The sequence below is a fragment of the Acinonyx jubatus genome, chromosome D2 (assembly GCF_027475565.1).
Source record: "Acinonyx jubatus isolate Ajub_Pintada_27869175 chromosome D2, VMU_Ajub_asm_v1.0, whole genome shotgun sequence".
In the NCBI taxonomy this organism is placed as follows: Eukaryota; Metazoa; Chordata; class Mammalia; order Carnivora; family Felidae; genus Acinonyx; species Acinonyx jubatus.
The window spans coordinates 65,611,781-65,739,030 of NC_069393.1; the positions used below are offsets into that span (position 1 = coordinate 65,611,781).

Below are 127,250 nucleotides of genomic sequence, written 5' to 3' on the forward strand. Positions count from 1 at the left end.
CGGGCCCTCAGGTTGCACAAGCGCTAAGGGCTGGGCGGTGGACAGGCCCCTCATACAGTTCGAGTGACGTGGATGGATTTATTTTATCAGTGGGAAGCCAGCCCTGGGGTGTCCATGGCATCAGCTCCACATCTGTTCCCTTCCTGGAATCCTCACTACCTTGTACATTGAACTTCACCAGGGGATAAACTGAGCAAGAAAAAGAAAATCAGCTTCCCAGGAATTATTCCATAAATTTAGCCTGCTGCCTGTTTTTACACCCAAACTTTTTGTTTTTATCACGTATTTGAAAGTAAAAAAAAAAGAGTCCTTTGATCCACATTTTAGCTCCTCTTCCCTCTGAACACTTGCACACAGCAGTTTTATTCTGGTTCTCCAGATTTCTGGGATCAGCTCACCTCATCTTGTCTCTTGGACTTAATGCCAAGACATGAAGATCCAGGCAGGACGCTCCAGGCACCCGGCACCAGGAAACTTTGCTTCTTGGGCTTGAGCCAATTAAATCAAACTTTGCTCTGAGGCTGCCTTGGGAAGTGACAGGCTTAACAGCCCGATGAACAAACAGTGGAGTTGCCATCACACTTGAGTTACGGTCTGTTTAAACTCCAACTCAACTGCAATTCACAGCTCCCACTTCCTGAGAGAGGGAAACCTTCGGGGTCTCGGAGGAGACGACAGTCTGAGTCCTAAAGGGGAGGTCTTCTGACTTTTACAGGGATGATGGAGGAGAAACATGATTAATACATCCTATCGTTTAAGGAGAAACTTCTTTCAAGTCCAATCCTATGGGACATAGAAATATGAGTTTGTATGTGTGAAACAAACACAATTAAGAGTTGATCTTTGGTGGATCAAAATACATCCTGTTACTGGGAAGCCACATCACAAATACAACCTGAGAACTAGACGTGTATCTTGCTTTTTCCCACATAGCACGTTGGAATCAATGGTCCTCGAGAGAAAAGACGGGAGGAGGGACACTGGAAATGTTGGCAAGTGTTTTCAGACATTCTGTCAATTTCAGCCCATCCTATCAGTGAAACTTCCTAGGCTGGCACCCTGGTTCTGAATGGTAAAAATAGATTAGCTCATTTCATTTTCTGTTTCCCCAGCTGGAGAAAGTAACAGACATTGCCAACCATGCTTTGGTGAAATGTCCGAAATGTGCTTATATTTATTCATCTTTCAAAGCCATCCAAAACCAAGATATGGTTTAAGATTTAATGAAACTAGTTTTAAAAAGAACCAGCCATACAATGACATAATCAAAACTAATCAGATGTATGTGCACTAATATGGAAAAACAATTTGGATATACTCCCAAGTTAAAAAAGCAAATTGTATAATAGGTATAGAATGACCCAATGTTTGTGCATGATGTGTGTATGTGTGCATATGCATGCATATACATTTTCTTTTTTATGATTAAGGAGGTTAATTATAACATTTCTCAGATATTAAAATCATAAATTCATAAGCAGAAAATATTCACATATTAAAAAAACTTCCCTCAGTTTCAGAGAACTTAAATTTGAGTTTCGAATTGATAATTTCATCTTGATAGTAGAGAAGAGGAAGACGTACTTTTGGAAGTTACTAATTAATCCATCAAAACAAACACAACTTCAATTTTCTAACAGATTAAAAACTACATTTAGGTTGTATGTACACAACACTGTCAATTCAAAAGGTTTCCATTTCTAATGTTCAGTGTTAAATTCAGACTGGAAACGGTTATCTCTTTTTTTCCACTTGTTTTTAAATGAAGTATAATTGACACACAGCTATGTTAGTTTCTGGATACATATTCTTATATACACATATATTCATCCTACATGTTACTGAGTACTGAGCACAAAGAAAGAAGTTGGAGGAAATATAGAGCAGATTAGTAGCTGTATCTCCAGCCTATGTCTTAGGTTGTTCCTTCAAACAGCAGGCCCTAAGACAAGGGCATGCATGTCAATGGTTTATTGGGGGATGGCCCCAGGAAATGCTGGTGGGAGAAAGGGAAAGTCAAACCAAAGGAAAGGAAGAAAATAAAGGGTCCTAGAACAAGTTACCATGGTGGGAAGTGGGGCTTCATCCCACTGAGCAACCCCATAACAGTATAGACGACACCCCAGACATCCCAGCCAAGGGTTGAAGAGGTCTGTCCTCCCATGCCCAACCACGATGGTCTGAGGCCCTGGGGGCATTAGCTCTGCAGACTTTGGGAAGCTTGCCCCACGCAGGAGAAAGCCCAACTGGGGCACCAGGGTGGCTCCGTCGGTTGAGCGTCAGACTTCAGCTCAGGTCGTGATTTCACGGTTCGTGGGTTCGAGCCCTGTGTGGGGCTCTGTGCTGACAGCTCGGAGCCTGGAGCCTGCTTCAGATGCTGTGTTTCCCTCTTTCTCTGTCCCTCCTCTGCTTGCACTCTGTCTCTCTCTCTCTCTCAAAAATAAATAAAAATTTTTTTGAAAAGAGAGAGAGAGAGAAAGCCCAAGGACGGGGAGTTGCAGGCACTTGCCACAGAACACTGTGAACAAGTGACAAGACATGAGGACTGAGGCGCTATGGGGGAGATACCACACAACGTATGCTGCAGGGTAAACCATGGAAGACTCACTTTCGACAGTATACTCACCAAAACACTGGATTTCCTAGAGAAAAGCAAGAGAGGCTTACAATTAAGTCAGACAATATGTGCGGAGGCCAGGGATCACTCCTCAAAGGGGACCGTCTATCTGGAAAACGCCTGCCCCAAAGGCCACAGGCCTGGAGATGAGCTCGCCTAACACGCAGGGTGGACAGTGCTGTGAGGAAAGAGCCAGCCGAGACAAAGCACATTTTGACATTTTATTCACTGATCATAAATACAGTCTCATGAATCAAGGTGATCATGAATAATGTACTAGCACCTGAAACTTGGCCACCCCAGAGCAAGCGCTCAGTGCTTCACCATCACTGGCCAGACAACTCACTGCGGCTGATCAGGGCATCTCCCCACATCGGCGTTTGGCTTTGTAGGGATCCTCCTTCTGGTGCAGCAATTTTATTCTCGGCTCGTTCTCAACAATTTAAAAAATCATAAAAGATTGAGTGTTTGCAAGAAAATATCAAAGAGGATCAGAAGATTTTCAGTTCTTCTTAGAATCTCAAAGTAAAAAGGGGAACTAAGGAAGGAGAGGGAAGGGGACAGATGGCAGGAATCCGCCAGGTTTCTTCCCTTCCTCAGAGCATTTTACAAAAACAAAAACCAGGGAGGCATTAACGCTGTTTGGAGATGGGTTGCGTCTCTCTGATGAGCCACTCGAGGGCTTCCTGGCGGCCCTGTTTCTGCAATTCCTTCCCGATCACATCCCTGCAGGTCAGGTGGTAGTTGTTGAGCCAGTCGCACTGCAAGAGGGGAGAAAGAAAAATGTGGTATTCACCATCACACCTCTCCCAGAGGCTAAACCGGCAAACGGAGAGGCGTGGCCCAAGTGCGGAGATCACAAGTTGAGAGCAGAGATGCACAAAACTCCCCCCCCCCACCCCGTTCAGGGACAAGTGACTTCTTTATGCTCTATTTCCCTGGAAATCGACAGGACAAGGCCACATCGCTTATGGTAAAATGCTCCTAGAACAGTCTACTACAGCATGTGGACAATGACTGAAGGAGCAGTAAACACCTGAGAGCAAGTCACGGCCTTGGCTTCCCTGAGTGCAGAGTAACCTGTAACCAGGTATCCTCTCAACAGGACCCCTGGAAGCCATACGCGCAGGACATCATAAGAGGGATGGGCAGGGGGGTCTGGTGGGTCCTTCACTCACCCATGTGGCCTCATTCCCGTACACCTGGGCCATCTCTGGGTGGCAGCGGAGGGGAAGGGTGCCTACCCCAGACGGCTGCTAAGATTCCTGCTAAGAGACACACATGAAGGTGTCCCACCAACACACGGGCTTTCCTGTCCTAAGTCCGCTGACAAAGCTGAATAAACTAGAATCAGCTGAGCCCACGTGGCTCTTGTGAGCGTGGCTGTCTAGATGAACCCAAAACCTTGGGTGGCCAAGGACTGTGGTGCCACAGGGTGGGGTGGGGAGCTCAACTTTCCAACACTCAACTGAATGTGGCCACCTCCTCAGGAGATTTTTTAAAAGACGTAAGGAGGAAGGAGGTCTGATCCACAAGACCTGAGGGCCAAAGTTCTGCAGCCACACAAGGGTGAACTCTCCCCTCTGGGGCAGGGCGGTGCGAAGGCTGGAGGGAAGCAAGTTCTACCCAGAGGACAGCCACCCATTCTCTCCACTGTCCAGGAAGTGGGTCTGACCAGACGCTCAGCCGCAGCAAGGCTGGAGAGACTACTACCACCACCATGCAGTTGTAACGAGCCAAACACCACCTGGGGAGGCAGTGGTGTTACAGAAGCACAGGCCTCAGGGACTACAGTCTGCACCAGGTACCAAACACCAGCTCAGGGTCGAGATGGGCACACAGATGCAGTGGTACTGCCACCTGGCTTTGACCCCGCCAGGGCTCCACTCCCCACCGATAAGAACCTACTAGCTCCTGCTGGAGCTGGGGAGCGGGGGAGGGTGTCAACAGCCAGCCAACTGCTATGGGTCAGCAGTGAGGCCGGGCAGGGCTACAAGACAGCCCGCAGTCCAAAGCGGCCAACCCCGGGGCCAGGAGGAAACTCCCACAACCCTTTCAGTTTGTACACACAGCCTCCATGAGGCCTGACCAACTTCCCTAAGGCCCTGAAAACCTGCCGCTGCCCACATTCACGAGCAAAGTCCTCAGCTGCCATCTGGTGACAAGTGATGGGAATGCAAGACCGAACCCAAAAAGCCCCTAAAGTAATTGTTGACAGTCTGTTTGGGAGACGGGAAAGGGCGTGACCAAGTATTTTAAGAGCCAAATGGACAGAATCTGGTTGTGGGGTACTACTGTGCCTTCAGACAGAATGAAGCCCCAGATTCATTAAGTGATATACGGAAAGACGTTCTTTGGCCAAAAGAGATAGTAAATGTACTCTGGTATGTTAAGTACATCTACTGTTATCTGCAGAAACTTGCTTATGATCTAAGGATAAGAAGATATTATCTGTCCTATAAAAATTGACAGAAGGAACAGTTCAGTGAATTGGCTATGCAAGGTATGGTAATGAACCACAGATTAAGACAGAGCCACTGGGGGCGCCTGAGTGGCTCAGTCGGTTATATGTCCGACTCTTGATTTCGGCTCAGGTCAGGATCTCACGGTTTGTGAGATCAAGCACCAGATCAGGCTCTGAGCTGACAGCATGGAGCCTGCTTGGCATTCTCTCTCTCCCTCTCTTTCTGCCCCTGCCCCGCTCATGTGCACACGCGCATGCACTCTAATAAATAAATAAACATTAAAAAAAAAAAAAACCCACTGGTCTACGTCCAATGTCATGGGGTGGACTGTGAGGTTAACAAAACTCTTTCTCCCTCAAAGAAGAATGGTCTCACTCAACCTTCTTCATGCACTATTTCCCTGGATAAAGCAGAATGTCATTGGGAGAAATGCCTCCTGATTAGTTCATTTTATCTAGACGGCAAGGATTGCAAACCCTGGGTACAGGGTAGGAAGCCACGGCCTTGGTCTTCCAAGAGAGTAAAGTGACTTATTACTGAACAGTCCCTCGCTAAGACCCTGGAAGTGGTACCCAAGGCCACGGTAAGAGACAGTGGCTCCTGTGGTCACAAAGGATTTAAGCAGGGTGGCTTCCATGCCCACCTAGTGTTCTTGTCCCCTTTCACATTAGCCATCCCCTGCAGAGGCTGGAAAAGACCCCTGCAATGCTGGAGGGACTCTTCCCGCCACAGACACAGCTGACATTGCTGCTAACAGGCTGTGTCGTGTCCAGCACCCTCTACAACCACATCAGTAGGACTCGTTTAGGTGCTGCGAGTGGGAATGTCTGGCGGGTCAAGGGCACTGACAGTTAAGCACAGATGTCCACACTAAGCAGGAGGTAGGTGACATTTTCTGTCACCCATCTGTGAGCTGGATGAGGCAGAAGAGGCTTCTAGCTGCAAGAATTCCATCCCACAGTCCAATAGAAGGGGCCTCCTCAAGCCTGAGGCACTTTTCTCCAGGGCCGAGCATGAAGCCTAGGTGTACGCCACTGAGGATGCCTAAAGAGGCACTTCAAGGTCCCTGGAGTGGGGTCAGTGGCTGCTTTGAGTGATAAAAACATATTCCTATAGAACCTACCACACTTGTCCTGACTTTGGCTCCCATCAGTCATCTGCCTTTGCAGGGACTTCTGACCACCTACCCTGCTCTGGAACTTGTGTCCTTCTGACTTCTGTCTTCCTGGCTTGGGAGCAGTTTTGTCTGTCCAGTGTTAACCATTCCTGCCCTGTCTCTGAGCCCTCTCTGCTCTGATGTTGATCACCTGGCCTGATCCCTCAAGGCTTACTCCAGGTCCTGGTGCCTGTCACCTCACCTGGCCGTGTGGGCCTGGGGACCCGCCAGCGGACTTGAAGGGGTTTCAAGACCTGTTTCCTTCTGAGCTTGATAGGTGAGCACTATTGTGCTCCTAGCTTTGTGAAGAGTTTCACAGCCCAGAGTGACCGGAATAGTAGCTACCACCTCTCTCCTTTCTGTGTGGAAACTGGGCATATGATAATAGATTTTGCTTTTCGTGCCCTTAATGTTTCATTCAACATTAGAAAACAATCTGGTATGCGTAATGGCCAACAGGCCCTTCCACCCATCTGGCTTCTCATAGGGGAGACACATGGCCCACGGTTTGCTAAACACGCCTCAGCGCAGATATGGCTCCTGCCCTCATGGAAAGCAATGGCAAATTATTCCCACTCACGAAACCTTACAGCCCCACAATAGTGCAGGGAGGACCCCTACCTGGAGAGCCAACAAATACAGGAAAAGCACCTACAGACCACAGGAGACCTAGAATCTTCAGACTCAGGTGGCACAGACCTCTAAATTAAAAAGTGAGAACAGACTAGAGAGCATAAGGTAGCTCCCCACCCCCACTTCCACTCTGTCACCTCCAAGCCACCCTCATTACCTCTTTGTCTGTAAGAGAATCCACATCTATCATTTTGGTCTGTATCGGAACCAAAGTTAAAGGTTCAAAGGTCAGGCTTCCCCGGTTATTGAAGTTGTACTGTTGGAAAAAGAAGAAAACAGAAGCTTTTACTTCTCCCTCTCATAATGAACCACCATGAGGTCATTCCCACCAGCCAGGACCACCCCTCAGGGCCAGGTGTGACTGGGAACCAAGAAGGGGTCAGAGCATTTTCAATCGGCCCAGGAGGCACGATGAACCCAGCTGACGCGACTGTCCAAAAGCTGCTCCGCTGTGCAAACAGCAGCTATCAGAAGCCGAGGGGCTCTCAGCAGCAGATCCACAGGCTAATATCCACGGTGATGGAGAAGAAGTAAGGAAACGACATGGCAGTGTCTGGATGAGGGGCATCACTGGTTTTGGTTCTCAAGACTCTACGGCGTATAAGTGCCCGACACCACTTTTATTTAATAGTTAACCGCGTGGCCTGTCCTGACCTGCTAGTCTCATCAGGTGACACATAACAGGTTTGTCCATCCTACATAGTATGGAATGGCCACGGCACCTGAGGGCATGCTGGGTCTCTGTTCCTGGCAAGGCCTCTGGGAGTGAGAACAGAGGTCACTCTCACAGACAGTGACTTCAACATGCAGATCCCTGCAGGCTTAAGAAGCCACTTCTCTCCAACTGTTTGACTTCCAGTCACTCACAGAAGAGGAGTAAGCAGGTCTTCTAAGTAAAGCCTAGCACCTGACGCCCTGCATCCTCTTGTAACAGTGATGGGGAGAAGGAGGAGCCCCTGTCCTCTGCAGGGCACCGGACCTATCTTCTCGCCAGCCTGTGGGGCCTGACCCACAGTATAACTCATGGCTCCTCAGGTTTACCCAATAAAAATCATCTAGGGAATTTGTTGAAAATATAGTTTCCCGGCCCCAGCTCTGGGTCTGGGGTCTGGGAGGGGCCTTTAAATAAGCACCTCCCCCACCCCCTGCCCCTGTAGAGGAAGCATCATGACAAGAAGCTGCCTCTAGCAAACTCAGACCCAAATCACATCCAGCAGGGGCCTGCCTGGGGCTCCATGCATTCCAGTTCTGGGTCCCAGTTCATGAAGAATTTTCTTTTTGGCTTTGCAGAGGAGAGTGATTTCTAGGAAACTCTCCACTATGGGAAGGAAGCTCCATTTCAGCTCCAAAATGGCACACTCTTGGCTCCAAAAACAAACATCTTTATCTTCCCTCATTAGGAAATAATGAAAATTTTACAATAAATAAATACATAACTACCTACCTTGGTCTTCACAGGGACCACCAGGACAACATTTTCAATGCGAATTCCAAAAGCCCCATCTTCATAATACCCTGGCTCTAAAAGACACCAAACCCAGAAATGAGAAGCAGCCCATGATGAACGTGCACATGACCACTCCTGGGATGACAGCCCCACCCTGGAGGGGGAGAGGAAACAGGTGAACAGTCCCCTCAATCCAGGCCCAAGAGCCCAGAGATGCCTCCTCCTCCCACATGGCCACTTTCAATAGGTCTTCGAGGAACAGAAAGGAAGGTTCTGAAGTCCCTGAGTACAATAACAGGATCCACCACAGAGATCACAGCGGATATTCATAAGCCATAATGATGCATGCATTACAATATATTCACAGAGATCTGTTAATGACGTGGGAAAAGGAAGTACATTAAGAAAGCAGAATACAAACACTATGTCCAGTATAATCTGAATGATTAGAAAAAAGATACATACACATATGAAAGACCAAAAGCTAATACATCAAAATATTAAGTAGCATTTCCTATGGATGGCTGGATTACAAATGATTTTCATTTTCTTCTATATGCTGTTCCACTGTCTCACTTTTTCTAATTTTTTTTTAACGTTTATTTATTTTTGAGAGAGAGAGAGAGAGAGTGAGTGTGTGAGCAGGGGAGGGGCAGAGAGAGAAGGAAACACAGAATCCAAAGCAGGCTCCAGGCTCCAAGCTGTCAGCACAGAGCCTGACACGGGGCTCGAACTCACGAACCGCGAGATCATGACCTGAGCTGAAGTCCGATGCTTAACCGACTGAGCCACCCAGGTGCTCCCCATCTCACTTTTTCTAAAATGAACACGTGTCACTTTTATAATCATAAAAAGTTGTTCTTAATTCAAGGAGACAAGAGGGGGAAAGTATATCAAATTTACTTTAAAATAATTAAGTATAAGAAACAACAGAGAGTGTTCAAACAGGCTCAGAGATCCATGCATGCACTGGGTGAGAGGGACACATACCGTCGGTGACGATCATGCCTGCTTCCAACGGCTCATCAGAGAACGTTTTATAACTGATGCCACAAGGACCCTCATGAACATTCAGGAAAGACCCAACACCGTGTCCCGTTCCGTGCAAGTAATCCAGGCCAGAATCCCATAAAGCTGAGCGGGCAAATGAGTCAAGAAGGTGTCCTGAAAGACACATAAGAACCACTTGATGCTATTTGTCCAGTACTTTTTCAATTTGCAAAGCACTTTAGAGATTAGATTTATTATGTTTGGCTCCAGAAGGTGAAACAGAAACCAGCGTGTAAAAGTTACTGGAGGGTTCTGATTTCAACCTGGCACAAGGAAGAGCTAACAATCAGAGCTCCCGAGGACGGCCGCTCCCCAGCCAATCAGAGCTCAGTCTGAAGCCAGAGGATTGTTTGTCCACGAAGCCAGCAAGGGGACAGCCGCTGGCAGCAGCTGAGGGTGTTGGCGATAGGGACATTCCCTTCCCAGTTCTGGGACCCGGAGGTTTCAGGGTTAAAACCAGACTGCAATAAAAGGGATGCCCAGGGAGATGAGTGCAGGCTCCATCTAAGATTCAAGGCCCAGGTGTTGTCAACTCCCTGTCCAGTGCCCCATCCATCGGTCCTCAAGCAAACTGGCATATATCTGAAGTCAGGTTCCCAGTAAAATAAATCCCGACAAGGATCCCAACCAGGAGGCCCTGGCCCAGCACTGCAGGGCAGAAGGAGGCTGCACCAACTTCCGCTTGGGCCCTGAGGCCTTCACGCCCGGCTGCACTCTCCTGGGAGCCACCTTTATGTGTCATCCGACACCTGAAGTGGTCAGGAGAGAGGTATACAGCCGACATCAAGCCCAAACCTCAGCCTGCTCCCTGGGAGGCCCTCTGAGCTCAGTCAGCGGGTCCAGGAGACTCACTTCCTGCGGCACACCCACCTGCCCTGGACGGGCCTGAAGGGACTGGGGCTGACACGACAAGAAAGGACATGTTCTTCCACTCACATTTAGACACGTTTGGTGTCTGAACAAGAACCAGCCTGTCACATGACAGAAGGAACCACCTACCTTTGGTTCCAGTTGGAAAAACGGCTGCGCTCACAGCTATGTGGCCCTTGAGGACATATGTGAAGCATTCCTGCCAAAGAAAACCCAGGGGGCGTGTTGCAGAACCGGGACAGAGGTGTTAGTCCTGTAGTTTTCCAGCAGTTCAGAAAACCTTGCTTCTGAAGGCTTTTAGCAATACCACAGAGAAAATCAGAGTGAAAAGAAAAAGAAATCTGGTGGAAAAAAAGCTTGGTCATAGGACCAATTTTCCAGAAAATCTTGAAATTAAATTGAGTAAAAGAGAACTGTCAGAGACACGATCCCACAGATCCTTCCCTGGTAATGAACATTCCAACATACTCTGAGCACGAGAAAGCCTGGGAAAGTAGGAGAAAGTACTGGTGAAGCCAGCTAACATTTCCCGAGCGACTCCTCTGTGCCAGGCATGGTAGTAAACACTGATCATTTAATCCCACACTTCATGATGGAGATGCTGTGGTCATCCTCACTTGACAGAGAGATTAACCAGCATGCTGGGTGGCTCACTTCATAAGCAGCAGGCCAGGCGGTCCTGCTTCGGCCTCTGTGCCCTGACCAATGTTATACTCGGGGGTTATCCCTAACTGCCTGGATGAAGAAAGTGCTGCTTGGAAGGTTAGGGGTTTGCTGGTAAGGTGCAGAGTTAGGACTAAACCCATACTCTTCAGTCTGGTCTGGAATTCTTTCCCCAGAACAAAAAGAGTCACACCAAAGGTATATGGACCCAAGGTCAAACTCCTCTGAGGGGCTCATGCCTACAAATAGATGAGGCACAGGACCTCAAGTATGAAGCTTGCTCTGCTGCACTGCCTAAAACTCTCTTCCTTGGATAAACTTCCTGCAGAAGTTCCCAGAAAAACAGATTCACTGAGAATCAACCAACACTCACTGGGTAGTGACTGATCCGGGAACTTGCAAGGTTCATGGAACCTTTACAACCAGCCCTGGAGGCAGGTACTCTTATCCCCATTTCTATGGATGTGTCTGTGTGCTTTACTCAGGGTCACAGAGCCAGTAAACAGCAGAGAAGACCTCAAGTCCAGACTCTAGACTCCTGGTGCACATCTCTCTACCTCACTGCTATCTCCTCCTTTCCAGGCCAGACAGACCAAAAACTGAGCAGTGTATATCATTTCAGAGGGTTCCTACGGCTAAGCCTATAAATGGAAATGCTGAACTTGAAAAAAGAAGGGGGTGGCTTTCAGAACCAAATCTAGATGCTGTTTGTAAAAAACGTACATTTCACTACCCCATTCCCATCCCTAGAGATTTCCTGACTCAAGAGAATACTACTGACGCTGTTAAACTTGAATCTGAGTTCCTTGACCTTAGCAGACAGAATGCTTTTAAAATGTCTCCAGTAATTAATTAAATGGACATCATAAAGCAGATAAGCCTGACTCCACAGTAATGAGCTATTTTACTATCCCACATACCAATTTTACTTAGTTACACAATTCCTTTTCATAAAAGCAATGCTCTTACGAAAGCAGAGAGGCCCTCTCAAGTTTTCTGCTCCACCTTACCTTCTCATAGGCTGTAGGGGTCCCAAAATGCATGGTCCGTGTCACATCTGTGGTTCCGTCCCTTTCCAGAAGAAAGGACAAATTAGTTTTCACTCCAGATAAGCTTTTGCTCAAATATGAGGTAGGTGAGGCCACTGCTGGTGGCCACGTAAAATAGTGCAGCCACTTTGGAAAGTAATCTTCAGCTCCTTAAAAGGTTATAAATATGGAGTTACCACATGACCCAGCAATTCCACTCCCAGGTAAATGCCCAAGAGAAGTGAAAATCTAAAAACCTGTATACAGATGAACATAAGGGAAGGGAAGCAAAAATCACAAGGAGGGGGACAAAACATAAGAGACTCTTAAATACAGAGAACAAACTGAAGGTTGCTGGAGGGGTTGTGGGTGGGGGGGATGGGCTAAATGGGTAAGGGGCATTAGGGAGGACACTTGTTAAGATGAGCACTGGGTGTTACACGTAGGGGATGAATCACTGGAATCTACACCTGAAATCCTTACAGCGCTATATGCTCACTAACTTGGATGTATATTAAAAAATAAATTAAAATAAACTAAGAAAAACCTGTATACAAACGTTCACAGTAGCATTATTCATAAAACCCAAAAGGTAGAAACAACTTGAATGGCTATCAATGGATAAACAAAATGTGGTATCTATACAATGAATATTACTTAGTAATTACAAGGAATAAAGTACTGACACACACTAGGTCACGAATGAACCTTGAAGACAGAAGCCAGACAGAGAAAGCCATGCATTATATATAATTCCATTTATAGGAAATGCCCAGAATAGGCAAACCCGTAGAGAGAAAGTATAGTAATGGTTTCCTAGGTAGGAGAAAATGGGAAGTGACTGCTAATGGGAATGGGGTTTCTTTCTAAGGGTGATGAAAATGTTTCAAAATTGCTTGTGGCGATGGTTGCACAATTCTGTGAATATACTAAAAACCATTGATTGTATACTTAACGTGAGTAAACTGTATGGTATGTGAAGTATATCTCAATAAAGTCGCTTAAAAAAACTAAATGAGACAAAGTAGGAATGCAAGGATGGCCTCATGTACTGAGAGTAAACTCGTCAGGCCCTGACACGCACAATGCGAGGACTGTTTCATGGGAGACGCTGTCACTGGGGTCATAAACGAGGGGGAAAAGGACAAAGTAAACAGGAGCCTGCTTCTATCAAAAGGGGGCCGGGGCGCCTGGGTGGCTCAGTCAGTTAAACGTCCGACTTTGGCTCACAGTTTGTGAGTTCGAGCCCCACATCTGGCTCTCTGCTGTCAGCACAGAGCCTGTCTAGGATCCTCCATCCCCCCTTTGTCTCGGCCCCTCCCCCATTTATGCTCCTCTCTCTCTTTCTCAAAAATAAACATGAAAAAGAAAAGAGAGAGAGAGCCAACCTCCAATTCCTCCCATCAGGACAACAAAGGACTGAACCCTAAAAATACCCAAAGGTATGGGGCGCCTGGGTGGCGCAGTCGGTTAAGCGTCCGACTTCAGCCAGGTCACGATCTCGCGGTCCGGGAGTTCGAGCCCCGCGTCGGGCTCTGGGCTGATGGCTCGGAGCCTGGAGCCTGTTTCCGATTCTGTGTCTCCCTCTCTCTCTGCCCCTCCCCCGTTCATGCTCTGTCTCTCTCTGTCCCAAAAATAAATAAACGTTGAAAAAAAAAATTTATAAAAAATACCCAAAGGTATCTCTTAGAACACACTAATCCATACCTGTGACACAGAAAGGATAACTTCTAGAATCCTGCTAAAATTTAGAAGCGAACCAAAATTTACACCAGTAGCCAAATAATCTCAACACCCTCAGTTCTAGGCTGTTACCATGAATACCAACCCATGTGTCCCAAGGCTAGGCTGTGGTTTCCATGCACGGGGCAAAGCTCACTTAAAGATCAGGCTCCCCCTCAGCCATGGTCCCAACTGCAGTGGGAATGGAGCATTAAAAGGCCTTGCTCGTGCCCTCTTCATGCAGACAACACCTGTTCCAGCTCCCTCTCATGGCTTCCACATTGAGACCCAACCAACTCTTGGGTTCTCCTCTGAGAAACTTTCTAGAGGATAAGTGTGAAAAGGAGCAAGATATAAAGACGAAAATTCAGAAATTTGGGGGCAACCTAGTTTCTCATTCATTCATTCAAAATTAATCCCTTACCTCCCAAGGCCCTGAGGCCACTACAAGTCCAGAGAGCTAGCAGGTGGTTTATGAGCTAGAGCAGAAGCCTTTCCAGTGGTTTTGAAAGCTTGCTTTCAGTTATTTATTTAGTATTTAACAACACTCGGCCAAGAACTAAACATTCCTATCAAACAGTCTTTTGTGGGAAGAGTCACCACTGGGCTCTTTCAACCACGGGTGGAAAAAAAGGACAAGACACGGGAATGAGTCCATTAGCGGCAGGTGCAGAGTCAGAGTCTCAGCTGAGTGCTCTCGGCTGGAGCCTGGCTTGCCCCCTATTCAACTGCTTTGAGCCAACATCGTCAAGTTCTATGGCAGCCCTAGTTCACTTACTTGTATTGAGCTCCCGAGTCAATCAGGTACACCTCATCTAGCGACAAGGTCCTATTCGTCTCAGGGACTGGCCTAAGAAAGTTAATTAAAAATTAATTAGTCCACAAATGTAAACACTTCCTGAATCTGGGAGGGGGACAAATAAGAGTTCCTTATACTATTCTTACAACTTAGGTTAAGTCTGAAATTATATCAAAATTAAAAGTTACCAACTAAATTAATTATTCCAAATAATTTAATCTTCTAGAACTAGTCAAAGACCCAGTCGACCTATCTCCCCAACTGGATAAAGAGATCAAGAGAAGGAAGAACAACATATCTCTTTATATCTAGCTCCATATGTGCTTGGAACAAAAAAGATGTTCATGAAATAATTGTAAAAGTTACAAAAATAATAATCATTAGATGCAGCAGGGCCAAGCTAGAGTCCTCAGGACTGGGAATATAGCAGCCAGGAGTCACTTGTCTCTGGGTGTGGGGGTCCCAGGCCCCGGCCTCAGCCTCCATGTAACTCCCTCAGTCCTGACCCCATCAGGAGCCTCCCCACTTGCTTCCTAGGCCACCAGACAGGCAGGAGGTAAATTCCTCAATTTGGGAGGAAAACTAAAGGGATTTTTACTGGGAAATGAAGTAGATCACAATGTTCTTACGCCAAAGCACTTTTTCTAAATGAACATGAAGCACTTTTAAAAAGTGATCTGATTTCCCCCAGGCCATTTCCAGACAGTGTCACTGCACTGGGAAATGCTACAACGAATAATAGCACTGCAAGTCTCTGCCCTGCCGCTGAGAGAAGGACTCCTTCATTTCCAGGCACCACCCCCTCTCCAGCACTACGGGCATCAGTGGCTACTTGGGCCGAACGACTGAAAAAGACAACCAGACATGGAAGCAACGTCCTGCTTCTCAACAGGCTTCCAGCAGCCCATTGTGAAAACATGCCAAAGTAGAAGCAGGCTTCTCCCCCATTTGATCGGAGTTCTTTTTAATGTGTTAATTACATGTAAAATTCTAGGATAGTATCCAGCCAAGAAACTCATCACCTGAATTAAACATAAGACAAAAACTGGAGTCCTTTTGATATTTTAATTTTGGAACAGAAGCATTAATACGAGAGAGCTGCACAATCACAGCTGTGACTGTCTCCCACACAGCTTCAAAATCTGCCCCAAGACTAAAAGCTCTAAAAGCAACTATTAAAAGGGGGTGGGGGTGAATCTCTGCCCAAGTACAGCCCAGTGAGACAGACCAAGTGATCTTCCCCCAGACTGTGTACCTCAGACATGGAGCAAAGAACTCAGAATGTCCAACACAAGGCAAATCCATTCAACTGGGCAATTCTGAAAGCTGAAGCCTGATAACCAAGCCAAGTTCCATTTCCCACCATCTCCACAGACAGATCAGCCCTAAACTTATCAGTGCCCCTCCCATCTCACAGTGCAGGGAATGCTCAACTCTGTGAGTCCACAGGCTCTTATAGGTCATCTGCTAAAATGCCTCATAGGCTGGGTGCCAAGCCCACAAGGAGGGAAGAAAGGGTGCTGATTATCTCCCTAACCATAATAGTATGCTCAACAACCTCATGATAAGTTTTTTGGTATGGAGTGATGGAGCTCACAAAGATGTCGGGACTCCTGCATCAAGATGGCTGCCATTATCAAGAAAGACAAACACCGATCACCGTGATCAAGAGCTATGAATACAGCTTCTGTAGACACAGAAAGGAAATGGGGACAACCCATTTGACTACATCCTGAAGAATGTCAGTGCCATACACCTGAGCCTAAGTGGAGGCTCCCAAAAGGCAGAGAGTGGGAGATTGAGAGAAAACAAGACCTCATTTCACATATAAGAACAGCCTCAACAGACAACATGGGGGTGGGCACTGGGGCCTCTGGTAAAATAATGTCTCTCCCCTGCTCAGGCTCCTGTGCAGAAGCAGCAGCAAAGCCAGGCAGCGTGCTCCTCCGCATGCCTTACGCGTAGTGAATGATGGCGCCATTGGGTCCCGTACTGGAAATCGTTGGGAAGCTCAGGTCCACAAAGTCAGCCTGTTGTCTGGAACAGAAAGATACAGAGAGCACAGCGGCTTCCAGAATCTTATTGTGCCAGCAATCAGGGCCCTCTCAGCCTCATTTAAGTTGCCAAAGAAATGACCACAAGGTTCCTGCGCACACGGATCCGTACCTGCGAAATTCCTCAGCCTTGTCGGCAGCTGAGATCTCCGACACACCACCTTTGGGCACCTACAAGGAAGTTGCTCATAAGTCATCTGGAGTGATAAATTCACGTGTTTATTACATGTTAAAAGGGATGCATTAAAAGCTTATTTTTTCCTCAATTCCCATGTCCTGGCTGTCCAACCTATGGGACACAGCTGAGGTCTTGTCTTCAACAAGGAGGGAACTTTCTAAGACTCTTACCAAAGCAATCTAAAGTAGAAGGGTTTAGGGGCCCCTGGGTGGCTCAGTCAGTTAAGCATCCAACTTCAGCTCAGGTCATGATCTCACGATTTGTGAGTTCAAACCCCGTGTCAGGGTCTGTGCTGACAGCAGCCTGGAGCCTGCTTCAGATTCTGTGTCTCACCCTCTCTCTGCCTCTCCCCCACTTGTGCTCTGTCTCTATCTCAAAAATAAATAAAAAATTTAAAAAAAAATTAAAGTAGAAGGGTTTCTATCCTTTCAATTTTTCACTTAACTCTCTGCCCCAGTGTTATACCCTAAAACCTCCCCAAACTTAATCCATCTAAGTTGAAAAATTCAAAACCATCTCCTGCTAGGATATTGTCCTGCGAAAGTCATCCTAAATACGTAAAGAAGATAAATGAAAGATATTATTACAAGGTGATTAATAACGGCCAGAAAATTAAAAAGGATCTAAACACCTGAAAATAGGAGCAATGGCAAATTGGCCTAACCACTAAACGCAACCTCTCTGCTTGGATCCTTCTGTTTGTTAAATTTTTTTTATTCGAGTATAGTTGACACACAGTGTTATGTTAGTTTCAGGTGCACAACACAGTGATTCGTCATCTCTATTTATGCTATGCTCGCCACAAGTGTAGCTACCATCTGTCACCTCACAATGCTTTTACAATTTGGATCCTTTTTCTAAGGCCTCAAAGCACATGGAAAATGCTCACGCTGTGGTGCTAACGGAATAAAATAAAATACAAAATCATATGTATACACTGAGAGATGTGTAAAACTTATTTACACAGAAGGAAAATAGCCAGAGAGAATAAAATAGTTACACACAGGGTGATACCCTTCTTCCAGTGTAAGCTACTTTTAAAGAATTGTTTACATAATATTTAAAGGGAACATGTGATTGTTTAGTAATGACACAAAGAAATCCTCCTGCTGTCAACCATAAGGAATGAAAGGGCAAGAAACTAATGGCCAAGAGTCAATTTACTATCAAATAAAAAGTTTTAAGTCTTAAACTGAAGTACACAAAGATCTTTTTCTCTTAATATAATCAGCTTGCCTAGAATATTATTGTGAGTCATTTTTCCTCATAATGAAATTCCACTCAGTTATAAGACAATGCCTTGACCCAAAAAGGATCCTCTCTGTGAAGGAAATTCTGTCTTCATCTGTGTTACTATTTTCTACAATTAAAAAAACTTCTAAATACACACACACCAAATTTCCAGAAAGAACTACCAAAAGTAAGGACTAAAATTAGATCAAGACCTTACACCTCGTGGTCACCAGAGCATGGAGGTGCCACGGTTTGAATCACATGTTGAGAACTTCTGAATAATCTACATCCATGTGGTAAAACAAGACGAAGAACCAACCTCTTTCTCCAGCCAGTTAAAGAGTTCACAGAGGGCAACGGCATCTTTAATCTGCGCAAAGAATAGAGACAATTTTTTTTAAGTTATTACTGAAAATCAGCTGGGTAAATTCAGTGCCCAGCCCTAACGTGGTTCTGAGAAAGCCGGACCCATCAGGCACAACCGGGGAAGGGCCTGCCGAGAGCAAAGGCAAATCCCTCAGTGGATTCACTCCTGCCCTCCAGAGGCAGGAAAGACAAGCCACTGGCAAATGCCATCTGTGGGCCTCAAATCTTTCTAGACCCACCACTGGCCTTGAAACATACCTTGGGCCTTTTAAGAGGCATCACCTTCTTCTTCTTCTTCTTCTCCATCATCATCATCATCGTCGTCGTCGCCTTTTTTGTGTTATACATTGTACTTTATAAAGATCTAGCCCACTGAGTATTCTACTTCATTTTCTCACTAACGCTGGAAGGCTCAAAAAATTTCCGGCCTTGTGCCAGGCTCAAAGCCACACAGCAGATGAGGGACTGGGCCTTCCAACCACCATACACACCCCCTTTGCACGGGCTGCTTTACTCACGTGAGCTCGCCGCATGCCTTCTGATTCGGCAGAATTCTTCACAGCTTTGGCGATGCAGATGGGAGTGTAAGGCATACAGCATCGATGATCCTAGGGGCAAAAGGCGTAATATGGGAAACTGAGTCTGGCTCCACTCACCCAAGACCAAGGCAATCACCTCTTCACCCAGCACATCAAGACAGGTCATGTGAAGAGCTCCCATTCAGGACCCATGGAGCTGTGCCTGGGGATCGAAGTCCTGCCCCTTTTGGTTGATGACTCTGAGCATGACAAGAGGGGCTCGAACGCTTCCAAAAGGTAAAGTACATCAAACAAGATTATTTTTCTTCTGTCCCCCACATCTTCAGCTCTCTGGCACTGCTGGCTGCCGGCCATCAGGAAGACACTGCTTTTCAAGCTTCCATAGTCATGGTCAGAGTCCATTAACAGATCAAAGCTTGACTGAAATAACCCCTTTCTTGAAAAAGCACAAAGGAGGCTTTTTCCCACTGGGGACACACACGACTAAGGGAGGGCTCCTGCTCCTTCCCATCTTGCTCAGGGATCACAAATCACCTACTGTTCACGATCTGATCGTAAAGGGCTGGGGAAGACCCTTCCCAATGAGAACGAGTCAGAGGCCAGCCCTGCACTCCAGGAGGGGGGTTTAGGATCACCTTGCACTCGCACAGAGCTTGTTGAAAGGCTTTCATTCCTTCTAGGCTCCTTATTCCCTCACTCCTACGTGCATAGCCCTCATGAAACAGAGAAGGCAGGCATGATCCCCTAACTTAGGTCAAGGAAACAAATCTCTGAGCAGATGAGTGTCACACAGTGTGAGAGTGGCAGGGCGTACTGGCAAGCCAGGTCTCAGTGGGCCAGGCCTGGGCTCTTTCCAGGATGGAGAAGAGAGGAGACCCCTGGGCTTGCTAAAGGGCACTTGGCAGCCAGAGGCTCCAGACAGGATGTTCGAAAAGGCTACAATCCAAGGTGGCTTGGATTCCAGTCATGCCCCGGGCCCTAGTTAAAATGAGAGGACAGGTGTTCACTGCTTAGAATAACCCAACAGGGGCTGAGTAAAGGGCAGGGGTATCACTATCATTTGACTTTCAACAAGTCCCCAACTTCCCAAGCCTCTCTGGGCCTCCAGTCTCCTTAGCTGTAAAACGTGGTGAGGGAGGAGCACACGCAGAGTAGTGTTTCCCAGAGCTCTCCTACCACCTACACAGCTCTTACACCGGCTGCCAGCCCTCTAGACCTTTACTTCTTTTCTTTAGACCATCTTTATTTAAAAATATTTTTTTAAATGTTTATTTATTTTTCGAGAGAGAGACAAAGCACAAGCAGAGGAGGGGCAGAGAAAGAGGGAGACACAGAATCTGAAGCAGGCTCCAGGCTCTGAGCTGTCATGGGGCTCAAACTCACGAACGGCGAGATCATGACCTGAGCCAAAGTTGGACACTCAACCGACTGAGCCACCCAGGAGGCGCCCCTCTTTAGACCATCTTCAAATCAACTTAGTTTGTTAAATTCTGTCTTAAGAAACAATTTTTATATCATCATGGTCTCAAATACTAGAAATATTTTTTCTAGTATATGCTGAATTGCTTTTAAAACAGAGAATATTTAAATAAACCTAAGTATTAGTATATACCACCTAAAATCATCTCTCATGCCACACTCTGGACAACACAGGACTCAATGAGTTCTAAGGGCCCTCAGACTCTCAACATGGCTCTAGCCCAAAGGGCTCATCTAGGGAGAGGACATCTCTGATCTGACAATCAGTCCCCGAGATCTTCCAAAACAACCTCTGTTTCAAAGACAAAGCTGCATGATGCCAGAACTGGGAAGGGGCTGGCAGCTGGAATGTGGCCGACTTTGGATGGGCCTCAGCAGGGCTACCAACCTTGGGGATGGTCTCGCTTACGGCGTAGCTGGCCTTGTCGCTGACCCACACCTTCTCCCTTGGGGAGAGATTGGCACACAGAGCCTTGAGCTCGCCCAGGATGGACTTGTAGGGAAGCACCTGGATTCTGTATTCGGCTTCTAGGCCCAAGTCAAAAAGCAGATGCTCCTTCACACTGGGGGCGTCTATGCGGTCACCATCAATGAAGAGCCTGCAGAGGGGCCAGGGGTGAGGTGACAGAAAAAGGAGGACACGTGAGTGAGGGGGGGAAGCACACACCCACACATACACAACAGGCTCCACTTTCTAGCAACCAAAACCAAGCAGTTCCCCTTCCTCCCCATTCCCTTCTCAAATCCTGCTCCCCAAACTGTGTCCCTATCCCCGTGTATGTTATCACCATCCACTCCATTCCCCCAGCCGGGACGTGGACACTGTCCCTTCCCGCCACTAAGATCTTTGGGCCTATAGTGTAAATCCTGATCAAATCTGTCCAGCTTTGACCGTGGCCTTGCCTAGTCACCAGCCAGGTTCAGGCTGCCCCCATCTCTCTGCTGGATTAGCACCAGAGCCTCCTAACTGGTCTCTGCATCCAGTCTTGCTCCAGCCAGCACAGTTTTCCCAGTCACAGTATTCTTTATGATTTACAAACCTGATCATGTGGTTCCCTGTGAAAAAGTCGTTCAATAGCTCCCCAGTGTCCTCAGGATAAAGGTCCGAGCTCCTGGACACCGCTCACGGGCCTTCCTTTAGGTGGCCCCTGCTCACCTTCCAGCCTCACACTCTATGTTCCCACCACAGTGAACCACTCCAGGCCCTCCTCAGGCAGCGTGCTCTCTCCTGCCCAGAGCCACTGAAAATGTCATGCCCTCTGCTTAGACCACTATTCTCCTCACTCCCCACTCACCTAGCCAACACACATGCACCCTCGATCTCTGCTTCGATATTACTTTCCCCAAGAGTCTCCTCTGATGCCCAAGTTTAGGTCAGGCCCCTCCTGTAACATCCATACCCATCCCACTGACAAGTCAGTGCCCACTTACATGCCCTGAAGCCCCTGAAGAGACATTCATCCCCCAGCTCCAGCCCAGCACCCTGTCTCATTCACCCTAGCACCCAATAGAGACCCTATCAACTTAATAAATGTTATCTGAATAAAGAGCCATCCAAATAAAAGAACAACTGCAGGAAGGCCACAAGCAATGCTTTAATACATAAAGTTTGACGGGGGGGGCTTCTGGAGTCATTTCTGACCTTCCAAATGCCTGGGTTTATTTGAACTATGGACCCAAGACTGTATAACTGAGCCTGTACATCCCTTTGCAACTGGCTGCTACAAAATTTAGAATCAAATGTGTGGCCTGACCAAGACTTTGCAGCAGGAATTTTGTGAAATAGCTTCATTCTGGTTTTGTTCTGATGTCCTGCCTAGTTTGTTTGGTTTTTTTCCTATCTTCTAGTACTGGAGAGACTTTCATAGATTTCAAGGTATTTGGGAGATTAAGAGAGAGGCAGGATGTAAAAAAAATACCTGCTGTTAAGCAAGACAAGAAGGGAAAGGAAAGAGGAGAGGGAAAGGGAGAAAGCAGAAGAAAAGCAGTGCATCAGAAGGACGTCAGGTAGTGACGGGGTCGACCAGCAAGGGGAGACGGGGAATCTGAGGAGCTGTGAGGAAGGAAGGACCTTCCAGTGTGGCCCAACACTCACATGATCGTCTCCAATCCTATGATTGCATAGGAGAAAAACACCGGATTGTGCTCCACATCTGATCCTCGGAGATTGAACAGCCCTTAAAAGAAAACAATAAAAGCCCCATCACTTGCCTGACTTGAGATTACAAGAGAGAGCCTATAGGGGGAGGGAAACGCTTCAACATCCATGGAAGGCTTCCATGGAAGGACTCCGTGGCATCTCTCAGAAAAGCCGGAAACCTCACTTCCTGGTTCCACTTGGAGCTGCAGTCGCTCGTGCCCGCCAAATGATGGCACCAAAACTGTTTCTTATGCTACCATATTGCTGTCCCGGGAACAGAATGGAAGTTAGTCAAAAAACAGGAGGATTACCCTCCAAAGAGTTGAAACTGTCCCCCTGGTGGTGACCTGCCAGACCTGGCCTTGCTGCAGCAAACTGGCATTCCCAAGTAAAGGGAAAGGAGCCAAGCACTCTCTCCCTTCTGAAGCAAACAATGTCCTCAGGTAGAAAGACTGAGACCCACCCAGGATGGTGAGGGAGCCCAACAAGGCCCTCCGGCTAAGAGTCAAGGAGCCCCGAGGAGGCAGAGCTTCCCAGCAGAGGAACAAAAGCAGGGAGTGAGTGGTGGTGGCCTTTAAGCCCAAGAATGAAACCCGTATCGGAGCCCACCCAAGGGTCAGCTATGATACCGAACTGGAGTGGAGGCCCCGCCTACAGCCAGTGTTAAAGGTGTTTGGGGAGATCACTGTATGTTTGAAGGAGTTTGGGGAGATCACTCTATGTTTAAAGTCTGGGGAGATCACTGTATGTTTAAGAAACTAAAGTGGCCAGCAGAGAGAATAGCTAGGGTCTCAAAGCTTCCAGATGCCTAATGCTTGCTCTCCTGAAGAATACAGTATTTAAAAACTCGTAGTGAGAAAAGCTCTACGTCTATTTTAAAATAATGGCTTCTCACAACAAAGCAATGAAGCTTTACCTATCAGATGAGCAGTTTAAAAATGACAGTACCAGGGCACCTGGGTGATTCAGTCGATTAAGTGTCTGTCTGACTTCGGCTCAGGTCATGATCTCAGGGTTTCTGAGTTCGAGCCCTGCTTCGGGCTCTCTGCTGTCAGCACAGAGCCTGCTTCAGATCCTCTGTCCCCCTCTACCTCTCTGCCCCTTTGCTGCTCACACTATCTCTCTCTCTCTCTGTCTCTGTCTCTCTCTCTCTCTCTCTCTCAAAAAATAAACATTACAAAAATTTTTTTGATAAAATTTTAAAAAATAAAAATGCCAGTACTTGGGACTGGGAAGGGTGTGGCAAGACAGGCATATTCCTATCCACTGTAAACAATTCTAGCAGGTAAATGGCAAGATGGGTCCAAAGGCCTACCACGTGCACACCCTCTAACCCATAATACCACCCCTGAAAGCAACCAGAAATAGAAGAAAATCATCAGAAACCAAGACACAGATTTTGATGCACTAAGATTTTGATGGCGGCATCATAATAAAATCATGAGAAAATCAAAAATAACCTAAGGTCATCCTTAAGGGAATGGGTAAAGTAAATTATGGTATAACCAACCATATGATGGGATATTTATATTTACTTAAGTTACGATTATACATGCTTAAAGTATGCTGATACTTTGGAAAAAATCAAGCTTCAAAATTATATACGCACCAAATATTAACAGTGATGATCTCTGGGCAACAAAATTGTAGGTGCTTTTTTTTCTTTTTCTTTTTACTTCCTCTACATTTTCCAGGTTTTCCACAATGGGAATGTGTTTTCTTAAAATCAAAGGGAGAAATTAACTTTATATATGTTATTTTCCCTGATGTCAAGGTTATTAATTAATTAAGGATATAAGTCACTGATACATGTCAAGTATCACTGATATCTGACAAAGTTTTGGGGCTGGGGACTGGAGACATAGGACACTGTGTAGTAGGGTCTCTTTCTCTAATGAGAAAATTAAAAAATGAGGTAGTGCCGTTTCTCAGTCACCCTGGGTCAAACCCAGTCAGAAAAGGAAGACAGAACAGGAAGATTCACCAAGATTCCTTCAGGTTCTAGAGGATGACAGGTACTAAACAATTGCATGCAGGTTGTTTAAGGTCTAAAGATTCAGAAACTGCTATCGTATCAAAAAAGCTCGTGAAAAATATTTATAGTTCCTGAGTTTTCTGAGGTACAAATATTTCTAGAACATGGGGTGCCTGGGTGGCTCAGTCAATTAAGTATCCAACTCTTTTAATTTATTTGTATTTTTTTTATGTTTATTTATTTTTGAGAGAGACAGAGACAGAGACAGAGAGAAACAGAACACGAGTAGGGGAGGGGCAGAGAGAGACACACAATCTGAAGCAGGCTCCAGGCTCCGAGATGTCAGCACAGAGCCCGACATGGGGCTCAAACTCACAAACCACAGGGTCATGACCTGAGCTAAAGTCAACACTTAACCAACTGAGCCACCCAGGTACCCCATAAGCTTCCAACTCTTGATCTTGGCTCAGGTCATGTTCTCATGGTTCATGAGTTTAAGCCCCATATCAGGCTGTGCGCTGACAGTGTGGAGCCTGCTTGGGATTCTATCCCTCTCTCTCTGCCCTTCCCTTGCTTGCTCTCTCTCTCTCTCTCTTTCTAAATAAGTAAATAAAAACAAAAATTTTTTTAAAAGAGAAATATTTCTAGAACATTCTCACTGTGAAGAACACAGGGGCCTAAAGAAAAAGTATAGAGAAAAAAATAATCTCCTATGGTGCCACTTCTACAGCTATAAAGAGACATGAATATTGACAGACACAAAATACTGACAGACATTAAGTGTTAGGAAGGAATGTCCTTCCTCAGAGGTGTCCCAGTCCTGAAGAGACTGGTCAGAGGTGGACATCCACCATAGATTTAACATCAGCCCCTAGCTGTAATACCACTTTGGGCAAAGCTACACTCCCCTCTCCCATCCTCTATAATTCTTTCTCCATCCTACTTGGTGCATCATATACCCATTGGTGACATAAGTCTTTTGTTTATTCCCTGGCCACTCAGAAAGCTGATCTGCACGAACACACAGATTCCCAGAGAACCAAGGGAGAGACCGGGTAACATGCCCAAACAGTAAAGCCAGAGCACTCACACGCAATCTCATCCAGGGCAGTGACCACAAACCACACGACGTTCCTCTCGGCCATTTTCAACCGAAGGTCTGCAACCTTGTCCTTCCAGGAGATGCCTGCAAGAAACAAACATGCTTGCGGCTCTGGCCCTGGTTCCAGGGACCCACGGGAGCCAACTGAAAGAACCCATCCCAAACATTCTGAGCCAGCACCACCTGTTATAGGGAGCATGTTGGTTGAGCAAACAGGAGGCCTGGATTTAAGCCTCTGTCCAAACCTGTTGACTTTCAAGAGCCCTGACTGCCTCACCGACAAAATTAATACATTTGTTCATCCAACAAATGTCTATGAAGCACCTAGACTTCCCAGGCATAGGTATCTGCCAGGCACTGTGCTGGTCACCGTGGCTACAGCTCTGAGTTATACCCAGTCCCTGCCCTCAGGGGGCTTACAACCTAGATGGGAAGGCAAATAATTAAACCAGCAACAGTTACACTTCCGTGTAAGAACTGGCACAACAGCAGAGGCACAGGGAGCTACGAGAACATACTGCCCAGGAGGGAAAACTCACCCAGTCTTACAGGCTGGGGGAATACCACCCACTTTACGTTCTTGGAGCCGAGAGACTCGCCCTTTGGTGCTAAGACCTAGGTACTCCCTGCAATCTGACTCACTGGGACCACTACTTCTAAATCACACTTGCCCTGTAATAGCCAGGGCCTCCCTGTGGCTCTCCAGATGGAATGGTAGCCCTGGGGAAGCTCACCCCATCACTACCACGACCACCACCATCCCCACCACGAAACGGTACTTTCAACTCCGGTTACAGCCACCTGGGAACAGGACGACCCTCTGTCTTATTCACCCAGCACCTGACATAGTGTCCTGCACATAGTAGGTACTCGTGTTTGTTGAACACAAGTCTTACCCCCAACGTCTGCTCTCCCCTCTCCTACAAGTAATAGGTCAGCGCCTCTGATTCAGCTTCTAAAAAACTCAAAACATGCGAATGGAAAATGTCTAGCTGACCCTGGGCCACTCCCTGGACCTATCCCCCTGAATCTGAGCTACCCTCCGGTGAGGGCATCACAAGGAGAGCAAGCTGGGGGCTGCCCCCACAACCAACACCGCTTTGAAGATCAGCTCGGGAATGCTGTTTAAAACTTGGCAAGAGTCTGGGCTGTAATGCTTTCTTCCCAGGACCCCTCTGGGCAATCTGCCTACATTCCAGACATCCCCCATCCACCTCTACTCTGCTGTTTCTACCACACGACGTCCTCCCCTTCAGCCCCACCTCCCTGGCCTCTCTGTGTATCCCTCACTCATAAATCCACACTTTCAGCTCCCACAAATGGTTCGCAGAACTTGCTCCACACCGACCACTATCATACAGGCCTAAGAAACCCATGCCCCAAAGCCGCTAAAGCAGAAGGTACGAGATGGGGTGGGGAGGTAAATCTACAAACGTGGGCAAAAAGAAAAGGAAATGGAAGCTAGAAACCCCTCAGCCCTGTTTCCAATATCAGACACGTGAGAGGCAGTGAGCAACAGCGTAGTAAAAAGCCATCTTAGCAGCAGCCAAAGGTCTGCCCAGAAGAGCAGGGCAAGAATAAATTGTGCAAAGTAGGTGGTAAGTAGGTGCCAACCCTGGAAACAAATAAAGCTCCTGCCTTCACGAAATACCCCACCAGTGCCAGTGCCAGCATGGGGCAGAATCCTCCCGTGAGCTCAAGCTCAACTCTGATTCAGGACAGCAATGAAGACAAAGGTGACAGGTGGAAGGGACGATGGCTGGGGGCCCTGCTGCATGCAGCACAGTTCTGACCTGTGTAATCAAGGCCCAGGGTGAGGAGGGGCTTGCACGGGCGCTCAGGACGGTCTGTCCAGATTTTGTCCACAAGGTTCTCTTTGACAGGAATGAGGTGGTGGCCTGCACTTCTCAGAACCTTGGCCATCTTCTTCCAGTAATCTGGGGAGAAATACACGTGGCCCAGCCATGCATGAACTGAACGCCATCTCGGCCAAGGCAGGCAGCAGAGCCTTGAGAGCCAGCGCCTTCTGAAAGGCGATCCTCCCGTGGCCTAGCGCTGGGTGCATAGGACGCAGAACTGCAAAGAGGTGATCTTCACCACCAACCGCCTTCCTCTGCCTCTCTGCCAGAACTCCTCTCCTCACCTTGATCTTTACCATGACGTCAAGTCACACCGAGCCCCCAGAGGATCCACGTCCCACAAACAAAGAAGGACAATGGAGAGGCATCTAGAACCCACTTCCTCACCCAAGCTGGAAGGACGCCAGCTCACTCACCAGTAGGAATGATCAGTGGGTCCACACCAACCCTGGATCCTTCAGGAAGTACACTCACCAGCCAGTCTTCCTGAGTGGGTGTGTCCTTCAGACCTACAGAGGGAAGAACAGAGAAGAAACAATTCCCAGTGGAACCAAGCTCACGGTCCTACCCAGAAGGAAGCAATTCACCAACATCATGATAACAGGGCCTTTATTAAGCACCTTCTCTAAGGTAGATGGGTGGCACATGAAAAAATCTGAACTTCCCTTAATCCTGGAAGGCTGCAAGAAGTATAAGATGGTGTGTTTTTCTTTTTTTTTTTTTTTTTTTGAGAAAGAGAGAGAGAGAGAGAGAGGAGGGAATGCACAAGCGGGGGGAGGGGCAGACAGGGAGAGCGAGAGTCCCAAGCAGGGTCTGTGCTGTTGGCGCAGAGCCCAATGTGGGGCTCAATCTCATGAACCGCAAAATCGTGACCTGAGCCGAAATCAAGACTCAGACGCTTAACTGAGTCACCCAGGTGCCCCTTAACACCCAGGTGTATTAAGACGGAAGCATACGATAAAGTAAGAAGACAACAAAAAGAAAAGGCAAGATTTTCATTCGACTCCTGGTCAAAACAGCACCCCCAGAATCACTGCAACATAGGTACACGTGTCACTGCAAACAACATCTTCTCCGCCATCAGTCACTTTACCACCAGTGGTCACTTGAAGAGCACTTGGGTGGTGACTGGTGAAGGCTGGGAGCTGGGGGCCTCCCTCACATCCCACACCAGGTAAGAGAAACACACGCCATGGTACTCTCCCCTCACTGGAAGGCAGGGTGGCAGAGAGAAGGCTCCCGCCCCTCAACCAGGTCTGACTGGAGGGCTGAACACAAGCCTTTGCAGCAAAGAAATCTTTCCAAAGATTAAGACAGGAACACACAGGTACCCGTCACCATCATCTTTACAATGGCTCCCTGGCTTTCCAACTCCTGAGAGCAAACAGCCCTTCCCGTTTCTTCCGAGCGATTCGTCATAGGACACCAAACAAGCTCCAAGAAAGGAACTGAAGTTATTTTTGATATTCCAGTTTTTCTTTAATCCAAGCCAATACCTTCTATGTTTGGATGCGTGCTTCTTAACTGGTGAGATTTTTACTAAAAACTTAACAGCTTGGTGAAATACATGTATATTTAGAGTGAAAGTTCATATATTCTAAACCAGTACTTATCTTCACTATTTTCCCTACGGACTGCTGATAACCACATAACCACAGAGGGGAAGTTCGAAGATTTATAAAGAAATGAGCTCACGAATTTCAATTCCAAAAACTGCCTAAAAGCTGGCACTGAGCTGTTATTTTGCTATTTGACTCTTGGCTGTTTTTTTCCCAAACCACTAAAAAGCCACTTACTAACGAAGTTTCTTTTAATGCCCCTCGTATGACTTTTATAGGATGAAGTCATGCTATTTCCTAGCAGACAGATATCTGGCAAAACCCCAGGGATGAATCACTCCCCAACCAAACCCACCAGAATTTCCCTATGCAGGAGAAATGCCTGAGGAAAGAGGGGCTCAGGCAAACCAGAGACAGACGTGGAAAGAAGGAAGATTCATTCCCCGGGGAAACCAAATACCTACTTGAAGGAATGAGCAGAATTCGCTCCTCTGACACTCTGCCCCCCCGCAAAGTGCTAACAGACCTGACAGCTGGAGATGTGGACTCCAAGGAGAGATGCCCATACCCCAGGGGTACACTGACAGATCCACCAGGGCGCAAACAGAAAATTTTAGGAGGTCTATTTGTATTCATTTTTTCTAAAAAACAAAGAAATTAATTTTTGTTCACATTTGAAATGCAGATGGACAGCAGCACGTATATCTAAACACATAAACAAGTATACATATATGTTGAGGGTGCATGAGCCATTAACGGAGGCATGCAATCACAAAGTTTAAAGGTCACTAGCCTGTTCATTTATAACAGCCCCACAGCCCCAAATGCATGCTTGTGTGTGTGTATGTGCATGTAAATGTGAGAGAAAGAGGGTTTTCTGGTGCCATGACCTGGATGGTGTCTCCCAAATTCACATGTTGAAGCCCCAACCTCAATGTGACTGTATCTGGACAGAAGGATTTTAGGAGGTAATTAAGATTAAATGAAGTCAAAAAGGTGGAATTCTAATCTGATAGGATTGGTGGCCCTTTAAAAAGAAGAAAAGAGATCTATCTCTCTGCCGTGTGAGGACACAGTGAGAAGGCAGCCGTCTGCAAATCAGGAGGAGGGCTGACACCAGAACCTGACTATACTGACACCCTGATCTTAGACTTCCAGCCTTTGGAACTGAGAAAACAAACTTGTGCTGTTTAGGCCACCTCGTCTCTGGTATTTTGTTATGGCAGCCAAAGCTGACTAAGATACCCTCAAAAGGGTCCATGACCTCATAAAACCCTAGGGTCCCTTCCCAAAGCTGGCCAACTGAAGTTGGGCTGGCCATGTCTCTACACACCCATCTTCATGAGCGTCCAGTTGCTGTCCATCTGCTTGGCAGCCTGGAGAAAGTAACGTCCGTCGGTCCACATGGCCGCATGCTCTTCCGTAATGATGGCTGTGCCTGCAGCAGGGGAGTAAACAAACAAAAGAGAAACGTTTCTGACAACCACGCAGAAGCTGCACACGGTGGTGGCAGGCAGCAAGCACAGTGAGCCCTGGGGCCCAGCCTCCCAACACCCCTCACTCCAGCGGCGCAGATGGGCCTTTGACTCCAGAGAAAGCTCCAGGCAAAAGAACACAAAGCCACTGAGAACAAGCTGTGGGCCAAGCTCTGAAGGCTGCCTGAGGCCTGGTCCCTGCACAGTACCCCATTTGCACAGCTCGAGTCAAGGCCAACAGAACAGAGGACTGTGCACCTATGGTCAAAATGGCCTCATAATCAACAACACGGAGGTGAAAACGATTCCAGCACGGTGATCTGCTCTACTCCAGAGGAATGGTCTCACCTTTTCTGAGAAACCCACTGGACTCTACATATTCACGGTGACTCACTGGTCACCAGCAGGGGTTGACATCTCCCACCCCTACCTGCCCTCAGTTCCTACAGGCCTGGCAGAACTCAAGGCTTTCAGCAGAGGTGCCAGCCAAAAGCAATCCTAAGGGGCCAGCCAACACAAGCACATACACAAAAGGAAGTGGTTCTTGCCAAGTCTAGCCTAATGATGGGAGTCTGAAGGGGGAAAAATCACCCTAAAACTCAAGGACAGGGCAGTTTTGGAAAAGTTAGGACAGGGCACCAATGTAGCTCAATGTTCACCTTTATTATTTAAGTTTTTTAATGTTTATTTATTTATTTATTTATTTATTTTAATTTTTTAATGTTTATTTATGTTGGAGACAGAGAGAGACACAGCATGATCAGGGAAGGGGCAGAGAGAGAGAGGGAGACACAGAATCTGAAACAGGCTCCAGGCTCTGAGCTGTCAGCACAGAGCCCGACGTGGGGCTCGAACTCATGAACCATGAGATCATGACCTGAGCCGAAGTCGGATGCCCAACCGACTGAGCCACCCAGGCGCCCCTGTTTATTTATTTTTGAAAGGGAGAGAGAGCCTAAGTGGGGGAGGGCCAGAGAGAGAGGCAGACACAGAATGCCAAGCAGGCTCCAGGCTCTGAGCTGTCAGCACAGAGCCTGACACAGGGCACAAACCCATGAACTGTGAGATAACGACCTGAGCCGAAGTCGGACACTTAACCGACTGAGCCACCCAGGTGTCCCCACCTTTATTATTTACACTGAAAGTGAAATTACCCAGAAGCCAAGCAAGCACTTGGAGAATTACACAGGACCAGCAAGCTAAGGTGAGGGTTCTGGGGTACAGTTAGTGACCATTACTTATAGAGTGCTGTTGACACAGGTATCTTCAGTTTAATTAATACGGTTTTCTGTACGTATTATTATTTTCAATGAAAAGTTCAAAAACATTTTTTAAACGAAAATTATTTAAAACTGTAATAGCAGATAAATAAGTAAATACAATAAAACTTTAATAGCAAAAGCGTAGAGAAAAGGGCCACTAAAAGCTGACCTTAGGGAACTGGGGGATGCTGGGAATTCACACCTTTCTGCAGAGGTTCAAGGGCGAGTGCCCGGCTTGCATTCTGTTTTGGGTCCTATCACAGGCTGAAGCCTGGCCCCGTTATTTTTGGGAAGTGAACAAAAGTACAGAAAGAACAGACAGAGAAGTTAGCAACTCACCCGCAGAGCCATCAAATCCAGAGACGAAGGCCCGCCGACAGTCACACGGAGCAATGTACTCACTCTGGAAAACAAAAGGGAGGGCGAACTGGACCTCAACCAGTCACGTGCCAACTGCGCTCCACGTGCTCAGCTATGTGCGAGGCCCCGCAGGGACACGAAGGCTGGCGGACCTTCAAGGAACAGTCTAGCTAAAAAGTCAAACTGAACATGAAAAAAACTAGCGAACAATCCAGAAGACCCCAATTAATTAAGGGCTAAAAGAGCTGCTCCTGCCAGCCTCTATTTCTTCTTCTGCAGAACAAAGAGAGTCAGGATGAAACAGATCAAAACTGCTCTTCCTCACTGAGATCTTGAAAAACAAACCAGTAGCCTTCTCCCTTCCTTGCCACTGGCATTTAGGCATCTGTTATTTTTCTGAAAAGAAAGGCTGAATTTCTGTTTTAGGCGCCAATAGCTCTCTCACTTAGATCTCTTTGGCATTGGCTTGTTTCTGAACTTCCTGAAGTGTGTGTTCTTCTCCAAGGTAGCAGCCCCAATCGCTCCCACGCAGACCCTGCCCCTTCCTGTTGGGGAATAAATGGAAACGCTTCCTCAATGAATCCAGGAGGCTTCAGCAAAAGAAAACGTCATGTCCCAAACCAGGTCTTGCCCATCCCCCTGCCTCTAAGCAGAAGGGGTTAGAGACTGTGGAACACAGAAGGTTCTCATTCCTGTGCAGAGGGCACAGGGCCGTGGCATGCTACTTCTGGTGACAGCCCATGACACACAGAGAACGAAAGAATCTCCCCAAGGTCACACAAGTAGCAGAGGCAGGATTTGAACTTGGGCTCTGAAGCGCCAGGCCATGCTGCTCCCACAGGACACAGTCTCCCTCTCCAGGATATAGCGAAGTGTGAAGACAGACTCTCTAAGCAGCTTGCCCACTCACAGGTCAACAGCACGGCCCAGATCTGGCACGCGCACCTCCACAGCTGCTGCTCCTTCTACCGTTAGCGGGTTTCTCCCGAGCTAAAGGACCCGGCAGGGCTCAGAATGCTGAGGATGGAGAACAGGGCTGCCGGACCAAGGCGTTTTTAGGTCAACACAATGAAGGGGTGAGAAGCCGTGGATGTTCTGCTCCTGCCCCTTTCACCAGGGCAGCTGCAGTCACAGCCTCAAACCAGGCACAGGCACACTACCCACGGAGATGCCGGAGGGCCAGTGCAGAGAGCCGTGACAGGTCTAGGTCACACCTGGCCTCCAGCAGGCCCAGCTCTCTGCAACAAGTCTCACTGCATCTCTCAGGCTCAGTTGTTCATTTCTAAAACAGGTCCCTTCACACCGCTGAAAGCAACACCAGGCTCATGTTTTATCCCCAAACCATAGAGGAACATTTAACAGGCAGCATGAAGAATGCAGAAGGAAACGGCCGCCAGCAGCATTTATGAACTGGAGACTTCTCATTTGATTATAAACCCAGCAATCACTGGGTGCAAAACTAAAGAGAAGTAAAGCAAAAACGGAGGGTAGGGAGGAGTTCCCACCCTTCTCCTAGGATTGCTGTGAGGAACAGTAAGTTAATGTTTAAAACAGAAAACTCACCAGAAACCTGAGAGTGCTGCATATATGCAATGGAACAGATAGTATCAGTTTCTTCCTAAATGCTGAAAAAGCATCCAAGAGGCCGGGAAAACTAAGTAAACAAAAATAACTCTTATACTAAAAATCACAGTACACAATGGAGAAGACACAGGAGATGCTCCTGATGGATGAGGAGGGTCCCCTGCTTGAGGCTCATCCACCTGTGACACACAGTGAGACTGCCAGCAAAGGGCTGGCAGAGAAGGTATTGCTCATCTCGGCCCGGCTAGTCTCCACTCAGGGATCAGCTCTCGAGGAATGTCCCACCCCTACTGGGGCAAGCCCGAGAGGAGGGACAGGGCCTCTCAAAGCAGCTGCCCATTGGCAAAGGCAGGAGGCAGGTTTCTCCAAAAGGAGGTGGAATTAACGGCAGGTGGACATGTTTGGTTTGGGATCAAGACGAGGTCTGGGCAAAAATGTCTAGACATGACCTAAGTAGTCAACATGCCAGAAAGCCGTCACTGACCAAAGCTGTCACCTCCACACCAACAGGCTAGGCAGAGAGGCCAGACAAGCACTGGGCCTGGGCCTCCCACTCTTCCCCCAGCAATGAAGCTGGCAAAACCCAAGAACACTCTCCCCAGAGAACAGCAAAAGGTCTAAAACAAGCCAAAGCCTTAGCATATGGGGGAAAAGGCACAAGGAAGCAGAGCTATCGGCTTTCTCTCCAAAACCACCGTTTCTCTCCACCTGAGACCAGCATCAATCCAAGCCTCCACCATCTCCCCGTGGACCACGAACCCTACAATCCATTCTTCACACACACAGAGTGAGCTTTCCAAAATGTCTGTATGCACCATGTTAGCACCCTGCTCAAAACTCACCATAGCTTCCCGTCATACTTAGGATAGAACCCAAACCCCAGCCCATCCCCAATGCACTGCTTGATTGGACCCTGTTGTCCTCTCAGAACTCCCCTCCACTCTCCCAGCCACCCGAGATGTTCAAGCCACCTCGCCTGCTTTCTGTATTTTGTACTTCCAAAGCTCATTCCTACTTCAGGGCCTTTGCACATGCTTTTCCTTGTGCCTATCAAAGTCCCTTTCTGATCGTGGCATGGCCAGCTCCTTCTCATCATTACACTGCAGATCAGATGTCAGATGCCTGGACTATCCAAAGTGGCCACCTGGCCTTTACCTCTCTGTATAGCACATTTTTCTACATGCTTCTCTTCTTGAGCTTTTTTATATCATTATGGTATTATCTTGCCCCAAAATACCAGTTGCATGAGATGGGGGTATTTGTCTTTGTTCATCACTGTCCCTGTCCCTATCATGGTATAGGTATAGGTAACCTATCATGGTATAGGTAACACACAGTAGGTCCTTAACCAACATTTGCTGAATAAATGAACAAGCAGAAGGAAACATGAACCTTTGTCCTTCAACCTAGTTAAAACCTTAGCCATCTCTTTGAAGATGGAAGAAGGGACACAACACAAGAAATGCAGGTAGCCTCTAGAAACTGGAAAAGGCAAGGAAATAAGATCTTCCTCTGGAGCCTCCAGAAAAAAAACATAGCCCTACTGACCCACTGTAGACTCCAGACCTCCAGAACTGAAAGATAATAGATTTGTGTTATTGTAAGCCACTAAGTTTGTGGTAATTTGTTACAGCGGCAGCAGGAAACTAATACATTATCAAGACCAGAAGGGATCCTTAACTGGGGTTTCAAACTCATTAAATGTGTTAGGGTACAGGCAAGTAAACTAAACAAGTAAAGCAGGATAAGGAAGTGACTCTTCCAGAGAGAGCAGCTCTTCTCAGCTCTGAATTCTGTTATGCCGGAATGCAGGCCGCATGTTGCCAACCCTCAGTAATTCAGGAGAGGCTAAATATATGTGTTCATGAGAGATCACCCAACTTTTAAGTGTTGACATCTAATTCAAACAATGTAAATAATACACAGCCAAATAAGGCACATCTGTAAACCAGAAAAGAAGAGGAAAAAAAAAAAAAAAAAAAGCCTTAGCCATCTCTCAAAATCCAGCTCAAATATGCCCTCTTCCACAAAGTTTTCTGACCCACTCCACTCAGAGACCTCCCATATCAGAATTTTACAGAAGCATCCACACTGACATTTGTCCATGCCCTGCCTTGGGTGATAACAGATACTAGTAGCTACATTTACTAAACCCCTACTATATTGCCAACAACTGTATTTCCATCTAGGACTTCATTTCCCATGCCCCCTTGCATCTAAGTGGGCTCACGTGAGTAGTTCTCATAAATGGAATGTGGGGTCGAGGTGATGTCTGGGTCAGGAGAGTAAAAACTGGGTGTGCCCTCTCCACACTCCTCCCCCTTCCACCAGCCGGAATGGTGGCATCAGAGGATGGAAAGAGCCTGGAGCTCCGAATCGCTCTCTTACTAGTGGAAGAAAGTCAGCCACCAACCAAGAACACCCATTCCAGACTGCTACATAAACAAGAGTTAAGGCTCCACAGTACCCGGCCACTGAAACGTTGAGATCTGTTACCATAGCTAGCATTACTCTAATTAATACAGTGGATAAAATCACTCTGTGATAAAAATCACTGCTCCACCCTAGGAGAGAGTCTGTTTAAGAAATACAAAACAGGAAGCCAACTCCAGGAAGAATGGGAGTAGGACAGAGTTTAGGAAAATCTGATTCAAGTCTTCCAGAAGGAAGAACCATAAAAATAGCCAAAAACTCAAGTTGGCACAGTCACCTCTGACAGAACATGAACCTTCGATTAAACTACCCCCAAGAACAGAATATAAAGCCTTACAGATGGGAAGGATAAAGAATTTGGATTTCTTAAAGGCAGAGCTGGCACAGCTCTGGCCCCAACCAATGATTCTCCTGGTGTGGGGCCAATGGCGCCCACAAATCCCAATGTTTGACTTAGATGGTACATGAAAGCATCCAGATTACCAGAAAGAATGGACAATTCCTCACCTCAAAAGTCTCTCTGGGCCCAAACTCATGATACGGCAACCCTTATTCTGGGTTTACAGAGAAAGAACCCCTCAGAGTTGCAGAGGACAGTGAGGACCAGGCCCCTGGAGTGCCAGGTCCCCGTGTAATTACGCATTTGGGGTGCATTTTCTCTCTAGCACGGAACAGTGCGTGGGTGTGTGTATTTGTGTTTTGGAAAGTACACAAAGGACAGAATTCAAGATTTTCCTTCATTCTCCAACACCCTCCCTTCCCCACCCGTAGGAGAAATTCCATCAACTCTGAATCTAGCCTGAAATGAAACAATTAGGAACAAGAGCCACAGAGAACAGCAGCCTCTCTATTACCGAGAAGGCTGCTGCAGCAGATCACACACAAAGCCGAGCCTTCCTTCTTGTCCTCACAGTCCTGGCAAGGCCCCAGAGTCCCACTTAGCAGTCACCCCAACTCTGCCCCACCTCTCCACAGGAACCAAGGAAGGGACTCGGGACTTCTCATTTGCTTCTCTGGACGGCATCACAAACCCTCTCAGGTTCCAACCTTCCCAAACCCCTCTGCCATCTGCCTGTCAGGTCCACGCTCAGTCTGTGTTCTACGGCTTCTCGTCCAATCCTTCCCCTCTTCTCTGCTCCTAAGGCCGGCATCATGTCCCAGCCCTCTGTATCCTGACTCTGGAATCCTGCAATGGCCTCCCAATGGCTTCTCAGTCTCCAGTATCTCCCTTCTCCAATCCATACTAACCCCTGGTCCTTCTCTTGTTCAAAATCCCGTCATTCTCTTGTTCAAAATCCCTCAATGGGTCCCGACTTGTCTGACAGAAGCCTCAATTCCTGACTCTCAGTTACTCATCCAGGGAGAAGCCATCCAATTCTGATATTCCGGGACCATTAGCAGGAGATGAAGGGCTGATGAGAGCCTGTTACATCACCTGCCGTTTGGCCAACCTCACTGCCATTCCCAAAGTTTAGCAAGGAAGACAAGTTTATCAGGCCATTGGACCAGAAACAGCTTTATAATGACCAAAACCAAAAATCAAAAACCCAAACTGGCTGACGAACAGCACCCAGAACCAAGGTTATCAAGATAAACTTGGCCTGTCTTGGCTACAAGAATATCCCCTGCTAGTAAACAGATAGATTATATTCTAACTCCAGGCAGAATAAAACAAACTGAAATACCAACAGTGCAAAGCTTGTCACACCCCTTACTCAGAAACTTTCAACTTTTAATTCAAATAACACTCATGGATCCAGTCTTTCACACACCTGAGGCCTCTCCCTGAGGTGAACCGTAGGGAGTCCTTTCTTTCTTTTTTTTTTTTTCTTTTTTAAGCAGGCTTCACACCCAGTGCAGAGCCCAACGTGGGGCTTGAACTCTTGACCCTGAGATCAAGACCCGAGGTGAGAGCAAGAGTCAGATGCTTAACCAGCTGGACCACCCAGGCACCCCAAACTGTTAGGAATCTTTAGCTGGGGCTCTATGACGGCCTGTGAGACTCTCTCAGAGGAGAGACCCAATTTCAGACAACAGTGCTAGGAGACTATGATGGTTAATTTTATGAGCCACTTGACTTCAGACCATCTCCAGATAGCTAGCTGGTAAGACATTATTTCTGGCTGTGTCTGTAAGGTGGTTCCTGGAAGAGATAACATTTGCATCAGTATGCAGCACCTGGGTAGCTCAGCTGGTTGAATGTCCGACTCTTGGTTTCGGCTCAGGTCATGATCTCACAGTTCATGAGACTGAGCCCCACATTGGGCTCCAGGCTGAGAGCATGGAGCCTGCTTGGGATCCTCTCTCTCTCTCTCTCTCTCTCTCTCTCTCTTAAAATAAATAAACTTAAAAAAAAAATTTTGCATCGGTAGACGGACTAAAGATCATCCTACCAATGCAATCATCATCCAATCCACTGAGGGTCTGAAGAGATCAAAAGAGTAGAGGAAAGTGAAATTTGCTCCCTCGTTTGAGCGGAGGCATTCATCTTCTCCCGCCCTCGGACATCAGCATTCTTGATTCTCGGGCCTTTAACTCAGACAGGGACATACAGCACTGGGTAACCACAAGCTGGGGGAAGCAGAACGCCAGTGGTGTGGTTCCATCTCAAACCCAAAGGTCTGAGAACCAGGGGAGCTACTGTGGGAGCCCTCCCTCATGATACGTCCCTCTACACACATGGACATCTCTATACAATTTTATTGGTTCTGTCTGGAGAAGCCAGACTGATCCAGGAACTCACAGAAGACCCCACACCAACTGCCATATAATGTGCTCCCACCGCAGGAACCAGCATCCTGCTCAATATGGAGATACAAGAGCAGCAACCAAATCAGTCCAGGGCAACTGCCTGATGCTTGAGAGGCAGAAAATGAAAAATATCACTGGTACGTCGGCACGGAATCCATGTGACATGAAGCCCAAGTCCAGAGGCTAAAGCCTGGGACTGACTGGAGACAGGGAACACCCATCAGAGGAGCCTGGACAGGAGGGGAAAGAAAGGACCTCCTCAGGGACAAGGCTAGAGTCTGCCCTTCCTAAATGCTGGGGTGCCTGCTACCTGTATCTCCTACCAGGACTCAGGCCCAGGTTGTGTGGGGCCAAACTACTTACTCATCTAGCCCTTAGCCAACAGGAAACTTTGGTTCCCACGAAGGTGGTGAATCTTGTTAGTCCATTCTAGAGGACACAGGTGAAAGGAAGAATTGTCACCAACCCCCACCCTAAACTGCACCCACCTCCCCTGCCCCCACCAACGCCTACTAAATCTAACAGTAACATACCCGCCACCCTGGCTTCCTCACATGCCACCCCCGTTCCAACTGAATCTTCTACTTCTCCTATACTCACATCTCGCACTCTCTCGCCTCCCTCTTCATCCACTTTTGCAGGCAGAACCCTAGTCTTCAGTGGCTTCCTCGCTCGACACAAGGATCTCCCTTTCCCCTCACCTCTTCAATCCAGTTCTAACCCATCATGGCATGAAAAGTGTTGTTGTGGATCAATGGAGCAAGGAATTCCATGGAACACTGAGTCCCTTACCCTACCCCTAAGATGACTGTGGGAAATCCATGGACATTTAATTTAAGTCTAGGAAATGCTGAATACTTCTTCCTCTCCTTAGAGTTGCACATTAAAGTGCAACTTTACAGTGCACATTAGCATTTAAAGGCCCCGAGAAGTCCTGCAGTTAAGAAACTGGTCAAATGGGCAAAGGACTCAAACAGACATTTCTCCAAAAGAGACATACAGAGGGCCAACAAACATATGAAAAGATGCTCAACATCACTAACCATCAGGAAAATGCAAATCAAAACCACAGTGAAAAAAAATGCAATATTACCTCATATCTGTTAGGATTCCACTATAGGGGGAAAAAAAAACAGAAAATAAGTGTTGGCAACCCTGTGCACTGTTGGTGAAAATGTAAAATGGCATAGCCACCATGGAAAGCAGTATGGAGGCTCCTCAAAAAATGAGAATTACTGGGGCACCTGGCTTGCTCAGTCTGTAGAGCATGTCACCCTTGATCTTGGGGTCGTGACTTCAAGCCCCACATTGGGGTTAAGAAGTTAAGAGTTTACTTAAAAAAAAAATAAACTAGGGGCACCTGACTTCAGCTCAGGTCACTAACTCACGCATCGTGAGTTTGAGCCTTGTGTTGGGCTCTGTGCTGACAGGTCAGAGCCTGGAGCCTGCTTTGGATTCTGTGTCTCTGTGTCTCTGTGTGTCTCTCTCTCTCTCTCTCTCTCTCTCTCTCTCTCTCTCTCTCTCTTCCCACTCCCCCACTCATCCTCTCTCTCTCTCTCTCTCTCTCTCTAAAATAAATAAAGATTAAAAAAAGTATAAAAAACAAAAAATAAATAGAATTACTATATGATCCAGAGATCCCACTTCTGGGTATATATCCAAAAGAACTGAAACTGTATCCCAAAGAGACATTTACACACCCATGTTCCCTGCATTATTCACAAAAGCCAAGAACTGGATGCAACCCAAATGTTCATGAACAGATGAAAAGATGTTTTTCAAATGTGGCATATAAAAACAAAATGTGGTATAGACACCTGGGTGGCTAAATCAGTTAAGCGTCCAACTCTTGATCTTGGCTGAGGTCATGATCTCACGGTTCCTAGGTTTGAACGCCACACTGGGCTTTGTGCAGACAGCGTCGAACCTGCTTGGGATTCTGTCTTTCCTTCTCTCTGCTCCTCCTCCACTTGTTCGTGTGTGCTCTCTCACTCTCTCTCTCTGCTCCCTCAAAATAAAAATAAACTTTAAAAATAAGGTGGTATATACATACAATGAATTATCATTCAGCCTTTAGACAGGAAATCCTATCATAAGCTACACCATGGATGAACCTAAAAAACATTATGCAAAGTGAAATAAGCCAGTCACAAAAAGACAATACTGTATGATTCCACTTACGGGAGGTGTATAAAGTAGTCATCTCTTTGAAAGTAGAGTGGAGAGTGGTGAGTGTGAGTAGTGGGAGGTAGGACTGGGGGGTTGTTCAATGGGTATAGAGTTTCAGTTCTGTAAGATGAAAAAGTTCTAGAGATCTATTACACAACAATGTGCATATAGTTAACCCACTGTACTGCATACTTGAAAATAGGATGATAAATTTTATGCTGAACTTTGTTATCGTAAAGATAGAAACTGTTTAGCTCATTTCACTATATTCTTAACCACTGAATACACTTTTTGCAGAACACCTTATGAGACACAACAGGAATACTACAGAATACTGTTTGGGGAATACCGCTCTAAACATCAAAGTACACTGAACTGCATGCTGTTGCCTCTAATTATCCAATCCCTTTGGTTATTTACTTCAGCCCTTCATCGGTTCCTAAGGCCAGGAAATCTTATGTTTCCAGGCAGGGGTCCAATCTTCATGCTGTCCCAGGTTAACAGTGGCCTGATATTGTCACAACCATGTGGTCTGGCACCCTTGAGGAGGGGCAGAAAAGCGGCCAGTGAAAGTGAACATCTTTTGAGAACTTTGCTCAACTTACAGTAATACTCTTATGTGCCACCCCTCCATCATGATAGACCCTTATCAGTCATCATCAGTCATGTCTGTACCACATGCCATACCACACATGTGTGTACACACACACACACACACACACACACACACACACACACCAATGATAAACACCAAGCTGCTATGCTAATCAAGTTCTCAACCAGGACTCTGGACTTGGGATTAAGGTTCTAGCTCAATCTGGTATCTTGAAAGTAAAAGATCAAAAGATATAAATGTGGGAACTATTGGTTGGCCCCTGTTTACTGTCTACCATGTTCCCTAAGAAAGGGAGAAACTGACCTACGGCAAGAACTGAAACCCTTCCCATCTCAGTTGTTCTTGGCCAGCTGCATTCCTGCCCTCAGGTTCCACGAGCCACCCCATCTGAGGCCCTGACATCGCACAACTCCAGAGACCACCATTCACAACCTAGAGTTCTGCCAGCGCAGTGGCCCTGCCCATAAACCCTTATAAAGCCTTTTATTGCTCAAAGGACCTCAGGGTGGTTTCTGTTACCTGCCCCTGAAGGATCAGAGAGCACCAGCTGTATTCCCACTATCACTTATTACCTGCCTGGGCTTCTGCCAGGGGCACTTGCCATGTTGTTTCTCAAAAGCACTCCAACCTTCCCTGCCCTGCTCCTCGGCCTTTGCTCCCACTAATCTCCCTGCCTAGAATCCTCTCCGTCCTTCCTCTGTTTATCCAACTCTACCCATCCTTCAACATCCAGTTCAGATGCCTCCCCTGCTCATAAAGCCCTCAGTCATCTTTCCCTCTCAACCCTAAACTCGCAAAGCGCTTTGCCCATATTTTCTTGAAGGCATTTCCACATTCCACCTTGTAATACAGACACATGTGTATGTATCTTTACTCCATTACTCAACTGTATGTTCTTGGGAGCAGGACCATTCTAATCTTTGTGTCACATACCACACCTCAGGCAGTGCCTCGCACGTAAGCAAAGGTTATAAAAAATATATATGTATAGATGACTCTATGGGAGAACAGTACTTTGTATACTGTCTCATCTCTCTACTAAACCATCAGCATAGTGAGGGCAGAAATTCAATCTTAAATTCATCTCTGTAATCCTGCAGGAGCATGACCATGGTACAGGCATTCCAACACTTGCTGACTGAATGACCTAAAAGAGTAGATACTAGAATGCTTTCACCCCCTGCCCTTCAGCCCCACCACATGCAATCTCCACCTCTCCAAACCCGATTCTCCCATATTTAGCTCACCAGTGTTTTCAGAGGTAAAGGTCACTTACTGAGTTACTTCCATCAAAGGTAGTGGTTGCGGGGGGAAGGAGGGTGTTATTCAGAACTACCCCTAAAACCTGCTAGGGTAGAGATCCGTGACAACTTTCTGGCTGCTCTTCTGGCCAAGTCAGAGGGACAGGACAGTCTGCATGGGGAGAGGAGAAGGGAGGCAGAACAGACAATTCTGCTAAGGATAGGGTGTGGCAGAGGAGAGGAGGTTAGGTGTGTCAGCGAAAGAAAGGTCCAGATCTCTGCCCCTTCATTTGTCCATCAATGCTTCCACAAGTTATTAAAAGCTGGCTATATTCACTGGAAATAAGGAAGCCAGGGCCAAAGCAACAAGCATTCAGTGAGACCCTACTAGACACAGGTCCCTGGTGCCAAGCCCTGGAGGACACACTCGGTTTTGGACTGACAGCTAGAATCCTACAAACACACTGGGGATGGAGGAAAAGAATGACAACAGAGGACAGGCTGATGAGATCCAACCCTGGCCCATCTCCACTTAGTACCTGGTGGGCGTCTCCTGATGGAATGATGTAGGCCTGGATCGGCTCTGTCACATACTCCGTGTTCCTCATGGCTTGTCTCAGCTGCCGAAGCAGCTCTGAGGTTACCTTTGGAGCCATTCTGCCGTCTGCAACAACAGGAGAGTTTGTTCCAAAACCAGCTTGCCCGGGGCAACTCAGTGACTAGTTCAAAGGCAGCCCTAGGGATGGGCCTGCCAGCTGCCCCACCCTAGCTGCATTTTCAAACTGACCACCCCCCACCACACCAACACCAAAGGTCCCAGGAACTCTACAGTTTACAGTTCTTAAATACCACTTCCCAATAGCCATTTGCGGCATGGAAAGTTGAGCTACTGATACTCATTTCCAAATTGATCAGTTACCTCTTCCACTTCCACGGCTATATTCTAAAGAGATAAACAGATGCACAAAGATACCTATCTTTGTTGATAGTAAAAAAAAAAAAAAAAAAAAAAAAAGTGGAGGAAAATACACAATTGGGTAAATGAACTATAATATACAACAGGACACTACAAAATTGTTAAAAATTACAGACCAAAAAAAAATTACACTGACCTATATTTAACTGGCAAAGACACCAAAACCACTGGTGGTTGATTAAAAACAAATTACAAAAAAAGATGTACAGATTGTTCTTATCAGGAAATCTGTATGTGTATATTCAGAGAGAAGTTTCTAGAAGGCCAGTCACCCAAGTGTTAATTAGTGGCTACCTTTGGAGAGAGGGACTTGGAGTGATTTTTCTTTTCTTTTTCTGATGTTTTACTGCTTAAGTTTGACCGCATTAAAAGTAGTACATTTTAGGGGTGCCTGGGTGGCTCAGTCGGTTAAGCGTCCAATTCCTGATCTCAGCTCAGGTCATGATCTCATGGTTTGTGAAATCAGGCTCTGCGCTGACAGCACGGAGCCTGCTTGGAATTCTCTCTCCCTCTCCCTGCTCCTACCCAACTCGTGCTCTCTCTCTCTCTCTCTCAAAATAAATAAATAAACTTAAAATATCATATTACAATATTTTTGTTAGCCAATCACAGATTAGGAGATCAGTCCACTACAAGTTAAAAGTCTAACTCACGTGATCTAGTGAATACCTACTGTCAACTGGGTGTGCAACCTCAGGGAAAAGGGGAGTGGGGTCTCAGTGTCTGTGTTCACCTCTCTAAAATATGGTGGTTGCAGAGTAGATCTAGGGTTTTCCAAACGAGCCCTGAAAAAGTCCCAGGGGTCCCTAAGAGTCTATCCCAATAAAACTAGAGCTGGAGTCACCAGCTCAAGAAAATACAAAACTGAAACAAATATGAAAATCATTTTAAAAAGAAAATGTTAAATGTAGTCTTACTAGAAATTCTTACACTTCATACTTTTACTAATTTCTAGTAAAGAAATCATCAAAAGAAATACTCAAATCAAAAATGTATTCTTGCCTCCTGATGAGTATAAGAGACAATCTCTATGTGATAAAGGACATAATGCAAACTTTCAAATCATTTCAGCTGGTTTTTCAAAAAACTTTTCTCAAAAACTACTGACATCAGCGAACGGTTCTGATAACTCATACGTAAGATAACTATAGATATATGACTAGATAATGACTATATCATAGTTATAGTCCCATGGGCATATAACAAAACAACTTCACAAAAAGTCAATTATAAAACAGGGACCATACATATTTTTCCACACCCCATATACTGGCACAAAACTATACTATTAGAATTCAAGTAGAATAATGAGTTTTTCCAGCTCATTTTTAAAATAGATTTTACTTTTTTAGAACAGTTACAGATTCACAGCAAAACTGAGCAGAAAACACAGAGTTCCCATATACCTCTCTTTTCCAACATACACACAGCCTCCCCCACAACCAAGATTCCCCACCAATGGAGCCAGAAAGCATTATGCTAAGTGAATTAAATCAGTCAGAGAAAGACAACAACCATATGATTTCACTCATATGTGGAATTTAAGAAACAAAACAAATGTACATAGTGGAGAAAAAGAGGAATACCAAGAAACAGACTCTTAACTATAGAGAAAAAACTGATGGTGACCAGAGGGGAGGCCGGGGGAAGGCAGGGTGGGATCATAGGTTAAATAAGTGATGGGGATTAAGGAGGGCACTCATGATGAGCACTGGGTACTGTAAGTAAGTGTTGAAGCACTAAACCATACACCTGAAACTAAAATTACACTGTATGGTACCTCACTGGAACTTAAATAAAAACTTGAAAAAAAAATAAAATAAATTGAATTTAAAAAACAAAAAAAGATCACCCACCAGAGTGGTACATTGGTTACCACTGATAAACCTACACAGACACATTATTATCCCCCTAAGCCCACAGTTCATTTTAGAATTCACTCTTGGTGTGGTACATTCTACAGGTTTTGACAAATGCATGTCACATATCTAGCATTATAGCATCATACGAAACCGCTTAATAGTTTTCATTGCCCTAAAAATCCTCTCTGCTCGGTCTTTTTATCCCTCTGCCTCACTGCCCCCCCCAACCCCCGGCAGTGACCAATCTTTTTACTGTCTGCACAGTGTTGCCTTTTCCAGAAATTCAGACGGCTGGAATCACACAACACATAGCCTTTTCAGATTGGCTTCTTTCACTTAGCAATATATATTTAAGGTTCTTCCACATCTTTTCTTGATAGCTCATTTCTTTTTAGTGATGAATAATATCCCATTGTCTGGATGTACCACAGGTTATGTATACATCCAGCTACCGAAGGTCATCATGGTTGCTTCCAAGTTGTGGCTGTTGTGTATGAAGCTGCCATAAACATCCATGTACAGGTTTTTGCATGGACTTAAGTTTCCAACTCCTTTGGGTAAATACCAAGGAGAATGACCACTGGATCCTAAGGTAAGAATACATTTGGTTTTGTAAGAAACTGCCAAACTTGTCTTCAAAGTGGCTATACCATTTTGCACTCCCACCATTAATGAATGAAAGTTCCTGCTGCTCTACTCCCTCACCAACATTTGGTGTCTCCAGTGTTTCGTATTTTGCCAACCCATTTTTTAAACAAATAAAAAATATTTTACTTAACTATACATGTCCTAACATACAATGTTGGAAGTAATGAAGAGTGACAATGGAGCCATTATACCACCAGTATGGTCAAGGACTGACAGCCTGACTCAGTGTGGCTTGAACTCTGCTAGACGTGGATCTGTTTAGGTTTGTCTTCCACATTTTTATCTGCTTCTTCTCCATCATCACCAGCATCTGGGGCTACAGAAGTCTCAGTCATTACAGTTACCTCCAATAGACTCCCCTGTGAGGTACCATGTTGATCTTGGGACTCACTGAAGAGGTGCTCCATTCTTAATTTGCCAGGGTAGCATCGACCACCAGCACCAGGGCTCCATCTCAGGAGTCTCCACAGGACAGCAAGTACTTAATGACAGAGTCACTGGAAACAGTCCTATTCACAATTCAAACATTCCCATGTTCCTTGCATTATAGCTGCCTCTGAATACTTTTCAGAGAGGCATCCTTTCCTTTGGTCTAATCTGTTTAACCTGTAATTTCTCTTCTATCTAAGAAGGATCATAATTATCTGATCCAACCTAAGTTTATATGTCAACACCTCCATTGGGTTCAAAATGAAGCCTACTGCAACCTTGTAAGCTTGCCAGCATCTGAAACTTTACTGTGACATCTTTCAGGGGCTTCAAACCATATTTCTGAGCAAGTTGACATTAAAAAGAGTCAAATCAAAATGCAGACTTCCTCGGAGCAGTATTTCCACCTTGGTCGCACAAAAGAACTACCTGGGGGACTTCTAATTTAATTAGTCTGGAGTACAGCCTGGGCATCTGGAATTTTAAAAAAAGCAAATACATGATAGCAGCCAATGTATTTTCTTTCAAGATCTTCACTTTCCTTATAGGATTTGGCTTCTATTTGGGCACATTCTGACTTAAAGATTTTGATGGCACTGACTGGGAGTTTATAGCACTGACCAGAGTACATATCAACCTTATCAGTCACTGACTTCATCAATAAAGTCAAAAGAACTAACGGCAAGCACAAAATCCTCAATTCCAAACTGAAAATCAGCACAGGCAAAATGGAACTGGCCAAGGACATCCTCTGCCTCATGGTCACCATAACCTGCCTCCTCACCACCAGATTCTGACCTTCATCACCATCTCTGCCTCATCCTCACCTTTCCCCTCTTGACCGGCCTCCTCGGAAACATCAGCACCGCAGGCCTTACTCTACTCCACACCCTGCACTTCCCTACACAATGCCACCTGCCGTCACCACCTTCCCTGCTCCCTTCTCCTCTTCCTTCACATTTGGTTGGTGTCCTTGGTCAGATGCAGCCACTTCTTTGTCACCCATATCAGACACAAAGAAAGCGCTCCCCAGACCGCAACCCACAGTCAGGACATGGTTAAGTGGCAGCGGCAGCCACAGCAAAGGTGAAGAAGATAGTAATAGGCAATGACTAAAGCAATGGGCTGGGGCATTGGAGGCGGCTTCCAGGCACCAAGATGGCTAGAGCAGCTGTGGCCGCAAGCACAACAGGCCCTGAAAGCAACTGAATGGGCGTGCAGCTAGCCGAGGAGGGGACGAAGCTTACAGAATTACAAGACCCAGCCATGGAGGTGGCAGCACTTGAAAACGCGGCCAAGATGGAGGAGATGAGAGTCTCGGCTGGTTACCCTCGCCAGGTGACTTTTATGAGGGTTAGATAGGTTACTATATACAAAGCACTTAGAAACAGTGTCACACACACAGTAAATGTTATGTGTGTGCAATTAATAGAGAGAGATACACATTAACTAACTACGAAGGCAATGTGATAAATAGCACAACAGGCATATATATTGCTTCTCCCTAAGAGAGGGACCATGCCATCGTCATTCCCGAATCCGTGTATCTAGCCCACCACCTAACACATACATATGCTCACTCAAAGATGGCTGAGTCAAGGTCACAACTTTATGTCATGATCTTTTATCAACCAGACTCAGTATAACCAACAGCAATGAATCTTCAGTGAAAGAAGAAAGCTAGGATCTTAGATGTCATATTACAGCACCTACTCACTCCACATTCCATTACTTTTAGAAATTTAGAAGCAGCCAAGAGTTAATCAGGGTGTGCAGGGAAGAAAGAAGCCAAGAGCAACAAGCCTAGACCATGATGTAACATTAGCCCATATGCTGCCAGGTATTTTTAAATCATGCTTTAAAGAGAATGACTCACTTAAAAGTCTCTTGTACATGCGGGCCTGCTTTTAGAAATAAGTTTCTAAACCTTCAGCCTTTATCATAAACAAAACTTCACTGCTTAGAAGTACATGAAAAGCACACCATATTTACCTCACTGGGTGGCTAGAAGAATTTAACTTGACATCATGTGTTAGAGCACCATGCACAGCATCTAGTACATTATAAAAGCTCAAGGAATATTATTTGAGTCTGGATCTGAAGCACCAGCTGGGTTTCCTACATGCCTTGTTGTAAGAATAGAAGGGGCTGGTTTACACCGATTTCAGCATCTTAACACATGCAAAGATGCCAGGCTGCTCTTCCAGCATCAACAGCTTTAGAGGCAGTGGTTTCCTTCTCTGTCTCACTGCGGAGTGAGGACTGAGGGCTTTACACACATTAGTGGTTAGTTCTCACAATAACCCTCCAAGGGAGGTTTCGCTATTCCCATTTTATAAAGGAACAGGAGTTAAATACTTGCCCCAGACAACTGGATCATCAGGCACCAAGACCCAATATCTATCTAATTCCCAAGTCTATGCTCTACTATAACATATTATCTAGGGGATGTAATAGAGGCTCTCTTCAAAGTATTCTAAGACCAATGGAGTCAAACAAGTGGGTTCTAGTTTCCAGCTGGGATCAGCAACCTCAGACACCTGATGTTCCCTGGACCTCTCTTTCTTCATACATAATAAAGAGAAGTTCTCTTTAAACTCTAAATTTGATCATTCGATCACTTTTTCCCTTTACTTACTTATTTCTCATTCCTTCTTCCTTCTTCCTCCCCTCCCAATGTGACCCAAAATGTGTTGGATACATTTATCTATATTTTTAAAGAAAAGGGACCTAACTGCATGCAATTATAGCACTGCTCTTCCAAAGAGAGACCAGTCACGGCTTATGTGCTTCAGGTGATCAGTTTTTTTCAGTCAACTAAAAGGAAATGCTGTGGTTCTCCTGGGTGGTCCTCAGAAAAGCGTTAGCTTTCAAGGGATAGAAATGCACTTAAATACCACTTTTCAGAACTCAGGATTCTGGCAACCCAACAATATAATCAGCCAGTTCTGGGAAGACAGTATGGTTCCAGAAATTTCTCCCAAAAAGATTTTCCTGAATGTACATTCAATGTATACAATAGAGTACTATACTATAAACTTTTCTCATTTCATAATCTTAAGACAAAAATTGGAGGCCACTCTCTAAGGTAGTCAATAAAAGTTTACAATAGAGAGTAGAAAAACCAGAAGAGGCCATTTCCAAAAAATAACCTATTTCCTCTTCCACCACCACCCAATCCCCAGAAACAGGAAATACAAAAACTAAAATTCTCTAATGTGTTACCTAAAAAAGTGGTAAATATAGACAGAAATAGTAACCAACTATCCAGAAGCCAAAAGACAAAATGGTTTTTAATTTCCACATATATATCTACCCAATTAGTTCCAACCATGAGCAATTATTAATCCTTTACCCCCTCTTCTCTCCCACTTGGAGTTAGAGTATGGGGACCTAAAATTCTTTTGAGGGGTGCCTGGGTGGCTCAGTCGGTTGGGCGTCCGACTTCGGCTCAGGTCATGATCTCACAGTTTGTGAGTTCGAACCCCGCGTCAGGCTCTGTGCTGACAGCTCAGAGCCTGGAGCCTGCTTCGGATTCTGTGTCTCCTTCTCTCTCTGCCCCTCCCCAACTTGTGCTCTATGTCTCTCAAAAAATAAATAAATGTAAAAAAAAAATTTTTTTAATTCTTTTGAGATGTTCCATCTAATTAATAGGCAAAATTATTACCTGTTTCCGTGCCTGGGTCACCAGAGTATGCCACCTCGTTAGGCTCAATTATTCTTAAATTTTTCAGCTGAAAATCCTGGTGATTCGCCCTTAAGAAGAGAAAGAACAGGATATTGCAGACTTTGACCATAGGATATGTGGCAAGGCTTATTTAGAGAGGATATCTACTTGACTTAGCAATTTTCCTTCATGAGTCAGAAGGACTCTCACCCCAATATCAAAATGAAATTAAGTAAAAGTTTCAGATAAAACCTGCAGCAAAAACAGCACCATAGCAGGCAAACCTTCTCAGATCTAACCTCTTAATTCATGAATTCTCTTCAGTTATGTCTAATCTCCTAACTAGTCTAAAAAGATTTTTTTGGCAACAACTATATTTTTCACATGTACAAATTCTATTTGGTTTGTTTGGGGGTTTTTTGTTTGTTTGTTTGTTTGTTTGTTTTTAGAGAGAGAGGGCAGGAGAGAACAGAAGGAGAGAAAGAGAATCTTAAGCAGGCTCCACGCTCACCATGGAGCCCAATCCCATGACCCTGGGATCATGACCTGAGCCAAAATCAAGAGTCAGACACTCAATGACTGAGCCACCCAGGCACTCCTTGGTTTTGTTTTGTTTTGTTTTTTAATTTGCCTGCTCTTTCTTCATGGTGTGCCATTCTTTCACTATGGTTTCTATTCCTTCTCTTAACTTCAATTATTTGGGGCCCTTATTTTAGAATTCATTTCAGACTTAGAAGGTCTTAGAACCAACTAATCTTTGACAAAGCAGGAAAGAATATCCAATGGAAAAAATACAGTCTCTTCAGCAAACAGTGTTGGGAAAACTGGACAGCGACATGCAAAAGAATGAACCTGGACCCCTTTCTTACACCACACACAAAAATAAACTCAAAACAGATGAAAGACCTAAACGTAAGACAGGAAACCATCAAAATCCTAGAGGAGAAAGCAGGTAAAAAACCTCTTTGACCTCAGTTGCAGCAACTTCTTACTCAACACATCTCTGGAGGCAACGGAAACAAAAGCAAAAATGAACTACTGGGACCTCATCAAGATAAAAAGCTTCTGCACAGCCAAGGAAAAATCAGCAAAACTAAAAAGCAACCAACGGAATGGAAGAAGATATTTGCAAATGACATGTCAGACAAAGGGTTAGTATCCAAAATCTGTAAAGAACTTCTCAAAGTCAACACCCAAAAAACAAATCATCCAGTGAAGAAATGGGCAAAAGACATGAACAGACACTTCTCCAAAGAAGACATCCAGATGGCCAACCGACACATGAAAAAATGCTCAACATTACTAATAATCAGGGAATTACAAATCAAACCCACAATGAGATACCACTTCACACCTGTCAGAATGGCTAACATTAACAACTCGGGCAGCAACTCAGATGTTGGCGAGGATGCAGAGAAAGAGGATCTCTTTCACACTGCTGGTGGGAATGCAAACTGGTGCAGCCACTCTGGAAAACAGTATGGAGGTTTCTCAAAAAGTTAAAAATAGAACTACCCTACGACCCAGCAACTGCACTACTAGGTATTTACCCAAAGGACACAGGAGTGCTGTTTCAAAGGGGCACATGCATACCAATGTTTATAGCAGCACTATCGACATAGCCAAAGTATGGAAAGAGCCCAAATGTCCATCGATGGATGAATGGATAAAGAAGATGTGGTATATATATACAGTGGAGTATTACTAGGCAATCAAAAAGAATGAAATCTTGCCATTTGCAACAACATGGATGGAACTAGAGTGTATTATGTTAAGTGAAATTGGTCAGTCAGAGAAAGACAAATAACATATGACTTCTCATGTGTGAAATTTAAGATACAAACAGACGAACATCAAGGAAGGGAAGCAAAATAATATTAAAAACAGGAAGGGAGATAAACTATAAGAGACTCTTTAAAAGAACAAACTGAGGATTGCTGGAGGCATCTTGGGTGGGGGGATGAGCTAAATGGGCAAGGGGCATTAAGGAGGACACTTGCTGGGATGAGCACTGGGTGTTATATGTAAGTGATGAATCACTAAATTCTATATAATGATTCTGAAACCATTATTACGCTACATGTTAACTAACTTGGAGGTAAATTTTAAAAAATTAAAAATTAAATTAAAAAAAGAAGGTCTTGGGATAGTAAACTTCAAGTTTGCTGGGCCTGCTGGCTCCCTCTTAGTAAGTTATTCCTTGTATGTTTTGTAATCTTTTATTAAGAGCTTATCTTCAGTAGAAACTATTTTATCTGTGAAATGTCCTGGTTGTACCAGCACCACTGTCACTGTTGTTTGCTTATGAGATTAATCTCCACTTTAATTTCTTAGCTAGGAGATTTACACACAAATCTCCTATCCCCATCTAGGGATAGTCTGATGCCCTGGACCCCAGGTAAGAAGGCCTATAGAGTCTGATAACCCCCCCCCCCCAAGCTCGGCTTACCAGCTACCATTCAAGCTTTAAGTTCCCCTAAATTTCTGGCACCTGACAATTTCTCTTTCTTTCAAGACTTTTCTATAATTGAGGCCCTACTCTAGACACAACAATGAACAAAACAGACAACATCTCTGACCTCAGGAGGTTTACGTGGGTAGGGGGATAGGGGCTCGAGGATGCAGAATAAAGAGGATCCAGGCGAGGCATTAGACACAAAACAAGAACACAGTCTGTCAGGGAGTTCTGTGAAGAAAAGTAAAGCAGGGCAAGGGGAAGAGTGTCAGAGAGGGAAAGGGAAAGGTGATATTATATGGGGTTGCTAGGCAAGGTCTCTCTGCTAACAGATGACATTTTAGCAGTCCTAGAAAAAAAAGTGACAGATCAAGCCATGTGAAAGTCTGAGAACATTCTAGAGAAGGGGACTAGTAAGTGCAAAGTCCCTAAGGCAGGAGTATGCCTGGTATACATCGGAGAAAGCAAGGAGGCCAGTGTGGTATGACCGTGTGTGCTGGCAGGTAGGGAGGTAAGTGGTTAGGAGACAAGAACAGAGGCAACAAGGAGCCTGCTGTAGGTCATACAAAGGGTTTGGATTTTATTCAGTTTTAAACTTAAAGGTAATTTTGTCGTAACTTTACATTTTTATGTATTAGTAGAGGGACAGGAGCCCACATTAGCTCAATTCACCACATAGCCAGAACGAGAAGACCAGACATTTTCACCAATCTTTCCAGGCCTACTCTCTGATGGCTGCTACTTTAATCTTGTTGGACAGAATGAGATGTTCTTTATTGAGGATCATATATTCTTTCATTAAAAAGTAAGACGTCAACATTTCTTATAAATCTAAGTGCAAATATCCTCAGCAAAATACTAGCAAAACTGAATACATTAACATATAAAAAAGATCATATACCATCACCAAGTGGGATTTATCCCATAAATGCAAGATGGGTTCAACATACAAAAATTAATGCCATACACAGTATCAATAGAATAAAGAATAAAAACTGCATGATCACATCAGAAGACACAGAAAAAGCATTTTGACAAAATCCAACACCTCTTCATGATAAAAGTACTCAGTAAACTAGAAGAGAAATTCTTCAACCTGATCAAGAATATTACAAAAATCCACAGCTAACATCATCTTTCCTTTTTTTTTTTTTTAATTTTTTAATGTTTACTTATTTTGGGGAAAGAAAGAGACAGAGACAGAGATAGAGTACGAGTAGGGGAGGGGCAGAGAGAGAGGGAGACACACAATCTGAAGCAGGCTCCAGGCCCTGAGCAAGTGTTCAGCACAGAGCCTAACGCGGGGCTTGAACCCATGAACCGTGAGATCATGACCTGAGCCAAAGTTGGACACTTAATCGACTGAGCCACCCAGGCGCCCCAACAGCTAACATCATCTTTAATGTTAAAAGGTTGAACACTTTCTATCTAAGATAAAGAACAGGACAAAGATGTCCAATCTTGCTACTTTAGTCAACACTATACTGGAGGTTCTATCCAGGACAATTAGGCAAAAAAGTGAAATAGAAAGCATCAAGATTAGAAAAGAAGTAAAATTATCTCTACTTGCAAATAGCAGTATCTTCAATATAGAAAATCTTGAAGAACCTACACAAAAGAATTAGAACAAAGAAGACTGCAATCAAGACTGCAGGATACCAAATCAATATACAGTAATTGTGTTTCTATATACTTGCAATGAACAATCCAAAAATAAAACTAAGAAAAGTTCATTTACAACAGCATCAAAAGAATGACTACCTAGGAATATATTTAACAAAACAGATGCAAAGCTTATACTCTGAAAACTACAAAACATTGTGAAAGAAATTAAAATAGACCTAAATAAATGGAAAGACATTCTATGTTCACGGATTGGAAGACTCAGTATTGTTAAAATTGCAATGCTCCCCCAAAATAATCTAGAGGTAAATCCCTATCAAATTTCAGCTAGCTTGTATGTGCAGAAATTGACAAGCAAATCCTAAAATTCATATGGAAATGCATGGAATCCAGAATAGCCACATCAATCTTGAAAAAGAACAACACCGGAGGATTCATCCTTCCTGATTTCAAAACTAATACAACTACAGTAATCAAGACAGTGTGGTATTGGCATATAGATCAATGAGACAGAATTAGTTCAGAAATAAACTCTCACACTTATTGCCAGTTTTTGACAACAGTGCCAAAACTATTCAATGGAGGGGAAAAAAAAAAAAAAGAGTGTCTTCAACAAATAATGCTAGGACAACGGGGAATCCACATGCAAAAGAACGAAACTGAACCCCTACCCTCACACCAAAAATGAAAATTAACTTAAAATGGATCACAGACATAAATGTTTTCTTGGAAGAATACACAGGCACAAATCTGCCTGACCTTGGATTAGGCAATGATTTCTTAGATACGACGTCAAAAGTATAAGCAACCGAAGGAAACAGATACACTGGACTTTATTAAAGACTTTTTTACTTCAGAGGATACCATCAAGAAAGTGAAAAGACAGGGCACCTGGCTGGCTCAGTGGGTACAGCATGAGACTCTTGACCTCAGGGTCATGAGTTGAGCCCCACATTGGGTATGAAGGCTACTTAAAATAAAATGGTTAAAGAGAGAGAGAGAGAGAGAGAGAGAGAGAGAGAGAGAAAGTGAAAAGACAACTGATAAAATGAGAGAAAATATTTGCAACTCATATCTGATAAGAGGCTAACATCCAGAGTATTGCCAGGCACCTGGGTGCCTCAGTCGGTTGAACACCCAACTCTTGATTTCTGCTCAGGGCGTGGGATAGAGCCCCGTGTCAGGCTCCACACCGAGTGTGGAACCTATTTAAGAGTTTCTTTCGCCCTCTCCCTCTGCCCCTCTCCCCTACTCACACTCTCTCTAAAATATAATAATAATAATAAATTAAAATAAAATAAATTTTAAAAAAGAACTATTGCAACTCAACAATAAAAAGGCCACCCCAGGGGCGCCTGGGTGGCTCGGTCAGTTAAGTGTCCGACTTCGGCTCAGGTCATGATCTCGCGGTTTGTGAGTTCGAGCCCCGCGTTGGGCTCTGTGCTGACAGCTCAGAGCCTGGAGCCTGTTTCGGATTCTGTGTCTCCCTCTCTCTCTGCCCCTCCCCTGTTCATGCTCTGTCTCTCTCTGTCTCAAAAATAAATAAACGTTAAAAAAAAAAAAAAAAAAAGGCCACCCAGGGGCGCCTGGGTGGCTCAGTCGGTTAAGCAGCCAACATCGGCTCGGGTCATGATCTCACAGTTTGTGAGTTTGAGCCCCACATCGGGCTCTGTGCTGAGTGGGGCTCTGTGCTGACAGTTCAAACCCTGAAGCCTGCTTTGGATTCTGCGTCTGCCTCTCTCTCTGACCCTCCCCTGCTTGCTCTCTCTCTCTCTCTCTCTCTCTCTCTCTCTCTCTCTCAAAAATAAATAAACATTTTAAAAAATTAAAACAAAAAAAGACAACACAATTTTTTTTTTTTTTGAGGGAGAGAGAAAGAGAACATACATGAGAGGAGCAGAGGGAGAGAATCCCAAGCAAGCTTCACATCCATCGCAGAGCCCAATGTGGGGCTCGATCCCACAACAGTGAGATCACAACCTGAGCCGAAATCAAGAGTTGGACGCTGACACAATTGAGCCACCCAGGCACCCCATGACAACCCAATTTTAAAATGGTCAAGGGCATCTGAATAGACATTTTCGAACACACATTTTTCCTAAAAAGATATTCAAAGAGTGAATGAGCACATGAAAAGATTTTCAGTATCTTTATCCATTAGAGAAATACCAATCAAAATCACAATGAGATATAAGTTCACAACCACTAGGAAGGTTATAATCAAAAAGAACAGAAATAACAAGTGTAGGAAAGGATGTGAAAAAATTGGAACCCTCAGACATTGCTGGTGGGAATATAAAATGGTGTGGTGACTTTGGAAAACAGTCCAGTATTCCTCAAAAGGTTAAATATGGAATTATCCTATAACGGGGCACCCGGTAGCTCAGTCAGTTGAGGGTCTGACCCCTGATCTCAGCTCAGGTCATGATCTCATGGTTCCTGGGCTAGAGCCCCCACATAGGGCTCTGCACTGACAGCTCGGAACCTGCTGGGATCCCCTCTCCCTCTCTCTCTCCTCTCCCCCACTCACATACACATGTGCTCTCTCAACACTCTCTCTAAAAATTAACAAATAAACATTTAGTAAATAATAATAATTATTATTATCCTATGACCCAGCAATTCCACTCTTAGGTATGAAAAATTAAAAACACAAGCCCACATAAAAACTTGTATATGAATCTTCATAGCGGCATGTTCATAACAGCCACAAAGTAGAAACAACCGAAATGTCCATCAACTGATGAAAGGATGCATACCTGGTCTACCCATACAATGGAATATTATTTGGCAATGAAAAGGAATCAAGTACTGATGACTTGGTACAGCATAGTAAACTCTGAAAACATTTTATGCTAAGTGAAAAAAGCTGGTCACAGAAGACCGTATGTTGTACATCCAGAACAGGCAAACCCATAGAGACAGAAAGTAGATTGGCAACCGCCTACTAGTGGGGTGAAGTTGGAGAAAATGAGGAGCACCTACCAATGTGTACAGGGTTTCCTCTGGCAAGGGGTAAGGATGTTCTAACACTGAGTGCAGTGTTGGTTATACAACTCTAGGATTATTCGAAAAATCACTGAAATGTATGTTTTATTTTATTTTTTTAGTGTTTTATTTTATCTTTGAGAGAGACAGAGCGAGCGGCGGGGAGGGACAGAGAAAGAGGGAGACACAGAATCTGAGGCAGGCTCTGTGCTGTCGCAGAGAGCCCAACGCGGGGCTCGAACTCACGAACCGCGAGATCGTGACCTGAGTCGAAGTCGGACGCTTAACGAACTGAGCCACCCAGGTGCCCCAAAATGTATGTCTTAAATAGGTGAATAATGTGGTACATGAATTATATCTCAATAAAGCTGCTCTAGTATTTTACAAGGTAAGAAACCTCTTTTTCTTGGACAGAGATCTATGTCACAGTCTCACCTGATTCCCCTTGATTTCATATACCTGTTTAGCAGATGGTGAGCCAAGGAAGTCACTTTCTCTATACATTCAAAGTTAATCAGGGCACAGAACAAGAGGGCTGGAGGGAAGTTATTCAGAAGTAGCTCTATTCTTTCACTTTTTACAAGAGAAGGCACAAAGATAACTTGCCACAGGCCATACACTCAGTAGCTGCGAAGCCAAGACAAGAAGTCGGGTCTGACGGGCGAAGCTCACAGATTTTCAATTCAAGCTCGCTCTCTGAGCATCACTACCTCCACCTTCCTGGCAGGATCAAAGGGGCCACAAAGCAGCTAAACATTACAGTTGTTCTGTTCCTGTCACACCCTGGTGTCTGCAGGATCCAAGACCCAGCCACCCTTCACTTACCTGGACAGATACATTCTCAGGCTCTCAGCTGAAGCAGGGCTACCCTTAAATGTTAGAGGTACAATGCACTTCAGGGACCATCCAACTCAGCTCCCTCCTCTAGACAAAGGAACTGAGAAACAGAGACCAAATGACTTGCTCAAAGCCTCACAGCTAGCTGGGTGACAGAGCTAGTCTAGAACTACAGTCCAGGCCTCCCAACTTCCAACACAGAGCTTCCTCGACCTATACGTTCTCAACATCATGATGTACCAAAAGGTGGGTAAGGGGAAAAAGCGTGCAGAGAACTTCCCGTTCAATCTTTGCATAAGATGGGAGGGGCACATCTTTCTCCCATTTTATAAAGAAACGCCGGCAGGGTTGTGCTTATTCTCCCCCTTACCCAGGTCGGTGATGAGAATCACGCACAATTATCATTCAGGATGGGACAAAACAAGGATCAAGATCCTGAATCACAACATGGGGCACCTGGGTGGCTCAGTCAATTAAGCATCCAGCTCTTGGTTACGGTTCAGGTCATGATGTCACGGTTCGTGGGTTCAAGCCCCGTGTCAGGCTCTGTGCTAATGGTGCGGGGCCTGTTTGGAGAATCTCTCCCTCTCTCTCTGCCCCGCCTCCGTGCCCTCGCTCTCTCTCTCTCTCTCTCTCTCCCTCTCTCTCAAAATAAATAAAATAAACTTAAAAAAAAAAGATGCTCAATCACGTCTAATAAGGTAAGGGTAGACTGAAATAAGTTTTAAGATGCAGAAGTGGGAAATGTGGTCTTTTCTTACCCCAAATCCATCCCTCCCTCCTTCCTTTGGTCAAAGCACAATGGTTTCCATCTAAGACAGTGTCATGTCCATTTTCCGTCCACAGAGTTGGTATGAATCTCATCCCCTCACCCACCAACTTCTGGGACCCACACCTGGGCAATCTATCCCTGCGATCACAACGACTAGTTCAGGGATAAACATTAGGTCAAGTCAGCCTACTGGAAATCAGATCTGGGATTTGTGCTCCAGCCATTAGGAAAGAAGTCTCTATTTCTGCTGGGGCTGCCAGCTTAGAACCATCATACCTCCCATAAGGACAAAGTCTGCCTGAGAACGAAGCCAACACTTAAGAAAACAGAGCCAAGATGGGAATGCAAGCTAGTGCAGCCACTCTGGAAAACAGGATGGAGGTTCCTCAAAAAACTAAAAATAGAACTACCCTACCACCCAGCAATTGCACTACTAGGCATTTATCCAAGGGATACAGGTGTGCTGTTTCGAAGGGACACATGCACCCCCATGTTTATAGCAGCGCTATCAACGATAGCCAAAGTATGGAAAGAGCCCGAATGTCCATCGATGGATGAATGGATAAAGAAGATGTGGTATATACATACAATGGAGTATTACTCGGTAATCAAAAAGAATGAAATCTTGCCATTTGCAATTACATGGATGGAACTGGAGGGTATTATGCTAAGTGAAATTAGTCAGAGAAAGACAAAACTCATATGCCTTCACTCATATGAGGACTTTAAGAGAAAAAAACAGATGAACATAAGGGAAGGGAAATAAAAATAATATAAAAACAGGGAGGCGGACAAAACAGAAGAGACTCATAAATATGGAGAACAGGGTTACTGGAGGGGCTGTGGGAGGGGGGATGGGCTAAATGGGTAAGAGGCACTAAGGAATCTACTCCTGAAATCACTGTTGCACTATATGCTAACTAATTTGGATGTAAATTTTAAAAAATAAAAAAGAAAACTACGAAAAAAAAAAGAAAACAGAGCCAAGAGATACAAAAAAAAGAGGCCAAGTCTCATGCCAGTGTTGGTCTCCTGGACTGAGCTGCACTAGAAGTCAGCTCAACCCCTTTTTTACCTAAATCAATTTTACCTGAAATGCAAGAAGTTCTCATTTTTACACTGAATAGCACTCAAATTCTGCCACTAGGGGAGGGGCCTGGGGCAAATGTCCCTTCTCAGTCTCTCAGTTGCCTTCTGCGTGTGGAGGCTTTGCCAACTGATGCCAAAAGACCCTTCTGCCCCTAAAATGTTGTGATTCTATAATCTAATCTTGGTCCTCAAAGCTACTTATGGGTCTAGGACCTAACTCACATTAACCTAACCCCATTTCCAGCACTTAACATACTGGCAACTCCTTCCACACCAGGTTTGCCACAAGGCCCCACATCCTTCCACAAGCCAGGTCTGCTTTTCTACTCATCCCAAGCATGCCATAGAAAGCCCAAGGCCAGGTCAAGGTCAGCTCTGGATCTGTCCACTCACAATCACAAGTACAAGCCATGGTCCGCGATCAGCAAGTGGGACCGGCCATGCTGCCAGGTGTATTTAGTCAAGTCTCAACTGGTCTGAGGATGGCTGATGCCGTGTGCATGGCAGGGAATTTGGCTTCCGGCCTTTGTGATCTCTGAACGTTTCTCAGTCTCCCACTTTGTTAGCTGCTGTAATAAGTATACCCTGGTTGCGGGGGGAGTATAAACTGAAATGTGTTTGAGACCAGGAGATTATCCTTCTCACCTCCCTGTGCCCAGGGAGAGCCCAGGGCAGGTTACTGGTGGGATCTTTCTAGAGATTATGCCGAAGTATTCCCTTACACAGTCTCTGAAACCAATTGGGTGGGGATGGGCCTGCGGCTCCCCATCTTCGTGGCGGCTGCGATCAGTAAGGCGAATTGCCGGTATCAGTATTGTCAGGGTTGTAATATGAGAATTATATTCCCCGGGAAGAGGGCGAGAGCAGGGGCTCTTCCACTTCCCAGGACACCTGGAGACGCCTGGAGGGGCCAACTTCCTGCAACAGCCTAGGCCTTCCCGCTGGGCCAGGAGGAGAGGTGGGACACGGCCACCGCCCCTCCGACCCAGCGATGCCGCTCCGCGGACACGCTCATCCGGGAACCGGGACCAGGCTGCCCGAGGGTGCCCGCAGCCCTCCTGAAACGAAACGGAACTTGCCCGGTTGCATGGCTCCCTCCCCCTGCTCCCGCTTGGGGGTCTCCCGAAAGCCAGGGCCCTCGCCGGACTGTGATGGGCCGCCTGGCGCTTCTCACCCTCTAGTTCCAGCCCTCCGAGGTGCCACATGCGCGCCCGGCGCCCGGAATCACGCGCTGCCCAGACGCCGGCTCCCCGGCAGAGTCCCTCACCTTACTCGCGGTGCCTTTCTGGAGGCTGCCATTCGGCGGTGACGTGCCCCGGCCCACGTCAGGGGAGCGCAGACCAGCTGATCACCCTGGGAAGAGCAGGAAGGAGAGAGGCAGGCGCGCAGGCTGCAAGCGCGCGAGCCGAGGGGCCACGCCCCCTTCTGTGGCGTGCGCTCGCGCCGCGGCCCCGCCCGCCCGAGGGCCCCGCCCACAAGCCCGCAGCTCCAAGGCTTGCTGTCAGGGAGGCGGGAAGCAGGAAGTGTGTCCGGGTTTCCACCCCAGCAGGCCTTGCCTCTTCCCCTGCGGCGGGTTAAGGGGTGGAGGCCGTGCCACGGAGCATCATTTCTGTTGGTTTTTCTCTCGCCTTTTCCCAAAGAGGAAAAAAAAGGGGGCTTTGCAGGCTAAAGGGGCTGGGGCGCGAAGAGCTACCCTCCAGGGATGTTCCTGCCCTTAGGAGGGCAGAGAGGAGGGGAAACGAGGTCAGTTCCGATAGTACCGCTGCGGGGTCTCTCTGAGACTTTAGAGCTGTCCCCCAAAATCGCTTCTTCGGGCAACTTCAAAATCCACCTAGCCACTCCACCTGGAGAGCAACGGGCACCTCAAACTTAACATATCTGAACCACGCTCCCAGCCCAACTCACCAAGACAAAAACTGTGCTCCATCAGTCTTGGCCATCTCAGTGGCTACTCCATTCTTTCACATGCTCAGGACAACACCATGGAGTCATCCCTGCCTTCTCCGTTCAAACACCACATCCAGTCGGTCAAAAAATCGTGTTGGCCTGTCTTCAAAATAAATCTCTAATCCCACCCCACCTGTCCCTGCTCTGGTCTGACGCACTTGTGTGATGGATCACACTGGCCTCCCTGCTGCCACCCAGCACCTGCACAGTCCAGCGGAAACACTGCAGCCAGCGTTTCAATCCTTTGAAGTCTGAGATCGTTTTGCTACTCTGCTTAGCACTTTCTGATGGTTCCTCGTGTCACTCAAGCTAAAAGCTCTGCTTGATTTGCCCCTAACCTCACTTCCTTCTGTTCTCACCTTGCTTGCTCTGCTCCAGCTAAACTAGCCTCCTTGCTATCCTTGAAAAAGCTGGCCACACTCATGCCTTTGGCCTTGCTCTCCCTCCAAACGTTTCGGCTCTCTTCCTCACCTTTCTCTCACCTTGCCTTCAAGTCTTTGCTTAGGTAGCATCCTCTCAAAGAAACATACTCTGACCACCCTATTGAAAAATGCACTTGTTGGGATGAGCACCGGGTCTTGTATGTAAGCCAATTTGACAATAAATTATATTAAAATGTTTTTAATAAAATTAAAAATTAAAAACTAAAAGCAACCTCCCCACCACTCCTAATCCCCCTTACTCTGCTATATTTTTTTCATAGTGCTTATCACCTTTTACTACAATAAAAATGTACTTGGGTGTATTGTCTTCTGTCCCCTCTTCTCCACACACAAAAGTGCACACACACACACAACATGGCCATCAATGCAGGGACTGTATCTGTATTGTTTAATGAATGACAATCCCTGACATGTAGTAGGTTCTCATTGTCTATTTTCTGCATGAATGAATGTCCCTAGAATGTACAGTCCTCAAGGGTAAGGGAGCCTGGTGCTCAGAACAGCACCTGGCACAGAGTCAGCACTTAGGAAATATTTGCTAAGTGAAAGTGACCACGTTTTTAAAAGGTGACCTATACTGGTTGCTTTCACCTTCAGGGAAGACCTAATACCCCTATATCAAATAGGTTCTGCTGCCTGTAAGAACTTAAAGTTCTGGTTCTTATTCAATACGCATTTAGACAAGCTAAATCAGGCCCTGTAGAAAAAGTATGAAAGAACTAAAAGATGTGGTGCCTTGAAAGGCAGCAGACAGCTGTTCCATTTCCCCAAATTTCTAGAGCCAAAAAGAGAGAGATTGTAAATAAAATGACTGGTTCCAGACCACATCTGATAGATGGTGGCAAAGATCAAGTTGTAAGAGAAAAAAGGAAATGTCAGAGAGACAGATAAATGGGACATAAAAGAAACAGGTATTTCGTAATCACATCGTCTGGGAGGAGTCTGCCCAGAATTTACAGCATCTGTCTTTGGAGGAGAAAGAGAAATACTTGGTGTTCCCTGGACTGGATTTGAGTTCCGGTTTGCTGGAGAAAAAGGCACCCCTCCCCCTTTGAAACTTCTGGGACAAATTCCGAGAGAGGTCGTTGAGTTGAATCATCACAAAAGGTGAGAACACTGAGGTCACAGCAGGTTCTTCTGACTCTTCGGTCCCCACATGTTTGAAGAGATGGACGAGTCCCTAACATTTACTGAGTGCTATGAGCCTGGCCGACAACAACCCAATGAGTAAAGGACTGTTATCATCATTTTACTGGTTAAGTCTAGTAGAGGTTTGCAGAGGTTAAGTCACTTGCCCAAGTGACTAGTCAGTGGTGGGGCTCTGTGGTATACATTCAGGCAGCAGGATGGATTCCTAGCCCCCCAAACACTTTAATGAAGGGACCCTAGAGGTCACCTCATCCAACCTCCTAACCCATACACTGGAAAGAAAGAGGCAGCCAGATTCATCCTTCAAACTCAGACTAGATGGGTCTTAGATGAGGCCAGAAACATCAAGTGTGGGAAAACCTATTATACGTTGAACTAGCACCCCCCCCCCACGCACACAATTCACATGTTGAAGCCCCGACCCTCCAGTACCTCAAAATGCGATGGTATCTGGAAATAGAATCATTGCAGATATAATTATTAAGATGAGGTCATACTGAAGTGCTGGATCCCTAATCTAATATGGCGTATCCTTACACAAAGGGGATATTTGGACACAGAACACCAAGTGAAAATGAAGGCAGAGATCAGGGTGGTGCATCTCCATACAAGCCAAAGATTGCCCGCAAACCACCAGGAGCTAGGAGAGAGTCAAGGAACGGATTCTCTTTCACGACACTCAGAAGAGACCAACCCTGCTTTAATCTTCAAGTTCCAGCCTCCACAACTGTGAGAACACAACGTTCTGTTTGAGGCATCCAGTCTGTGGTACTTTGTGACAAAAGCCCCAGGAAACAATACAGGTGAGTTCTAAATGTTAAGGTGTATGAATTATGGGACTGTTCTTTTGGCCACATATTATTCATCCATTCTCTTTTGGTAACCATCCTTCTCCTTCCTTCTGAAGACGCATCCTTTCTTCCTTCCCTTGTTCCCTCACTCTCAGTCTATGTTATTCTAGTGAAACACTTGGGATTCCAAGAGTCTTTCATGACCTAGGCATAAGCTGTAGTCAAGGACCAGCGGTTGCCATGGGACTAGGGCAACGAGAGTTTCATGGTGAGCACTGGAACAGAGCTTTGTTTCCTTCCGCCAATCAAGAATTTGGATGCGTGTTCTCTGGAGATGCTGCCTCTATGTGCAACACGTGAGTAGCACCAAAGAAGCCAAAGGCAGAGCAGAGAGCGAAGAAAAGAAGCAGAAACTTCATAGTCGTCTCTGAGCCCTGAATCCCGCCATGCCCAAGACCAAATCTCCCACTGGGCTTTTCACATGTCAGCCTAAACATTTCCCTTTGTGTTTAAGTCAGTTTGACACGGATTTACTGTTCACTTGCCATCGAAAAACTCCTCACTGAATCATTTCAGTTATATTCCAACTGTACAACTGAATCTTATTTTATGCATGATGTAGATAGAATTTTATTAATACTGATAATTAATCATGAACTAAGAAATGGAAAAAGTAGATTACAAAACAATGCAATATCCCATTTTATAAGTCTGTATATACATCTATCTCTTCTAATGTAGATACATTTTTTAGAATAAGGAAAATGATTTACAAAATGCTAACAATCTTTATCTTGAGGTGGCAGAATTTGGAGTGATCTTAATTTTGCTCTGCTTCTTTGTTTTAAGATTGGTTTTGTTATTTAAAAAAAAAAAAAACCCTCAAAATACTACTCATTTCTCTGACCCTTTCTCCTTTAAAGATAAATGAAGGACCTGTTCTATTCTCCAAATCTGAGCACATCAGGCAGAGTAGCCCTCCAGTATTCAACTTAATAACTGGTTGATGGCCTGACCATAGATGGGGGAAAGCAGGCAACATCCTTTTGATAAAAACCCCAGATAAAAGGACTGAAAAACTAAAAATTCTGGTAGGATATCAAACAAAATTACAACTTCAGAGGAGAGGTTTAACCTTTTCAAACATTTCAATTTGTACTAATCAAATTGATAGCCATAGAACCAGTGATGAGTGAGGCTCTCATAAATTGTTACAATATGGCCTTATTTTTTTTTTTTTGTAAAGTTAACCAAAAGATAGGCTTGTGGTTACACCCTAGAAAGGAATGGGGGAAGAAAAGCCAACTTTGGGGATTGTAGCGTCTGCCAAAACAATGTACTATAAATTAAGGGTGGGAGAATGCATTTGGCTCAGCTCAGAATCCACTCACCCTTTGTATTCAGTGAAAACTGAACTCAGACCTTTTGATATCTGAGTTCTATTTACTCTTGGCAAAGTTCAGTTCTTCAGTTCAAATAAAAAAAAATCTTTTTTAACTTAAATACACCCCAAGGATTTCTTGGACATCAAATGGTTCTTGCACAAACAACATAATGATGAGCTAAGTGTAAATGAATCAGGAACATACAGAGTAAGTGACTGAAACATGCAGACCTTCCCATGATATAGCACAAGAGGCTCAGGAAAGCACGATGTCTGTCTCTTCCTTTAAGGAGGATTTCTTTTTACCGTATTTTATCCTTTCCTTGAGAAGTCTTTGTAAAATGTGGGAAAGGGATGAGAGTATATCCAGCTGTTCCTGATGTTGACTTTTCACAATCCCTTCCTGGCTGTGCCTTGAAAGCTGGGCTTTGGATAGAAACAGCATGGCCGAGAGGTAAAGGTCAAGAGACAAGCTCTGGCCCTGGGTCTGCCATTAAACAGGCGTGTGACTTTAGAACTGGCAGGTCACCCCCCTCTCCAATTTCCTAGGAATTTTGTATTTGACCAGCTCCTTCCAGACCTGCTGTGCATTTGATCAAGTTCTAATCAAAAGGCTCAAAGTTGACAGCTTGGCAGATATGTTTTGTGCGGCTCTCACTATATCCCTTTTTCATAACAGTTTTATTGAGATATAATTCACTTTCCATACTTTCCGTACAATTTACCTGCTTAAAGTATGCAACTCAATGGTTTTTAGTATATTCAATTTTAGAACATTTTCATCACCCTGAAAAGAAACCTGCATCCTTTAGCATTTACTTCCTATTTCTCTCCATCGTTTCTAACTCTAGGCAACCACTCATCTACTTTCTATAGATTTGCCTCTTCTTGAGGTGTCACAAAAATGGAATTTTTTTTTCAATGTTTTTATTTATTTTTGAAAGAGAGAGAGACAGAGCATGAGCGGGGAAGGGGTAGAGAGAGAGACACACAGAATCCAAAGCGGGCTCCAGGCTCTGATCTGTCAGCACAGAGCCCAATGCGGGACTTGAACTCATGAACCATGAGATCATGATCTGACCTGAAATCAGACACTTAACTGACTGAGACACAGAATCTGAAGCAGACTCTGTGCTATCAGCAGAGAGCCCAATGCGGGGCTCAAACTTAGAACTTCGTCTCGTTATGCCCAGAATTCGTGATGCCCAAAGACCACTAGGGAGCCGAGTCCGATGCAAAAGCAAAGAGCCTTTATTCGAGCTAGCTCAAGCTCAATCCCCTACCTGCACGGACGCAACGGTGAGATACCAGGGAAAGAGAGGGAGTTTCAAAAGGACAAAGGTTTTATTGGGGCCTAGGGGCAGTTGGTGAGGCAATGGCTATGGCCTCAGCCGATTGGCTGGGGAAGGGTCCTGGGGAAGGGTCCGAGTCCTGTTAGGCAGGTGAGTGGGGGGTTACTCAAGGGGAGGAGGTGTGGTCAAGGTGAAGGACACAAAACAAGATGGAGTCGGCCGGCGTAGGCCTGCCCTTTCAGTCTAACGAAGTCAGACGCTTAACCAACCGAGCCACCCAGGTGCCCCACATAAATGGAATCTTACAGTATATGGTCTTTTGTAACTGGCCTCTTTCATTTAGCATAATTTTTTTCGGGGTTTATCCATGTTGTAGTAATTCCTTTTTTTTTCCAGATAATCCTTTTTTTTTTCCATTCATCAGCTGATGGACATTTAGTTTGTTCCCGCTTTCTTTGGATATTGTGAATAATGCTTCTACGAACATTCAGGGACAAGGTTTTGTGTGGACATGCTTCCATTTCTCTTGAGTATATATGTAGGCATAGAAGTGTTGAGTCATATGGTCACTGTATGTTTCACCTTTTGAGGAAGTGCTAATCTATTTTCCAAAGTGGCTCCACCATTACACATTCCCACCAGCAATGTGCGACGGTTCTAATTTCTCCACAACCCAATCAACACTTGCTATTATCTTTCTTCTTTATTTTAGCCATCTTAATAAATAAAAAATAGCGTCTCGTGGTTTTGATTTGCATTTCCTGATAGCTAATCATGTTGAGCTTCTTTTCACCAGCTGATTGGCCGTTTACATATGTCCATTGGAGAGATAGCTATTTAGATTCTTTGCCCATTTTAAAATTGGATTGTTTTTCTCCGTATTGAGTTGTAAGCGTTCTTTATATATTCTAGATGCAAGTCCCTCATCAGATATGTGATTTGCAAATATTTTCTCCCTTTCTGTGGGTGGTTGCATTTTTAAATTCTAATTACACAGCAACATTTAAAAAAGGAAAGGCTTGCTATTTAAAAATCCCTATCTGCAGCTCCTTTCGGAAAATCTGAAGATTGGTTCGGCAACACTGGCCCTTCCTTCTATGCAGCAACAAGCAGCATGAATAGAGCAGGGGTTTCTCCCTTAAGACGGGACAGGGAGCCCTCCCTTGGACCATGTAGCCTCTTCTATGTTACCGTCCAGGTCCCTATAGACATCCTAATGTGTGACTTCTAGAGAATTTGACAGAGCATGGCCAGGATTTCAACTGCACTGAAATTGTCCTTGCAGTCAAGTTAAGTCAACTACACCTCGCCAGATGTTTCGCCTTTGGCACTAAAACACAGAATGCCCCAAACTTTGCACATACTAACAAGTCCTTCACCCTTCCTGTTCAGTGATTTGGCTTTTGCAAGGCCCAGGGCAACTCACTGGGGCTTGGCAAGGTCTCCGGGATTTCGGCAGCCCAGGTGGTAGTGATGTCATGAGTGTCCCTTGCCATAACACTTCCTCATTATTAACTCACACGTGCCCAACTCAAACAAATGGAATTTAAAAACAGAGTAATGGTCTGCCTGAACTTCAAAACCCTGCATAAAAAAAAAAATCAGAAAAACAATTGCATGCTTAGGACCGTAGCCAAGAATAAAAAAACACAATTTCTGATTATTGAACATCCCTTCCTCTAATTATGCTTTGCCTGCTAAAAGCAGCCCCTTGTCAGAGTAAAATGAGCATCTCTAAAAATATGTATCAGTGGGGTGCCTAGGTGGCTCAGTCGGTTGAGTGTCTGAATCTTAATTTCAGCTCAGGTCATGACCCCAGGGTTGTGGGATCAAGCCCCTCATCAGGCTCCATGCTGAGCTTGAGATTCTCAGTCTCTCTCTCTCTCCCTCTGTCTCTCTCTCTCTCTCTCTCTCTCTTTCCCTCTGCCCCTCTCCCCCGCTCTCTCTCTAAAAAAGAAAAAGAAAGAAAAAAGAAATAGTTGCCAACACATAAAAATGAAGAGATTTCATCCCACCACAAGAAAAAAAATCTATTAGATTGGGCCTGTGGTTCCTGCTAGAATTTTGCAACAGACATAGTGGAGCTGATCAGTGGGGCCCAGGGCCCAGCCAGTGGGCTTCATGCATCATGCTACCTGCCTTGTTCCTGAAAGTATTGAGTTGAGGACTCTTAATACAGGTAATTGAGACATATGTGAGGCGTTAGTGCATTTGCTGTCTGTGGGAGGGCTCTAGGTAGTTTCACCATAAACATCTTTGCTGGAAGCATTTTGGCCACATTAACTAATTGGCGGTAAGACAATGTTGCTATAAAAGATAAAATTACGGGTGCCTGGGTGGCTCAGTCAGTTGAGCGTCTGACTCTTGGTTTCAGCTCGGGTCAAGGTCTCATAGTTTCATGAGTTCAAGTCTGATGTTGGGCTCTGTGCTAACCATGTGGAGCCTGCTTGGAATTCTCCCTCTCTTTCTCTACCCCTCTCCCACTCGTGCTCTGTGTCTCTCTCAAAGTAAATGAAAGGGATAAAATCACAAAAAATAAATAAATAAACAAGGACATTCGTTAAAAAGGACATAATGAAACATGAAAAATGAATAACCAAATTTAAAAGACTATTACAAAATGCCAAATACTTGAATATATTCAAAACGTATAGTGTAGATTATGGCAATACTGTACAAATAACTGATTTTATTTTGCAGACTGTACCTAAGCACTTGTCTTCAAAATCTTTTGTTTATAGTACTATATAGTTTTTTTTTTTTTACTCATTCATTTGTCTTTTCATTCAGCATCACACTTTTTCTTTTCTTTTTTTTTAATTTTTTTTTTTAACGTTTATTTATTTTTGAGACAGAGAGAGACAGAGCATGAACGGGGGAGGGGCAGAGAGAGAGGGAGACACAGAATCTGAAGCAGGCTCCAGGCTCTGAGAAATCAGCACAGAGCCCGACGCAGGGCTCGAACTCACCGACCGCCAGATCGTGACCTGAGCCGAAGTCGGACGCTTAACCGACTGAGCCACCCGGGCGCCCCACACTTTCTCTTTTCTGCTAAAACGTCTTCCTTCATTAAGAGGGGTAGCCATTTCAGAATCCAAGGATGGATACCTGTTACTGAGCTTTGTGTTGCATTGTGAAAGCCTTCCATACCGGTGTTTGCTTTTGGCATATTGTCACATGTCTGTTGACAGGCATTCCAAAGTTCTATGGGAAATGTGGGTTCAAAAGTGTGCCACTGTATAGACCACTAGGAGGGCTCAGATTTATATAACAAAAGAAATGGGAGTACTACGTCAATGGAGAAATGAAACTAAATTCCCAGCCGATTAGTTTTTTTTCTTTTATGGCGCAGCTGCCTTATGGCCAATTACTTGAGGGGCAAAAATGCCTGTGGCAAAGGTGTCTGTGGCACTGAGTCTTGCAATGACAATACCAGGGCAGTAGGAGTGCTCCCAATCTCCACGACTCTTGTTAAAAGAGAGAAAGACAGACACCAGACAGACAGACCAATACTGAGGGGCAACTGAGACCTTTGCAGGCTTGGAGGGCTTATCGGGAGAGCGGATGGTCAAAATAGGAGCACCGGAGTGCTGAGAAAGGAGGAGGAGGAGGCTGTGGGGCCTCTGCAGGACCTCCTCTTGGCCCAAGTTCACAACCTAAGCAGCACGTGCTGCAAGACCTCCGCAGATTTCAAAGAGAAAGAAGGACAGGGTTGCCTCAGAGCACAGGTTCCCACAGGGGAAAGGCTGGAAACAGCGTGCAGTCTGGGAGCTGGGGCCCTTCACCTGCTTGAGTGCAAGGAGCTGGGCCTTACTTGTTTCCAGAAAATGCCCTCTAGTTTGCTCTGCTGTGCAGCACGTCAATTCTTCTCATCGACTGCTAACTGGTGATTGGGAGAAAGGAGACCTGACCGTACAGGCTATCTGAAGACTAAACGAACCCAAGAAAAGCACTTTGCGCTGTATCTGGAGCCCAGAAAGAACACAATAAATGTTAGCTCTGTTATTACTGGTGAACTCCCACAGTGCCTTTTAAGAATCTGATATCTATACATCTTCATAAAATCACGACTGTCAAAACTGAAGGAGTCCTTGGAGACCTTCTAGTTCACTGAATGTAGGAGAAAAGCGGTTTTTTCCTCCCAAAGAAGAGGCGACGGCCCTGACCAGTGTGTGGCCTTATCAGTTTTGTCAATGCTCTGATTGTGTAAAGCAAGGCATGCCTGGAGATGGGAGGGTAGATTTGCTGTGGGGTAGGCCTTATTGTTATGCTGACGAGTCACCTTTCTTGGCAGTTTTGGCTCAATACTTAAGTCCGAAGTTAGGAGGCCCCTGGGTAAGGCTCAGAGACAAATGAACTGGGAAGTGGTGGGGGAGGGCGTGATTTACATCCTTTCCCTCCCAGTCGCCAGAGTGTGCGAGGAGTGGGATGGACGGCTCTTAGGTTGGGAGTTCAGCACAGCTGTAAAAACAGCCTGTCCCCACGGGTTCCCCCAGCTCTTTGGCACAAAAAAGCTGCGGAGTGGCTTAAGGAAGTAAGAGCAAAGCAGGAACTGCTCATCAGGGGAGACAGAGTAAAACAAAACGTTTCTATTGTATGATCTCATCACCAACGAGGTCTCTCTTCTTGTCTTGGGAATTAGGTAGAATTGGAATCATGGGGGAGTTAAATAATAAAAATTTTTAAAAATGTAATAGATTAAAAAAATCTCTAAAGAAGATTTTGTTGCGTGTCATAATCACCAGTTCTCGGGGCCTATCAACTGCAGACAGGCTTTAAAAGTCTAAAAACCCTAAACTGCTGTGCTAGGTGAGACTCTGTCCCACCCTCCACCTCATCAATGCCCCTCCTTCTGGGCTCCAGCCTCCCCTTCCATTTCTTCCAAGGGAACTTCCTTTGTGCCTCAGGACCTTTGCACATTGTAAAAGTCCCAAGGGGCTGCAGATTCCACGAAACAACAATTGTGCTTGGATAAGGAGGCTGGGACTGGCACGGAACTTAAAGAAAAGAGGATTCCAACTAATCTCTCAGAGAAGCAGCAGGACAAACTGGAAGGCGCCCTGGCTCTTAGAAGAACTTAGAACACTCTGCTGAGTGCTGAAATATATGACCTCAGGAATCAATGCCCCCACTGGGCCATAATTCACGGAGCTGAGCTCTTATAACTTATGCCCTTTCCTGTAAGCATATTATACTTCAATTAACACTTTGCTTAAAAATACTTTTAGGAGAAAATACAGGAGAGACTACCTTGGGGTAAGGAAGGATCCTGGGGTAAGGAAAATTTTCTTAAATAAGACACAAAGAACACAAATCATTAAGGGAAAAAACTGACTAATCAATCACATAAAAATTTTTTTAATTAAGAGGGAAGCAGAAATAATAACAGCAGTGAACTTACAGATAGCTTCAGTATAATAAGGAATAACATCATGAATAGGTAACATTTATTTTGCCATGAACTATGCCAAGGCCTTTGCAAATATTACCCATCGTACCCTTAAAATGACCCTGTCAGATCAGCACAGTGATCATCCCCTAGTCCTCTCCTTCTGGGGATTGCCCCAACATGGCCAAGTTCATTCTAACCTCTGAACACAGTCTCACCCATCTGGGACCCCCTTCCCCTCCTCTTCGCTCTAGTTCTGCTATCCTTCCAGACCCACCTGGAACTACACCTACTGTCTGAAGTCAACCTTCACTCTAGGCCAATATTGCCCAACAGGATTCCTGCAAAGTAAAAATAATAATTTTGCACTGTCCAATATGGTGGCCCCTAGCCACATGTGGCTACAGAGTACCTACTACGGTGAGGATGACTGAGAAGCTAAGTTCTTCATTTTATTCCGTCTTAACTAATTTACACTTAAAAATCCACATGTGCCTAGTGGCCACCATAGTAGATAGCACAGCTCTGGACAATGCCAGGTCACTGTATTGCCTTGATGTTATTCCTCCTCCAAGAACTGAACACAAAGTTGGTTGGTTCCCTAAATATTTTATTTGCAGAAGTCTTGCCTTTGGGGCCAGATCATTAGCATAAGGAGGCAGTTACAGGTAGGAAAAAGCTACCTTTGTGGTCCTACTGTTGGTACACAGTGCTGAGCACAGAACAGGTTGGTCTCCTGCTAAAATCAGTTGTCACGCAGAACAGGGAGAGGTAAAAATGCAAAGCCGAGAGCATGGGTGACCCAAAGTAGCTGATGTTCCACTATGGAGGGGTGGGGTGGGGTGGGGTACCATTCCAGGGAAGAAGCTAATAGCTCCCCTGTTAGAGAAGCCAGCACCCGGAGCCCAGATGAGGGCAGCTTTAGCCCCAGCCAAGTACTTAAATGCCTGTGAGACCTCCTGCATTTCCTGGAAGCCTCATTTTGCACCTCAGAAGTGGCTCACACTTTCGGTAAACACGGTAAACACCCAGGTCTGAGGCAGAGAGCAGGGAAGGTTACATCGCAGCAGAGGGGAGGGAGCCCGACCGACCGAGTGCCCCCAGGTGCTAACTAGAGGCAATAACTGTGTCCTGTTCCTGTGAAGCTGTGAACTCTCACTCCCCTTCTCAGAAACAGGCTCATTGAGATTTGCTCTCTGAAGTGCGGACTGAACAGCAGTGGTTGAAATAGCAGGAGTCAGGCAAGGGATACCTCCATATGGGCCCCGTCACCACACCAGTCTGGGGTGTTTTCCATGGGGACAGACATGAGGAAGGGGTCAGCAGGGGCACTTCCCAAAAAGGAGAGGGGGTTCCCAGTCCCCTGACACAGGAAAACGGAAGACATGAAGGGGCTAAGGCCTACCGAAGAATGTTTATCAGATCCCCCCAAGGCACAGACACTCCTGCAGGTCAAATGGAGATTTTGAAATAGATGAAGGTTGAATTGCAAGATACAGGTAAGTGTGAAAGCCAGAAGATTTGGGGAGCCTGGACATTATGGCAAGTAGTGTACGTTTTAGGCAGTCTGGGAGGCCCTTGAATGGAGTTTGAAGGGGCCCCAGTATCTTCCTTTAGGGGGGGAGATGGAGAGGAGTGGAGAAAACTACTATCCCCCAGGATGCCCAGGCTGCCCCTGGAGTTTATCTGTGGGCCGACCGGGGGAGAGGAAGAGCAGGAAGGTACCTGGGTACCTGCGGTGCCATCTGTCCCTACCAAGTCTGGGAGAAGGAAGAACTTGGGGTGTGTAGGCTGTGGCCTGCCGTCTATATTAACTCCAGCCCATACCTGCTATGCCCACACCTGTCCGCCCCGTCCAGAGAGAAGGGCATCAATAGGTTAGAGGCCTGATACAAAAAGTACTTCCTCTCTAAGACCCTATTAGGGAAAAGATAGCCTTCTCCCTCTTCCCTGAATTCTGCCCTCTCTCCCTTGACCTTCACAGACAGGGTCTGCAGGGTGAGGGACCCTGTCACTGCCACCACCGCCTCACTTCCCCTCTCTCCTCCCTGACTCTCCGTCCACAGAGGCCACCGATCACCTCCCAGCCGTCAAACTGAACACACTGCTGAGGCCTCAATTAACTTGGCCTCCCTCCTTCATGAACGGCTCTTCCTCTGGGCCTTCTTTATACGGTGCATGTCCCCTCGATTTCTCCAGCCTCCTGGGTCCCCCTTCCTGCTTTTGTACTTGCCAGGGCTCCTTCTCACTCACCTTGCGCTACTCCTGGGCGCTGGCTCTGCACTGCCCCTGGGCACTCGTCCTGAACCTACTTGCCTCCACTGTCGGTTCTTGAACTACCATACCTATATCACCAGTCGAGACCTGACTTTCTGAGTACTGCGTCCTTATTTATTCCTAACTTTCTGCTCAACAGCATTGCCCGTGTATTCTGCAGGCACTTGAAACTCAACACGTCCAAAAGTAAAATGATACTCTCTGTCCTTGAAATTTGATTCTTTTGTATTGACAAATATTTAATACCATTCTATTCATGAATAGAAAGCCAGAGCCTAATGAGATGCATTTTTGCATTTATTTCCCTTCTTTCTGGTGACAGTACATGGATTTCCATTCAGGCAAGACCCCTGTCCGCCCCACCCCACCTCCAGCCCATGTGTGTCTGGGGAAGGTGGTGCCAGGCATGGTCCCTGTTTACCAACATATCCCATCCTCCGGGCCCAAAACTTTGGGTTAGGAATAAGTAGTACATGGCCCAGTTTAGGCTAGTGAGATATGAGGAGATATTCTCTGGGGAAAAAAACTGCCCTACCCTTATAACTGTTGAACAGCAAATGTTTTTTCTCCTAAATGATGGAAATAAGGAAGTGTGTACCTCCCAGAACATTCTGTAAGCCATCTTGTGATCATAAGGCAGCCAGTCTTACGGTGAAGTAGAAAGCCTAGAAGTCTGAGGAGAAAGAGAAGAAACGTCTTTGGTAAACCTCAGGATCAAGCCTCACCTGAAGGCCACCTTACCATGGGGCTTGTTAAAAACTTCTTTTTAATTTTTAGACTATTAGACCTGGATTTTCTGTTACTTGCAACCCAAAGTGCCCTAAGTGATACAAGTAATAAGCCCTCAATAACTATTTGTTGAATTGAACTGAAACCTAAAAAAGCATTAATTATGGGTTGACCTCCTAGCAACGTAATGCCTTGATCCAGTTAAACTACACACATCTCATTAAGAAAGCACATCGGTGGCAGAGACTACTTGTTTTAGAGGTTTCCGGAAAGAGTAGGCCTTACGAAGTGCCTCAAGTCATACCATGGAATATAGCTAGTCATGCAGTCGACACAGGAACCTGGTCTTCTCTCTCTACTTCAATGTCCTTGTCTCTAAATCCAGGTCATAAAACTTGCACTTCCTTCTACTGCCCCTAGGTCACGACGAAGCTGGGAAATCAAAGGTATTAAATTTTATAAGGTCTCTTTTCCCACAGCAAGAAGTATGGATGCTATCTATATGAAGCATGCCTTAGGAATCTCTTCCTCACCTTTGGAAGGGTCTTTTGTTTCTTGGAAAACTTGTTAGAAGACCCCTTAGGTTGGCTCCTTACATTAAGAAAAACCTTTGATGAGGTATCAAAATCACAAATAAAACTTCAGCTCATTATGTCCAAAACCAACTTATCAAGCTATAAGAAAATGTGGAAAATGAGAGAGACGAACTAGATAGAGGGTTTCCATCGTGCTTTTCTAACACACTGGTAAATCACAACCCAATTGTGATATGAGTTGTGCGTTCTTCTTAATAATGGTCTAAGTACCATGTTTACTATAGTGAACATCTGTTAGTTTCGCCCACCCAGCCTCTGTTCTCCTGGTTCCTGGTAACAGCCCCTCAATTTTCCTCTGGGGAATAACACACACCCACTCTTAGACTATTTGGTTCAGATAAGGTTGACCCTACCTCCATGGAAGATGGAGGTGGGGAGAGAAAATACAGTCCCTGCCAGTCGACACATCCCACTGACCCAAACCTAAGGGCTGATTCAGGAACAGAAGGCAGCACTTCCAAGTCATTCCAATGAGTCTTAATCCTAGCATTTATGCTGGAACTATTGGGAAAATAAGGCTCTCTTTTCACAGAGGCTGCTAAACTTTGAGAATACAAGACTAAGGCTGCCAGCAGTCATTTATCGCTCATGAAGAGACTCTGAAAAAGTCAATGCAAAGGAAAGTAGAACCTAGAGATAGTGTAAGTCCCAATGAAACCATTTGAGTCCCTGGATCCAGCCATAACTGAAGTTTCTGGTCCTGGATGTTCTTTTATTACACAAGTCTGTAAATTTTATCCTTTGCTTAAGTCAATTTGAGTCGAGGTTTTACTATATATAAGGATCCTGAGTTTGTATTTTTGGAAAATAAGTTGAATGAAGTCAAGGTTACCCTCATAATAATATCTCTCCTGCTTACATTCTGATGTGCTTTCTTTTTTTTTTTAATTTTTTTTTTTTAACGTTTATTTATTTTTGAGACAGAGAGAGACAGAGCATGAACGGGGGAGGAGCAGAGAGAGAGGGAGACACAGAATGGGAAGCAGGCTCCAGGCTCTGGGCCATCAGCCCAGAGCCCGACGCGGGGCTCGAACTCACGGACCATGAGATCGTGACCTGAGCTGAAGTCGGACACTCAACCGACTGAGCCACCCAGGCGCCCCTCTGATGTGCTTTCTTAAGTGAGAAAGAAAAGAGCCAACACCAGCAATGACATTTGACCTATAATTTAGGTGCCTTTGGAAGTGAGAGACCAAAAATTTGAGCCTGCCAGAGTAATATTTCCTGTTCTTGACTACGATTCACGTGAGGGCCTTCACAAGACAAAGGCTGAAAACCTCTTTACTGTGTTACTTCATAGGTTCCTTCCAGGTTGTGTAAACGACTTTTATCCTCATAGCACATTTCTATCTATAGTTTTTTGCATTTCCCAGAGCACTTTCCTGCTCAACACACAGGGACATTTGGACTTATACAACCCTACACACTCCACAGCAATTATGATACCACTTTACAGATGAAGAACCTTTACAGATGAGAATAGTAAAGTGACCTGCCTAGCCCCAGAGCAGGAGAAACTCAGGTTTTCTCTTTCTAACCAGCAACCTTTCCTCCTCCTGTGAGAGCAAAATGAGATCATAAATAGGAAAGCACTTTGGAAAGAAGGAAACTCTATCGATGCCAGATGTATTACTGTAAAGCCAAACCTAAGTACAGAATGACCTTGTTATCACCCCTGGAGTGAGGATGCTTACAGATTGGGCCTGCTTAATCTCCTGGTACCCCGGGGAGAGCCTCTGCAGCTTTCTCCAGCAGGGCTAAGTCTTGCGTGTCCCTGACATCACTTTCTCCAGAGGGGACCCATCAGGAAGAAAGAGCGACATCTCCTTCATTCCTTGAAAACATCGCCCCCCAATTATGCCCAACTCAGGCCAATCCAAACGTCAGAGGGTAATAGCGTAGATGTCAAGATTCAAAATTTATAGACAGTGTGGACATGTGTGATGGTTTGTTTGGGGAAATGGATCCGTCATGTGCAAGATATACGGCACCAGATAAAACATCCTGACAATATTACACGCTTGGGGATGGGGGTGCGCGAGCATATTATTTTGAAAGCACGCTGTTATGACATTTAAAAAATTCCAGAGTGAATGCTGAGCAGATCTAGAGGCTAATGCAATGTGGGGACATGCAGCTGTGCAGAAACATGAAGAATGATCCGTTTTGCATCACAAAGTGCATTTTTCATTTTCCTCTCTCTCCAATCATGGAGTTCAGAGAATTTTAAACGAGTGTGATTGGGATAGATCTAAAATGTGTAATGTAAAAGTGATAATAAAGACTCATTTTTGAAAGGCTGCATATACAAATACTCTAAAATTAAGACTTTGGTCAAAATTGCAAAGGTTTTAACCTGAAAGCCAGTGAATTAGAAACTCTGCTTATTCTCTTGCCAGCTGGCCAACATAAAAGGCTGCCATCCTTTGTTAGGAGGAGCCTTGGATCATGAGGTTTGTTTATTTTTTACTTACAAGAGGTCTTGCCAAGTGCAACTCTCCCGTAAAAAACTTCCTTCTACTTAGATGCACTAAATGTTTCAGAGGGCTTGTTATGTGTAGGCTTTCACACATCTGCTATTTTAAACTTCACAACAGGCAAATAATACCACCCTCATTTTACAGAGGAGAAAATGGAGGCTTAGGGAATTTGAGTAACATGCCCAAGGTTAGATGAGCAGAGGATGCAAGGCCAGAAGCCATAGGCAGGGCTTCTAACCCCTCACACACAACCACTTCAACCCAAAAGAGCACATGCATGTATCCATTCATCTCCAGGCATGTGCAGGTCCTGAGCTAGGCACTGGGACGATGGGGACAGGAAGATGCCAAAACTGAGATTTCAGAGGGGCAGACAGCAGCAAAAGGTACAGGGCCCAAATTTCTAAGCTGATTCCAGCAGGCTTCAGTATCTGGAGATTCGCATGGTAGTAAGACGTGGGAAGTAGGTGTGGGGGTGTTCTTCCTACCAACTGACTCACCTTCTCTCACTGAGCTCAGAGCCCTGAGAGACAGCATCTGGTTAGGTCACTTGATCACTATTAACCCACTTGTGCAAAACTTTTATATATTAGGCTATCTTATAGCCTGTGGGCTAGCCAGTGGACTGGCTGCCTTTAGGACAAGTGCTCACCCCTGATCCAATCAGCTCTGGCTTGGGGTGGGGGGGGGGGGTGGGATGGGGGTGGAATCCTATGGCATAGGACCACCTATGTATGCTTAAGGAAGAGCTTAAGACCGTTTCTTCTATAAGGAACTATAGATGTAAGATTGCCAAATAAAATATAAGACGCACACCTGGATTTGAAGTTTAGATAAACTATGGATAAATCTGTAGTGTCAGTAAGTCCCAAATATTGCATGGGACTTGCAGATAGTATTTATTGTTTATCTGATGTTTATATTTTAACAGGGTACCCTGTATTCTTATTTGCAAATCTGGCAACACAGTGTGGAGTTAGAGGGAGTTGCGGATGCCTCTCTAAGGCTTGGTCAGTTCAAAAGAGAGAGGAAGTAAAAGAACTAAGGTCACAGATTCCAAGAAAGACATCAAGACTAAATTGAAGATCAGGAAGCAGAAAGAAATTGAAGATCAGGATGTAGAAACTTATTGTCTTCAGCTGGCTTCTAAGTGACCTCCTTGGGCAATGTCAAGAAGGGGACACTGGAAGACAGGCAGGCAGCAGGGTTTTGCTTCCGGGTGATCAGCTTATTTAGACAAAGGAACCAACCAGGGCCCACCAATAAGAGGGGGATATTGTCCTTCAGGGATATTGTCCAGTTCCAAGGACAACTAGGCTTACAAGATCTAGGCAGCATGCAGAACCCCAGCACAGAGAGTATAGATCAAAAAACTTAAGCAAATACCCCAGTGGTTCCAATTAGGCATAGGTAGTGCTGGGCCACAGTTCAGAGAGCAAGTGAGCCCCTGAAATTAGGATACTGGACCCTGAAGAGTACAACTAATTTGAAGCCCTGCTTCTTCAGACTAGAGACTTCAACCAACCGTCTGCCAAGATCACAGGGGGCTGAGAAACCAAAGAAGTTATAGCTACTGGTAAGTGGGCAACGGAGGGCTGACCCAGGCTGCTGTCATTCATCCAACTTTCCCTTTCTGGGAGTCTGACCAGGCTGGACTTCCCAGGGCTGGGCCTGAGCATGGAACTGAGAGGAACAAAGTCTTAGATCTGAATGAGTGGGGAGCAAGAACCACATACAAAACCACAGGTCAGCTAAGAAGATCTGTCAAGATGGCAGGAACAGAGAGGAAATGAGACCCTCTGAGATAAATGTCCTCAGGACCTGCATCAAACCTGTGGGCCAGGAGTTAGGAGTGAAGGTCATTGTCTGGTTTGGACTTTGGTTTGGCTTTTGATCTTTTTGGAACACAATCCACACTTTATATACTGATCTCTACGCTGGGTATAGAGCCTGCTTGAGATTCTCTCTCTCTCTCTCTCTCTCTCTCTCTCTCTCTCTCTCTCCCCCTCTTCCCCTCAAAAAAAAAAAAAAAAAAAAAGACATCTCCTTATAGTATTTCCAGAGTGCCAGATTGTTCATCTGTCCATCTCCAAGAGCTTTTGTCTGGTTCCTGTTACAAGAAAAGAGGAAGGAGAAAAAGAGAGAGAGAAGAGTGGAAACTAAGGAGATAAGTTCAGAGTGGGTAAAGTGAACCAGTGGGTGACTTAAAAATGGCAACACCTACATTCCATTTAAAGTTTGCACAACCATGGTTGTGAGCTCTTCCTCCATTTCTTCCTTGTCATCCTCGGCACAAACTTTCATGCCCATAAATAATTGGTGTGAAGGGTGTGTGTGATGTGTATGTGTGTGTGAGTCAGAAAAGGGTCTGAGTTTCATGTCTGGTCACTGTGGAACAGAACAGAGACCACATGAGCTGAAGAACTCAAGAAGGAAAGGAATCCATAAGATCCGTTGGGAATTCAGAGACATTGTGGAAAAGGCTTTGGATACCCACAGAAGGAGGAATTGAGAGTTTATTCTAGTTTCATCTAGAACTCAAGGAAAAACGAAATGCCAGTTAACATCTGGGATACATAAGGCAGAGCAATGACAACCAGACTTAAGTGAGAGAGAAAGGGTTAAGCAGACAGAGAGAAAGAGAGAGAGAGAGAGAGACCATGTTCCTTCTTGTATTAATTAAGTAGGCTAAGCTGCGGTAACAAGTACACTTATAATTGTTCAAAAACAATAGTTTATTTTTTACTTACTCAACAGTTTGAAGACAGCTCTTTTCCATGTGATGATTCAGAAACTCAGGCGCCTTCCAGCTTGTGGCTGTACTATCCCCAAGGGTCCAGGACCTCATCATTATGTATGTCCAGCCAAAAGAAGGGGGAGGAAGTAAGGTGGGGACACACAACCTTCTTGACCTGGAAATGGCCTGTATCACTTCCACTCACATTCTGTTGGCTAGAACTCGCTCATATAGACACATCCAACTGCACATGTAGCCTGGGAATTGTGGCCTAGCTGTGCATTTAAGAAGAAGAGGAAACGGATTTTTAGTAAATAGCTGTCAATCTATCAGTCTTCCCTTCCAGACACAACTGTCCATTTGCACCCTTCATCCTGCACAGAGAGCCTACACCCACGTCCTCCTTAAGGAAAATAACCCAGAGCTCCGTTCAGTCTCTACAACCACTTGAAATTCTGGGACTCTGGAGAACACAACGTCTCCTCAATCAGATCTACATGTGACTCCTGATGGTCCAACAATTATTAACTAAAAGATCCAGTTATTAGCTCCTCCAATCCACATCTGCTATGCCATGGAGGAACAGGGACTTGAGAACTGCAATAAAACTCTCATTCAGAAAACGGGAGAATGGGAAAGAGTCCTTGGTTAATAGCACAATGGAATCTTGCTAGGTGGGCAGTGTGAAGGCCCTTTGCCAGGTAAGAGGGGATAAACGCCTTGCTTAGTCCTTTAATCTGCTCTCTGGGAGGGTTTCATTTTCTATTTTTCTCTAAGGCCCCTTGCTCCATCCTTTTGGAAATCCTTCCTTGTCCATTATCCTTTTGGACCACTTCCGAAGTAGACTCCTGAAAGACTGTACAGCCTTCCTAGCCCACTTTCTTCTCAGGCAAATCTAGGAACAAAGGGCAAGCTTGACCAATGAAAGATGATTTCATCCCAGCTTGTGACTCCTTAGTAATACAATTCCCTACAAAACTTAGTAATCTTCTGATTTATTTGCTTCCAGTGGATTCCAAGTGCCAGTAACCACACCCCAAATTTTTTCCTGGACATAATTCTGAAGCCTAAATTATTTTTTACCTCCTGTCCATAGCTTTCTCTCAACTTAATGGCAGCTACCTTGAGGTCATCTGAATGATAGACTCGGGTGGAAAGGCTACACCCTTAATCTGAGTTTTGCTACAGGGGCTGAGCTGCTATATTTAACGGAGAATTCTTTTTTTTTTTAACTTTTTTTTTCAAGCTTATTTATTTTTGAGACAGAGAGAGAGAGAGGGAAGGAGGGAGGGAGGGAGGGAGGGAGGGAGAGAATCCCAAGCAGTCTCCACGCCACAGCACCAGCCCGACATGGAGCTCAATCCTATGAACCACAAGATCAAGACCTAAGCCAAAACCAAGAGTCAGACACTTAACTGACTGAGCCACCCAGGTGCCCCATATTTAACTGAGAATTCTTAATGAGTTTTTGTCCTAAGTCTAGGATTTTTTTTTCTTTAGTCTTATTTCTTTCCATTTGGGATCTAGAATCAATACACTTTTCCAGATCTGGGGGCTGTCTTCCTTTTCTTTCATTTCTGCTTATAAACTGGTCAATTATTGCCAGGGACCACATTTTTCTAGCAGCGCAACTTGTTGTAAGTAGAAAGGAGCTCAACTCTAACATGCGCTAACACTCTGTCTCTTTCTAATGGCTCCCCCTAGAGCTACGGGCCCATCTTGGTCTGCCTTCCAAATGATTGTGGGCGACAGTTTTAACAAGTATTTTGCCACTGCATAACATGGGTCCCCATTTTTGCAGCCTGCTCTATTGTCTTCTTTCTCATGGCACAACTACTAAGTAAATGCCACCTGTTTTAGGTGTTTCTTACATTAGCACTCCCTCTCTGACACTAATTTCTGTATTACTTAAGGCAGGTAAACTGCTGTTAAAAATAGACCCAAAATGTATAATGACTTGAGCACCACAGAAATGTATTTCCACTCACACAACAGTCTGAGGCAATTGTTCCTGTTTGTTGGGTAACTCCCTGGCACGCAGTGCCAGTGATTCAGGAATCAGATTCTTTTGTCCTGTGGCTCTGCCCCTCCTAGAACTTCCTCATCATATGCAACCAGTCTCAGAAGGTAAAGAGACAGTAAAGGGGCACACCTGCTTATTGAAAGGTTCGACCCAGAAATGCTCCACATAACTTCTATTGGCTAGAACTCAGTCATGTGGCCATACTCAATTACACGGAAGCTGGGAAATTAGTCCCTGGCTGAGCAGCCATTTTCTACTTCTCCCCTAAACGTCTCCACACTTCCTACCTTCCTCAGTGCAGCCTCTTCTCTCCCTCTAGTTGTGAATGTGTTCTGTTAAGTCTTCAGGTGGATTTCTTGGGTATTCAGAATGATTTGACACTTATCTAGCTGTGTTGCAGGGACGAGATGAGCCTACCGTCCTCCTATGACGTCACCATGTTAGCTCCCCTCCTGAGCAGCCATTTTTCCAATAACCACTCTGTAGTTCCAGGGATCTACAACCTATATAGCTCTCAAGCCAAATCCAGCCCATTGCCTGTTTTTTAAATAAAATTTTATTGGAACATAGCCACGCTCATTTATTTACATATCGTCTAAGGCTGCTTCCACACACTAACAGCAGTGTTGAGTATCTGCAACTGAAACTATATGGCCTACAATACCTAAAGTATTTCCTATTTGGCACTTTCACAGGAAAAGTTTACTGACCCCAGCTTTATATTGTGGAGGCCAGAACTATCGCGCCACCTTGCCACCACAAGGGGGAGTCTGGAACTGCTGGGGCCCACCACATGACCGCTGAAAATAAGCCAATCAAACAGAAGGCAGAGCCTAGAGATGGAGAGAAACCAAGTCCTGTTGACCTAATTTGAGCCAGGAAGCCAGCCCAGCCTTGGACTTTTTGGTTAGTTGATCAAATACATTTCCTTTTTCACTTAAACCAATTTGAACCGTGTTTCTGTCTCAACAGAAAGGGCCCTAACTGATAACCTCTCCCACCCCAGCAGTGGCAGGGAGTGGGCTAGAAAGTGATGCTTATCTTATGTTTAAGAGGAATAACAAAACTTCAGTCTGACTTTGCACACCAATGGGTCAGACTTGAACTGTGGACAAGTGCTACTGAGGCGTAACCAACATGTGACGCTTTCCCAGTTTAGCCCTGAACCTATTGAATCACTGATCACTGGGAGCTTCCTTTGAATGTTTCATGTCTCTGAGTGATCGAATTTCTCAAAGCAGGTGAATGTGAAAGGCAGGGGTTCAGCAAGGCAGCTGTTTAATCATCCCTCATCCCTAGGAGACCTTGGATAAAACCTGGCCAAGAAACAAAGCAGAGATTTTTTAGTCCGGCCTGTCTGGAAAGGCCCTGTGTCATCTACACAATGAAACATAATAAGCAGTCTCTCTTCCAGGACAAGCCCTCAGAGTTCTCTGCAGGTGCACTGGCAGAGCATGGAGGGGTTGGCAAAGGGCAGGTGGCTTTGTTCTCCCTGCTGCCTCCTCCTTAGATGTTGCTCATTACAGAGTGAGACGGTGGTGTTATATAACACGAACACAGCCTAATTCCACTAGAGTACGAGGAAGAGCAAAATATCTAACTGTCCTCAACACACAGCAGACAGGAAGACCATATATAGGATTCTTCAGACCTTGACAGATGGGCAGTGCACTGAAGTCACAATACTCCCTGAACTTCCTGTGAGGTGCCCCTTATTAAGGGAAACGCTTGTTATATGACAAGAGTCTTCTAGAGTAGGTTAGCAAAATCTGTATTTCTAATAATTCTTGGCATTGCCCAAGCAACCTCCCTCCATGGATCTCTAAGAGCTTTGCAAACATTTGCTGCAAAATAATTTTACACATGCACATACACACATACAACCATACTTACTCTTTAGAATGTCCCTTGTGACTAAGTGAAAAATAATTACACACACTCCTTTTTAATTAACAAACATGTACTCCTATAACCACATATCTCCTGTGACATGAATAAGAAATACATCACCCAGGAGATGGAGATGCATCCGGATGCTTTTTAACCCTTTGTAAAAGTATGGAAGCACCGTGCAAAAAATGTGATTTCTGAGGAAGTATGTAGGGCAAGAATGCTATACGCCAGTGAAGCACAAAAGGCAGAAGCCCTGGAGGCTCTGAGTGTGTGGACAGTCGTATATCTGAGCTCAGTCATATGCGTCCAGGTCCCTCAGGGTCAATTGATGAGGTCTCAAGATTGGGGGCAGATCAGAGGAAGTTTGACTCAGGGAAATAAACACTAGCTATGCCAAAAGAAACATTTAAATTAGGGTCATCTGAGAGAAAAACACGGGTTGAAGCTAGACATGTAGAGGTGATGGGTGAGGCAAGTTCATGTGTAAAAAAATAAGTCAGAACCTGAGAAGGTCAGGTAGGGAGGTCAAGTGCAAAGTAAGTCAGGGCAAATGGTCCAGCAAGTACTATGTATATAATGAGAGAGAGAGAGAGAAGAAAGAGAGATTTATTTTCAGAAACTGGCTCATGCAATTGTAGGGGTTGGCAACACTGGAATCTGTAGAGAAAGCCAGCAGGCTGGAAATTCAAGCAAGAGCTAGTACTGCAGGCTTGAGTGCGAAATATGTAGGGCAGGCCAACAGGATCTCAACTCGGGCAGCATTTCTATGTTACAGTCTTGTAACATAGAAGAATTCCTTCTTCTCCAGGAAACCTTGGTCTTTGCCTTTAAGACCTCCAAGAGATTAAATGAGGTCCACCCACATCATGGAGAGTAATCTGTCTTATTTAAAGTCAACTGATTGTGTTAACCATGTCTACAAAGTACCCTCCCAACAACGTCTAGATTAGTGTTTGACCAAACACTTGGGCACCATGGCCTAGCCAGCCGACACACAAAATTAACCATTGCATTGTGTTTAATGACACCCAACAGAACCAGATGTTTACTAAGTTCCTTACACCATCGAGATTTCAGACTAGGAGAGACTATAAATGAGGAATCTGAAACCCAGACAGTGATGAAGAGTGACCCTTGGGTCATCCCAAAAAAGAGGCAAGGACTTAGGTCTCCTAAACCCCAGTCCAATGCTTTTTCTCGAACTCTAGAGCTAGGCATCCTGAGCCCCAGTGCCAACACCCACACAGTTTCTTTTTTGATCCGACTTGGTTGGGTGTAAAAACAGACATACGCCTTTAAATCAGAGCCAGCTAGATCACATTCTAATCATCCAAATACCTCGTTCTTCAATAACTTCAGGAGGAAGTTAGGGATAGCAGAGGCTAAGGACAACAACAAAATGCAAGAGTTTCCAAGAGTCTGGAAAACATATGTGGACTTGGAGCTTTGCCCTTCTGGGTTTTAATTCTGAGTCAACCTCAGCGAAGCAGCAATTACTCTGAGAATTCTCATTTGCACCTATGTTCATCTATTTGCAAAAAATGAGTTTCATCAACATGGACCTGCTCGTCAAGATAGGGCTGTTCACTTTTCCGTTTGTTGGGGCTAAAATGGCAAAATCAAATTATTTCTGTCTTTTTGTGAATGAAATAACAGTGCTTGCTGTGTGGAACCATCTGGCCCATGCACAGCATGGATTGTTTGCATCAAACCCTGCCTGGCATTCCTCTGAGGTCAGAGTCCTCCAATGGCTGTGGTGCCTCCAGGAAGTGCTCAGAGCAACGAAAAATTTGGCAGAAATAATCCACAAGAGCATCATGAATGCAAAAGCCCTTTCCACAACAGAATAATTATCAGGCAAGCCAGGCACTTTTCTGTGGGAAACCAGGGTATACTTGAAAAAATCACTCAGAGACCAAGGCAGAGAGAAACGATCCGCTTACCATCCTCCCAATCTGGCTTGCTTTTATTTCTGCAAAATCACAGTTTGCAGCGTGTGGGTGTTACCATGCTGGCTTTTCCCCTAGCAGCGATAACAACCACGAAAACTTCCACACTGCACTGGAGCAAGTATTTGTCAATTTGAGTGGTATATGTTGAATAATAATTAGGGTTAATTCAGTGCTCATTCCGTGCCAAGGAATGTTCTGGGCATTTTACATTAATTAACTCATTGAATCCTCACAAACCCCCTCTGAGGTAGATACCATTATTATTCTCATCTTTTAACTGTGACAGTGACACAGAGAAAGTTTAAGTTAGGAGGTTAAATTCCCTAAACAAGACACATAGTTCATCAATTCTAAAATTTTTGTCACATGTCAGCACTACTGAAATTAGGATGTGCCCTACAATTGATGGCACATTAGCATTGCGTTCTAATTTAATTGGGCGCTTTTTTTTCTTTCTTTCTTAGTGATGCTTAAAACAGTGATGTGTCTTATAGTCAATACATCTTAAATTTGATGAGATACGGAAGGTGGGAGAGCCAGGGCAAACCCCAGGCAGTTTGGTTCTGGAGTCTATGTTCTCAGACCATGAGAAGCAAAGGGGTAGAATAGGCTGCGATGTCAACCAGGAGTTCAGAAAGTGCCCTGAATAGGATTTCCAAGAAGACCGCGCCATTTACATAGCTTTCAAATTGGTCATTACAAAGCAAAACTTTACTTAGTTGATTTTGAAATGGAAAAAAAGCCTCAGCAGCCTAAAACCAATTCATCGGTCTTTTTATTTTTTTTTAATCCGCAATGCTTTTTGATACACAAAAAGCTCATACCGGTTCCCTCCCTCTGACACCCCCAGGAATTCTGATTTGCTGAACTTACCATCACCCCACTCAGAGTGAGAGTCTTTGGCCTGAAGACTATCCAAAGATTTTCTTGTTCTGTGTATAATTATGCATGGGATTTGATCCACCTTTCTCATTCCCTATCTTCTTGAGCATAATAATGTTTACATAGAACTAAACTTAGAATTTAAAAAAAATTTTACTGTTTATTATTTTGAGAGAGAGAGAGAAAGACAAAGACAGAGAGCGAACGGGGGAGGGGCAGAGAGAGAGAGGGAGACAACAGAATCCGAAGCAGTCTCCAGGCTCTGAGCTGTCAGCACAGAGCCCGAAGCAGGGCTCGAGCCCTCGAACTGTGAGATCATGACCTGAGCCAAAGTCAGCAGCCCAACCGACTGAGCCACCCAGGTGCCCCTAAACTTAGAATTTTTAAAAAGAGTGAGCGTGAGGGGCGCCTGGGTGGCTCAGTCGGTTAAGCGTCCGACTTTGGCTAGGTCATGATCTCTTGGTTTGTGAGTTTGAGCCCCGCGTCGGGCTCTGTGCTGATAGCTCAGAGCCTGGAGCCTGTTTCGGATTCTGTGTCTCCCTCTCTCTGACCCTCCCCTGTTCATGCTCTGTCTCTCTCTGTCTCAAAAATAAATAAACGTTAAAAAAAATTAAAAAAAAAAAGAGTGAGGGTGAATCAAAGAGTAAAGAGTGAGTTAGGATGTGTGTGTGTGTGTGTGTGTGTGTGTGTGTGTGTGTGTGTTGTTTGAGTTTCTTATTTACTTTTTCCTTTGTTTTATATTTTGGGTTGGTAGGAAGGAAATCACTATCTAAAAGAAGAAAGAAAAAAAGAAAATTTGTAATTTAAACCAATTTATTATTCCTAGTTTTTCCGTCAACAAAACATTGATTTTTGTTGCCCGGGAAACTGGAGGGAGTTTCTGGAGAATTAATTACCTCATTCCAAACCAAGGGGTCACTAAGAACTCTCTTTTCAACTGTTTTCATAGGAAACAAAGGCCCTTCCTTGTAGCTCACCTGAGTCTCTCTCCAGTCTGAAACCTGAGCCTCTCCTCATTCCTGGGATTTCGCACTTCCTGCTGCAAACCATATGTTAGGTTATAACGGGAAAACCCTACAGTTACGGTGGGGGAGGATGGAGGAGAAAGGATGAGGTCACAAATCCCTGCAGGAGGCAATCACAGCTCTACCCCAAAGCTGCTAGAAAAACATGTTCCAATAAATTAGATTGTTTTCATAGCCCTTCAACTTCAACATTTGGCTCTTTATGGTTGGAACAGTCTCTCCCTCTCCTCTGTATAGTAAGTGGACTCTTTTTAGACATCTGCAAAAGCTAGTGGCTAGCCTGCCCTGACCTGTAATCTGCCTGGATTTTGTTCCCTGCACCTGGGAAGTTATTTTAATTAGGTGCATTTTTATTCCTCTCCTTTTCTTTGGTGGAGACACCACAGACAGAGGGCCTAGGGGGGAGGTGAGGCCTCCGGAGTCACTAACTCAGACCGAGGCCTCTCAGGGGGCTTTGGTGGTGCTGAGGACTCCTGCAGGGTTCCAGCAAAAGATGCCTAAGGTATCTGGGTGAGGGCACCAGGGGGGGATTTCTCGCTCCCCAGAACACAAGCAGAGCCACGAAGGCACGCCATTGTTGGGATATTCCGGTTGCCAATCTGAGCCAAAAGAAAGCCATCGCCAGGGATGAAAACATACGCATTGTCCCTTAATCGGAGGACAATAGGTGCATTTCCTTAAAAATGACCCGCAGAGAACTGACTCATGTCAGAGTGGTGGAGGAGAAAGGAAACAGGATTTGAAATTTAGCAGACACAAAGAAGCGTCCAAGAGCCTCAATGTTTGTCCTCTGCTGGGTTTGGGGGCACAAGGAAGCCTTGGAGGTGTGGGGAAAGGCTGTAAGAGTCTACTCCTCCCTGATCCTCCCACAGACACCCCAGAGAGAGGAAGCCCTTTGAGGTGGGGAGGCAGGACTTCGTCTCAACCTAGGCTGAGGATGGGGTGTGGTGGGGGGAGGACTTTTTTTTTTTCTTTCATGCTTTGTAACATGTTAGGCGTTAATGTTGCAAAGAGTAGTTTACTTCTTCGCTTTCTGAAGACCCTTGAATTTGGGACCGCCATCCCAGAGCCCTCAGGGCTTGCTGCTTCACACCCACCACCCTCCTGTGGGGGTCCAAGACCTGAGACACAAAGCTGCAGCCTGCCCAAACCCTTCTGCCCATCCTGTACCCTTCCACGATTGGTTTATACTGGGACGATCTTTGGGCATCAAACATCGCAAGGTCTACATGCCTCAGCCTTGCTAAGGGGCGGGTTTCTTCCACCTTCTCCTGAACCTGGGAGCAGATACACTACCAGTAGAGAGGGCTGCCTGGCCCTGCCCCAGCCTGGACCCCCAGGGCTCAGGTCCAGGTGCCAAGCCCCCATGTCAAAGTTGTTATGTTTTTGTTTCGTTCCATTGAACCTCTTCCCCGCACCCCCCCACCCCCGCTTTCCTGATGATTGATTTTACAAAAGAAAGTAAGCTGCTGAGAAGGTTCTGGAAGTGGGGAGGAGGAGCAAAGACGATGACTAGCAAAGGCAGGTGGGGGTGGGGTTTTTTGCCAAAAAGTCTGGGTACGACAGTCTGGATCATCTGGCGCCCTCCTGAGTGGGACCCCAAAGTATATCCTGCGTGGAAGGGTCCCTGGATTTATTGGCCCCAGCCCCTACCCTCTCCTTCAGCCATATTGATGGCTGAAGGAGGCAAAGAAGATCAGAACTTACAGCCCATTGCTCCCTGGAGAGGAAAACTTGTCATCTGGCTTTATGGAGAAGGTTTTACCTTATGCTCATACAACATTATCTTTACCGTGTGCTAGGATAATTAAGAGGACAAAAAATGGGGACACCTGGGTGGCTCAGTCGGTTAAGCATCTGACTTTGGCTCAGGTCATGATCTCATGGTTTGTGGGTTCGAGCCCCACAACAGACTCTGTGCTGACAGCTCGGAGCCTGGAATCTGCTTCAGATTCTGTGTCTCCCTCTCTCTCTGCCCCTCCCCTGCTCGCACTCTGTCTCTGTCTCTGTCTCTCTCTCTCTCTCAAAAATAAATAAACATTAAATTTTTTTTAAAAGGACAGAGAAATGTGAAATACTTGAATGATCTTGTATTATAACATTAATATCGAGAGTATCTGCTTTCCAGGCTGAAGTGGTTCATTCATTATTCTAGTCCTGCTTTAGTCCTTTGTAATTCATGGTAATTATGCTTTTCTTGTTAATACAAAAAAATGTATAAAAATAAAAACTTGAAAAGGCAAAGAAAAAAAGAAGAAATCTAGCAGATTCAATTTTTAAAAAAATTTTTTTTAACATTTATTTATTTTTGAGACAGAAAGAGACAGAGCATGAGCAGGGGAGGGGCAGAGAGAGGGAGACACAGAATCTGAAACAGGCTCCAGGCTCTGAGCTGTCAGCCCAGAGCCCGATGCAGGGCTCGAACTCACGGACCGCAAGATCATGACCTGAGCCGAAGTTGGACACCCAACAGACTGAGCCACCCAGGCGCCCCGCAGATTCAATTTTTTTAAGGTTTATTTATTTTTGAGAGAGAGAGAGAGAGGGAGCACAAGCAGGGGAGGAGCAGAGAGAGAGGGAGACACAGAATCTGAAGCAAGCTCCAGGCTCTGAGCTATCAGCACAGAGCCCAACGCGGGGCTCGAATCCACAGACTGCGCCATCGTGACCTGAGCTGAAGTCGGAGGCTTAACTGACTAAGCCACCAGGAGCCCCTAGCAGACCCCAAATTTGAACCCTGTCTGTCCCACTTGCTAGTTGCATCATCTGCAGTGGACTACCTGAGCTTCCGAACCTGTTTCCTCCTCTATAGAATGGAGATTACAACATAAAGTAGGACTCTTATGAAAATTAAATGATGTGTTTACAGTGCCTGATACAAAAGACTGACTAAATGCTCTGCCCCTGTTCAGTGCACCATCCAGATGTTTATGACCTAATGTCTCTGCATGAGGGGATAGTGTCACACCTTTGCTTATGAGGGAGCATCTCTCCAAGAGAGCAGTTATGCTCCATTTTTTTTCTCCCCAGCCAAGCTCAGACTTATCCCATTCCTCAACACATCTCAACCACTTTTCTCTGGAGTCCAGTGGGCCTCAGAATTTAGATCTCTGCCTACCTAACAAGAGACCAGGAATGTGGGCATCTCTGGCCTTGTAAGAGCTATGCTGTTTGGACCAAACGGGATTCATGTTGTGAACAATTCACTGTCTTGCATCCTTTCAAAAACAACTTAAAGGGGTATTCCTTTCTTTCTTCCAATTCTGTTCTTTGAATTTATTTCCATAACAAGCACATTTTCAAAGCCACATTGTCTATTGCTGCTTCCATTAATCCTTTCTATGGCTTTTCTAGAAGCCTTTAAAATCCCCAGTCTGCCCGATTTAAGAACCCCATCTCCTCCATGAAGCCCTCTCTGGCTGCCCAGCACCCACTGAGCCCTCCCTTCCCAGAACTCCTGCAACACCGCTAATCAGCACCAGATGGCTTAGCAGGGAGCACTCTTCTTGCTCCATAGTGCTGTGGTCATTGTTCATGATTGCTCTTAAGCCCCTCGGCTAGGATTGCCAGATAAAATACAGGCTGCCCAGTTAAATTTGAATTTCAGAGAAGCGACAAATACCTTCTTAGTATAAGTATGTCCCAAGTATTGCATCCATATTTTTGTTTGCTACATCTGGCGACAATATAAGGCCCAACAGTCATACTTCTGCAGCTCCAGCAGCTCTCAGCATGGAAATGAGAACGTTCTAGACCACATGATAAATAATTGTTGGTAATAACAACAATAATAACAGCTAACATTGATCAAGCATCAAGCACCTACATTTGCCAGATACTGTGCTAAATACATAGACAATGTCAAGGAGAGGACATATATGCATAAACATATTGTGGGTAGCACAAAGTGGAATATGATTTTTTTTTTTTAAAGCAAGGATTAAAAATCAAGGGAAGGTCCTCTAAGCCATATAACCCAGTTCTGTCATTTACTGTTCCCGTGATACTGGATGTTTACCTTATCTTTCCTGATGTTCCTCATTCGTAAAATGATTTCTTTCCTCCTGTAACGGTTTGATTGAGAAAATACACTGGAGGTAAATAAGATAATACATGAAGGGCAAAGCACAATGCCCAGCACACAGTTAAGTTTTCAGGTATTGTTGAAGACATCTTGGTGGTGGAGAGAGTGTCACTCTTGTTGAAGCTTGGAAAGGAGAGCTAGCTCTTTGGCCTGGGTTGTCAATAGAGTCTTCAAGGACTGATCAATTTGAGGAGCCAGGGACAATTCCCAAGAGAGGAGGAAAGTGGGAGGCAATTTTAGGAAATGGTGAGTAGACTTATTTGCCAGAAATCAGCAACCCAACTGCTTCAGTTTGCATGGGATTAACTAAAAATTTTCTTTACCATCAAAAATGCTCTGTTGATCTAATGAAATTGTAAGTCCCCATCACTAAAAAATTTGCTCTCTTGACTATAGCGATTTATAGATATAAGGACACAAGTTTAATATTCAGTGATAGAATGAATTTTTTTAAAAAAGAACCACCAGGTACCATTCTATCTTGATTTCTAAGCTTATCAAAATGAGATAACCGAGGCACTGAGATATGTATTGACTATGACTCTATCAACTGATAATAAAAAGAGTTGTACTCTTTTGGTAATGAACCTTGAGAATGCTCTCCAGAAATGCCTTTTGCCCCTTCTTTCATGCAGGCGGACTAGGGTACAGAAGCACGGGCCTAGCACTTGGGACCTTTTGCGGAATCTGGACTTCCGCTGAGTTTCTGCTCAGGGCTGGGGCTGTGGGAACGAAACCAGAGAGGGTGCCAGATGGCAGGGTGTGGGAAGTCTCCGGCTGGAAAGGGATGGCCAAGATAAACAAGCGACTGGAGGTCTGAAAAATGAATGGATAAACATCCAGACCAAAGTCAACAGCATTGGAGAATCCAACCCGGTCTCCACAGCCGGGGAGGTTTTGACACATGAGTTCAATCTCAAGTCCTTGAAAGAACTTTTGTGCATCAGATTCTGAAGCATCCCTGCCTTGGGGCATTGGGTGGGGGGTGGGGGGGGGCGATCACACAGCTCCAGTAGCAATGCAGGAGTTAGATTTTCATCAGTATGATTAAATCTGTAAGATAACTGCTTAAAAATCAGAAGACTATTTGATAGTACTATTTGATATTAAAGAGTGACGTTCATTTTTAAAGTCTGATAATGGTATTGTGTTTGTTTTTAAAAGGATCTTTATCTTTTAAAACTACATACTAAACATTTACAGATGAAATGATACGATGTGGATTTGCTTCAAAATAATCCAGGGATGAAGCTGGGGATTAGCCATAAAATTGATAATTATTTAAACTTGGAAAGCATTATATTATTTTCTCTTCTTTTATATACGATTCCCGAAATTTCCCATAATCCAAAGATGTAAATAAAGGCTGAAAGACAGGGGTTCCTGGGTGGCTCAGTTGGTTCAGTGTCCGACTTTGGCTCAGGTCATGATCTCATGGTTTTTGAGTTCGAGCCCCGCGTCAGGTTCTGTGCTGACAGCTCAGAGCCGGGAACCTGCTTCTGATTCTGTGTATTTCTGTCTCTCTGCCCCTCTCCTGATCACACGTGCTCTCTCTCTCTGAAAAATAAAGAAACTTTTTTTAAAAAGTGGTCAAAGACATGCTTATTTTGTATCATAAAAAAATCCAAACTAAGATCTAATAGAATATGTTCTTTTTTTTTTTTTAAACATTGGTTTCGGGTCTACATAGAACAAAATGAAAAGGTACACTGACAAAATTAAGCTCCATTTGAAGCTATGAAATAAACATATCTCTGGGTATCTCACTGCAGAATGCCTATGCCGTCCTGCAAATTCACAGGTAACATGCGTATCGTACTACGGTATTCTCACTTCCCTGGATGACTGGATTCTGTAAACTTAATCTTAGGAAACGGTAAATTCAAGGAGTAGAATTTGTAGTGCAGATCTAAGAGATGCTACAGAATAGCAGTTATCACTTGGTTGGCTGTTGGCCCATCTGCAGTTCAATGGGGTCTTGACAGACTGGGGCAAAAAAGAGGAAACAACTTCTTGAAAGTAAGGAGCCTAACACACTGACCAAAAAAATCCCCACGGGAATTCTTCCCTGACTCAACTCATTTCCTCCCAGCCTTCTGGTACCATGGAGTTTTTTTGGTGTTGTTGTTTATTTGGTTTGTCTTTTCAATCCCCAATTAATTTGAATTATAGTAACTCTATGATGCATGCAATGGGGGAAAAAAAAAGAAAAGTATTTAGAACGCCTTGTTTAAACAGAACTGATTCATCTTTGAAAGTAATACTTGACCGTTTCCTGACCAGCAAAAGACCCCAAACCCTGTGTGACCAGAGTTCATATTTATGCAACTAAAATGCCTTGAGTTTGCTTGCTACCATTGGGTTCTGGATAGAAATGCCCTGCTGTTTCTTTAAAGTACGGTTGGCACACTCATTGACTACATAATCTTACTTAGCTTGCAAACATTGTTAGAAACGCAGCACATGCCATATCATATTGTTTTTAATGCAGTGAAGAGTCAGATGATCCTGTACAGCCTGCACGGCACGGGAAGGCCGCGTGCAGGCCCGGCTGCTCCGCTCGACAAGTCCAAATCAATTATGCTCTAATCAGGACTGTTTCCGGAACTGGTCAGATGGAGGTTCAGAGTGAAGAGGAAAAATTGCTATTTCTCTCCAGATCCTGTTTGCATCAGCCGACTCCATCTGAGACACATCCTGTTTGACCTCTGGCGTAGCAGGGGAGGGCGATTGTTCTGTTTGACTTTTGACTGTCACTGATCCAAGGGCCTCTGCTCTTTCTTATTTTTAGGAAAAGCTTGAATTAGTATTAAAACTCAGTCATCATCCTCTGTCCATAAGGGCACGCAGCCTGGGCTATTTCTTTTCTCAAAAAGTGGTTCCTGGTGCATCAGAATCCCCGGGATGCATATTTAGAATCCAGATTTCCAGCTCTACCTTAAGACACAGTCTCCAGGAAGGTGCTATTCTAGCCAACCACCCAGGTGATTCTGAAGTGCAGTCAAGTTCAAGAACTTGCAGCAGCATGAGAACTGTTCACATGCAGCCGGGTCCAAGTCCCCTATTTATACTCTAACGCCGAGAAAATTGTTTTGAAATTTGGGCACCTACAAGGGACCTCCAAAAGTAGTGTAGATACAGGAAAGCTTCAAGGACATCCCATCCATACGTTTCCAGGGAGTAGACAGTGAGAACTGGAAGGTGAGCCCAAAGGCTATTGTTTGCACCAAACCATGTCAAAAGGAGAAAAATAAAGGTAAGGTTAAATTTGTTGAAATTATTTTGTGATTATGTTAGCCATATCTTTCTAGAGATGTTAAAATATATCTGTCTTCCTCTGGGCTGCTGTAACAAAATACCACAGACTGAGTAGCTTCTCAACAACAGGAATTTATTGAGCCCAGTTCTGGAGGCTGAAAAGTCCGGAATCAAGGTGTCAGCATGGTACGCTTCTGGTGAGAGTCCACTTCCTGATTCAGAGCCAGTGCCTTCTCCCTATTTCCTCACATGGGGAAAGAAGCTAGAGATCTCAAGGGAGTCTCTTTGATAAAACATTAATCCCATTCTTGAGGGCTTCACTCTCATGACTTAAGCACCTCCAAAGGCCCCATCTCCTAATGCCATCACCTTTAGGGGTTAGGATTTCAAGATATGAAGGGGGGGAGGCACAAACAAGGTGTTTTCTTTGAGAGACTTAATTTCTATGTGTTTATTTATTTATTTTTGGAATATTAATACATAATGTCCCTTGCACAAAATTCAAAATGTACATGTTGGCCATGTGGGATGTCTCCTTCTACCCAAAATTCTGGTTCCCAAACCCAGAAGCAGCCACTGTTACAGGTTTCTTTATATCTTGAAGAAATGCTATCTATGCAGGCCACCTGGGTGGCTCGGTCGGTTAAGCGTCTGACTCATGATTTTGGCTCAGGTCATGACACATACTTGCTCACGTTCTGTCTCTTTCTCTCTTTCAAAATAAATCAACTTTAAAAAAATAAAAAATAAAAAAATAAGAAATGCTCTATGCATGCACAAGCAAATACAGATCATTTTTGTAGAGATTCTCTTTTGATACAGCAGGTAGCATCCTGCATCTTGCTTTTATTACTGAACCATGTTGGTTAAGTAATACTTCCATATCAGTACCTTTGGAGAATTTTTTTTTTGAAATTAAATGATAGTGATGACATATTATAGCTGAGCATTTTTAAAATGCCCTGAAAAAAAATAAAATAAATAAAATAAAATGCCCTGAAGATTACACACACACATACACACACACACACACACACACACACACATTTAGCAGTCTTATACTGGAGCCCCAAAATATTTTAAATTTTTTTCTAGCTATGAAACCTGAAAACTGAAGCCACTGGCATAATAGTAATAACAATAATAATTTAATAATTATGGTATTATAACACAACATTTTATAATAAAAGATTGATGTAATAATGATTCATTAAACTATTTATTAAATAGGAAGAAAAAGAAACATTTCAGAATTCAATAGTTTTGGGCTAAAGTCCTACTTCTGTCCTTTCCTAGCTCAAAGAATTTGGATAAGTTACTAAGGTCTCTGAGTCAGTTTCCTCATTTGGCCAAACTGAGGATAGGATGGGAAATGCAACCTCAGAGAGAGAGAGGATTAAATAAATGATGAATAGAAAGCACCAAGGAGGGGTTGCAAGGGTGCATTGACTTTGGCAGTTGGGAGATCAATGAAGACTCAGGCAGAACTCAGCAGAGTGTTACCAGCAGAAACCAGACCCAGCAAGGGGGGAGCAATGGCTGCTAGGGAGAAAGGAGGTAGGTGGTGAGCATGCATGGTTGTTGAAGCTGGGCACCATATGTGGTCCAGTCTCACAGCAGGCAAGGTCTTGGCCAAAGAAATACTGCCTGGTAACCAAAAAGAAAATTCAGCCCTCTGGTCCTTTGTTGGCATTTTCTGAATACCTGGGAGGGAGAAACAGTGTGGAGTGACATTTCTTTTCTTTTTATGCCCATCCAAATCCTACCTATAAATAGGAAGAAATGGAAAGTGGGTCCCTTCTGCGAGTCCACTGGGAAAAGACTAAAAGTTAGATAAGTGTTATTGAAGTAAGTTTTAAGGGGCGCCTGTGTGGCTCAGTTGGTTGAGGGTCCAACTTTGGCTCAGGTCATGATCTCACAATTCATGGGATCGAGTCCCACGTCAGGCTCTGTGCTGACAGCTCAGAGCCTGGAGCCTGCTTCAGATTCTGTGTCTTCCTCTCTCTCTCTGCACCCCTGCCTCTTTCTCAAAAATAATTAAACATTAAGAAATAATAAGTTTTAAGAAGTGGCCTATGCAGTCTGGAAAAGTGAGCTATTGTAAGATTCTTTTTAAACAACGATGACAGAAGCAATGCATCTGTTCTTTTCTCATTTTTTGATTAAAAAAAAATTTTTTTTAATGTTTATTTATTTTTGAGAGAGACAGAGACAGAATGTGAGTGGGTTAAGAGCAGAGAGAGAGGGAGACACAGAAGCAGAAGCAGGCTCCAGGCTCTTGAGCTGTCAGCACAGAGCCCAACACGGGGCTCGAACTCACGAGCCATGAGATCATGACCTGAGCCGAAGTCAGACGCTCAACCGACTGAGCCACCCAGGCACCCCTTCTCATTTTTTGTTTGATTGGGGTTTTTTTTTTAAACGTTTATTTATTTTTGAGACAAAGAGAGAGACAGAGTTTGAACGGGGGAGGGTCAGAGAGGGAGGGAGACACAGAATCTGAAACAGGCTCCAGGCTCTGAGCTGTCAGCACAGAGCCCGACGCGGGGCTCGAACTCACTGGCTACGAGATCACGACCTGAGCTGAAGTCGGACTCTCAACCAACTGAGCCACTCAGGCACCCCTGTTTGATTGGATTTTTATGGAGAATTTCAAACATATACTAAGTAGAAAGACAGCATAATGAACTATCAATTCAGGGCCAATTTTCTTGCATATTCCTGTATTTCCCCTCCATATTTTTGAAACAAATATATCATATCATTTCATCTCTAAGTATCTCAGCATGTAATCCCTTAACATCATCAAATAGCCAGTAATTGTTCAAATGGCCAATGGTCTCATGGATGTCATACTTTCTTGTAACAGATGATTTGAGTCAAAATCCAGATAAGATCCATACATTGTTATAGGTTTTCTTGAAAAATCAATAGCATCTCCCTCCATTTCTATTTTTCTCCCTTCCAATTTGTTTATCAAAGAAACATCTTTCTTCCCTTCAGAGTTTCCTTCAGTCTGGATTTTGCTGATTGCATTGCTGAGGCATAGGGGAACATACTCCTCTCCTTCCTTCCTAATTCCTGTATTTCCTAAAAATTGGAAATTACATCTGAAGGCTTGGTTAGATCCAGGTTTGATTTTGGGGGGTGGGGGGTTGGGGCATGTATGTCAAGACTATTTCATAGCGTTGCTTCCATCAGCAGGGACTTACTGGCTACTTTTCTCTTTTTTTGTGTGCTGTTAGCAGCTATTGGTGTTTAATGCCACATCTCTCAGTGTGTTTGGTTCCTTTGTGTCTTTTGTTCACTGTCATGCAATGAACTGTTGTTTCTGGGAAAGGTCAAGTCATAGGTTAAGGTCTCCAAGCTTTGGATTGCTAAGAATTTTCAGAAATCCATCACCCCAAAGTTATGCTTTTTCAGAATTTTTTCCCCAGTTTGTTGAGCTATAATGGACACATAACTTTGTATTAGTTTATAGCATGAGACATAATTATTTGACATATATCTACATTCCAAAATGATCACTGCAATAAGTTTACTTAATATCTACCACCTCACATAATTATATTTTTTTTCTCATGATGAGAACTGTTAAGATCTCATCTCTTACCAACTTTCAAATATACAATAGGGTATTGTTAATTACAATCACCACACTGAACATTACATCCGCAAAACTTACTTATCTTACGATTGGAAGTTTATACCTTTGAACCATGTTCACCCATTTCCCCTACTCCCCAACCTCTACCTCCGGCAACCACCAATCTCTTCTCTGTATCTATGAGTTCAGTTTCTTTAAATTCCACATATAAGTAAGATTGTACAGTACTTGTTTTCTCTGTCTGATTTACCTCACTTAACACAATGCCATAAAAGTCCATCCATGTTCTCACAAATGGCAATATTTCCTTCCTTTTTATGGCTGAATCATATTCCATTGTGAATGGTATTTATGCATGTGCGTGTGTGTGTGTGTGTGTGTGTGTGTGTGTGTATATATATATAGTACTTTTTCTATCCACTTGTTCATTGAAAGACACTTAGTTGTTTCCAAGTCTTGGCCACCAAATACAATAATGCAATGGGCATGGGGTGCACATATCTTTTCTAGGCAGTGATGTCATTTCCTTTAGATATGTGTCCATAAAAGGGATTGCTGGATTATATACTAGTTTTATATATATATATATATATATTTTTTTTTTTTTTCGAGGAACTTCCTTACTGTTTTCCACCTGGCACACCTCCTACCAGGAGCTGTCTTGTCTTTTTGATGACAGCCATTCTAACAGGCGTGAGGTGATATCTCATTGTGTGGAGATATATGTGTGTTTTGATTTCTATTTCTCTGATGATGAGTGATATTGAGCATCTTTTCATGTGTCTCTTGCTATTTGGATGTCTTCTTCAGAAAAATGTCTACTTTGTACCTCAGCCCGCTTTTAAATTGGAATTTTTAGGTTTTTGCTATTGAGTTGCATGAGTTCTTTACATATTTAAAAAAAATTTTTTTTAACGTTTATTTAATTTTGAGACACAGAGAGAGACAGAGCATGAGCATGGGAGGGGCATGTTAAACTTGGTTACTTTCAAAACAATACTCTGGTTTACTTAAAGGTACAGTACAAAATAAGTGGGTTCACGTTTCATCAGCTCAAATGAAAGATCAGTGCCAATGTGAATTAAATGATAACTCTCTTTTCTACAGAGAAACTCAAACTAGGAGAGGCAACATAGCTGTGGGGTTGCCGAACGCCCAGGCTTTGGGATTAGCCAGACCTTGTCACATCCTGACCCCATCAGTTGCTTAATCACTCTGCGAACCACGTTTTCCTTATCTGTAAAATGAGAATAACTCACCATACCTACTTCATAACATTGTTGTGAGCACACGTGTAGGGCACTTGGCATTTTGTGAACAGAGAATGGTTTCTTTTTTAGACTTTATTTATTTATTTTTGAGACAGAGAGAGACAGAGCATGAATGGGGGAAGGGCAGAGAGAGAGGGAGACACAGAATCGGAAGCAGGCTCCAGGCTCTGAGCCATCAGCCCAGAGCCCGACACGGGGCTCGAACTCACGGACCGGGAGATCGTGACCTGAGCCGAAGTCGGACGCTTAACCGACTGAGCCACCCAGGCGCCCCCAGAGAATGGTTTCAATAAATAGTTTTTATTGCTGCTGCTGGGAGTTCTTGGAGAATCAGATTTTGTTAGTGTGCAAGATTTTTTTTAATAAACTTTACATTTTGGGGAATCATTTTACATTTATGGAAAGGTTGCAAAGATAGTCCACAGAGTCCCCAAATACTCTTCACCCAGATTTACACTCTTGTGGTACATTTGCCAGAACTAAGAGGCTCATGCCGGTACGTCTCTGTTACCATAAACTATTACTGTTACCATTACTGATACTATAAAACTTGACACTTTATTCAGATTTCACAGTCTCCTATTCCAGGATATAATCTAGGATGGCATATTGCATTTTTAAAAAAATGTTTAATGTTTATTTACTTTTGAGAGAGAGAGAGAGAGAGAGAGACAGAGGCATGAGAGGGGGAGGGGCAGAGAGAGAGGGAGACACAGAATCCGAAGCAGGCTCTGGGCTTGGAGCTGTCAGCACAGAGCCTGATGAAGGACTCAAACTCACAGACCGTGAGATCATGACCTGAGCCGAAGTCGGTCGTCCGGCCAACTGAGCCACCCAGGTGTCCCTGTCATACTGCATTTAGAAGAACGTTTTTAATTGGCACAACCGTCAACATTGGTAATCAATCAGTGACTCCATGGCCAAAACCTAAATGTGCCTTTCTAAAATTCTTGACAGTTCCTGAAAATCACTTTTTCTCTTAAGCAGCTGTTTTGCAAACCTACTGACCTATTAACTGGCATAGTAAATCCTTTTGCATCATCAGCGAAATAGTCAAATGCAGATTAGCATCTGCTGGAATTATCACAATATTCACCTTATTCAGATCTGAAATTCCTAAGATTTTACTGTGCACACCCTCATGGCCTACCAAGAGATACAGTGTTTGGAACTTAGTAAGTGTTCAAAAAGTGTGTGTTGCTAAGCTAAATGTAAAAGGGAATTCATATCTCCTGACAGCTTGATCTGCCTAAAGGCACAGTTAAGTATATTTTGCTTTGAGCTGGGTCTTATTTTGAGTGATCTCTTAGAGTTTGACTTCGCCTTTGTCTACGGAACCTGTTTGTACAAGACTATGAAGAATCTGAGCAAATAAGACTCACTGTTTGGCAAACTATGCATTTCTCCACCATCTTTCACTCAGCAAGAATTGTCCCTTGGGGGGATCAGTTCTGATGTTGAAAATAAGTCAGTTTCGCTTTTATCTCTGAAGAAAAAAATATTCACCTGGGTGAACTCAATTGCTTGCAGGTTAGTTGTGGTCGTTGCTGTTTTTCATAAGCACTATTCACCACGGATGATGAGGATCACCAGGGTAGCTGTGGGAATGAGAAGGACAGCAATAAGGATGTCCGGCCAGCCATGAGCTTCACGGTGTGATCCAGTGGGTCTCCTGCAGCCACACTGGGACCTCAGGGGTAAGACGCTACAAGATAGGTGTGGGAAGGGCATGGCTTCCTTCACCCATACTGACAAATGCCATACTGCATCCAAGCCATTCATTTAGTCATTCTTGCATTCAACTTAAGATGCCTATCAGACAACTACAGGCCACCTACTTGATGTCTGCTACTGAAAGTGTGGCCTGTGAAGCATCCACTTACTTGGGGGCTTGTTTGACATGCTGAATTTCAACTCCCTCCCCTCAGTCATCTGAACCGGAATCTGCATTTTAACAAGATCTGTAGATGATTCTCATGTGAGAAGCACTGGGCCAGACGACAGGGGTAAGAGCCAGAATCCCATGAGGAGACAAATGATATATTTGTTGGAGGGACTATTGATAAAATATTGATCAGTTATAGGATACCAAGAAAGAATAGGGAAGCACACTAGCGCTAGCCGAAACCTATCACCATCCCAGCAAGAGCTGCTCAACAGAACCAGTGGTCTTTGGTAGCAAAGCAAAGGGAAACAAACATTACCAAAGTGTGCTTTGGCAAGGAATGAGCTAGGGGATAAATACCCTCACTTTTTCTTCATTCCTCTGCCAGTGCCTCCCAACCAACACAAAGCCAGAGGGCAAGCTAGTTGGTGCAGTCTATAAGTCATGTGCCCTGGACAAAGCATAGTGGCAAAGGATACAAAGTATCTCCGGTGGGGTCAGTGGGGAGTATCCATCATACCATGAATCATGGCCTCTGTTCTCAAAGAGCCTGGTCTCTAGAAGACCTTGTGTACCTGTGGGTGGTGGTGATGATAGCCTCTATTGTTCCAACTTAAACAAAACTACATTTTCAAAGTGACCTTGGATTTGATATTCTAGGATTCTCTTAGATCACTCTTGAACAACCTAACCATATTTCTGAATAACCGTTATGTAAAAAACATTCACCTAGATACTGAAAATATAGACGTGTTAGATATGGTCCCTGCCTTCAAGAAGCTCGTGATTTTGTCTGACACAGGGCTCGAACTCACAAACTGTGAGATCACGACCTGAGCCCAAGTCACACACCCAACCGACTGAGCCATTCAGGCACCCCAAGAAGTTGGCAATTTTAGGCAATCGATGCTTCTTACATAAAACTGCAAAAAGGCTCAAACCATCAGTCAGAATCCAGCGAAGCAGGATATGGAAGTGAGACTCTGGAACCAGACTGCTAGGTTCGAACCTCAGTCCTGAAATTTACTAGCTGTGGAGCTGTATACACGCTGCCCAACTTCTCTGGGTCTTCTTTTCTGCCTCTATAAAACTGAGATGGTAAAAACAGTTACCTGCTTCAATGGGTTATGGTGGTAGTGGTCAGGATTAAATGAGCTAGTATGTGAAAAGTATTTCCAATGCTGCCTAGCACGTCGCCATCCCTCTATGTGTTAGTTATTGAAAGCTAAGAAATACCCATGTCTTCAGTGGCAGAGAATCTAAAAAAAGCAGAATATCAGGTCCATGACATAAGGTTACCTTTCTAAATGTATGCACTTAAATAAGTCAGTTAAAAGGTGAAAATAATGAGTTGGCACAAGGATAAGAAAGTATGGAAACAAGTAAGTTTGAGAAACCTTGACCCTCAGTTACTTCTAGCCCCCAGATCCATGCAATGCCTTGTCTAAGTGTTCTTTGAGGATTAAGGAACTTTCTAAGGAGACAGGTTCCCACAAAGCCTTCCGGGTTAAAGGAAAATGAAATGTAAGTATAAAAATAGTAGTGCTTTTAAGAAATTGACGTTGCTTATGTATTCAAAACCAATTAAAGGAGTTCTAAATACATATGGGGGTGCGGCTACCCTGGGTATCAGGCATGCTGGAGAGCTATGGCAGTGGAAGTCACATCTGAGGGTAGAAGTCGGCCCTTGAGATTGCATTTAGTTGCCTCTTTGTCAGGATTTCCAAAATTACAGGCTTCTTTTGTTAATCCAGCACTGTTTACTGTTTTTTTTCTTTGCGTTTGGATGAACTTTTGACCTAAATTATATTTCTGATCTCCAGTCACTTAGTGGAAGGCCATTAGTGACTGGCTAAATGCACACATGCACGTGCACACACATTCATATATTACATTTTCAGACCAATTGAATTACAGAAGGAGCCAATCCAGAAAGTTATTGAATTAAAACCCTAGAAGGGAGAGATGGGTTTTATTGTTAGTGGTTGGCATGACAACTTGATATGCTTGAGAGTAATATGTGCTGAGTTCATGTCTTGGAGACTCTGACAAGTTCAAGGCAGGGCCTTTGCCTCTAAATCTTGTTGCCAAGGTAATGCAGCATAAGGCCAGAGTCCACTGAAATGAATACCTCTGACAGCTCATGCCAGCAGGAGCTATCTGATTAAAAGAGATCTTTTTTTAAAAAAAAGAAACAGTATTTTAACAAGAGCAGGAGGAGAATGCAAAAGCGGGATATTGAAATATGGACAACAGAAAATCTGAAAGGAAAGCAGTCAGTGGGTGCCAAGAAGTAACTCAATAAAAGGGTCTGTTTTATTAGCAAGGGGTTGGTGATGTGTGAAGGTCTGCAGGCAGGGATTCCAGCCCGCCGGGCCATTTTGTTAGTGAAATGATACTGCCCCAGTTTGGTTCCCTGGCTCAAGTTCAACAGAATGATTTCACTTGATTGGTGGCTGCCCCCCTTCCGCCCGCAGATTTTAATTTGACAGATTTCCTTCTCTGATAATGCATTAAAGAAAATGGTTTCTGAGGGACTTTTAGAGGTCACACATATGTCTCAAAATGAAGAGGGAATCTACAAAAACCTCAATCCAGAGTGGAAGCCACTAAACGCCACTGCCTTCAGCCTCTAGAAGAAAGAATCCTCAAGTTCATGATCATATTTCCAGTAGGGATTTGATTCGGGCTCCAAGTAAGCTGACTCTCCTTTACACTTTCAGGGATTTAATAGGGATAATTAGTAAATGCAGGCATGTGGGTAAGAGGGTAAAAGGTGGAATCAATGGAATTCAGAATCCTAGATCAGCAGTTCTAATTTAAAGTTTCTATGAATTCAGATCAGAGTATTATTTCATAAGCAAACGAGGGAATGTAAATTTACTATCCTTATCCTACCCTACACAAGTAGCGTCTACAGTATAATTTGTAATGAAGAGGCTATTGGCCTTAGAATTACCAAATTCAACTTCTGTCTCTGTAAATGATTTGCTGAATGAAGCTGGCATGTTATTTAACATGCTCTGTCTCTGTTTCTTAAACTATAAAAAAAAAAGGGGGATTATCCTAGGCTTTTCCTGTAAGAAGAGTTCTCTACTTGGAATGTATAGCCAAATCAAGGAGAGAGCTCTTTTTAGATATTCAGATTCCCTGAGCCCTGCCCCAATTTCTACCAAGTCGAAATCTATATCTTTCAAGAGCTCTACACATGATTCTGATTTACATCTCTGTTTAAGAATCGCCAAAGATTATATATGACTTGTAAAGATGAACAAGCTAATATATGGGAGTTGTATTAAGCTCCTTAATCAGTCAAAGAGGAAGAGTGCTGCTAAGTTCAGCTACTCTTTGGCAGCTTTTATTTTTAATATTTTAAGCAGCGCAAAGAAATTAGGAATGTAGGAAAGTTGGCATACATAAGGTAGTTCACATTTCCCTCTACCGCTTGAGGTATTTGGAGATATCCCAGCTTTAAAAGAAAAGCTCTTTGAAGTAACTCTTTTTGTTCATGGTTTGCAACATTCCCCTCCATCTCTATCGATCGGGACAGAATGATAATTGAAGTTTATCTAATGCTTACTGGCACTATTCTGAGTGCTTTATTAGTGTTAACTCATTTGATCTTTCCCCCTCTCATACACGCTGTGGAGAGATAGAGTAATGTAAGGCCAATGGTAACAATGGGTAGAGGTGGGCTTTAAACCCAGGAACCCCACTCCAGAGCCCTACTCTTAATCAGTGTGTTGAAACCATTGGTAGGTCAAACATTTCCATGAATAAATTGCTCAGTCTATATTTGAGAATTTTGCTAAGTCTGAGTCATCACTTCCTAAAATGTGGTCCTTAGATTTCCTAGATCTGGATCATCCGAGGTGCTTATTAAAAATCCAGTGTCCAGGGATCAATCCCAGACCTATTACGCTAGAATCTCAAGTGTGAATAGGGGGCTGGGAACTGGCATTTAGAAAGCATACCCCTTAGGTGATTTTTTCCCCCAACTTCATTGAGGTATGACTGGCAGATGAAAATTGTATATATTTAGGGGTGCCTGGGTGGCTCAGTCAGTTGAGCATCCAACTTTCGGTTTCGGCTCAAGTCATGATCTCACAGTTTGTGGGTTCACGACCTGCAATGGGCTCCACACTGACAGTGTGAAGCCTGCTTGGGATTCTCTCTCTCTCTCTCTCTCTCTCTCTCTCTCTTTCTGTCCCTCCCATACACATACTCTCTCTCTCTCTCAAAAAAAAAAAAACAAACACTTAAAAAAGTTGCATAAATTTAGGTTGTACAATGTGATCTTTTTAAGGTCTATAACCCGATTTAATATATACATATATATTGTGAAATGATTACTATAATCAAATTAACACATCCATCATCTCACATAGTTACCCTTTATGTGTATGGGTGTGGTGAGAACACTTAAGATTTACTCTCTTAGCAATGGGGTGAGTAGGCCCAGTAAAATTTAAGAACCACCAGCATGGGATTAGCATTTCATAGGTCACCATTGTTGAGGATGAGGATCGGAAGAACATTTTGGGAGCCATCGAACCAAAACTGGTTTCTAGAATTAGACACTGAGCACTACCCGGGGTGGTTCAGTCCTGTGGCTAATGGATAGTTTGCACAAGGCACAACTTCTGCCCAGAAACAAGTGGTTGTTGTCTGTCATGGAGGGAAGCCAGCAAACTAATGATATGAATTTGCCTTCAGAGCCCAGCTCTCATTTCCCCTCAAGAGGTTCCTACTTCTTGGTAGCGGGGCTAGCACCGGCCTATAACTTTGATGTTTTCATTTGTAATATCCAAGTGTCAGGAAGGCTCTGTGTCATTCACACCCTGTCTCAGGCACAATGGCAGAGTCAGGGAGCAGACAGTTTGGAATGCAGTCTGGCCCCTTGGGGCTTTGAATTGAGCTGGAACTTGCAGACTCCCACAAGAGATCACTGTGGTGTCTTTTTCCGATGTGCAAAGAAAAGGAGGCCAAGAGGCTAACCCAGAAGGGTTGGGGATTTGTACTTTGGAAGAAGTCCATGGTGATGTTTTTAAGAATTAAACATTTTTATGCGAGGTTTCTTGGGGTACAATTTATATGTAGTAAATTTAGTTTTTTTGGTTTTTTGGTTTTTGTTTTTTTTAGTGTATGGTTCAATGAGTTTTGGGAGCTATACTCAACATTATGCCACCAATGCCAGTTCTGTGAATTTGACTAATGTATACAGTCAGACAACCAACGTCAAGGACATAGAACAGGGGCACCTGGGTGGCTCAGTTGGTTAAGCGTCAGACTCTTGATTTTGGCTCAGGTCATGATCTCACAGTCGTGAGTTTTAGCCTAGCATCAGGCTCTGTGCTGATGGTGTGGAATTCTCTCTCTACCTCTCTGCCCCTCCCCTGCTTGTGCTCGCTCTCTCTCTTGCTTGCTCAAAATAAATAAATAAACTTTAAAAGATTTTTTTAAAAAAGACATAGAACGCTATTGATTCCCCAAAACATTGCTTCATACTGCTTTGCAGCCAATCCCACTCTCTTTCCCCCATTCTTTGGCTACCACTGATCTAATATGTATTTAAATTCCAGAATGTCACCTAAATGAAATCTTATGATATGTAGCCTTTTGTTCTTGCAGATGTCAATAATTCTTTTCTATTTATTACTCAGTAGTATTCCATTGTATGGGTTACCACAATTTATTCATTGATTCACCAGATGGTGGGCATTTAGGCTATTTTCACTTTTTGGCAGGAATTGAGATTTAAATGAACACTAATTAAGCAGGCATACCGATAAGCAGACTCTAGAAAATGAAATGGTTTATGCCTACAGCCTCTGATAAAAATCATCATCACACTGGAAATTCCAACTAACACCTAAAGAAGAAGGAACTTCATCTGTGGCTCTGGAAACAAATGGGAAGTAAGAGAATCCATTAGATGGTGTTGGGGTAGTGATTAGAAGAGCATTTTAGGCCCTTGGAAAGCCCTAACATGATACTACCATGTTGAGACACATGAGGGCGCTCTCACCAGCCAGCATTGGCAAACACTCTGGTTCTAACAAAGGTTGTTTGTTTTTTAATTTATTGGAATGCTTTGTTGAAAACCCTGGTGAATTCTCACTCCCACCCTTGGTCTCATTGGCCACTCTTGGATGATAGAAAAGAATTTGGCATCCAGTGAATCTGTCTTTGACTAATCCTCAGGGGTTTATTGTACCCAACCACAGTTTTATGGTGAGGCTCCAGTCAGCTTCCCTACTTAAAGTTACATGGAAAGGCTTCCAAAGGAACTCAAGACCAGAATACCTCATAAATCACAAAGAGCACTGAGACTGTCCCTAAAGTTCCTTTTTTATTGTTATTGTTATTTTCAGCCCCTCCCGGAACGTAGCACACGAGGCATTAAAAAATAATTGCTGGGCAACACTTTAGAAAGGCTTGTGAGGCACCCCTTTCACCCGGGTCAACAATTTAGCTGGTTGAGAGTTGTTCATTCTTGTCAAAGGAACCACTGTGATCCATATAGGAGAACGTTATCTTTATAGTAAAGCAGCAGGGAAAGAGGACAGGGTTACTGGTTTGGGCTTCTGAGAAACTGTTCAAAACCAAAACCAAAAAAAAAAAAAAAAAACACACACACAAAAACACAAAAAAACAACAAAAAAAAAAGGTTCTGGATACATTTAAAATTTTTTTGAAAATCAATGACTCATTTGTTACAGAGGAGCTAAGTCCAAAATAAAAGACACTTCGTATAAACTGCCTTAAAAAGCTCTGATGGGAATCTAAATGAATTTAATGCTGGGGGGTGCACGATTTTCTTGCAAGGTCTGGGAAGTCTTAAGAATCCCTCTCTTAGGGATAGGGGTTGATTTCATCATCTGCAAGGACGTTTCTGAAAGGACTTTGTACACTTAAAAGAATAAAATGCTTACTTGAAGAAAGAAGTCTTTTACTCAGTCAAACCTCCCGAGCATAAAATATGATTGTTTCAAGCAGAAAATTATCTTTGGCTGTTACATCCAAGTTATATAATAGCGTGGCCTTAAAATTAGGAAGAAGACAGTGAAGAGATGATTTAAGGACAGAATGTGGCCCTGGCCTGGAATCATCGATGCTTGGCACCAACCAGGAGAACCACCCTGAGGTGCTCTGTCTCCTCATTTAAGTAGAATCCTGAACCACCAGACCTGGGACTACACACAGTCCCTCTGTAGACTTTGTCAATCATTCCCTTCAAAAGGCAATCTCCTCTTCTATCCTTACTTTATCCCTTGGATCCAAAGCTCACTGGCTATGTGAGTATGGTGGTTAAGAGTTTGGACCAATGAATCGTAAATAAATTAAGGTGATCTTAAATAACTTACTTTACCTTTCTAAACCTCAATTTCCCCCACTATAGAATGGAAATTGTAAAACTCTTGATTTCAGGTCTCCATAATAGTACCTACCTCAGGTTGTTGCAAAGATTAAATAAGGTAATGCACATAAAGTAATACAACCCAGTGTCTAACACATAGAAAGCCCTCAAGAGATTGACATTATTATTAACATTATTATCATCATCAACAACAACATTAGTAGTAGTATTTCTGGTTTGCTCCTCCCCACTGTCATCTGACCTCCCCATCCAGCTAAACCACTTTCAGGCTTCAGTGGGAAGAATCTTCCTAGTCAATCAAGCCCTTAGCATCTCTCCCAAGGACTGTCCCCACCCCCCACCCCCCTTCCAGGGCTCACCTACCAAACTTAGCCAATGCTAATAAACTGGTCCCATCATATGTCAGAGTTGTGCTGGAATGCCAGGAATGTCAAATGGCCATCACTTTAGCTAACCATCAATTTGGGATGGATTTACCTTAAAGGTGGCACACACTCCTTTCTATTATAAATCCCTACACTATTCACCCATCCAGGAGAGAAATGTGACTGCAAGAGCATATTCTGTCCATCAACAATCATCTTATAAATGAGATGGAAAAACAACACAGTATGAATGGAAAGGTGTTCTTTATAAGGAGAGGCAATACTGTTTTATATCATTCCAGTTATGTTCCCGGCAAGTAATAGAGTCAAGGCCCAAGCTGACAATTATAACGCCAAGTTTTGCAAGAGAAATGGGAGAGGAAAAGGAAGTCCAAAGAGACGGTGATCCCAGTTTAACAAAACTGCCTCTGGTGATAAAGTTCTGCAAAAAATGAACGAGGAAAAGTAAAATGCCTCAAAATAGATCTGTTGCCATACCCTTTTTAAGAATGGGAGGGAGAGGTTCCTACAGACAATTCAGAATAACTTACAGTCAGGTTGTATTTTAAATAAGTTTTCTTGATTAGCTCATGTAGTGCTCAGGAGTGTAGATTCTGGATCTGCCTGGCTGGGTATTCTGCCTCTGCCTTTTGTCTCTGTAAGCCTAGGTTTCCCATAGGTAAAATGGAAATAATAATATTGTCCACCTGATAGCATTCTTGGTAGAACTAAATACAATCATCCATTTATACCACCAAGCACAGGGCCTGGAAATGAGTACAGGGATGGGAGATGGAGAAGAAAAGAAAAGAGTAAGACTAAACAAACAGTGACCTTGTCCAGACTAATGATGAGATTGTATGAACCCAAGAGTGTGATTAATTCAACCACATGCACCTGTGGTCTAAGGAGAGTAATAAGATGAAGGAGCTTTTTTGGCCCATAGACTTTGATGTTACGTTTCTCTGTTCGGCACCTTTTGGCTTATTTCTTCATATTCCACCAGGACTGATTAGGTGAGATTGTTGGATAGCCAAGTTCCAGATAAAAGGAGTAGCAATCAAAAAGAAGATGAGGCACTTATTCATATGCATCGAAATAAATCCACAAACTAAAGGGACTTCGGCGGGGCTCTTTCGGTCACCTCTCTGAGGCTGGAAAGGTTAAGTGGCCCGCTCAAAGCAACGCAGCTAAGGAGAAGACAAGCCTGGACTAGAATCTGAAGGCACCTTAGGATACCTCTCAAGTACAGCAGACTGCAAAAGAAACGGAGATAATAATGCTACCTTATTTTCTATCTTATGTCCAATGAAAAATGAAAGAGAAGATTCTATGCAGCCACCTTTTGAAGCTCAACTCACAATAGGCCTTACACTTTAAATGGGTCACTCTGTATCACCATGGTGATTCTTCCAAGTTTTCCTGGAATCATCGCTGTTTTCTAATGAGGGCACTCCTCAGAACTCGCAGCTCCACCAAGGAGATAAATATGTCTTCAGTAGAAAATACTTAGCTCCTTAAGCAGCTTAGTCAGCAATTACTTTTCCTTCTCCATTTCTCAAGGAGCCAATCCAAAGCATGCATCTACATTTGCTTTGATGTTATAGAGTTCTTTAAAAAAAAACCTCTTGATGCTTTCCTGGGTTTTGTATGATTGATATAGTGAGAAACAGCCATCGGCTTGCCCTCTATCTTTCTGAGCACTAAGCGTATCACAACTAAAAAGCTTCGTCACGGTATGGCTGCACGTCAAAAAACTTAAAAAAGAATTACATGTGATTCTGCAATTCCAGTGCTGGGTCTCCACCTAAAAGAATTTAAATCAACGTCTCAAAGAGATATTTGTACACCTACATTCATAGCAGCATTACTTACAGTAATCAAAAGCTGGAAGCAACCCAGTGTCCATCAGTGGATGAGTGGATAAACAAAATCTGATACGTGTCATAGAATATTTTTCAGTCTTTAAAAGGAAGGAAATTCTGACACATGCTACAACACTGATGAATCTTGAAGACATTATGCTAAGTAAAATAAACCAGACACAAAAAAGGCAAATACAGTTTGATTCCACATATCTGAGGTATCTAGAGTAGTCAAATTCATAGAGACAGGAAGTAGAATAGTGGTTTCCAGGGCCTGGCAGAAGGGAAAGGTGGGGAGATGTTGTAAAATGGATACAGAGTTTCAGTTTTGCAAGATGAAAAAGTTCTGAAGGTTGTTTGCAAGTAACGTGACCATACTTAGCACTACTGAACTGTAGACTTAAAAATGGTTGCGATGGTCAATGTTACGTGTATTTTATTTTTTTTTTATTTTTTTTTTTAACATTTATTCATTTTTTTGAGACAGAGAGAGGCAGAGCATGAATGGGGGAAGGGCAGAGAGAGAGGGACACACAGAATCTGAAACAGGCTCCAGGCTCTGAGCTGTCAGCACAGAGCCCGACGCGGGGCTCGAACTCACGGACCGCGAGATCATGACCTGAGCCGAAGTCGGACGCCCAACCGACTGAGCCACCCAGGCGCCCCAATGTTATGTGTATTTTATCAGGGTTAAATTTTTTAAAAATAAAAATAAAATGAGAGCGAGGGAGAGGTGGGGACTGTCAGGTCCAGTATACTTATTACAAGCATATGTAGTTATTTTAACCGTCATTAGCCTCATTGTACTTCTCAGTCATAATTATGAAGGTTCCCTGGTAAAATCTCAGGGCCCCCCAAAGCATTAGCTTAAAGCAGTATAAGAAGACAGCAAATGAAAGAATTGCCAAGACCAAGTATTTATATGTCATTCCCCCTAGTTTCTCAAACCTCCACTCATCTCATATTGATCTCCAGTAAGCTAGAGAAATCTGTCCTTCCAGGTTTGTCAATATCCCCGGAATGCCTTTGTGTAAAATATGATTTTCACCAAAACTTAGAATCTAGGGTATTGATAACACCGTAAAAATTTGGTTAATCTCTAAAATGGACAAACCAAAAATTCCTCAGTTCAAGTCCTTACGTGTGACACAGTGGAAAAAAGGTTTTACACCTACTTTTTTGAATTGAATTGTGTCTATCCCCCACCTCCCTGCCCACAAAATATAGGTCGAAGTCCTAAAGCCCAGAACCTCAGAAAGTGACCTTATTTGGCAATAGAGTACTTGCTGAAATTACTAATTAAAATGAGGTCACACTGGTGTAGGATGGGTCTGTAATCCAGTATGAATGACATCCTTATAAAAAGGAGACATTTGGACACAGACACACACGGGGAGAATGCCATCTAAAGGCAGGGATCCACAAGCCAAGGAATGCTAAAGATTGCCAGCAAATCAGCACAAGCTAGGGGAGAGGCACAGAGTCCATGCTTTCTTGTGGCCCTGAGAAGAATCTAACCCTGCCGAGACCTTGATCCTGGACTTTTGGCCTCCAGAACTGTGAGACAATAGACTTCTGCTGTTTAAGCCAAATAACAAACAAAAAATAAAAATAAAGCCTTGGCATAAGCTTCACTAACACCATTTCCCTTTTCCCTTAGCTCCTTTTTTCATCTCTCTGCTTTCTACCTTCCCTCCTTCTTGAGGCTTTCACTTATTCCATGCATCATGGTGCATTGAAAAATGCTCAGGGGTGCCTGGGTAGCTCAGTCGGGTAGCTCTCTCTATGCCTCTCCCCCACTCAACGTCTCTCTCTCTCTCTCTCTCTCTCTCTCTAAAAAATAAACATTAAAATTAAAAAAATTTTGGTGGGGGGGTGGGTGCCTGGGTGGCTTGGTCGGTTGAGCGTCCGACTTTGGCTCAGTTCATGATCTCGCAGTTCGTGAGTTCGAGCCCCGTGTTGGGCTCTGTGCTGACAGCTCAGAGCCTGGAGCCTGCTTCGGATTCTGTGTCTCCCTCTCTCTGCCCCACCCTTGCATGTACTCTGTCTCTCTCTGTCTCTCAAAAATGAATAAATGTTAAAAATTTTTTTTTTATTTTAATCTTTATTTATTTTTGAGAGAGAAACAGATTGTAAGGAGGGGAGGAGCAAAGAGAGAGGGAGACACAGAATCCGAAGCAGACTCCGGGCCCTGAGCTGTCAGCACAGAGCCCAACGTGGGGCTCAAACTCACAAGCTGTGCGATCATGACCTGAGCCAAAGTCGGACGCTCAACCGACTGAGCCACCCAGGCACCCCAAACCTTAAATTTTTTTTAAATATGCTTTTAAAAATGCTCAAGCTTCATTTTTATTTAATTTTTAACCTGTTTTCCTTTATTATAAAAGTAATGCATAGTCACGTTTAAAAATTTGCTTTCACATATTCATAAAGGAAATAAAGTGAAAGAAAAACCACTTTCTCTTCGTGCCCTCCAGGGCAGCGCTTTTCATCACCTCCCCAGAGGTAATCCCTGTTAAAGTTGGGATTTAAAGTCCTGTAGAATTTTTGGTGCTATATATGCATGCATATTTAATTTGCGCAGTTGTTTTTAAAAAGATAACATGTAATCAAATAAGGTGTGCTGTTCCACAACTTGCTTTTCTTCAACTAACAATATATCCTAAGTAGTTTTCTGTATTAATGTATATAGGTATGCTTCTTTCTCTACACTCCTTAAGTAATTTAACCAATTGTCCAGTAAAAGACGTTTAGATTATATCCAGTTTAGTGCTGTTGTAGTTAGCACTGAGATGAACATTCTCGTGTTTGTGTCTTGAGCATTTATTTGCGTGTATCTACAGGATTAATGGTTCTGCACCCAATTTACAATGGGAGGGGCGGTGTCCCCACACCACCAAGCAATTCCCAGTACGAGCTGGGTGTCCTACAATTCAACTCACTTCTGACATACCCACCTGGAGACAGCATCAGATTCCACAAGCGAAGGAATCAGTCCTACAAGACTGCCCTCCCCTTCAGATCAAACGCAATTCCAGGTGTTACTCATACTGCTATCATCCTGCTCTAGATTAAAAGTTCCAACAACTCCATCCTTGGTTTTATTAATATGCTAGAGTGGCTCACAGAACGCAGAGACACATTTTACTTACTGGATTATGAGTTTATTATAAAAGAATACAACTCAGGAACAGCAAGATGAGAGAGATGCATAAGGCAAGGTATAGAGAAAGGGCACAGCACTTCCCATGCTGTCTGATGCTGCCACTCTCCCCAAATCTCCATATTTTCATCAGTCCAGAAGCTCATGGAACTCCGTCCTTTTGGGTTTTTATGGAGGCTTCATTACGTAGGTATGATTGACTAAATCATTGGCAATTGGTGATTAAACTCAACCTTCAACCCTTTTCCCCTCCCCGGAGGCTTGAGGGTGTGACTGAAAGTTTCAACCCTATAATCGTAAGGTTGGTTCCACTGGAACCAGCCCCCATTCTTAGGTGTGGTCCAAAAGTAATCTCATTAATGAAACAAAGGACACCTTTATCTCTCTCATCATTTAGGAAATTCCAAGAGTTTAGAAGCTACAGGCCAGAGACAGGATGAAGACCAAATATACATTTCTTTTATATTGTAAATCACAATATCCCAAGGATAAGTTCCTAGAAGTAGAATTACCGGGTCAAATGGTGTATGCATTTTCTGTTTCCACAGATGTTCTCCACGGACCTTATTATCAGACAAAGCTGGGATTGAATCTGGGCTCTGTCACTTACCAGCTGTGTTACTTCAAACAGTTACTTTATTCATTTTCAACCTCAATTTCCTTGGCTATAAAATGGATATAACTTAAAGTCTATCTCAGAATTGTTCATGGATAAACACACTCAGTTCACAATGGTTAGCAGTTAGCTTGCATACATTCACCTCTTTCTCTCTCCTTTATTGTCTCCATCCTAACTCTTCCTTGGATCTTTTTCAAAGAGCACATTTCATTTCATGTCAACAAATATTTATAGAGGTCTAATATATGCCAGGTTGGACAAATGCTGAAGGAGGCGCTAACTTCTTTTTAAAGACACAGCCTTTTTTGGAGCTTATGATATTATACAGGAGAAAAACAACTCTTAGGTCTTGATATATGGCATACCCTTACTTAATATTGTTAGAATGAATGAGTAAAGGAAGGAAGGAATGTTGTTGAATACCATCGCCCAGTCTGGAAAAGAGCTCACTGGAGGTACTAGCATCCATAGACTGGAACGTGGAGTCAGGAGTGATGGAGTTGAGGCTTCTCAAAATTTCCTTCTGAATTCCACCTAATGACAAAGGACACATTGGGACCAAAGGCCAAATCATCTGGCTAGGAAATCACGTGGAGTCTTGTATTTAATCTTGAAACGTCACATAAAATTTGTATTCTACTCCATTGTATATTATTTGCTTCCATATAAATAGCATCCTTCTCCTCAATCCTAGGGTAAAATGGACACTCAAGCAAGATGTACCATATTTATCAGGTGACTCGGGTTCCTCCTGACATGCTGTCGTGGGTGTGCATACCTGACTTTGAGAAGCATGAGATTAATACAGACTCTGAATGAGCTCTCACTTCACGCTTCACCATCTATCTCCCCACCTGTCTGCCCTGCATACCCATCTCACACCCTTAGCAGCCCATCTCCCACAGCCTCCTCCAACTCTGTCCCACCCTGTTGTCTCTTCAGTCCTGATGTTGTTTCCCTAGCTAATCTGAATTTTATGTTGAAACTCCACGACTCAAAAAAATATTGAAGAAAAATCACTCAGCTGCAAAACTCCTCCGGTAACCATTTGAGGTCATTAAAGTTTCGTGGGACACCCTCCATTTATCCCCATTGTGTTGGCTTTTGGTCTGTCTCATTCCTGTCATCTCTGACAATAGACTCGTAGAGGGATGCAGCTTGTTTCATTTAAGTCTTGACATGCACCCAAACTAATGCCGTGGTCAATTAATGTTGCTCCAGTTCTGAGCGCTCAGTTATGTGCTCTCCTCTGTGCTTGAAGGACACTGTAAATGGAACATATGTTTTGAATTGCTTCTCCAGAGCTCAGGGTGACCCTCTGATCTGTCTGCCTCTTCTCCACTCCCACTGCCTGGGCTCTGGGTCAGGCCCTCATCATTTCTCACTTAGCTTATTGGTCTAGTTCCCTGCATGAAATTTCTCATCTTTCCACTTCACCCTCCTCGAAGGTGCTGGAGGGATTTTTCTAACAGAGGTCAGCCCACACCATCCCCCTGCTTAAAACTTAGGTGGCAATGATCTACAACTACATGCCATGACATTATGTGTCACTTATCAGCATGAGTGAAGGACCAGACCCAAAAGAGCACGTACGTTAAGTAAAGCACAAAACCCAGCAAACCCAATCTGAGGTGTTATGAATCATGGTAGTGGCCAACAGCTACATGAAAAGGTGCTCAACATTACATGATCGGAGAAATGCAAATCAAAACCCCAATGGGAAGTCACCTGTTAGGATGGCTGTTACTAAAATAAAATAAAATAAAATAAAATAAAATAACAAGTGTTGACGAGGTTGTAGAAGAAAGGGAACCCTAATACGCTGTGGATGGGAATGTAAATTGGTGTTACGGCTGTGGAAAATAGTGTGACAGTTCCTCAAAATTTAGCAATAATATTACTGTATCATCCAGCATTGCCACCTCTGGGTATTTACCCAAAGGTCCCATGTTAGTTGTAGCATTGTTCTCAATAGCCAAGACCTGGAAACAACCTATTAGCATATGACTGAATAAAGAAAACGTAGTAGACATTACAATGGAATATTATCCAGCCTTCAAAAAAGAAGACAATGCTGCTATTTGCAACAATACGAATGGACCTGGAGAACATTACGCTAAACGACATAAGTCAGACACAGAAAGACAAATACTGCATTTGCTCACTTACACTGGGAGGCTAAAAGAGTCAAGCTCACAGAGGCATAGGGTAGAGGGTGGTTGCCTGGGGAAAGGGAGAGGGGGAGATGATAGTCAAAAGGTACAAAGTTTCAGTTCCGAAAGATAAATAAGTTCTGGAGATCTACCAAACAGCATAATTCCTATCACTAACATCACTGTATTGAAAACTCACACCTGACTGACAGGGTATATCTTATGTTAAATTTTCCTACTAGACGAAAAAAGATAATGATAATGAAGTGTGGGTTAGGTAACTTTGGGAGGTGTCGGATATGTTTACGGCCTCGATGGAGATGGCGGACGCACAGTATGTACATATCCCCCAAACTCACTGAGTTGTACACATTAAACATTACAGCTTTTCACATGTCAATCAAACCTTAATAAAATGGTTTAAAGAAAGAAAGAAGTCAGGATAGCAGTTATACTTGGCAGGGGTGCCTGGTAGGGATTGTGAAAGGAGACTCTTGGTTGTAAATGTCCCACTTCTTGATCTGGGTGCTAGGAAAATAAGTGTGTTTAGTTTGTGAAAATCTATCACAAACTATCTGTTTTGGGCACTCTTGTTTCGGTCTATCCTGTCAGTAAGAAGTAAAGACAAACAGTATTGGTTGCCTCCCCTCAGCCTGATGCACAGTCTTCTACGTGTCGCCTACTTTCCCCCCTTCCCTGACACCTCTGACCACCGTCCCCAGCATCCTGCCACACCAGATGATTCCATGTTCTCCTAACACAGTGTGCTTCCTACATTTCCCTGATGCGGCTCACTTTGACAGGAAGTCCTTCAGTGGGACGTCGACTTACGCTTTGATTCTCCGTTCACACATCCCTCCTCCATGAGATCTCTTCCTGACCAACCTCAGCAAAATAATCATTCCCCTCTCTGTGCTTTCGTAGTACTTTGTCATTCCTTCCCTGCAGCCGCGGTGACCCTACTTCCCATATTTAAATAAAACAAAGTTCTTGTTCTGAGGAGTATGAATTATACTTAAGGGGTTACTGGAATAGAATGCTGGGCTCAGGAATGGCCTGGAACATCCAGGCTGTGTATAACACACTGTATTACAGTAATTTCTCTGGGTTTGTACCTCCATCCAGACGAGAGGTTCTTCATCTTTTTTTATGCCATGAATCCCATTGGCAGACTGGTAAAGCGTACGGACCTCTTTTTAAAGTAAAATTTTTTTGAAGTACAACAGCTGTAAATTCACAGATTATAGATGGACAGCTCAATGAGTTTGTGCAAAGTGAACGCGTTCGTACTAATATCTGGATCAATAAATAAGCCAAAAGCCCCCACACACCTCTCCCAGCCACCACCCCACAAAACGGTAAAGACTGTCTTGACCTCTAACTTCAGAGATAAATTGACCTGTTTTTAAACTTTATATAAACTGAATCATCCAGTGCGTTCCCTCTTGGGTCTGGTTTCTTCTCAATCTTAGCTGTGAGATTTCATCCACATTTGTGAATGTAGCAATTGTTTATTCATTCTCGTTGCTGGGTAGTATTTCATTGTATGAATATCCCACTGCTGATTTATCCATTCTTCTATCGATGAACATGGAGCTTGTTTTCAGTTTTATGCTGTAATGAATAGTGCTGTCATGAACATCCTCATACGTGGAAAATATATGTTATGTACTCACTTCAGAACACTGTTTTTAAATGCATGAAGTAAGAGACATAGGAGCACAGAATAATTAAACTAATATATAGCTTTCAAAATATAAAACTAAATTTGAGGGGCACCTGGGTGGCTCAGTCGCTTAAGCACCCGACTTTAGCTCAGGTCATGGTCTCACGGTTTGTGAGTTTGAGCCCGGCATCGGGCTCTGTGCTGACAGCTCGGAGCCTGGAGCCTGTGTTGGATTCTGTGTCTCCCTCTCTCTCTCTCTCTCTTCCTCCTCCGCTCACACTCTGTCTCTCTCTCTCTCTCTCTCTCTCTCTCTCTCAAAAATAAATAAAGATTTTTTTTAATTAAAAAAAAGAAATGTCCATGATTTCTGTTGGTGTCAAAGTTGCATACAGTGTGAATACCTCTGATTTGTTGTATAAATTGATAATCGAAGGAATGTTAAATTTCAGTTAGAGGTTAGTAAAATGTAGAGATGTGATTTCTTTTTTCTCATCCGAGTTCAGGAAATCCCTGAACTGACCTCTGATCTAGACTTAACCCCCTTAAAAGCCAGTATCATATCCAAACCATATTAAAAATTCAGAATCTGACACAAAATTTGGCATACAGTAAGTGCTCGATAAATGGGTTTTTTTGAATGACAAACTCACAAATAATGATAGTTCACCTGGGTTGAGCATGTAATATGTGCCAGGTACTGGGCTAGCTCCCATTTTACGGGTGAGGAATGGAGGCATGGCTTGGTCATATAACTTGCAAGATTTTACAACCAGTAAGGGTTAGCCCAGGAATTCAGATGCAATTATTTCTAACTCCAAATCCCCCAACTGACTGCTAACTTCTATGCTTTACTGCTGACAAATAAATGAAGAGATAAATAAATAAATAACTAAACAAGAATTAAACAAGGAGATTTCTCAGTGCTGAGATTCTTTTTATCCAGAGGAAACAGATTAACTTTAACCATTTTCCTGGAAAAGGTATTCTCGGAGGGAGGGCTCCTGAAACTTAGGGAAAGGTAACAACGTGCTTACACATATATGTTTCTGAGTTCAGCAATTCTCATTTCATTGTTTTTTTTAAATTACATAAATAATATTTATACACATAAAAGCATATATATATATATGCATTTAAAGTAAAAAAATTAAACTTTCACTTACCCACCTAATCCTACTCCTCAGAAGTAACTATTAACATTAATAGTTTCCTATATAGATTTCCAAACTCTTTTCTAAAACATACACCATATATTTATATCTATATGCGTGTACAGACATATATGGACACACATACGTATTAGTATGGCATTACTCTTTGCATATGTTCTACAACCTACTTTTTTCCAAAGCACCATATCATGGGCATCATGTCGGTTTAGTATATCCAAGGTCAATGTCATGTTTCATTAATGCTGCATTGTATTCCATTTTATGGGTCTATTATAATTGTTTTTATTATTCTCTGATTGAAAGATTTAGATCGTTGTTTCTTTTGTTTGTTATTGGAAGCCACATAGCAGTGAACATTCTTGTAACTATCTTGTTTTAAATGCTCCTACAAGGATTTCTGTAGAGTAGCTTCTTTCAAGTGGATTTGCCTGGTTAAAAAGTCAGATGTTTTTATTTTATTTTTATAATTATGGCTAAATTCAAGAGGAGGCACTTCGAAGCTTACATTCCCGAGAAAACTTTCTGTGAGGTTTTAACTGACTGTGAGATCTCAGGATCTGTCCTACCTCACTTCTAAACTCACACAATTCCTTTCAGTGCAGTAAAGTTAACATGCTTTCTGTATGCCACACTCTCTCCCCCCAGTGCACGTTTTAGCTCCTGCCCCAACTAACCTTCCCTTTAGAAGCAAACGATTTCTTTGCAGCAAAACTCAAACCCCTCATGTTTCAGAGTGAAGATTAAATTCCACCTCTCCTGCAGATTGTTTCCTCAGAGGTCAACATACAGTCAACTGCAATGTTATCATGTCCACATTCCAACTCCCTTCTCCTTTTCTAAGTGTACCAGCATCATCTCCCAGCCATCCTATTCCTTCCTACCACAGTGGTAAAACTAAGAAAAGTCTTCAAGAAACTACCACCAACTAGGTTGAAGTGTGTGTTGCCATGGCCAGACTGCAGGGAAACTAGCTCAGAAAATCCGCACTGGTATTCAAAGAGCCTCTGAATGTTTGAGAATAGCTTGTTTAATGTAAGTGTCACCCACACTCCATACCCAGGTTACTCTCAGGCGGGTCCATGTCCCAGCTTGGCGTCTCAATTACCGCCCCCGGTGAAGAAGTAAGAACCACCTCTCAGAAAAAGAGCTCACTTTTCGGAGAGAGATTGTCACTCATTCCACCCTCAAATCCATTGTAGCAAAGTATAAACCCTTCAAGGGAGTTTGAAAAGCGAAGGCCTTGTTCATGCATTTGGAGACTTAGATTAGATCCTTAAACTCTTACTGCTTTACTTAATAAAAAATCTGGGTGAGTAAATTTCTGTCAAGGCTGCTGGAAAGGCTCACCATTTAGTTAACAATTAACATCCAGCAATTGGGCTCCTAGAAAGCCTATGTTTTGATTACCTGGTTCAGGTCATTTTTTAAATGTCACTTTAAGCATTCAGAATGAAGGTTAGAAGGAAGTCAAATGGTGGTGGAAGGAAAGACCAGGTTTTGTCTCACTAATTGACCAGGCAAGATTGGAAGGTGGTAAGAGAAGTCCAGATAGGGGGTTGAGAGCCCAGATTCTGGAACCATTTTATTAACTGAATTTAAAACCCAAAGTTGCCATTTGTGAACTCTGTGATCTTGGGGAAATTACTTAATTTTTCAGTGCTTCAGTTCCCTTATTTCTAAACGGGGATAAGAAGATAATACCTCATGGGGTTGTTGCAAAGATTAAATGAGATATCTACATTATAAAGTACTTTGAAGAGTACCTGAAAGGTAGGAAGTGTTCAGCAAATCTTAGTAATACTATTTTATGTTTTAAAGATAAGAATAAGTGATCCCTCCAATTTTGAAATGAAAACGATTGGCTACGCAGACTCTTTTCAGATTTATATTCAGATTTTGCTGGTATTTTTAGGTTTTACAAATAGTAAACCCCGCTAAAAATAAAAAATTAACTAGACTGATTTTTACATTTCAGCTCCATCTACACTGTGTACAACCTTCAAGTGATGAGGTTTCATTTTTATTAGTGCTGTTAAACTATAACATGCTCCTTATCTCACCCCGGGTGTGGCTCACGCTCAGAGTGCTGTTGGCTTTGTTGAGTATCCTATCTGTTGTGACTTGATTTCTGTAATCACTACCAATAAGGTTGTGAGAATCTCCTCTTGTTCAAAGACTATTGCTTATAAGACACGAGTTAAGTCATTAATTTCTCAGAGTCTTAAAAAAGAGTTGTAGGTCTCTTTTTTCAAGTGGGGGGGAGGAGAGAGGTCAACAAATGACTAGGACTTAACCCAAATGATTAAAAGGACAGGATGTTCTTTTTCCCTTAGGGGCCACTGAAGGAAATGAGAACTAAATTTAATATTACGAGTTCTCATGTTCATAAATTGATGTCTTCGGCTTATGTGGCCTAGTAATTATGCCCTGCTTTGGAAAGGCTTACTTGGAAAGTTGAGTCTGATGATAGAAATTCAGGGGCTGGGAGGACTAAGTAGAAACTATGAAATAAAAGAGAGGTTTGAGAGTTTCCAGAAATGTGTTTATCTCATGAGTAAACTCAGAGCAAGTTTCGAGTAAGATTTATGTGTCATGTCCCAGCCATCCTATTCCTTCCTACCTCGGTGGTAGAACTTATGTCAAGCCACGGAGCCCTTTCACTTGCCTCTGCCTGCTGATGTGTGTTATTCAGGCTCTGCTATCAGACATTGACACTTTAGTGAAAATGCGGTCCATGTGCTACTGCTCCCCACAAGGATTTGTTTCCAAAGCCTTAATTATAAGTTGCATGTTTGTTAATTTCTGTGTCATAGGTTATATTGCAAACAACTGAAACCACCCTAAGCAAAACAGAAATGTACTGGAAGAAGAAAGTTTGCAGCTTGTAGAATTTTGAAGAAGAAACTGAAGAACCAGGTCTCACCTCTGTGAGATCCTTGCAGCAGAATCTAATCACATTCTCTTCAGGGACCTCCCTCAAGATGAACTCTGATCTTCTTAAGTCTCTGTACCACTCTACTCAATATTCAAATGCTAGGGAAAGAGCATCTGGTTGGTCCAGCTTGGAGGCAGCCCCTCGATCAGGGGGAGGACAGGGCCCCAACACTAGAGCAGTGGGGTTCCTCAAAGGAATACTGAAGCACTCTTACTAAAAATGGAAATAGATGCTATGCAAACAAAAACATACATTTACTATAATCACCAAGTAAAGGAATTTCACTTACCTGAAAATAGGTGTGGGGCTCAGACACGTGAGAGGTATGATAAAAGAGGAGGATTGGCCCAGCACTTAGGGAGCCATCTTTCTTTACATGAAGGACCCTCGTAAGAGACTCCTTCCTAGTCTCCAATGATAGCATGTAAGTTAAATGGGATGGGAGGGACCTCAGGATTCTTTCAATGGTTTTCTCTCAAAAGTTTTTAAATCAACACCTTGTGATTTGGCTGTATTTAAGAACACCATTGAATTCTCTGAAGCCACACTTTGAAATCTTTTGGGATGGTGCTGAAATATGGTTTCTAAGGTAAATGTATGAATGAACACTAATATATCTAAGTCACTAGTTTCAACTATGGACCACTGGTCATCTACAGTGCTGGCTAAATATGCATTTTCCTCAGTACAACTATTAAAACGGAGTCATGGTGGGGAGGCGATAGGGTGGGGGCTAATTCTGAACTTTTAATAAGTTTGCACAGGTGGTTTTGATGTACCCTTGAGAACCACTGAACCAGACCCAACAAATCCCAATATTTATGGAGCATATACACTGTGCCAACCAGTGTTCTAGACTCTGGGCATTCAACAAGGAACAAGATTAACAAGGTTCTTGCTCTTTTGAAGGTTCTTTTGGGGAGGAAGTTAAGAATGAACAAATAACAAAAAAAAAAAAATTAACTGACAAGATAATTAGAGTAGAATATGTATTCTGAAGGAAAAAAAGAGTAATCTCAAGTTTAACATGACCAAACAGAAGTGTTCACCTTTACCTGTCATGCTACTTTTTCTCAACTCTCCTCCATCTCAGATAATGGTGCCCTCATCCATCCAGATGCTCAGGCCAAAGGCCTAGAGATCATCCTGGATTGACTCCTCTCTTTCCCTCCATTCCCTTACCTCCCATGTACACTCTATCAGCAAGTCACATCAGCTCTACCTCCAGATCCCCAAGTCCATTCGCTTCTTATCTCCACAGCCATTCCAACGAGACCCCATTTCCTCTTGTGTGGATGGCCTTAATGGCTTCCTAACTGGCTTCCCTGTCTGATCACATCTCTCCAGAGTCTATTCTGTCTAGGACAGCCGGAATAAAATTTCAAAAATATAAATGACACCCTAACCTTCTTTTGTTTAAAACTACCCCAAAGTCAAACTCTCACCCTGATCTATAGATCTGTGTGATGTAGCTCCCACCCAGCTCTCTGGTCAAATCTGGGGCCCTTCTGTCCCTTTCTCACAGTGCTCAACCATCATGCCCTTCTCTCAGTCCCTCAGACACATCAAGCTTGTTCCTGTCTCATGACTTTTTTTTTTAAGCTTATTTATTTATTTTGAGAGACAGAAAGAGAGAGCATGCACAGGGAAAGGACAGAGAGAGAGGGAGAGAGAGAATCCCAAGCAGGTGGGATTCTCAATCTCACAATGTTAGGCTCAGTCTCACAAACCGTGAGATCATGATATAAGCCGAGATCAAGAATTGGGCACTTAACTGGCTGAGCCACCCAGGCACCCCCTGCCTCATGACCTTTGAACTTGCTTTTCTCTCCAGCTGACGACTTCAGATCATTTGGGTCTTGGCCCAAATGTTACCTCCTCAAAGAGGCCTTCTTCAGCCATCCTAACAGCACCCCACCTCCACCCTAGTCATTTTCTATTTTTGTTTGTTTGTTTATTTTTTTATTTATTTTTGAGAGAGACAGAGACAGTGCAAGTGGGGAAGGGGAAGAGAGAGAAGGAGAGAGAGAATCCTAGGCAGGCTCCACATTGTCAGTGTAGAGCTCAATGCGCTGCTTGAACCCACGAACCATGAAATCATGACCTGAGCCGAAATCTAGAGCTAGACACTCAACCAACTGAGCCCCCCAAGCTCCCCACCCTAGTCATTTTCAATAGTCTGTTTTATTTCCTTCATAGCCCTCACCATCTGAAAATAACCTTATTTATCAATTAGCATCTGTGTTTTCCCGGTGCAATAAAAGTTCGTGAGTGCAAGGATTTTTGTCTGTTTTATTCACTACACTATCGCTAGCACCCATCATGGCTAGCACATAGTAGGAGTTCAGTAAACACTATTGTCTCGATGAATGAAAATAAGTGGGCGAATTAATGGAAAGTAACTCAAGTGGGACTACTTAAACAGGCCACCAGTAAACGAGCGCTGAGTTTTCAGGGTTATGGGTTTGGGGACTACATAGATTCTAACTTTGCCCTCCTCAAACTTCATTCCAGACAAACAGGTTTACTTGCTGTTCTATCAACACACCTCATACTTTCCTGTCCCTGTTTAGTGAAGAGACCTCGGTCACGCGTTCACCGTGAGCACAGCCCTGACTCAGAAAACTCACATACACACTTCTGCCCCTGCCACCTCTGTCACCAAA

At 44.1% G+C, this 127,250-nt stretch overlaps 1 protein-coding gene and 1 long non-coding RNA gene across 6 annotated transcripts; one reads left to right on the plus strand and one right to left on the minus strand.

Moving 5' to 3' along the window:
- Positions 1 to 2,824: 2,824 nt before the first annotated feature.
- On the minus strand, positions 2,825 to 61,594 carry XPNPEP1 (X-prolyl aminopeptidase 1). Of its 5 annotated transcripts, XM_053206809.1 has the most exons (22): positions 61,439 to 61,462; positions 50,408 to 50,496; positions 44,475 to 44,586; positions 43,365 to 43,489; positions 32,011 to 32,074; positions 30,268 to 30,372; positions 27,792 to 27,884; positions 27,310 to 27,453; positions 25,505 to 25,600; positions 22,395 to 22,476; positions 20,688 to 20,898; positions 18,800 to 18,889; positions 18,235 to 18,285; positions 16,617 to 16,675; positions 16,410 to 16,487; positions 14,430 to 14,501; positions 11,912 to 11,972; positions 10,368 to 10,437; positions 9,309 to 9,482; positions 8,316 to 8,392; positions 7,029 to 7,127; positions 2,825 to 3,378 (listed from the first exon to the last, which is right to left on the minus strand). In XM_053206809.1, the coding sequence occupies exons 4-22, from the start codon at positions 43,479 to 43,481 to the stop codon at positions 3,250 to 3,252; spliced, it is 1,872 nt and encodes a 623-aa protein (XP_053062784.1). In that variant the 5' UTR covers positions 43,482 to 43,489; positions 44,475 to 44,586; positions 50,408 to 50,496; positions 61,439 to 61,462; the 3' UTR covers positions 2,825 to 3,249. The 5 variants fall into 5 exon arrangements, with proteins under 5 accessions (XP_053062784.1, XP_014938449.2, XP_014938447.2 ...); XM_015082963.3 differs by lacking the exon at positions 44,475 to 44,586 and having other exon boundaries at positions 61,439 to 61,594; XM_015082961.3 differs by lacking the exons at positions 44,475 to 44,586; positions 61,439 to 61,462 and adding an exon at positions 61,346 to 61,368.
- Positions 61,595 to 63,124: 1,530 nt separating this feature from the next.
- On the plus strand, positions 63,125 to 82,330 carry LOC113600121 (uncharacterized). The gene is made up of 4 exons (XR_008291974.1): positions 63,125 to 63,788; positions 64,254 to 64,513; positions 81,406 to 81,502; positions 81,719 to 82,330. It is a non-coding gene; the product is annotated as an uncharacterized LOC113600121 (long non-coding RNA).
- Positions 82,331 to 127,250: the final 44,920 nt, after the last annotated feature.

Excerpts from the sequence above, each read along its gene's own strand:
- XPNPEP1 (XM_015082963.3), bottom strand. The coding sequence starts at position 61,470 with ATGGCAGCCTCCAGAAAGGCACCGCGAGTAAG. Across the intron at positions 50,497-61,438 it reads AGAAAGGCACCGCGAGTAAG|GGCGAATCACCAGGATTTTC; the intron begins GTGAGGGACTCT and ends TCTCTTCTTAAG. Across the intron at positions 27,454-27,791 it reads CCCACTGATCATTCCTACTG|ATTACTGGAAGAAGATGGCC; the intron begins GTGAGTGAGCTG and ends ATTTCTCCCCAG.